At 41.4% G+C, this 144,179-nt stretch overlaps 4 protein-coding genes and 1 long non-coding RNA gene across 19 annotated transcripts; 2 read left to right on the top strand and 3 right to left on the bottom strand.

The window, feature by feature from the left end:
* Window positions 1-6,378: 6,378 nt before the first annotated feature.
* On the bottom strand, window positions 6,379-25,679 carry LOC146579717 (uncharacterized). The gene is made up of 16 exons (XM_085267986.1): window positions 23,590-25,679; window positions 22,172-22,476; window positions 16,281-16,592; window positions 15,463-15,774; window positions 14,102-14,416; window positions 13,676-13,999; window positions 13,240-13,551; window positions 12,808-13,119; window positions 12,381-12,692; window positions 11,950-12,261; window positions 11,523-11,834; window positions 11,094-11,405; window positions 10,059-10,191; window positions 7,832-8,091; window positions 7,569-7,687; window positions 6,379-7,053 (listed from the first exon to the last, which is right to left on the bottom strand). The coding sequence occupies exons 1-16, from the start codon at window positions 25,677-25,679 to the stop codon at window positions 6,745-6,747; spliced, it is 6,351 nt and encodes a 2,116-aa protein (XP_085124112.1). The 3' UTR covers window positions 6,379-6,744.
* Window positions 25,680-79,765: 54,086 nt separating this feature from the next.
* LOC146579716 (uncharacterized) lies at window positions 79,766-80,966 on the bottom strand. The gene is made up of 3 exons (XR_014891670.1): window positions 80,927-80,966; window positions 80,703-80,758; window positions 79,766-80,346 (listed from the first exon to the last, which is right to left on the bottom strand). It is a non-coding gene; the product is annotated as an uncharacterized LOC146579716 (long non-coding RNA).
* Window positions 80,967-83,516: 2,550 nt separating this feature from the next.
* bmp15 (bone morphogenetic protein 15) lies at window positions 83,517-87,045 on the top strand. Its single transcript, XM_085264261.1, has 2 exons — window positions 83,517-84,053; window positions 85,213-87,045. The coding sequence occupies exons 1-2, from the start codon at window positions 83,702-83,704 to the stop codon at window positions 86,214-86,216; spliced, it is 1,356 nt and encodes a 451-aa protein (XP_085120387.1). The 5' UTR covers window positions 83,517-83,701; the 3' UTR covers window positions 86,217-87,045.
* Window positions 87,046-99,751: 12,706 nt separating this feature from the next.
* Window positions 99,752-102,865, top strand: leap2 (liver-expressed antimicrobial peptide 2). The gene is made up of 3 exons (XM_085264249.1): window positions 99,752-100,169; window positions 100,880-101,067; window positions 101,344-102,865. The coding sequence occupies exons 1-3, from the start codon at window positions 100,092-100,094 to the stop codon at window positions 101,396-101,398; spliced, it is 321 nt and encodes a 106-aa protein (XP_085120375.1). The 5' UTR covers window positions 99,752-100,091; the 3' UTR covers window positions 101,399-102,865.
* Window positions 102,866-112,752: 9,887 nt separating this feature from the next.
* Window positions 112,753-143,902, bottom strand: phka1a (phosphorylase kinase, alpha 1a (muscle)). Of its 15 annotated transcripts, XM_085264113.1 has the most exons (35): window positions 143,601-143,902; window positions 138,278-138,436; window positions 138,087-138,134; window positions 137,433-137,601; window positions 135,588-135,670; window positions 135,421-135,501; window positions 132,756-132,854; window positions 132,529-132,675; window positions 131,955-132,008; window positions 130,636-130,758; window positions 130,442-130,537; window positions 129,405-129,512; window positions 129,216-129,294; window positions 128,879-129,013; window positions 128,040-128,149; window positions 126,963-127,107; window positions 126,702-126,780; window positions 126,276-126,445; window positions 123,834-123,995; window positions 123,652-123,746; window positions 123,417-123,562; window positions 122,154-122,307; window positions 121,519-121,677; window positions 121,309-121,438; window positions 120,531-120,632; window positions 119,961-120,076; window positions 119,701-119,736; window positions 119,445-119,480; window positions 118,102-118,137; window positions 117,563-117,592; window positions 116,890-116,928; window positions 116,503-116,664; window positions 116,197-116,250; window positions 114,775-114,975; window positions 112,753-114,693 (listed from the first exon to the last, which is right to left on the bottom strand). In XM_085264113.1, the coding sequence occupies exons 1-35, from the start codon at window positions 143,676-143,678 to the stop codon at window positions 114,520-114,522; spliced, it is 3,795 nt and encodes a 1,264-aa protein (XP_085120239.1). In that variant the 5' UTR covers window positions 143,679-143,902; the 3' UTR covers window positions 112,753-114,519. The 15 variants fall into 15 exon arrangements, with proteins under 15 accessions (XP_085120239.1, XP_085120249.1, XP_085120256.1 ...); XM_085264123.1 differs by lacking the exon at window positions 117,563-117,592; XM_085264130.1 differs by lacking the exon at window positions 118,102-118,137.
* Window positions 143,903-144,179: the final 277 nt, after the last annotated feature.

Raw genomic sequence — 144,179 nt, 5'->3', positions numbered from 1 at the left:
TACCAGAGGAGCTGCGAGGGTCTGATCAACAACAGCAGCTGCAGGAGTTACTTGACTTGTTTGCTGACATCTTTGCAGCCAAGGATGAGGACTGCATGCAAACCAGCCTGGTACAACACGACATTGACACTGGGGATGCACACCCCATCCACCTCCGCTCTTGTCACCTTCCCCTTGCCAAGCGTGCCGTAGCAGAGCAGAAGATCAGGGAAATGGCAGAGGCGGGCATCATAGAACGCTCAAACAGCCCCTGGGCAGCCCTGGCCGTGCTTGTTCGGAAAAAGGATGGTACCTGGTGATTTTGTCTCGACTATCGTCTACTCAACAACATCTCACGCAAGGACTTCTACCCATTGCCCTAGATTGACGATGCCCTCAACGACATTGCTGGGTCCTGCTGTTTGAGTTCCCTTGATTTGCGCAGTGGCTACTGGCAGGTGGAGCTGATGCCAGAGGCCTGCCCAAAGACTGGTTTCTCCATTGGCCAGGGACTGTGGCAGTTTAAGGTGATGCCCTTCGGCCTCTGCAATGCCCCAGCCACATTCGAGCACCTAATGGAGAGGGTTCTGGCTGACATTCCCCACGACCGATGTGTGGTCTACCTGGATGACCTCCTCGTCCATGCGAAAGACTATGAGAAAGCCTTGACTAACCTGACTGCCATTTTCCATGCTATCCGCCAGGTTCGCCTTCGTCTCCACCCCAAAAAGTGCCACCTCTTCCGGAAGGAGATGACTTTCCACTGACACACTTCCACTGGCGGCGCTGTCACTTGGTGTTCGTTCGCTCGGTTGTGATTAAAATTTAAAAAACTTCAAATACATTCTTTTTTTCATAGTATGATCTTCACGTGCTTCATCTGAAGCACACTTTCTGTGTACTCACTACCTAATTTATAGCCAAAGTATTCACTCACTGTGTCTGTACTGTTTTGCTAGCTTAGCTTAGCTCATAGCACCATGGCTACTTCACTAGTCCCTCCTGCACTTTCCTGCTCATTGTGTCAGATGTTTAGTTACTCCTCGGCCTCCTTTAGCAGTAATGATACTTGTAACAAATGTAGCATGTTTGCAGCTCTGGAGGTCAGGATTACTGAATTGGAGACTCGGCTTCACAACCTTCATTCACTCGTAGCTAGCCAGGCACCTGTAGCTGGTGCAGCCGAAGATAGTGTAGGCCCCGCTAGCTGTTCCCCGGCAGACCCCAAGCAGCTGGGGAAAGAGGGCGGCTGGGTGACGGTGACGAGGAAGCATAGTCTTAAACAGAAGCCCCAGGTACACCATCAACCTGTTCATGTGTCTAACTGTGTTTCCCCACTTGGCAACACATCTGCCGGGGGTCAAACTCTGGTAATTGGTGATTCTGTTCTCAGACATGTGAAGTTAGAGACACCGGCAACCATAGTCAATTGTCTTCCAGGGGCCAGAGCAGGCCCCTTATGAGGAAAACATCGAGGGAACAGTTTACCCTGCCCGAGATAGGGTTACCGGGGCCCCGCCCTCCACAACAGTGGAGAGTAGATTTTATCACATTAGAGGTCTTTCTGAAAGCGCTGTAACTAAGTTTAAGAATATAATCCACCCACTGTTATCATCTTCAATGCTCATCGAGCAGAGCAGCTATCTGAACACTACCACATCAGTGGTCGATTATCTTGTTAATAATTTTACATTCCTCACTACGTACGACTCTACGTACGAGGTCTGTTAGCGGCTGGGTATCAGGAAGACCTGGATGACGCCACTGCAATCCCAAAGCGACACTTCAACGACACCCTATCCACCCAGCTTGCTATCCTGACCTCCCGCCAGCAGCGCAACTGGGATCAACACCTTCCCCTGGTCCTAATGTCCTACTGTTTGGCGGTCCAGGAATCTACTGAGTGCACTCCAGCGACCTTGATGTTCGGGCATGAGCTTCGTACCCCAGTGGACTTGGTCTTCGGATCCCCCCATGGAATGTCCTCAAAGACGCCGTCGCCTTCCCCAACACCTCAGAGACTTTGCTATGGACTTGTCGGTTGCTGGGGACAGCTAACCACTCAGGTGGGGGCTGTGTGGCGTGTTGGGGGAGCAGCTAGTTCTCTCCCATCATGCCTTGGGACATGTGCTGCTGTTTTGATGTCATTGTTTTATTGTTTATGGTTACGTTACTTTTAACTGTTATCTTGAATGTTGCGTTTATACTGCGGTTTAAAGTCACAGACAGTTATTGTTTTATAGAATGAATGCAGTACCATAAGTGAGTTCTGTTATGCTGTTATTGACCCTCAAAGCACAGTGTAGCACCAGCAAATTATATGTATCTATATATATATAATTTTTTTTTCAAGTTAAATATATGAATGCTTTTCATTTTCCAGACGTGTTTGATTCAGTCTATATACTTGATCAAAAATTATATTGGAACAATTTGGCTCCAAGCAGAGCTGTTTATATCTTTTAGGGGTCCTTATGCAAGCGTCATGGTCTCTGCTTTTTATACTCTCCCTCCATTATGTGTGTGTGTGTGTTTGTGTGTGTATGTATGTCTAGACGTCTTTGTCCATCCATCCTTTCAGGGTCGCGTGGTTTTAGTGTCAGGGTTACAGGTTATTGTCGGGTTTAAGCCAGGGGTTGGCAAACAGCTGGCACGTGAAGGGTTAACTGATGGCATGGCCATAGCTAGACTGGCCATCAGTCCAGCTATGATTTTTTTTCGTAACAGTTGCACATTTAATTTATCCACCATCATACATTAAGCCAAGAAGAGTTCATTATACTAACAAGACATATCAACGCTGGGCCAAAGTTCAGCACGTGGTTAAAGTTTGTAAATATCACTCAGCAGCCAGTCACAATGATGAAGCAGGTAGCATCAACACATAAATCTACCCGGCTTAAATCACAAGACCACCTCTGACCGAAAAGCTGTAGATATTTCTTGTTTGCACAAATGAATTATAGTGCATCTGCAGGTAAATGAACATCAAATCTCTCAGACTAAAATCTGTATTATTCTTTTAGTCTTAAGAACATATGTTGTATATTTATCACCCTTATGATAAAACCCATGTCAGCCATTGGTTTATGGACTTTGTATTTAGAAGCCTCAACATTTGCTTTATTGCTATTGCTTTGTTTTTTTTTGTGAGCCTTTTTGGACCATATTAGGATGAGGGATCAGAATCTGGAGTCATGCAGACTACTGTTTCGTTTAGCGTGAATCTTTAACATTTGTACAGCAGATCCAAGTTGATCCAAGTCATCTGCATAGAGGAGAACTTTAGTAGCAGGCTTGTATAAAGTGAAGCTTTGTGCTCAGATTTGCTGCAAACACTCGTTTTACTTCTGTTACCCTGTTTTGATGCAGAATTCAGTTGAAATCAGGCAAGAACGGGACTTTCTTTTTTAATGTGTTCTTGTGAATTGATTGTGTATCGCATACATTTGATTTGACTTTCTGCGAGACAACAGTCGTCCGCTGGCCAAAAAAGTTTTCCAAATACCTCCACGTGATCAAGCCTGGATTTAGAAAAGAATAGCAAAAAAAATCTGCACCTCCTGCTTCACATGCAATTTGTGTTTCTGTGTTCAGAGGCAGCGGCAAGAGGGGAGACCTCGGCTCATCCAGCTGGACAGCCTGATCAGGAGGAGTCGAACATTAACTCAGGTCTTCCAGGGCACCCTGCAGACTCAGCTGCTGGCAACAGCGAGGGAGTGCGGCCGCCGCTGGGATGACGTGAACGCCAAACAGGAGTCCATCACAGGTCAATTGCAGGTATGCGAGTCAGACCTTCTGAGGAGGGTTTCACTTTTCTCTCTTCTTTATAATTGACCCTTTTTTTCTCTCTCTCAGCTCCTTGTCTCAGAGTGGGAGGGATTTGAAGCACAAAGGGAGGAGCTTGTCATTTGGTTGGCTGATATGGATGTCCACCTGAGTGAGGTTTACCAGCTAACAGGAAACACCAGTGAAAAACTGAAACAACTGCAGGTGTGGCCTTGTTTTGATATAACATATATTTGATATGATACATACGTCAGAGACATTGTCCTAAACTGGACTAACAAAGGACCATGAGTCCAACATGAAACTTACCTTACATAAGGTAAGGCTGAAGTTCATTGATAATTTTAATCAAAAACTTGTTGTTGAAATATTTTTACTGAATATGCAAACATCTGCTGATGAAAATGTGTTGATTTATTGGTCTGTTATGAAGCTATTGCTATTTCTAATGTGTTTTTATCACTTTCTGATGTTTTATTAATTAAACAATACATGTAGTAATTGTTGTGTTATCTATAGATATAGTATTTATATATATATTTATTTATTCATAGTATAGTAAAAATGTTTAATCATTACTGTTTAAATGACTAATATGTGACATGTATTAGTAGTGATGTGGTGCTGAGGGTTAAAATGCCTTTTTGTCTTTTGGTATATTACGAAACGGCAATAAACCATTAATATATGTCTATGCTGTGCTCGTATTTATTTTACCCTACTCAAATTCAATTTATGATACATTTTATTTTGAAAGATTTAAAAAAAAATTTAAAGAACCATTTTAAAAAGGTTTTTTGAAAAACCATTAAAAGTGCCCCAAAGAATCATTTCTTGATGGCCATCAAAAATTCAATTAAATTTTATTCTTTCTCACCTGTCTTTCTGTCTGTTAGATTTGTATTGTTTATTGTCATTTATGCTTAGAAATATTTAACCTTATATGCTTAGAGGTGTATAATCGATTGTGTAGTGATAGGGTGTGTTATCCTTAATAGTCTGCAAAGGCTTTGTGTGCATTCCAGAGTGTTCTGGCATTCACACCCACATTCTGGGAGCATGAGAAGAGGTCATACCTTCTCTTATTGTTTTATGGCAGGATAAACGTGTCTATATCTGTTTTAGGCTAAGTGCCTTTTGTTTAGATGAACTGTTGGACTTCCAAACCAGCAGGGTTAGGGAAGTCGTTTATGGGGTCACACTCTGACCACACACACACAACACACACACACACACTTACACAACACACAGGCAAGGTACTCTTTGTGTGTATGTAGACGTCATATGTTAATGAACCTATGTATATGACGAGAGCGACTGGGGTCAAGTGAAGGAACGGCGCTTGTCGTGGTTCTCTCCCTCATGCATGAGTAACACAAAAAACTTTGCCTACTTGGTGTTTAATGCTTTTTGCTGTGTAGTTGAATTGTCCTTAACGTTCCAGCGAATAGGTTTATGCTACAAACCTATCACTGTCTCCTTTCAGTTTTTAAAGGTTGCCATGTTAGAAAAAACATTTTGCCCTGCCATGCTGTTTATTGATGTGGTAAATTAATAGTTTATGAAAATATCTCTAAATCTGTTAGTTTTTTTTTTTTTTAATATTCAGTAATGATCATGTCTCACCTTTAGTCTTCTCTGTCTTAGTTTCAGGTTTCCACCATGTGTTCAGGAGGTTTACTCGACCAAGCAGTCTTTGGGTTTCGGCTAAGTACTGTTTAGAATACCAGAATGGGAAGGATGGTGTAGGTTTAAGTTTATTAGACTGATACATATATACCATACAAGTGGAGTTGATGATCGTCTGTCCATGGAGTTCGGAAACACGTAAGCTAAACTAAAGTTCAATATGTTTAGGCTGGGGGGGGTTCCCATGTAGCACTGAATATTTCTTTTTCAGTCACCTTTTCCATTATGTGTTTATACACCTCTCTGCATGTAATTATTTTTTATTATTATCATTATCATTATTATTATTATTAGTATAACTGATTATTAATCTCTCTTCCACAGCATATCTCTGTCCTGTCTTCCTTACTTCCCCCTTGCCACCCCTTCTTGAGCCTGGTTCTGCTGAGGTTTTCTTCCTGTTTAAATTTAGATTTTTCTTCCCATTGTCTCCAAAGCCCTTGATTATGATGTTGGGTCTTTCTCTGTTTTGTTTGCATTATAATAGGGTCTTTACCATAGAATATAAAGTGACTTAAGGCAACTGTTAATTTGTTTTGGTTCTAGCACTACTCCATTGGATCATTTTTCAGAGCTATGTTCATATCGTAGCTCTGAAGAATCATATAGTCATATACTGTCTCCTGGATGTAGAAAAGCTATTTTTTTAAAACATTTCTCAAGGTTTTGGCTTTGTTTTTTTTGTTTTTTTGTTTTTATTTCTCTACTGCCTGGAATGAAATGCTTAAACGTTGTTTTATTTATGTATTTATTTAATCATTAAGCACAACTGTATACAAAAATCCTGTCAAAACAAGAAATGTCAGGATGTCAAACAAGAACCAGATTCAACCAAAAACAGAAAAAAGAAATTTCACCATTTTATTTATTAATGAAAATCTAACTTTAACAAAAGATTAATAAAGAATGTATTTAGTGATTAAGAATATAGTATAAAGAATATAATAATAAAAAATCATCATATTTGCCAAAAAAAAGTTTGTCAAAATGTTTATATAGTTTCAACTCTTAGTCACATGTTTAAAAAGTACAATGTTTAGAATAAATAATGTGCGTGTGTGTGTGTGTGTGTGTGTGTGTGTGTGTGTGTGTGTGTGTGTTATGTTTTGGAAGCAAAAATATTATTTAATTAGTAAAGTAACCACAAACCCAAGCTGTCCCATAAATAGAATAGAAACTACTACTTCACCTCAAAGTTGTAAAATGTCATAAGGACAAGAGTAAAAATTTAAGTACTCTACTAAAGTATAAGTATTTGACGTTATTGTTTTAGTACAGGATCTTGAGTTATATGCCACATCCAAAATATGCATGGAGCAACACAGCAAGAAAACAGAGTGAGGTGAAAGGGGTGAAGTGGACCAGATTTTCACCACTGCAGGTGAATTTTAAGTCACTGTCTGTGGCTGGAGAGGTGAAGCTAACGAAACCTGGTGGTGTCCCAGTGACTGTGTTTCTGATCCATTCCTGGTACTTGGACACACGAGTGCCGATTTCTAGTTTCATTGGGTAACCATAGGAATCATGGAGGGTCATAACTCCACTCTGCACCCAGATTGATCCTTTTTTGATCATAATTGGAGCTCCTCTTTTCCACTGAGAAAAGAAATTGGTAAAAGTCAACATGGTAGCAGATAAATACAAAAATGGAAGTTTCAAAACGGAGAATGGAGAATGCCACCATTTATTTACAGTGTGTGTATATTTGTACAAAAATAATACATAAATAGCACTGGAGTTACTTTCAAGAAGTAAATAGTTTTCATGTTCTTTTTAACTGAAAAGATTAAAGACTGAAAACCCATTGGAGTTTTTTTTTCTATTATAGTAAATCCATAAAATGAAATCTGACAAATATTTCTCACGATAAATGTGACTTTAGCTGGTAGACCTGTTCCACAAAGGAGCTCAGTCCTGTCATTTTAGAAAGAACTGTCTTATGGAAAATTCAAAATATATCAAATAAAATGATTTAGCTATTAAACAACCATAAGAACTGGTATGCTACTATATACATATATGAATAATTGCAGAAACAAAAACATAAATATTTTTTCACACTAGCATTTAACAAGTGATTACATAAGAAACAAATAAAAAGTTGTGATTACCCAACATGAATCTTGTCTTCCAGCTCTGGGCCCAGCACAGATCATGTTCTCTGTGATCACTTTGTCATGTTTATAGTGGCACTGACACTCATTTCCTCCTACTATTGGAATAGTAACATCTGTTGGATGTTGGAGAAATACCCGTCACTATCTTTGAAACAGATTGCAGGATAGCAACTTTTGAAAGAATATATCATAAGACTGTAATATATATATATATATATATATATATAGACATAGATATAGATTTTATTTTTACTTACAATCAAAACCACAACCAGTGACCCAGCTGCTGATCCCACTGTGAAAAGTGCTGTTTTTTGAGGCTAAGCAGATCGGCTGAATGTAGTCTGTGAAATACACAGGAGCTGACAGCTTCAGCAGACAAATGTCATTGTTGTATGTCGTGCTGTTGTATTCAGGATGACAAATTACTTCTTCAACTGTCCGAATCACCACATTTAGACTGAAAGCTGACTGAATGTGCTGGCCCAGATGGACTTCTTTGTTGCTGAGTTTATCACTTGATTTTAAAAGAAGATTTAACAAAAAAACACAAAAGAGGAATCTTGTTATCACAGTTCAGAATAGATACTAAGAAATATTTTCAGTACACGTTTTCAGTAATGGACACATTTATTGCATAAATGATCACAAATACTTTTATCATGACTATCTTTTATCATGAGCAATGTAAATAATGTGATGGATATCGTATGGATGGGTTTTAACATCTTTGTGGGGACCAAAAGTTTGAAGTTTACTTGTGGGGACCGGCAGCCCCTGTGGCAACCAAAACCCCAGCCCCCACGAGTTTGAAGGCATTTTGAGACTCAAAATGTGGTTTTAGTGTCAGGGTTACAATTAGGTTATGTTTAGGTTTAGGGTAAGTGTCAGGGTTAGGCATTCATTTTTGATGGTTATGGTTAAGGTAAGCAGCTAGGGAAAGCATTGTGTCAATGAGATGTCCCCACAACGATATAAAGTCTGTGTGTTTGTGTGTGCGTGTGTGTTTGCATAGTTGAATTTTGTTATCTTCAGGCAGAGCAGAGGATTTCTTATTTAAAGTTTTTATGCTAACCTTCAAAAATAAAAAGTTAATGGATGTGCTGGTGCATCCAAATCACATGGCAAATATTAGATGACATAGCAACAAAAGGCTGTCTCACTGAGCCTCCATTTCAAATTTTGTTGAAAGTGAGGACTACATACCAGTTTTTAATCCTAACACAGATGGATTCCTTCTATGCATTTAAATCCTACATCCATTCATACATCAAAACAAACCAAAAAAAAAACTTATGTTGTCTGTTGTGGATACATCTTACTGTAAATAACATAGAAGCTTTTAGATATTTTATTATGTGATAATGATATTGTTGAACTGCTTTAGAAAATACATACAAAAGAAAAACACTGCTCTGAATCACATTTAGTGTCATACTTTAGATCATCTGAGTTTATATCAGGAAGCACCTGCTAGCCAGGGTTGGTTCTATTTTCCTAAATTGCAGAGTAGGATTAGGTCATCATCAACACATGATGACAGATCTTTTAGGGCTAAGACAACAAGCTGCTGACTGTAACTTTGCATTTAATGGATCTGTCATTTAACATAGTAACATTGAGAGGTATCACAGTTCTCTGAGAAAACATGATATTCTTAAGATGTATGAATATTTTAGACTATGGTCCATCTATATGTTGTGGACAGCAGTTAAACCAGAGATGTGGACCACTTACAGAATTGGTCTGCTTGATCAGCTATATTTAGGGCCGGGACGACGCGTTGACATAATCAATTACGTCGACACGTAAAATACGTCGATGTAAAAAATGTGCGTCGATATGTCGTCACTTTCAAAACAGACATGGCGGCAGCGAGTAGTGACAGCATCAGTGAGGCAGCCGCAGTCGACTTAAATCACTCCACTCGAACACACAGTTCTACAGTATGGGGATATTTTAACAGAAAAGGTTGTGATTCAGTCGTTTTCTGGCTTTGTAAGGTGGAAATGGCCCCCACATTTAAGCTGCTCAGCAGTAACATAGCAGCTGCTGTTTAGTTGTTGTTGTCGTTGTTAGTAGTTTTTATTTGTGGCCCATGCTGGCAAAATGAGTCGGAATGCACGCAGGCTGATTATGAGAATCCCGAAAGACGAAAATGTGAGACAGCAAATTGGCAGCAGGAAAAAAATTAATCGTTAGATTCATTGATGCATCGACAAATTAATCGCTAGATTCATCAATTAGGAAAATAATCATTTTGCCCGGCCCTAGCTGTACTACTTAACAGAGATGGTGGAGAGCTCTTTGTGACCTTGAAAAAAAAAATTTAGAAATATAAATTGCTGGTAATTAAACATTCCTGCTTTCATGAATAACTTTGACATAATGTAGTGGAAGAAAAATTATTACAGTAAATGTAAAATGAGCACCAACAGTCGCGTGTAACATGATTACCAATGTGAAAGAGACACGGGGACTCACTGTGATATACAGGAAGCAGCTGTCAGCACCCACTGGTTGGTAATCAGAGACCCTTCACACCAAAACTCTCCACTGGGGTCTATAATGACCCGCCAGGGCAAACTTCCTGTGTTTTTCACAATCCTACCACATGCTGACAAAAGAAAAGAAATCACCTTTCATCAGTGAGTAAATTAATCAGACACAATATTTAGATATATCTCAGGTATTTTCAATTTCAGATCATTTTGAATGTACTGCTGGGAGAGTTCTGTCCTGGCATTCATGTGGATGCTATTTTCAAGACAGCTGACCACCTCAACATTGTTCCAACAAAGCACACTGAGCTATAGCATGTCATTGTGTTTTATTATAGTTTTGATATTGTTGATAATTGATCTATATACAAGTTTCTCTACTTCAATTACACAATACGTTTAGGATTTTTAATATTTGTCTAATGAATAGAAAATTAATAGATTGACTGAAATAAATAAAATTGTAATACAATATTTCAACACAAGAAGCAGAAGCACATGTGAGCATCTCAAAATGTGTGCACACGATTGCACAGCTTCTTCTGTTGCAAGTCAACTTGGAGATTTTCAATTTAAAAACAGATTAAAAATTGAAACTGATTACGTTGCAAATTTCAACAAGATCACTTTCACGAGTGATTCAGCCTTGTCTGACAAGCTGCATTTGTATCCAAACCAGAGTTAGCTAAGACCCGTCAGCATCTAATGAGAATTTAATTAACAATAAGATCACACCTGCAGGCAAGTTTTACATGCAATACTAGAAAAGTGATTCGTATGACAGGCAGTTACTGAAAATCAATGTCTTTAAGAGGACATTTGTCTTAACAGATGAAGAAATTCTTAGAGCATGATATTTATTGTATTTGACCCACTTTTACAAAAAATAAGGCAATGATTTACCAACATACTGTTTACTGTACAGCTTAACTGTATACCAATGGGTGGATGAAAGGCTGGATGAAAAACTAAAAAGTTGTATTTACACAGTTTTTTAATGATTAAAAATGCATCTCACCTGAACAGATGACAGCAGCATCCTGACCATGTTCACATCTGTTTGATCCAAATCCACTGTGCTGACACTCAGTTAGAGAATTTTCATTTCCTGAACAGGTCACATCATCAAGCCAAATCTGTCCAGTTCCTGCACCAAACTGAACTGATCGAGGAGCTTGTAGTGCCGACCCACAGTTTATCTGTCTGCAAACCACCTCAGCATCATTTAAGTCCCAGCCATCATCACAGACTGTTCCCCAGCTGTTATTGTGATAAACTTCAACTCTGCCAGAGCACTGAGTTGATCCAGGCCCAGCTAATCTGATCAGAGCTATCAGTTAAATGACAAGAACTATGATTTGATATTTTCTTTACATTACAAAAAGGATTGTACAAGATAAAGGAACAGACGGCATTGCATTTTTTCAGTATCTAAAACCATTCTCACCTGAACAGATGACACCAGCATCCTCAAAATGTCCACAGTTGTGTGATCCAAATCCACTGTGTTGACACCCAATAAGAGAACTTTCACTTCCTGAACAGGTCACATCATCAAGCCAAATCTGTCCAGTTCCTGCACCAAAGTAAGCTGATTGAGGAGCTTGTAGGGCCGACCCACAGTTTATCTGTCTGCAAACCACCTCAGCATCATTTAAGTCCCAGCCATCATCACAGACTGTTCCCCAGCTGTTATTGTGATAAACTTCAACTCTGCCAGAGCATCGAGTCGATCCAGATCCAGATAATCTGATCACATCTGTGAGGGAAAAGAGAATAACTTTCATATCATGTGTTAGTGACATTATAAATAGTGTATAACACAAAGGAACAGCCCGAAGTGCAATGTCTTCTAGTATTTCAGGTTATTTTACCTGAACAGATGACAGCAGCATCCTCGCTGTGATCACAGTTGTGTGATCCAAATTGATTGTGTACACATGTAGTTAGAGAACTTTCACTTCCTGAACAGGTCACATTGTCAAGCCAGATCTGTCCAGTTCCTGCACCAAAGTGAGCTGATTGAGGAACTTCCAGTGCCGACCCACAGTTTAACTGTCTGCAAACCACCTCAGCATCATTTAAGTCCCAGCCATCATCACAGACTGTTCCCCAGCTGTTATTGTGATAAACTTCAACTCTGCCAGAACATCGAGTTGATCCAGATCCAGTTAATCTGATCGGACCTAGCAGTTAAGTGACAAGAACTATGGTTTGATCATTTGTTTAAATTTAAAAAAAGGAATGTACGAGATACAAGAACAGACTGCATTGCAATTTTTCACTATCTAAAAATGTATCTCACCTGAACAGATGACACCAGCATCCTCGCTGTGATCACAGTTGTGTGATCCAAATTGATTGTGTACACACGTAGTTAGCGAACTTTCATTTCCTGAACAGCTCACATCATCAAGCCAAATCTGTCCAGTTCCTGCACCAAAGTGAGCTGATTGAGGAGCTTGTAGTGCAGACCCACAGTTTAACTCTCTGCAAACCACCTGAGCATCATTTAAGTCCCAGCCATCATCACAGACTGTTCCCCAGCTGTTATTGTAGTAAATTTCAACTCTGCCAGAACATCGAGTCGATCCAGATCCAGATAATCTGATCACATCTGTGAGGGAAAAGAGAATAACTTTCATATCATGTGTTAGTGACATTATAAATAGTGTATAACACACAGGAACAGCCTGAAGTGCAATGTCTTCTAGTATTTCAGGTTATTTCACCTGAACAGATGACACCAGCATCCTTCCTGTGATCACAGTTGTGTGATCCAAATTGATTGTGTACACACGTAGTTAGCGAACTTTCATTTCCTGAACAGGTCACATCATCAAGCCAAATCTGTCCAGTTCCTGCACCAAAGTGAGCTGATTGAAGAGCCCCGAGTGCCGACCCACAGTTTATCTGTCTGCAAACCACTTCAGCATCATTAAAGTCCCAGCCATCATCACAGACTGTTCCCCACCTGTTATTGTAGTAAATTTCAACTCTGCCAGAGCATCGAGTTGATCCAGATCCAACTAATCTGATTGCATCTATCACATAACAGATGAAAGATATTTTAGAATTTCCATTGCACTAATTAAAGGACTCCATGTAAAACGCACAAGAAAAGACTGATCTGCAATGTCTTCTAGTATTTCAGTGTATCTCACCTGAACAGATGACAGCAGCATCCTGACCATGTTCACATGTGTTTGATCCAAATCCACTGTGCTGACACTCAGTTAGAGAACTTTCATTTCCTGAACAGGTCACATTGTCAAGCCAAATCTGTCCAGTTCCTGCACCAAAGTAAGCTGTTCGAGGAGTTTGTAGTGCAGACCCACAGTTTAACTGTCTGCAAACCACCTCAGCATCATTTAAGTCCCAGCCATCATCACAGACTGTTCCCCAGCTGTTATTGTGATAAACTTCAACTCTTCCAGAACATCGACTTGATCCAGATCCAGTTAATCTGATCACACCTTTTAATGAAAAACACATGACACAAACGATGTTTTAATATATGTCCCATAAAGAAAACAAAGATACATATCACACAAAAATACATTAACATGGATTGTGTTCCATGCCAAAAAGTGATGTCACCTGAACAGATGACACCAGCATCAGAATAATGTCCATTGTAGTAGTAGTAGTAGGAGTTTCCCCATCCAAAGTGCTGACATTCAGTTAGAGAACTTTCATTTCCTGAACACCTCACACCACTGAGCCAAATCTGTCCAGTTCCTGCACCAAAGTAAGCTGATCGAGGAGCTTGTAGTGCAGACCCACAGTTTAACTGTCTGCAAACCACCTGAGCATCATTTAGGTCCCAGTTATAATCAGAGACTGTTCCCCAGACGTTATTGTGAAAGATTTCAACTCTGCCAGAACATCGGCTCGATCCAGAACCGGCCAACCTGATCAGATCTAAAAGGCAAAGAACATGAAAAATACATTAATGTATTCTTCAAAAATGCAGTACACAAACAAAAAAGGCTTACTTGCAATATCGTGTTTCAGTTTTCACACCTGAACAGATGACAGCAGCATCCTGACCATGTTCACATCTGTTTGATCCAAATCCACTGTGTTGACACTCAGTTAGAGAACTTTCATTTCCTGAACAGGTCACATGATCAAGCCAAATCTGTCCAGTTCCTGCACCAAAGTGAGCTGATTGAGGAACTTCCAGTGCCGACCCACAGTTTAACTGTCTGCAAACCACCTCAGCATCATTTAAGTCCCAGCCATCATCACAGACTGTTCCCCAGCTGTTATTGTGATAAACTTCAACTCTTCCAGAACATCGAGTCGATCCAGATCCAGTTAAAACGATGGACACAGCTGAAAACAAAAAAAAAGATTATATAAAGGGAACCAAACATAGAATACTTTCTGTTTCCAGCCATAGATTCCAAGTTATAGCAGAACGGTAAACTGAAAGGTGTAATACTGTCAGTCCACACAGATTGAACCCTAATAAAACAGTCTATAAAAAGTTCAATGGATTCACTCCTGACCTACAAAGACATTCAGCTCCCAAATTTGTATTATGACAGAGTTTGTGAGGACTGCGGAACATCCACATTAAGAAAGTTGAAGCAGGAGACTTTGTTTGAATTGTTTCAATTACAAGACCTGAAAAGAACTAAGAAAACTTCAAGTTGCAGACTTTATCAAATCTTTCAGGGGTATGGTCTCCCTTAATCATGCACACACTCACACACACACACAAGCCCGTTCAGCAGTCTTAGTGAGGAACTTCATTGAAATAATGCTTTCCCTAGCCCCTTACCCTAACCCTTAAAAATGAATGCCTAACCGTAGCCCTTACCCTAAACCTAACCATAGCCTAATTGTAACCCTGACACTAAAACCACATTTTGAGCATCAAGAACGCCTTTACAAGCCTTCAAACTTTTGAGGACCGGTTTATGTGTCCTCACAAGTGACTGTTGGTTCTCACAAGTGTAGTAGAATGAAGATGTCGGTCCTCACAAAGAAACAGTAACACACACACACACACACACACACACACACACAGATGTCAGGCTGACTTTCCCTCTCTGAAAATATCTTCCATGTCCCGCTCATAAATGTTCATTTGAAACTATTAAAATGTTCCTTTAAGGTATTTAAAATGAAATCTCTAATCTTATAAGTTATTAACAAGTAATGTATAGCTCTCTGGATCTGAGCTGCGTTTAAAGAGAAAGATGCAAACATTTTACCACTCAAATATTCTACAGTGTGGTTCTTGCACAGATGACTTTGACTGTTCACACTGAATTTCATTATAAAACACACTAATAAGTGGAAGATGGAAGTCTAAAAAAAAGGTTGTTTTTACAGTGTTTAACATTCATCAGATGATCAAAAGAATATCTCACCTGAACAGATGACAGCAGCATCCTGACCATGTTCACATCTGTTTGATCCAAATCCACTGTGTTGACACTCAGTTAGAGAACTTTCATTTCCTGAACAGGTCACATTGTCAAGCCAAATCTGTCCAGTTCCTGCACCAAAGTGAGCTGATTGAGGAACTTCCAGTGCCGACCCACAGTCTAGCTGTCTGCAAACCACCTGAGCATCATTTAAGTCCCAGCCATCATCACAGGCTGTTCCCCAGCTGTTATTGTGATAAACTTCAACTCTGCCAGAACATCGACTTGATCCAGATCCAGTTAATCTGATTGGACCTTTTAAAAACACGTGACACAAACGATGTTTTAATATATGTCCCTTAAAGAAAACAAGATACATATCACACAAAAACACATTAATATGCAGTATGTTCCATGTCAAAAAGGGATGTCACCTGAACAGATGACTCCAGCATCAGAATAATGTCCATTGTAGTAGTAGTCTCCCCATCCAGAGTGTTGACATTCAGTTAGAGAAATTTCATTTCCTGAACAGCTCACATAATCAAGCCAAATCTGTCCAGTTCCTGCACCAAAGTAAGCTGTTCGAGGAGCTTGTAGTGCAGACCCACAGTTTAACTGTCTGCAAACCACCTGAGCATCATTTAGGTCCCAGTTATAATCAGAGACTGTTCCCCAGACATCATTGTGAAAGATTTCAACTCTGCCAGAACATCGGCTCGATCCAGAACCGGCTAGCCTGATCAGATCTAAAAGGCAAAGAACATGAAAAGCAGTTAAATACAGCTTGCAATATCATCTTGATCCAGCAGTTTTCACACCCGAACAGATGACAGCAGCATCCTGACCATGTTCACATCTGTTTGATCCAAATCCAATGTGTTGACACTCAGTTAGAGAACTTTCATTTCCTGAACAGGTCACATTGTCAAGCCAGATCTGTCCAGTTCCTGCACCAAAGTGAGCTGATTGAGGAACTTCCAGTGCCGACCCACAGTTTAACTGTCTGCAAACCACCTCAGCATCATTTAAGTCCCAGCCATCATCACAGACTGTTCCCCAGCTGTTATTGTGATAAACTTCAACTCTGCCAGAGCATCGAGTCGATCCAGATCCAGTTAATCTGGTCTCACCTTTTAAGCACAAAAAAGTCAACTATGTTTTTGTTGTATGTTCACCAGTGTGATAATGATGAAGCAGTGGTCTCGGTTAACGTGGTTTTATTAACCAGCACAGCAGCAGAGAACTTACATGCTTGGATTCCATAAACGAATGGCGCCTATACCACTCAAAACATACACACACCTACTCGGAGGTACGGCAAGCGGACTAGGACAAAATACCAAACTAACAGCAGGTTATCTACATCCCCCTTCTTTAGTACTTCCCCAACCGGATATAAAGTTTAGTGCATATTGAATAATAATACTCACAGCATAAAAGGTGACATACGCTGACCCTTAGGAACATTTAAATTTGCAACCAGATGGAAGAAATAAACATAACAAAAATATAATTTTGCTGTATAAAGTAAAATATGATTACAACTGAAAATCACCTCAAACAGAATTTAACTTGAGGCATTGACATCAGTTACTGTTGGCTAAAACATCAAACCTGAAAATGTTCTGTGTTTTTTAACTAGCACCAAATTAATCCCTATATCTTGGATTTGGTTTGCACACACGACCAAAGCGTGTCCTGTAAGCACCATCACTCTTGGAAGGTCTTGGAGAATGCAAAACATCAGAAGAGCTCTCAACATGAGTGCTGTCTTTAAACTGTTCTACATCATTATTTTCATCCACACCCTGCAGTCTATCATAATGATGATGATCAGTGTCTTCCTGAACAGTAACGGGCTCAGACACAGGCAATATGTGTCTGCGATTTCTCCTGTAAGCGTTTCCATCTGACTGTACCAGGTAGGATCTAGGTTCTTTACAAAGTTCCTTCACCACACCTGTGCGGTCATAACCCTGTGGGGTCTGTAACCTTACTACTTGTCCTTCGTTGAGAGGTGGAAGTGGTCGGCTGGATCTGTCATAACAGACCTTCTGAGTCAGTCTCTTGTTGAGTAGTTGGGCTTTCACTCTCTCAGATTCACAGTGTTGTGGTTCGAGCAGTTTCGTTGTGATTGGGAGCGTAGTTCGAGTCTGTCTGGATAGAAGTCGTTCTGCAGAAGAACCCAGGTTCACATCACGTGGAACATTCCTGAGATTCAGCAGGTTGAGAAATACATCAGTGCCATCTTGTTTTTACTCAGATTACTGATTTTCTCAATGATAGACAGATCCTGGAGATATTCCAGTCTGGATTTAGGGTGAACCACAGCACAGAGACGGCTCTCCTAAAGGTTTTAAATGATCTTAGATGTAACTGGGACGCCCAAAAGCTCTCAGTCCTGGTGCTACTGGATCTAAGCGCAGCCTTTGATACAGTAGACCACGCTATTCTTTTAAACAGACTGAAACACATGGTGGGCCTCTCTGGTGCTGTACACAGCTGGTTCACTTCCTATCTCTCTGACAGATCTTTTATGGTGAGTATGGATACATGCTCCTCTAAGATCCATAAAATGACATGTGGTGTGCCTCAAGGGTCGGTTCTAGGCCCTGTACTTTTTAATTTGTATATGCTGCCTCTCGGCGGTGTCATCAGGAGGCATGGAGTGAACTTCCACAGTTACGCTGATGACACGCAGCTGTACATCTCCGTGTCTCCTGATGACACCAGACCAATGGATGCCCTTTTTAACTGTATCTTGGATACAAGATCTTGGATGGCAGAAAACTTTTTACAGCTTAACCAGGACAAAACTGAAGTTTTAATCGTCGGTCCTGAGGCTCAGAGAGAGAAACTCTTGTCTAAATTAGAGGCATTTTCACTATGTCCTTCACTACAAGTGAAAAACCTGGGTGTTATTTTTGACTCTGAGCTTGGTTTTATCCCACATGTTAAACATGTAACCAAAATTGGATTTTATCATCTAAAAAATATAGCCAGAGTCCGCCCTATTCTCTCTCGGGCCAACACGGAGATGCTGATGCATGCTTTCATTACCAGTCGCATTGATTACTGTGATGCCCTGCTCTCTGGTCTTCCTAAGAAGAATATTTCAACTTTACAACTCTTGCAAAACTCGGCAGCTCGTGTGCTGACGAAGACCAGAGGGCGGGCCCACATTACACCGGTTTTAGAATCGCTGCACTGGCTCCCCGTGTGTTTCAGGATCGATTTTAAAGTTCTTTTATTGGTTTTTAAATGTCTTAATGGTCTTGGGCCTTCTTATCTCTCAGATCTGCTTTTACCATATGAACCCTCGCGGACCCTGAGGTCCTCTGGTACTGGCCTTTTGATTGTCCCTAAAGTCAGGACACATACTCACGGAGAGGCAGCTTTTCAGTGGTATGGTCCTCGTCTGTGGAACAGCCTGCCGGAGGAGCTCAGGGCCGCAGAGAACGTACATATTTTCAAGAACAGGCTCAAGACCCACCTTTTTAATTTAGCTTTTACTTAGCGTTTATTTATCTTATGCTTATTTATTCTATCCTGTTATTCTATTATTAATTTAGGATTTACCTAATATTTTTTGATTTTATTCTTATTCATTTTTTAATCTTCTTATTCTATTTATATTTATATTGTATCCTGTTCTTATTTATTTTATCATTTTACCCTATATATATCGTATTGCGTCATATCTCCAGTGTTTCCTCGGAGGGCGCTCTCTGCACCGGGGCTGTGATTGACCGTGGCTGCTGGGTCTCTGGGGGTCCTCTCAGCCTGGCTGGGGGCTCCTTGGCCTCCCTCCTGCTGTGTGCCCAGCCTGGAGGCTGCGGTCTGTGACCGGCTCCCGGTGCAGACGGCTCCCTGTTATAGTGTTACTGTCATGAATCGCCGTGCGGCAGGCAGGAGTAGGACCCAAAATGCAGGACTCACAGGCACGAGGGAATGAACTCAAAACTCAGCTTTATTCGCTGGCAGAACAAATATACAAACTAAACTAAACTGGGAAACCACAAACTAAGAACTCACAGAGAGACACAGGGAGATCCACACACGGCATGAGGGACGACGTCACGCTGAACAGAGGGAGACGCAGACAGAAATACACAGAGGGTTAACGAGGGGAGTGGGAACACACGGGGAACACAGGTGACACTGATAATCATAACGAGACAGGGCGGGGTGAACTGAACACTGACGGGAGAGGTGAAACAGGAAGTACAGAGGAGAGAGAGCACGAGGTAGAACACCAACGTAACGGGCAGGGGAGACACGGAATAAACACGAAAGGGGACGAGGGCTCATAAATACATAGAGGGCACACAGGGGGAAGAGAGAGCACGGGGAGAACTTAGACATAATGGGCAGGGGAAGCATGGAATAAAACATAAGGAGAGACGAGGGCTCACAGATACACAGAGGGGCACACAGGGAGACATGAAGGGCAAGGGATCAAAACTAGAAGCCATAGAATAAATCACACACAAGTACAATAATACGAAAATCACAAAGAACTAAAAACGCTGGGTCAGGAGACCCAGGACCGTGACAGTACCCCCCCCTCAAGGGCTGGCTCCAGACAGCCCAAACACAGAAAAACAAAACCAAACAGAAAACAACCCAGGGCGGGCGGCGGGGGCCCAGGACGGAGGGCTCGGAACAGAAAACAAAAGAGCACAGCAAACACCGGAGCCCAAGAAAACAACCCAAACACAGAGCAGTTCAGGGGGCCGACCATGCGGAAGGCAACGGCGGAGACGTGGAAACAGTTCAGGAGGCCGGCCGTGCGCAAGGCAACGGCGGCGACGTGGAAACAGTTCAGGAGGCCGGCCGTGCGCAAGGCAACGGCGGCGGTGAAGGAGACGACGGAGCAGTTCAGGAGGCCGACCGCGCGGAAGGCAGCGGCGGCGGCTCTCCAGTGTCAGGCGTACTGGCCGAGGCCCGGTGGGCACAGGACCAGTCGAGGCGGGACCAGGCGAAGCACAGGCTGAGGCTGCTGCGGCAGACGAAGGCTCTGAGGAGGCTGCGGCAGACGAAGGCTCTGAGGCCGGACCAGGCGAGGACGAAGGCTCTGAGGCCGGACCAGGCGAGGACGAAGGCTCTGAGGCCGGACCAGGCGAGGACGAAGACTCGGAGGCCGGACCAGGCGAGGACGAAGACTCGGAGGCCGGACCAGGCGAGGACGAAGACTCGGAGGCCGGGCCAGGCGGAGCTGCAGAGGCTGAGGCCGGGCCAGGCGGAGCTGCAGCACAGGCGGATGTAGCCGGGCCAGGCGATGACGAGGCGGTCGCAGATGGCGGCTGGACAGGCTCCTCGGGCCCTCCAGCTGATGCGGCGTGAGGCTGAACGGGCCCCTCGGACCCTCCAGCGGAGACAGGAGGCTGAACGGGCCCCTCGGACCCTCCAGCGGAGACAGGAGGCTGAACGGGCCCCTCGGACCCTCCAGCGGAGACGGGAGGCTGAACGGGCCCCTCGGACCCTCCAGCGGAGACAGGGAGGTGCTGGCCGGGCTCACTGGAACCCCCAGCGGACGAGGTAGATGGCGGCGTGGGAGCCGCGGAGTCCTGGATGAGCTCATCCGAGCTTCCAGCAGGAGCCGATGTAGAGCCAGAGAGGATTGGGACCCCGGGCTCAATGTTAAGCTGGCTAGAAAACTGCACTGCTACGGGGAACTGGGCCAAAGGTTCAGGTGCGAGCTGAGCTGCTGGACACACGGGGACCTGAGCTGCTGGACACACGGGGACCTGAGCTGCTGGACACACGGGGACCTGAGCTGCTGGACACACGGGGACCTGAGCTGCTAACGGTGGAGAAGTAAATGACTGCACAGGGGACTGAACTGATGTCTGTAGTAACGGTGGTGGTGAGAGTGGAGTAGGTGGTGGAGTTAATGACTCCACAGGGGAATGAACTAGAGGTAGTGACGGTTGTGGTGCTGGTGGTTGAGTGGGTGACTGTGCTAAAGGAGGCTGCACTGGGGACACTGGAGACTGCACTGGGGAAAGCAGGGCTGCAGGAGACTGCACTGGGGACACTGGAGACTGCACTGGGGACACTGGAGACTGCACTGGGGACACTGGAGACTGCACTGAGGGTGGCTGCGAGGGAGCTAACTGAGCTGTGAAGGGCTGCGAGGGAGCTAACTGAGCTGTCGATAAGGCTGATGATTCCTCTACCAACTGAGCTATTGACTGGGCTAAGGATTGAAATAAGGTTTGTAGTAAGTCAGGCTGTGGATGTGACTGTGCTATGGGAAGCGAGGCTGAATGTGGTGGAGGTGGCGACTGAGCTTCGGGCCGGGCGGCTAACAGAGCTTCGGGCCGGGCGGCTAACAGAGCTTCGGGCCGGGCGGCTAACAGAGCTTCGGGCCGGGCGGCTAACAGAGCTTCGGGCCGGGCGGCTAACAGAGCTTGGGGCGAAAATGGTGGTGGTGGAGTTGGTGTCTGGGCTACAGGCGGCTTCTGAGCAGAAAACACAGGACACTGAGCTACAGGTGGCTGCTGAGCAGGTGACACTGGAGACTGAGCTACAGACGGCTGCTGAGCAGGGGACTGAGCTGAAAGCGGACGGGCAGCTGACTGAATAAACATAGCTCCAGAATAAACAGTTCCAGATGAAACAGTCTTAACTCCTGGGTCCGAAGGAGCATCAGAAGCACAGTCTTTTGAACCAAAGTGGAAACGATCGCTCTCAAAATAAATACTGTCATTTTCTGGAACAGGAGGAACAGAAGATCTAGAGTTCATGAAGCCGACGTTAGCGGCCTTGGGGGAAACGGTACGTTTATCCCTCGACACAGAAGGCGAACGTAGGGGGACTTTGTCACTCACCCTAGGCGGTTGGTCGAGAAGAGTCCCAGGCTCCTGCTGTGAAGTGGAAACGCTGGGTGAGTCGGGCGGCACGATAATAATCCCTAACATCTTGTAGAAGGCTTGTGCAGGCGTGAGCTGATTGCTTGCAGGCTCGTAGTAATCCTCCCGGGACCGGCTGGAGCGTTTTCTGCGAGACCTGGGCGTCCGCGGAGAGGAAGCAGGTGAGTGGACCGAAGGGTAAGCAGCTAGTGAGGAGCGGCAGCACGGAGGCCCTCCAAGCGCTAGCCGAGTCCCGTCAAAACGGGAGCTGCGCTTCCACGGTGAGTCCGCTGGATCCATTACTGGTGACGTCGTATTGTCATGAATCGCCGTGCGGCAGGCAGGAGTAGGACCCAAAATGCAGGACTCACAGGCACGAGGGAATGAACTCAAAACTCAGCTTTATTCGCTGGCAGAACAAATATACAAACTAAACTAAACTGGGAAACCACAAACTAAGAACTCACAGAGAGACACAGGGAGATCCACACACGGCATGAGGGACGACGTCACGCTGAACAGAGGGAGACGCAGACAGAAATACACAGAGGGTTAACGAGGGGAGTGGGAACACACGGGGAACACAGGTGACACTGATAACCATAACGAGACAGGGCGGGGTGAACTGAACACTGACGGGAGAGGTGAAACAGGAAGTACAGAGGAGAGAGAGCACGAGGTAGAACACCAACGTAACGGGCAGGGGAGACACGGAATAAACACGAAAGGGGACGAGGGCTCATAAATACATAGAGGGCACACAGGGGGAAGAGAGAGCACGGGGAGAACTTAGACATAATGGGCAGGGGAAGCATGGAATAAAACATAAGGAGAGACGAGGGCTCACAGATACACAGAGGGGCACACAGGGAGACATGAAGGGCAAGGGATCAAAACTAGAAGCCATAGAATAAATCACACACAAGTACAATAATACGAAAATCACAAAGAACTAAAAACGCTGGGTCAGGAGACCCAGGACCGTGACAGTTTCCTCACTTGGCTCATGCGAGCCCAGCCCAATTTTTACTCTTTAAGTGTGCGCGTGTGCATATGTGTGTGTGGGTGGGGGGATATATGTGTATTAAGAGTGTGGGGAGTGAGTTGGAGGGTGGGGTGGGCTGCTTTTAACTATGTAAAGCACTTTGTGCTACATTTTCTCTGTATGAAAAGTGCTTTATAAATAAAGATTGATTGATTGATTGATTTCTCCATCAGCTGTTTAGCACTGCGCACTGCTCTCTCAGCAAGCCCATTGGATTGAGGATACTCTGGACTGCTGGTGACATGTTGAAAGTCCCACTGTGAAGCGAAGTCTTTGAAACGCTGGCTTGTAAACTGCCTTCCATTGTCTGAGATCAGAGTGTGTGGAGCACCATGAACTGAGAAGTGTCTTTTCAGCTTCTTGATGACTGTCGCCGATGTCAAATCCTTTAGCAGGTCAATCTCAAACCAGCCTGAGTATGAGTCGACTACTACTAAATAGTGCTGACAGTGCCACTCAAAGATGTCTGTAGCCACAGTTGACCAAGGTAGCTCTGGAACTTCATGCAGATGAAGGGGCTCTTTTTGTTGATGAGGTTTAGTGCTGTTACACACCGAGCAGGAAGTAACTGTTTGCTCAATATCTCTTGACATGAACGGCCAGAAGACAATCCCCCGTGCTCTCCGCTTGGTAGCTTCTACGCCGGGATGTCCTCTGTGCACGATGGTGATGTAGTCTCCTTGCAGTGATTTTGGGATCACAGCTTTGGAACCTTTAAGAATGATGCCGTCATCCACAATCAGCTCATCCCTGAAAGGAAAATATGGATGAACTGCTGAGGGAAGGTTGTGGAGTCGTTGTGGCCAACCATGTTTGATGAGCGAGCTGAGCGCTTGCAGTGTCTCATCCTCAGCTGTGTGTCCTTTAAGTTCCTCCAGGCGTGAAGAAGAGATGCAGCTCACCGTCATGACATCAAAGTTGTCCTCTTCTTCAGACTGCTGGAAAGTGGAGCTGTTGGGAGCACGAGACAGTGTGTCAGCCAGATACATGTGTTTTCCACATTTATATGTGAGGGTGATGTTGTATTTTTGGAGCCGTAACAACATCCTCTGTAATCTGGCTGGTGCAGCGTGAATAGGTTTCTTTAGTATGGTGACTAGTGGCTGATGGTCTGTTTCTACGACCACAGGCTTGCCATAAATGTAGTCATGAAACTTTGTACATGCGAAAACAACAGCCAGCAGCTCCTTTTCTATCTGAGCATATCTGGTTTCAGTGTCTGTCAGAGTACGTGAAGCATACGCCACAGGTCGCCCTTCCTGTAAGCAAGCTGCACCAAGACCATACTGTGATGCATCGCACGTTAGTGTCACAGGTTTGCTGACGTCATAATATGACAGAACAGGTGGATTAGACATGTGCTCTTTAAGTGCTTCGAACGCAGTCTGATGCTGTGTGTCACACATCCACTCACTGTCCTTGTGTGTGAGCTGTCGCAGAGGAGCTGACAGATGGCTGAAGTTTGGAATGAATTTTCCAAGATAATTGACCATGCCCAGGAACCTCTGCAGGGCTTGGACATCTGTTGGAACTGGCATCTCTTTGATTGCGGCTGTCTTGGAAGGGTCTGCTTTAAGCCCCTCACTTGTGAAAATGTGTCTGACATAACTGACCTGATTCAGCCGGAATTTGCACTTTAATGGGTTTAGTCGCAGGTTTACTTCTCTGGCACGATCAAGGACTTTTCTCAGGTTGTCGTCATGTTCTTTCATGGTTCTTCCGCCGATGAGTATATCATCAACAATGATGGCACATGGATATCCAGCGAATATCTGCTCCATGGCTCTCTGAAACACCTCGCTGGCAGCGTTAAGACCAAAAGGCATTCTGAGGAACCTGAAACGACCAAAACAAGTGCTGAAGGTGGTTAGCATGGATGATTTCTTATCCAATGACACCTGCCAAAAAGAGTTCTTAGCATCCAAAACAGAGAACACAGTAGCATTTGACATTATTGCAGCCACTTCTTCTACTGTGCGCATGGGATGGTGTGGTCTTTTCAGAGCAGTGTTTAAATTTCGAGGATTTATGCATATCCTGATTTCATCTTTGCCCTTCTTGTTGGTGGCTACCATGGAAGACACCCAGTCTGTTGGCTCTGAGACGGGAGTAATGACACCTAATTTCTCCATCCTGACCAGCTCTGCCTTGACCCTGTCTTTCATGGCCAAAGGGATGCGATGTGCTGGCCGAACAACTGGTTTCACATCTGGGTTCAGTGTCATGCGATAGATGACTGGCAACCTCCCAAGCTCATCAGAAAATAAGTCGCTGTATTCTGTGATAAGCTGTTGTGACAGGTCATCTGCAGACATGCTCAATTGGTGGACGTCATTGCTGAATGATACAAGTCCCATTTCTCTGCGTGCACACAGTCCAAGTATTGGCTGAACATCTTCATTAATAACAAAGAATGATAGCACATGTGGCTGTCCATGCAGAAAACACTGCAGCTTAATTACACCTGAGGTTTGAATCTTGCTGCCTCCAAATGCTACTAGGTTAACGGACTTGGGGTGTGCTTTCATTTGTTTATCTGCTCTTAAAATGTTAACCGTTTTCTTGGGAAGCACATTACATTTAGCACCTGTGTCCACCTTCATCTCAACAGGAATCTCATTAATCTGTACGGTGACAAAAACTTCCTCTTTGTGTTCCACATGCACTTCAGTCGCATGGATTGCATATTGAAGATTTACACCATCAACATAGAATGTGTCATCTCCGCTGTGATCAGCTTGTTCTGGTTCCACATGATGAACTGACTTTCTGCGTCTTGCTACGTTTTGGGTAGGCTGAACAGCTGTGCACCGTTTCTTAAAATGATTCCACTTTTTGCATGCATGACACTGCTGCCCAAAAGCTGGACATTTGCTCTTTTTTGCAGCATGAGCGCCCCCACAGTTAGTACAGTTAGTAACATGCTGTGTTTCAGGCCTGTCTCCTTGTATTTTCATTTTATCTCCTCTGTGCTGTCTTGTAAATTTGGGCTGGAGCACATCAACATTTGATGCAGATTGTTGAGGAAAAGCAAGTGTTTTATTATGCTCTTCAGTCATTTCATGAATCTGGCAGACAGATATGGCTTTTGCTAGCGTTAAATCACTATCACGCAGTAGCACTTTCCTTAAATTGTCGTTGTTGATGCCACAAACTAGTCTGTCTCTTATTAGTTCTTCACTCAGATCGCCAAATCTGCAGCTTTTTGCTTTAATCCGTAAATCACTTACATAGGATTCAACAGTCTCGCCAGTCCTCTGATTCCGCGTGTTGAACTTGTGTCTTTCCATCGTGACGTTGGTTTGAGGGCTGCACATCTCTCTGAATTTCTTTTTGAGACACTCAGGATCCTCCTTCGATTCTGCAGGAATGAGAACTCGTCCTCCATCGCCGGGCTCTCTCACTTCTGGCGCTTAAACAAAAGATCGCTCCCGTTCTATAGCTTCGGGACCTGCTAAGTTGAGCAATATGTAGGCTTGTGTGCGCGCTGGCTTGTCAGAGTGTGCCACCGCTATAAAAATGTCATACTCTTGCTCAAAAATGCGCCAATTTTCAGCAACATTACCATCGAAAACAAGCGGGTCGGGCCTCCTGAATCCCTCCGCCATGTTGTCTGCAGTCCGGACACAAAAAATGCACCCACAAAAAAGACTTGAGGCGGGAAGAAAAAATACCGTCAACTACGAAGTACGTGTTCTATCCCATCTGACACCATGTTGTATGTTCACCAGTGTGATAATGATGAAGCAGTGGTCTCAGTTAACGTGGTTTTATTAACCAGCACAGCAGCAGAGAACTTACATGCTTGGATTCCATAAACGAATGGCACCTATACCACTCAAAACATACACACACCTACTCGGAGGTACGGCAAGCGGACTAGGACAAAATACCAAACTAACAGCAGGTTATCTACAGTTTTCATTTGTTTTTTTATATTTAAAAACAATACTAAATGGATGAAACAAGAACACTCTGCATCTGATCTCTGCATCAGCCTATCCCACGTCCAGCTAATCTAATGTTTTGTGCATCTGTAAACACATGAAAAAAGAACACAGTTCAACTCAACTTTCGTTTCAGTTTTATGCAAACAACTCCAGATTACTGCAACAATCACCACATTTCACTTTATACTGCAATGTAAAGCTCCTAACGTATGACAGAGAAAACTGCAACAATCAGATGATCCCCTATGAGCAGGCACTAGGCAATGGTGGGAACGAAAAAAAATCCCTTTTAACAGGATGAAACATGCAACAAAAAAAGAGGTAGGGAGAGGCAGTCATCTGATGCAAACAGTTGGGGGCTGAAGGGAAAAGAATAGGGTTTAAAGAAAAAAACAATAAGTATGGGTGAAAGAAGATCAAAGTTAATGGTAAGGAACAAGGTATTTAACAAAGTATATAAGGTATATAAACATCTAGGTTAAAGATGCTCAATGTATGATGGGAAGCTCACAGCACCCTGATGCTATCGAAAATTTGTGTTTCACCTCATTTAACCTCAGTGTACTGTTGGTATGTAGATGTAACTTTGTAACTTACTTGAGCAGAGAATGACTGTAAAGATCAGAAAATAAAACTAACTAGAAAAATTTGCATTTCCTGCGAAAATGCAGTCTGGCCGAGTGAGATCTTGAGGGAGAACAAAGGGAAGCGGTGGCCTAGAGGGAAGCGAGCCGGCGTCAGGAACAGGCTGAGAGCTCGTGCACACCGCACACCTCTGCCTAGCATCCTGCTCGCCAACGTCCAGTCACTGGAGAACAAGCTTGACGACCTCAGGGCCAGGATAAAGTTCCAGAGAGACATTCGGACTGCAATCTCCTCTGCTTCACCGAGACATGGCTGAACCCAACGGTGCCGGACCACGCCATCCAGCCGGCCGAGTTCTTCTCGGTTCACCGCATGGACAGGACTCGGGGAAGTCAAGGGGAGGCGGCGTGTGTTTAATGGTGAACACATGAAAAAAGAACACAGTTCAACTCAACTTTCGTTTCAACTTTACTGCAATGTAAAGCTCCTAACGTATGACAGAGAAAACTGCAACAATCAGATGATCCCCTATGAGCAGGCACTAGGCAATGTGTGTTTAATGGTGAACAACAACTGGTGCAACAGTGCGAACGTTGTTCCTCTCACACGCTCCTGCACACCAAATCTGGAACTACTGTCCATCATGTGTCGTCCTTTTTATCTACCTCGGGAATTTACATCGGTCATCATAAGTGCCGTTTATATTCCACCACAAGCGGACACGGTCACCGCCTTATGCGAGCTGCATGAGGCACTCACACAGCACCAGACACAACACCGGGACGCTGCGCTTATTGTGACGGGGGACTTTAATAGCGCCAACCTCAAACGCGCAGCGCCGAACTTTTATCAACACATCACCTGCCCCACCAGAGGTGAAAGGACACTGGACCACTGCTACACTATGGTCAAGGACGGCTACAAGGCACAATCCCGCCCTCCGTTTGGCAAATCTGATCCCGCCGCCATCTTCCTCATGCCAAAATACAAACAAAGGCTGAAACAGGAAGTTCCGGTTCAGAGGAAGGTCGCGCGCTGGACGGATCAATCAGTGGCCGCGTTACAGGACGCACTCGATGACGCTGACTGGGGCATGTTCAGAAACAGCTCCGATGATGACGTCAACGTGTTTACGGAAGCGGTTGTGGAATTCATCGGGAAACTAGCGGATGATATCGTGGAGACAAAGACTATCACAACGTTTCCCAACCAGAAGCCGTGGGTGGATAAAACCATCCGCGACGCTCTGAGATCCCGCACCGCTGCCTTCAACACGGGACTCACGACGGGGGACATGGACCCGTACAAAGCCGCGTCATATAACGTGCGGAGGGCGGTGAAAGAGGCGAAGCAGCGCTACGGGAGGAAACTAGAGTCACAACTCCAACAGAGTGACTCTAGGAGCCTGTGCCGGGGACTAAGGACAATAACGGACTATAAAGCACCAACAACCGGTATGACGAACGCGGCCGTGACTCTGGCAGACGAGCTGAACACTTTCTATGCTCGCTTCGAGGCTGCAGCTAAGGTCTCCAACGATGCTAATGCTAGCGGCGCTAACGGCTGCAGACAGGAAGATACTGCCAGCACCGGAAACGTGCTCGTCATCTCCGAGCATGAAGTAAGGAGAGCCTTCAAGAGAGTGAACACCAGGAAAGCAGCAGGACCAGACGGCATCCCAGGTCGTATCCTAAGAGACTGCGCATACCAGCTAGCTCCTGTGTTCACTGAGATATTCAACATCTCTTTATCTCAGTCGGTGATCCCCACATGCTTCAAAGAGTCCATCATTGTTCCTGTCCCGAAGAAACCCCACCCTGCTTCTCTCAATGACTATTGCCCTGTAGCCCTCACCTCAGTAGTGATGAAGTGCTTTGAACGCCTGGTCAGAGACTTCATCATTTCTTCACTACCAGACACACTGGACCCACTACAGTTCGCTTACCGTCCAAATCGTTCCACAGACGATGCCATCTCTCATCTCCTCCACACATCACTCACTCACTTGGACACTAGAAGGGGGAATTATGTTAAAATGCTCTTCATAGACTACAGCTCTGCATTTAACACCATAATTCCCTCCACACTCACCACCAAGCTGGAGCATCTGGGACTCAGCTCATCTATGTGTCAGTGGATCTCCAACTTCCTAACTGGCAGACCACAGGCAGTAGAGATGGGCGGACATGTCTCAGCCTCCACCACTCTCAGCACTGGAGTCCCCCAGGGGTGTGTTCTGAGCCCCCTGCTGTACTCTCTGTACACATATGACTGCGTGGCCACTACCAGCTCCACCACCATCATCAAGTTTGCTGACGACACCGTCGTGGTGGGCCTGATCTCTGATAACAACGAGACGGCCTACCTGAAGGAGATTAGGAATCTGGAGAACTGGTGCCAGAGGAACAACCTCCTTCTAAACGTCAGTAAGACAAAGGAGCTGATAGTGGACTTCAGCACTAAGCAGGAGAGGAACTACCAGACCCCTGTCATCAACGAGTGCCCAGTGGAGAGAGTGGACAGCTTCAAATACCTCGGAGTTCACATCACGCAGGACCTGTCATGGTCCTGTCACATCAACACCGTGGTGAAAAAGGCCCGTCAGCGTCTCTACCACCTCAGACGCTTGAGAGACTTCCAACTGCCCTCCAAGGTGCTCAGGAACTTTTACTCGTGCACCATAGAGAGCATCCTGACGGGAAACATCTTAACCTGGTTCAGGAACAGCACCATGCAGGACAGACGAGCTCTACAGAGGGTTGTGCGATCAGCTGAGCGCACCATCCGCTCCGAGCTCCCTGACCTGCACTCAATCTACAGCAGGCGGTGCTGGACCAAGGCCAGGAAGATCGTGAAGGACCTCAGCCATCCCAACAACAGACCGTTCTCTCTGTTGAGGTCAGGAAAGCGATTCCGCTCCCTGAAGACCAACACAGAGAGACTGAGGAGGAGCTTCTTCCCGCAGGCGATACGGTCTCTCAATCACACCACCACACAGTACTGACCCACACATATAGTTCTTACACACACACTGGACATTCTGGACTTTGTTTTCACTTCATCACTTAAATCACTGCTGCTGTTATTGTGTATATATTTATTTATACTTCTTGTGTATTTTGTTCATACATTCTTATATAGTTCTATATTGTGTATTGTGTATTTTGTTGTACAGTTATTTCATTTTTAACCTTAATTTATATTTTATTCCTTCCTAGTTAAATTTACCCTTTTTACCCCGTTAAGTGCGCATGCGCCAACCAGCGTGCAGCCTGTTACAGTCGCTCCTGCTTTTCTCTTAGTTTAGCTCTTTTTTCTTACGTATTCTTTTTTTTTTCTGACTTGTATTTTCCTCCGTTTTCTATCTCTTACTCAATCATGTGGATTGAGAGAGTTTTTGTTCTTCTGGTGGCCGTGGAACTGTTACTTTTATCATGGAACGGGACCGCGGCACATCTCCTACACGCACGGACTGTTTACTCCAGAGATCAGCTGATCGCCCTGATGCCGGCCGGCTCGCTGGCCAGGCCCGCAGAAGTGCCCGCAGAATTACCAGCTGAAATTTGGAGGAAAACACATCGGGGATGCAGAGGTCAAGGACAGAAGAGAAGAAAAAAGGTGACGGTGAGACAGCGGAGGCTCGAAGCGAGGAGGAGGTTTAAACCGTGTCTGCCGTCTATCGTGATGGGAAATGTGCGATCGTTGGCAAGTAAAATCGACGAGCTCTCAGCACTGGTACGGAGTCAGAGGGAATACCGAGAGTGTAGCCTGATGTGTTTCACCGAATCATGGCTGCACCAGGTCATTCCCGATGAGAATGCTTCCGTGGAAGGCTTCCACACTGTTCGGGCGGACAGGGACAGCATCGCTAGCGGTAAGCGTAAAGGAGGTGGGCTTGCTGTTTTAGTTAACAACCGGTGGTGTAACCCTGCCAACATAACAATCAAAGAAAGGATTTGTTGCCCGGACACTGAACTGTGTGCTGTTGGACTCAGGCCGTATTATTTACCCAGGGAATTCTCTCACGTCATCTTGGTGGCTGTTTATGTTCCCCCCTCTGCTAACCCCACAGCTGCATGTGACACTATCCACTCTGCCATAGCTCGGCTACAGACTCAGCACCCGAGTGCCTTTATTGTGATCTCGGGTGACTTCAACCATGTATCACTGGACAATACACTACCAACATTCAAACAATATGTGGACTGTCCCACCAGGGGAGAGAAAACTTTAGACTTACTGTATGCTAACGTCAAGGATGCATACAGCTCCTCCTCCCTCCCCCCACTTGGTAGGTCAGATCATAACCTGATTCACCTCACCCCCCCCTATGTGCCAATTGTGAGGAGGGAACCTGTGACCACCAGGACTGTTAGGAGGTGGTCAGAGGAGGCAATAGCGGAACTACAGGGCTGTTTCGAGGTGACCGACTGGGAAACACTCTGTGAGCCTCACGCCGAGGACATCAATGGGCTTACTGAGTGTATCACAGACTACATAACTTTCTGCACCGACTCCATTGTTCCAGCTCAGACTGTTCATTGTTACCCAAATAACAAGCCGTGGGTGACTAAGGACATCAAAGCCCTCCTCAACAACAAGAAGAGGGCTTTCAGAGGGGGCAACAAAGAGGAGGTGAGGAAGGTCCAGGTGTTACTAAAGGACAAGATCAGAGAGGCTAAGGACAATTACAGGAGGAAGCTGGAGTGGAAACTCCAGCAGAACAGCATGAGAGAGGTGTGGAGGGGCATGAAGACCATCACTGGATTCAGGCCAACCAACAGCAGGGGAGCTGAGGGAGGTGAGAATAGAGCCGACGAGTTGAATCTGTTTTTCAATAGATTCGACACCACAGTGTCTGCTCCCACCCCCACAACCTCACCTGCAGTCAGCCTGGAATCCAGAGCCACACCACTGTGCCAGCCTCTCTCTTCACATGTTGCCTCCTGTGAGATTCCTGACACCCCTCCCCCACCCATCACCTTCACTCAATACCAGGTTGAGATGCAAATGAGGAGACTTCACTCAGGCAAGTCTGCTGGACCAGACGGAGTGAGTCCCCTTGTCCTCAAGGCCTGTGCCCCCCAGCTGTGTGGAGTCTTTCATAAACTGTTTATGCTGAGTCTGCGTCTGCAGAGGGTCCCGGTGATGTGGAAGACATCATGCCTCGTCCCTGTACCAAAGACGCCTCGTCCCAGTGGCCCCCAGGATTACAGGCCCGTGGCACTGACCTCCCACATCATGAAGACCCTGGAAAGGCTCATCCTGGACCAGCTGCGACCCATAGTAAGACCACATCTGGATCCCCTTCAGTTCGCTTATCAGCCTCGTCTCGGAACAGAGGACGCCATCATCTACCTGCTCAATCGTGTCTACACCCATCTGGACCAGCCGGCGAGCACTGTGAGGGTCATGTTTTTTGACTTTTCCAGTGCTTTCAACACCATCAGGCCGACCCTCCTGGGTGATAAGTTAGCAGCGATGCAGGTGGATGCTTCTCTGGTGTCCTGGATTGTTGATTACCTGACAGGAAGACCACAATATGTACGTCTCCCACAGTGTGTGTCTGACAAGGTGATTAGCAACACAGGGGCACCACAGGGGACTGTCCTCTCCCCCTTCCTCTTCACCCTCTACACCACAGACTTCAGCCACTGCACAGAGACATGCCATCTTCAGAAGTTTTCTGATGACTCTGCGGTGGTTGGATGCATCAGCAGGGATGATGAGACAGAGTACCGGGCTGTGGTCGACTCCTTTGTCACGTGGTGTGAGCAGAATCATCTGCAGCTCAACGTGGCAAAGACCAAGGAACTGATCGTGGACTTCAGGAAGACCAGGAAACACTTGACCCCTGTTTCAATCCAGGGGGTCAGTGTTGACATTGTGGAGGACTATAAATACCTTGGAGTACACATTGACAATAAACTGGACTGGGCTAAAAACACCACAGCACTTTACAGGAAGGGCCAGAGTCGTCTCTATTTTTTGAGGCGACTGAGGTCCTTCAACATCTGCCAGAAAATGCTGAGGATTTTCTATGAGTCTGTGGTGGCCAGTGCGATCCTCTATGCTGTTGCATGCTGGGGGAGCAGGCTGAGGGTCGCAGATGCCAACAGACTTAATAAACTGATCCGTAAGGCCAGCAATGTTGTGGGGATGGAGCTGGACTCCCTCAAGGTGGTGTCGGAGAGGCGGATGCTGTCCAAGATAAAGACAATGTTGGATAACACCTCCCACCCACTCCATGACATGCTGGTCAGTCACAGGAGCTCGTTCAGTGAGAGACTGAGATTACCGAAAAGCACCACTGAACGACACAGGAAATCATTCCTGCCTGTGGCCATCTCCCTGTACAACGCATCCACTTAACACACTGTTTGCTGCTACAACTACACATGTTTCTTTTCCAAATATTTATTTATAAGTGACTTATGTATGTATGTATGTATGTATATATATGTATATATTGTACTATTCTTAGTTAGCGTATTGTCTGTCTTGTCTTAATGTTGGTTTAAAATGGAGCACTGTAACAAAAAATAATTTCCCCCAGGGATCAATAAAGTATTCTGATTCTGATTCTGATTCTGATTTAATTTTTCATATTTATTTCCTATCTTATTCATAGCCTTTTCCTTTTTTGTTTTCTTTAGGTCACGAGCAGTTGTCCAAGCATTTCACTACATACCGTACTGTGTATGACTGTGTATGTGACAAATAAAATTTGAATTTGAATTTGAATTTGGATGCTTTAAAGCTGAAGCTGTCTGCAAAAACTAGCTGAAAAAGCTGAAAAGTTGCAGAAATTGTAAAAACTTTGCAGAAGCAAAGGAACTTTGCTAAAATGTAATAATTTAGCAGAACTGCAATATCTTAGAGGAAACATAATACTTGGCAGAAATACAATAGCATAGCAGAACTTAGCAGAAATATTGTAACTTACCAGAAACATAACTTACATAAATACAAGAATTTAGGAGAAATAGTATAAGATAACAGAAAAAATATATTTATCCAAAAATACTTAAACATTACTGAAACACTATGATTTAGAAAAATAGTACAACAGAGCAGAAATACTGTGATTTACCAAAGACACTGTGATGAACTATGAATATTGTCATTTTAAATTAAGACTATGTTTTAGCACAAATACTATAATTTGGCAGAAATACTATGTTTCAGCACAAATACTCTGGTTTACCACAAATATTATAACATAGCAGAAATACAATTATATAGCAGAAATGCTGTATTTAGAAAGAAAAATATAATATAGTAGAAATACTATGATTTAGCAAAAATACTGTAATTAGCACATATACTGTAACATGACAGAAATTCCTCCACTTAGTAGTAATACTTTAACATAACACAAATGTTATGATTTGGCACAAAAATCATGATTTGTGAAAAATACTATGATTTAGCAGAAATACTATGATTGAGCAGAAGTACTAAGATGTAGTAAAAGTACTTTGATTTAACAGAAATACAATTATGGAGGAGTAATACTTTAAAATGGGAGAAATATTGATACACACACACATACACAGAGCCTAAAGGGAACAGTATTTGTGCCATGGAGTGTTAACAAGAATCTGAGGTCCATATTAGAAAAGCTGGTAAAATCACAAGTTTGCAGAATACTGTAAAAGGCTTTCTCTCTCTCTCTCTCTCTCTCTCTCTCTGTGTCTCGCACACACACACACACACACACACACACACACACACACACACACACACACACACACACACAGCGAGAGAAGCAAGTTTCTAGGTCAGTCAAGCAGCCTGGGAGCAGCTAAATTTGAATCCACCAATCAGAGAGGCTGTGTACTTTTTCCCGCCAAAACAGGTGCACACACGCAGCACAGAGAGACACAGGATTTTTGTAGTCTATTTCTCATAGTGAGGACTCCCCTCCAACAAATGGCCATAATTACCTAACCTTGGGGGCTAGAGCGGTCGTTCTTACACCGTTTTGTTCAGAAGAGATGGGGGAATCTTAAAGTGTTGACAATTTATCATTAAAATATTAGTTATTAAAGATATTTGACTTCTAATGCACCATAACTGAGTAGTGCAAAGCAAAAACTGCCTTGACTTGCCCTCAAACAACGCTTTCTAACTCTAAATCTATTTGGAGTATCAATATCATTCTTTCACCGTAAGAGACAGCAGGCTTTGGTGAACAATCATGGAAATCTTCAGGTCTCTGTGGAAATCCAACAAAAAGATATGACGAGAGAAAAAGTGGTTCATTTCCAGAGTTTGAAATCTGAAGAAATCTGAGCGAAGGACGAATTTCCTACCCTCAAACAAGTCCAACTCATTTCAGAACGGTAATAGGTGAGAAAATAATTCTTGAATTGTGAGCGTCAGGAGTGTCTGAAGATATACTGGGACAAGCCTTATGTCTTAACTTTGCTTCGTTAAGGAGATATGATGATTCGAATATGCCTCTCATTACAGAAATCAAGCGGTGATTTTGAACAAGCTCTCCATTGACTTTCTATGGTGAGTTTTGCGACTTTGTGTTGGTCTGAGGAGATTTGCCAAAATTCTATAAATCCCACAACAATGATAATGACATTTTCGGAAAGCCAGCAAAAATACCCAGTCAGACTCTTGCTTTAGGGTGTTGACTGTTGTTTCGTAGTGTTATAAATTAATATAGGACGGCAGTCGGAAACTGCTAAGAAGCGCATGGCTCAGAGGTAACGCTTGCCGGGGTTGGGGACGCCCAATGCCTGTCCTCTTTGAGGGATAGTCAGTTGGTCACTGTGGAGCCTGGGGCACTCCAGAACAACTAAGTGGTTTCACCACTTCACCGTCAGAAACGGTGTTTTGTGCTTTTTTGGACACAGTTAAATTGAGTTAGGGACTTTAGAAATTAGGCCAGAGACTGTTCTGGAGGAAACAGATACTGGGTAAGTGGACGCAAAAAAGTTATCTTTCTTTGGTTGGACCCGTTATGGTAAAATTTGTCGAAATTGGTTAGGCGCTTTTAGAAATTAGGCCAGAGACTGTAGAAACAGATACTGGGTAAGTGGATGCAAAAAAGTTATCTTTCTTCGGTTGGACCCGTTATTGTAAAATTTGTCGAAATTTGTTAGGCGGTAAAGCTGTCAGGCCTGTCAGTGTTTGTAAATATAAGACGTCTTTGTAATATAAAATAATATAGCTTTGGGTGAACTGGCTGTGAAACTGTGTGTGACGACAGCGCTGCGAGCTATTTTTAGACTGTGTGTGAACATGCAAATGAGGTGGCTGCTGTGAAGCGCACAGACGATTTTTGCTTCCTGTTTTGCGTCTTATTGAGTTTTATCATTATGATTTGCAAATAATGATACATGCCTGTAATTAAAACGCTGATTTTGCTGATTATAATATTACAAATAAGGTTTTGAATGACTACGCTGAATGTTTGATGTTTGGCTGGGTTTTGATATAGAAGAGACAAATCGTGCATGATTTAGGTCAGCACTTCAGTCGGCTGAGTAAGATTGTGATGAAAATGATATTAAATAAATATCTCAGTGTGTTAATACAGGTGGCTATACGGGCCTGGACCAACTGCCCCCACAAGCACAGCGGCCGAAGCAAAATTATAGTAATGGAAACCACACAGCAAGAATCAGCAGCTGTGGAAAAGACAGCAGCTAGCAGAGAATTAAAGGAGAAAGTAAGAGAAGTTTTTAACACATAAAATTGGGGCCAACAGACTTGTGGAGGTTGGGAAGGCGTCCGGAGCATCACAACAAAAGGTGAAACAAAAACACACACAAGCAAAGAAATGTGAGAGAGAGGCACGTGTTAGAGGAATGCCTTGTTTGAGAAAAAAAAAAAAAGTTAAATTAACCCACCTACAAACGCACACACACGCAATGAAGAAACAGCTTACATTCATGAACACGTGAAGATTTTCCAGCAAGGTTAAAGTAGCGAAACTTAACATACACCTGTTGTCAAATGATAAAGTTTATCCACTACTAACAAATAAACTCTCTGGGTTGCAGGACAACAACTTAACTTCAAAAAAAAAAAAGACACTGGTCTGACCAACCCATGAAGTCACGACAAATTTAGTGGTAAAAAGATTCAAATTGTGACATGTTTTCTGCTGATTGATTAATACACATGATTACTGAATGAAAGAAAATTCCATTTTTGGGGTTTTAAACATGATCTTAAGAATTTTAACATGTACATGTGTTGTCCTGTCAACTTGGTGGGTTATGAGTTGATTATATGGTGAGAAAAAACAAAAAAAGGGGGAGAGAAGGCTGACACAGGGCTTGGCCCCGGTGTTTCTTCCCTCTCTGAATGACACAGCCAACACAACATCATTTTCCTGTTCGTTTTGTTTTGTGTCTGTTTTGTTTTTTCTCTTTATGCTTGATTACAGGCTGCTTTGTCGGCCCGGGAAGCCGAGGCTGACCTGGACTCCTGCTCTCCCCCCTACCATCTTTTCTCTCTCCTCTACCATCTTTGATGTGACCCTGACCAAATGCTACAGCAGCTGGACCCACAACAACAACCTGAAAACGTCAACACTGCTGCAGGAAAACGATCTCATGCAGCGGAGACGGAGAGCGTTAAATCCAAGGCCCGTTTCACTACACGGGGGAGATTTCCAGACAGCTTCAGCTGACAGAGCTGTGACGAGACGCCCATTAAGCCCGGAGGAAAAGTGAGCCAGAGCAAAACAATGCTGACCTTAACCACTCTGCATTAAAACTGTGCAGGACAGTGACGGACCAACACGGATGATCGGGCAGCAAAAAGGGCGTGCCAGAGACAGGAGGAGTAACTGAGGTCAGGAGGCACCTCGGAATGAACAAAAGCACCAGGAGAAAATAAGCTGAAGGCACAGATGTCGGGGCTCGGCCAGGAGTTGACCTCTGAGAAGAGCCGAACAGCAGAGCTGCAGAAGGCCGTGGAGCAAAGCAAGGGAAACATCGATGGACTTCGATCTGACTTGTACGGAAAAGACTCTGAGGTTTCTGCCCTCAGTAAGAGCTCAAGGCATCAGAGCAGAAACTGAGCATGGCTCAGGAGGAGCTGGCTGATAATCGAACCCATCAGTCAGGCTTGGAGTCCCAGACACAGGACTTGAAATCAGGCCGGAGCTTGCTGGAGCAGGAGGTCGCCAAACCTGACGAAAAAGCTCCAACAGCAGGAGCAAGCCCTGAAGGAGCTACAGAAGCAAAAGGGTCAAGTTAAGGAGGAGCGGAACAAGGAGAAGATGCAGGACACTGGAGAAAAGCACTGCCTCAATTGAGGCCAGAACCAGTATGGACAGAACTTTGAGCAGCAGCACCAACGGATGCAAACGGCCTGAAAAGGAGGAGGGCAGGACCCCAGGGCACGCTTCAGGCCATGGTTTACCCAGAACACCAGAACAGGAAAGTGATGAACACAAACACCCACACAAACACACACATCTACATGCATTGACTCAGAATGAAGACAAACACACATATGAACATATGCACTCGTTGATTGAGTGAGAAATGACACACACACACGTGCACAAATCGAAATGCTGATTCAATTCACTGAGAAGTGATCCACACACATGCACAAGCTTGTGCAATGAAGAGTGATACACACACACGCTGATGCACAAGCTTGTGCAATGAAGAGTGATACACACACACACGCTGATGCAATGAAGAATTCTTTACTAACAAATGCTGCACACAAACATCCAAATACAGAATCTGTTACAACAACAAGAACCCATTGATTGTTTATTGGTTAAATGCATTTCATGTCACCCAGAGGGCATTTGTGTAGATTTGGGGGACAAGGTCTAAAGCAGTTTGGTTATGAAAACAATATCTGTGCGTGATGTCTGTTTATGGCTTAAGGCCTCCACTGAATTGTCTACTGTGCTTCACACAGCCTGATAAGGAGCAGTGGTACAGAGTGAAAATGATGAATTAACGGTGTGAGTTTTATTTCGGAGAGAATATGAAAAGGTTGTGTTGACTGAACTCGGTTGTTTAAGTTTCTGCCAAAGCAAGGCATTTGTGTGTAACCAGTGTCCACTATTGAATCAAATCAATCCAACATGTTTTTGTCAGTGCAAAAAGAAGTTACGGTACCTGTATGCCTGCACAATACTGTCCCGGGAGGGAGAAAAACCTTTTGGTGAAATTTTGGTTGATTTTTGGGTTTTGTTTTGACACTAGGTTGATTTTATAAGTGAGGTTTGGATTGTTTTCTTTCTCTAAGAGAGAGAAGGATGGTTTTATGCTTGGACATGTTTGCAATGGGCCCGAGTATTTGTTATTATATGAGTGTTTTATTGGTCACGTTTGTTTTTGCTTTTGTTACAGTGCACTGAAATAAGAACATCTGAGAGGTGTGATCCACCGGTGGTGATGTTTTGGTATTTTGTGAGTTCCTGATTTAACAAATCAGCTCTTTAATCCAGGCCTGAGAGATTGAACTTTAAAGCGCTATAAAATATTCCTACTGAAAACAGTCGCAAAGTGTTTTTCTCCATGATTATAATGGGCTTGGGAGAAATTCACTTATATGGGACACTGATCACATGAGAAGTCCTGAGCCTAAAAGGATTGCAGCGAGTCAATCCAGTCCAAGAAAAAACAAAAAACAACCAAGGAACTGTTTCCTTTAAAATGATGACGTCATCTTGCTGGTGAGGGAGCCTCGAGTAGGTTGCGCGTGAGACTCCATTATCAGCAATATCTGGTATGAATGTGTGTGGATGGATGCATGTGACTGGACTGTGATGGACTGACGACTAAAAGTTTTAACTGACTTGATACTGAGACAAAAAGGGTACCGACTTTAGGATTAGTAAATGTCTACAAACAATTCACCCAGCCTGTAAAAGAAGGGTGGATGTTTTGTCTTGCTTTGTTTTGTTTTTGCAAGAACAGAAGGTTGACAGAGACTAAAGGGGAGGCTGTGGCGTCACATGAGTGTGAACTGCAGACTTAACCCTTTGGTTGCTAATTTTGAGTTACTGATGTTTGCGTTAAGAAAATTGTTTTTTAGTAGCTGTGTTTCGATTGATGTATCATATTATATGGTTGGGAATGTTAAATGCTAAAGTGAAGAAAAGGTTCGTTTTCACTCATGACTGAACATGTTACTGTTAACCATAGCAGGCCACTGTAAAAAGTCAATTAACGGTTATAAAAAAAAAACAACCCTCTACTGAGGTCTATGAATAACAGGGGAATGATAGACTTGTCACACTCAAAACGGAGATATGTAATGATAAACACTGGTCCCCGTCCTTTGGGTGCTTTCTTGAAAAAAGTCAGCAATTTAGAAGTAAGATAGAACTGACAGGGGCATGTGCTGAGAGGTGGTGCTGCACAAAAACCAGAACAAAATAAAGAAAATTATGGTGATTAGCTTTAGTAAATTCAAATTAAAATGTACCATTACACTCAGAGGATCAATACGAAAGTCAATATATGCTAATTTTGTTTGTGAGTACATGACTGGTGACTGATCTGTCCTGAGCCTTTGTTTTTACAGCACCCACTTGACCACACCAACAGTTTCTCGCCACCGAAAGGGGGTACTGGCAAAGAATAGGGAGGAATATCATCAAAACTGGGAAAGGTAAGCCCCAAAGGGGGTGATAACACCATAACTTTCACTTATGGTCAAATTCTCAAAATTTGACCCCGAACTTGAAAAATTCTTCAAACATTTAGAGACAGTGTGGAGGTTTAGATAAACATAATGTCACAAACCACATAGGGATGGAGCACTTGAATCGATAAGATGGTGAATTGATATGCAGTAAAATGTTGATCATGTTGATTATGTTTATTCCAGTGTGCAGAGCAAGGTTATTATTATTAAAGAAAACAAATGGAATAACGAAAACTAGAAGTGGAAAAACATTTGCGTTAACGGAAATAAAATCAAAACAAAAAAAGGAAAACTAACTAAAACTGTAATGAAGGTTCACAAAACTAACTAAAATTAACTGGATTTATTGTAAAATGTGTTTAGTTTCATTGATGTGTGCGTGCCCTACAATAGTCAAGTCAAGGCAGTACGTCAGTCGAGTCGTCTGTGTTGCTGCTCCGTCCACGCGCAGAATCATGTCAGGAAAAGTCGGGAGAAAGCGCCAGAGTCCAATTTGGGATTACTTTGAATATGACTGTTTTTGGATATAGCAAGTGTCTTGTAGTGGAAATAGACACAATGTCCTCCTGGGGCCCAGGGGAGAAGAAAAAAAAGGGAAAAAGTATTTTCGTTTTTTTTCTTTTTCTTTTTTCTTTAAGATAAATCAAGTGTTGGGACGGTAAAAAAAAAAACCAAACACATTACAAAAACAAAATTGTTTTTAACTAACTTACAACATGTGCACTACAGTGCACAAGGGGAGTTCATTGATCACGAATGTGAAACTAACAAAATTCAAGAGCTATTTAAGAAAATTAAATGCTCCACTGAAATTTTTGTAAGCAGGATATTAAAACTTATTTATATAACAATATCATAAAAATGTAGATCAGGGATCAACTTAGAGGTCACTGACACTTCACTAGCTGTAAGCCATTGGTTCAGGAACAAGTGATTGCACTGGGCGTTCTATTTCACAAAAGTCAATTCATGTATGATATCTTTTTTTTTTTTTTCAATTCATGTATGATATCTGAGGAAGTACTGTGATTTTTATTTGGAGACACAAAGGAACATTTGGCCCTTCCCACATCTCACATATGTTTTACTGTGGCACCCAACCATTCTACAACTGAAATGCCTTGGACTGTTAACCATTTCAGGCAAGTGGAGGGAACCATGTTTGGTTACACTCTCATCTGATTGGGGCTTCCTTTTCTTGATTTTTGGAGAGAACTCTTCATTACTGGTATTATTCAGGTCTTGTTCACATGTTTGTCCCAGGTTTCTCAGCCAAGAGGAGCTTGAACTCCATATACTGTGAGTTCTTTTCGCACATTGAGATCATTGATAACCTTCAGCAACGACGTGATCTCGTAGAAACAATCAGGTGTCATGGATTCAGCTATAATTGCCACTCTTATTTTTTACTTTACTGGAAAACATTTCTGCATTTTACCCATATTTTATTTTTAACTCAAAATCAAAATTCCAGATTCTCCTACATGTTGGTTTTGGACCAGATAGAACGACAGATTTCAGGTGGCCCTGTGTTTTTCTCTATTACATATGCCACTGCATCTCGATAATCTTTGTGTGGCTCCTCCTGGGTTCTCACCCTCTCCTATCTGGCTGACATGACTCTCATCTTCTGAAAAATCTATGTTTGAATCTCGCTCAATTGTTCTATTAAGAATTCTCTCTGCCTTTGTCAAAGAGTTGTCTACTAGGAAAAAGTGAAATAGATATAAGTACAAAGTCCCGACGTGCACTAAAGTACACATTACTAAATTAGTCATTTCCCCTGTGAGACTAAATAAGCTTAATTCTTAAAAACCCCTCAAATTATCTACTAGATGTTTATTTTTGAAAATTAATCAAAATCTGAGTTTAAAAATAAAAAAAACATTTGGCAAGGCCACACCCCCACACATGTGAGTGGCAAGTAGAGTATGAGAGCTACAAGCAAAAACTAAATGTGTACTACAGTGCACAAAAATGAATTACTGGGTCATCAGGGGGTATGAGGGACATTTATAACACGAAAAATCCCACAAACCTTAAAGTGCACTTGAAAAGCTCACACAAGAAGGCTAACCTAGCTTACCTTGAAGAGGTCATCAGGGGGAGCACACTTCCCCTCCTTGAAGAGCTCCCCCACTCAACCCGCATCCCCAGAAAACAGCTAACCCCAGATAAGGCAGCGTGATGCATCCCGAGACAACAGGACGGGGACATCTACATAATTGTGTGAGTCAATGGCCTTCAAAAAGTTTATCAATTCACTTGAACCAAAATTAGGAACACCCAGTGCTGCAAGAGTTAATAGTCTCAATACCCAAGGATAAGCAGAAGAGCATGACTGATATGATGGAACTGGGATTTGGTTACACTTAATTTTTGCAAAACACAACTAAAACTATAACTGGCACTAATCAAAACTGAACTGAAACTAAGGATTGTAAGAAAATTAGACTAGACTAGACAATTGGTAAAAACTAATTACAACTGGTATAAAATTGAAAATCTGGAGTCGAAACTAAATAAAAAAAAAAATAATGAAAATGGCAAAACGATTAAAACCCTGGTACAGAGCTTGGCAAATCTGACCAGGAAATGTTATAAAATGGATTGTCGGAACAGTCAGAGTTAAAGTCACCTTTGACAGTCCAGACTAACATGGCGTTGAACATCTTCAGGGCGGAAAAGGGTTGGTGTGACCAAGGTGTGGTTTGGCTTGTTGTATGTATATTTCGGGATGATATGGCTCTGGATGGACTAGTTACCAGGGCATGGAAGGAGGACAGACTCATTAAATGAGGAGAAGGAATTTCTTGGGATTGAAGATCCTCTGGGTGAGTGGTTGACTGACGGCATGCATAAAATAAAAGCTATTTTTTGTTATTAATTGGTAATAGATTGATAATTGGCCACATTTACAGCTGTATTGACTTGTTGTGGATGTAGTCTGATTCTTGTTCAAGCACTCTAATTAACAGATTGAAAATAGAGACACTAAAGGAAGAATATGCAGCGCCACCCTGTCAGATGCCAGTCACGGTGGGGCTCAGTGATTAATTAGGTGAGCTGCATTCATGGCTGAATCAAAACAGAGTTTCCCCTGCTGTGGTCAGTGAGGGAAAAACAGGAGGAGGTCAAATTTAAGAGAAGCATCTATAAACGTTTATGTGTCCAGTTAAACGGGATAAAAGGGGGTGTTTTACTGTTATTTTAACATCAGCATTATTATTGCATCAGAATCATATAATAAGTATTGCATTAATCATTTATTGACGCTTTTGACAGTATACTAACATTTGTGTTCCAGTGATTGCTATAACCTCAGATTAATCTTCTATTTACAGGTGTTAGGATAATCATATAATCTTTCATTGCAGGTGTAACCATGATCATTTTTATACATATTGCAGTTTGTTGCTCATTATAGAGTTGTGCTCAAGTTAATAAGGGTTAAAAGCTACAGTCAGCGCGATGTTTGGCTGATCTATGGACTGGAGTGACTTCGAGCATAGAAGGCCACACGCCCTTACATAACACTGATATCATGTTATTCTTTGTGATCTTTTATTCAATTATATCTTTGAGTTAAGTCTTAAGTAGTGGCAGTTGATTAAACGACATTCATTAAAATATTAAATACCTGAGTCAGAACATTACACGCAGATCACCTTAACAATCTGGGAACCCTTGTAGCTGCCTAACCTTTTCTTTTAATGTTCTAGCTCCGTTGATTTGACACATTGGAATGTGTCAAAAAAAGGGGGGGGGGGGGGGGGGGAGTTGAGTTTTAACATCAAACAAGGGTTAGATGAACATTTCTATGACTGCATTTTATGTTTTTAATAACTTAGATATGGTAAAACTTAAGCTAATAGTGACCCAAGAGGTTTCCGGACTTTTGTAGAGAATCAGTGAGAAGCATAAGTCATTATTTCCATGTTCAAGCATTAATCATTGAAATAAACTGAATAACGTTTAGATGATAAAATGCCTGTGTTCATGACAAGCTGAGTACCACACTGGAGAGGAAACCGTGGGACAGTGGGCGGAAGCAAACACATGATTTTTGGGGGGCAAATGTTAGGATTAAAAATGGCTAATTTGTTTTTGATGTCTTTTCTTAATATGAGTGGTTTTAGTAATTTTCAGCGAATGTGCTTATAATGAGTTGGCACTCGGTTTTTTGGAGGTCATAAGCTTCGTTCGGCGTGATGGTCCGGACTGATAAAGTGTAGGAAATGCCTTGAGTGCAGAGGGCTAAATGCAAACACGCTTACACACACATAGGATATGATTAGAATAAGTCCCTGGGACATTCTGCATATTCTAAACCAATTCTGAATCACCAGAAGATCAGTAGATAACAACATTAGATTATTAGGGTTAGGAAGAGAGGTGTTTTGGTTTTCTGTCTCTTACAGAGAAAGGAACAGACACCAGACGAGGTCACAGATATACGAGGATCCTTCGCAGCAGAGACAGACACAGTGACTGCCGAGACACCAACTGGGTCCAAGGGTCATGGCGTTTGGGCTCCGATTTGTCACCTCAAAGGATGGATCCCATAAACACAGCAATAACCATGAAGGGGTTGGCGGAAATCCAGGAACACCAGACCAGCGAGGTTCGAGAGGCTCTTGGGCAAAAGGGGGACACGTTCCTGTTCCTTTTTCTGGAGGATACACAGGACACACAGGACCCGAGGATACACAGATCGTTGTTTGAAATCGGGGCAGAATAATCCCCTGATCTGTGCCACGACTGAAGGGTTGTCTAACCCCTGAGGTTGAAGAAAGAAGAGCAGAGGATCACCCAACTGGAAGACACTGGTAGCTGCAGCAATAAAATAAAGGCTAAAAGCTCCTTGGACAGAGGTTCTAGTCTGAGTACGTCTGAAGGGTTTAAGATAGCACCAAAATAAAGCTGTGGGAGAACTGGAGAGTGTCATCTGTACCTGCTATTGTTGTCATAATAGTTTTTCTTGCACCTGACCTGCGCAAACACAGAGGTCATCTCACATATGGTTTGCCCATCAGGGGGACAAAGGACCTCAGGAGTGAGAAGAAATGGACCCGGCCACACTGGATTACAGGGTGTAGGTGAGCTCTTTATTCTAAAGAGCTCATCAGGGGGAGTGTGGGATTAGAATATTATTTTATGCCATGTTAGACCCCTAATTAAAGATTGTGAATTATTATGTAGTTTTAGTTTGCATTATTCTCCTGAATTAGAAGAAGCTGATAACTATTGCATTTGTTAAACTGATTTGCATTACATTAAACTGCTGATTTAGTGTGAATGAATGATATTGTTTTATGATGCATTATACTGCTGAGTTATAAGAAATACTGTTCGCAGAAAGTCATTGCCTTATTTCTCTGATTAGAAGAGAACAGAAAATGCTGGAGTTTTCTGCCCCATCTCAGCAGGAGCAGATAAACAGGGAGCCAAGGTCGTAGCTTAGGCGCCGTGTGTGTTCATTAAAATCATCGTTTGACTCAACCCGGCCAGACCAGTGTTGTTATTGTGGTTTTTCCTCTTGTATCCATCCCCAATTTTTGAACTCGTAACACCGGTCAAAATGCCCGGGCCGATTTTTTGTCCCAGTCCAGCCTTGCAAGCATGCATGCTACAAACTTTACCCGAGTCATTTAGACAGCCGTTAGCACATGATTCTCCTTATGGGGACCTGATATATTTAATATGCTGCTGAGAGTAAACCCCAGAAGAAGCGTATAGTATAGCTTTTATTTTGGAAAGAGCCATTTCTCTGTAATAAACTCTCTTTTCCAAAGATGAGTGATTTCTCGATCAGATAGATTTATTTATTTTTATTATTTTATTGTTTCAGCAACATTAAATTTAAAAACTGTACTTTTGAGTTAAAATATATATTTATAATTTTAATAGATGACAAATTAAAAAGGCATGAACATTTTTTTGTATCGAAAAAATATCGAACCGTGATACCAAAGTATCGAACTGTACCGAACCGTGAATTTTGTGTATCGTTGCACCCCTAGTAGGTAAGTAAGTAAAATTTATTTTTATAGTGCTTTTCACAGATAAAAATCACAAAGGGCTTTACAACACTAGCACCGGAGTGAACAAGTGGACTTCAGCTGGATATTACGATGTGGAGTCACCGGTACAATCCAATGGGGCGCCTGGAGATAAACCATTCACAACTCAAATACTCTGCAGTGTGGTTATTGCACAGCTCAATTTGACTATTCACACTGAATTTCACTATAAAACACATCAATGAGTGGATGACAGAGGTTAGGTAGTTTGACCTTCTCTTTGTTATCATTCCACTACACTTCTCCAGTCCGAACGACATTCTGATGTAATTATTATTATTATATGTCCCTTTTGGTTCTTTAGCTATCAGAATTGTTGTGTGAAGATTTTTTTTTAATTTTAAACAACACATTTATTTTCAATAAATAAACATCAAGACATCACAAGTTTTGTAATAAATGGGGGAAAAAACTGCCACGCGAACATAGGGCTGAAACATAATTGCCCATCTACAACAGAATACACCACATTCTTAAAACACCATTGAAAAGAAAAATCACTTAAATTACTCATTAATGAGTAAAACTGAAACTCAACTTTATATCTTCTCTCTGCAACATTATCAATCTTATCCTTTTGACTTTTATATATAGAAAGTTTTGCTTGACCCACCACAAAATTCAGCAGCTTTTTTGTGTAGCCAGCACCAAACAGAAATGCCACTGGTGACCAGTGTTGGTCAAGTTACTTGAAAAAAGTAATCAGTAACTAATTACTGATTACTTCCCCCAAAAAGTAATCCCTTTACTTTACTGATTACTTATTTTCAAAAGTAATTAATTACTTAGTTACTTTTAAAAAACACGATTTACAACCTGAATAGGTGATAAAGCGATAGATCTTTCAGCCCAATTCTACTTTTTCTGCATAATCCATCATACAAAATGTAATCAAATGGAACTGTCTCTTTTTAAAACTTTTATAGTTTTATTAATTTTAATCTTTTAACTTTATGCATCAAGCAAAAATTTAATTATATGCAACATTCTCTGACTGGAAGAAATTTGTTTAACATTTAAACCTATTTTCTGCACATTCCAGCACATAATTTTTTTTTTGTGTGTGTTTACACTCACTCTTTCAAATAGATGCAAGTAAAACACAGCAGAAAATAAATAAAATCAAAGACTAGCGGTCCTGTTGCTCTATTTTCACCTGTAAAGCAGGAGTTGGGTAGGCGGAGGTATACCCTGGTGCAGGTGTGCCGCAGCGGTCAGTGGAAGGATACGGCAGTTTCTCTGTGAATTTCCCATTACGTTGTAGTGCACTCGGAGCTTGCTTGGAAGTTTAGGGGTTTTTTTCGCTGTAAAAAGAAGTTTTCTTCCCACGCACAATGCTAATGGACGCTAATGTTTTTGTCACTTTTTATGGATTCAAACTTAAAGTAAGGTCAGTACTTCCACGCTTTAAACGCTGCATGCTCATACTCTCTCCCGTACTCGATATATGATCCATTGTTGATCTGCACACAGCTGTTTTCACGACCGCCGCACTCGCTTACGTCACTGTCATGCGACATTCTCGCAAAAAAATCACGGTTTTAGTAACGCAGTAACGCAGCGTTCCTACGGGAAAGTAAAGGTAATCTAATTACCGTTTTTGCAATAGTAATCCCTTACTTTACTCGTTACTCGAAAAAAAGTAATCGGATTACAGTAATGCGTTACAAGTAACACGTTACTGCCCATCTCTGCTGGTGACCAAACCACACCACATTTTTCAAAGACATGCTTTAAAATATTGAACAGTGGTTCAAGGCGTTTACATTCAAGAAATATATGAAACACTATTTCTCTTTCCCGACAATTATAAAAGACCCTCTATATAGGTTTTCTACCATCCTCATCCTGTAACTTGTCTCTCCACACAGTATCTGTCTTTCCACTCAATAGCCTTTTATTTAACCCTTGAAAAGACCTTGTATATATTGTCTTCTACCGCTGCTCCATTGAAAGTGTGCTGACATATTGCATCGGTGTGTGGTTCTCCAGCTGCACCACAGCACACAGAAAGGCACTCCAGAGGGTCATCAACATCGCCCAAAAAATCATTGGACATCCTCTTCCCTCCCTGAAGGACCTGTACAGCACTCGCTGTCTCAAGAGGGCACGCAGCATCCTACGGGACTGCACACACCCAGGACACCGGGTGTTTAAGCTGCTGCCGTCTGGCAGTAGGTTCAGGCTGCTGAGGTCCCGAACAAATAGACTCAAGGACAGCTTTTACAACAGGGCAATAGCCCTGATCAATGTAAATAGCTGACCTGACTGGATACCTCCCTGGACTTTTTAGGGGGAGGTAACAATGTTTAAAACGATAACAATAATATTTATATTTATAACAAGGTGCAATAATAATTAATGTGCAATAATAACAGTGTGCAATACACATACACTTATTCTTCTTTTTTATACTAAGTTAATATACTGTGTTGTGTTGTTTGTTACGTTGTGATGTGTCATATCGTGTCGTGTTGTGTTATATGTAGTGCCGACGTAGGACAGTTTTTCCAATTTCATTGTACTACTGTACTATGTATGACTGTGCAATGACAATAAAGAGTTATCTTATCTTATCTTATCTTATCTTATATAACAGTTTTTCACTCAGCATGTGAAAATCTGAGTCTTTTTGATTCATTGGCAGTGGTTCTGTCAAGCCAGCAAAATCAATATTCAATAGTGATGTGCGATACCACTGATCCGATACCAAGTAATATTCAGGGTGGTATCAACGATACTGATACTTTGTACAAAAACGTATTTTATTTATTGTATCTCAAATTATAGCGTCATAATGCTTACATGACATCAGATTACTTGTTCTTATCACTTAATAATGCAGAGTTCAACATATAGAAATAAAAAAAACTGAAGTTGTGCGCTATTTGAGCACCCTTCTCGCCCTAGCAGCACCTGTCCCTGTCCTCCTCTTCAATTCGCCTCAACATACGCTCGTCATATTCTGTGATATGATTTACTCTGAGGTGTTTGACAAGGTTAGTGATGTTGCCACAACCATACATGCCAACCCTCCCGATTTTTTCATAAGAATCCCGAATTTCAGTGCCCCTCCCGAAAATCTCCCGGAGCCACCATTCTCCTGAATTTCTCCCGATTTTCCACTCAGACAACAAAATTGAAAAACCATATCGCAGAATTCCTAGCGCGGCCCAGCCAATTCCAGTCTCCAACAATGACGGCAGTGACTTAGTTTTAATATTACTCTTATTTCTCTTTCTCGGTCACAAAAAAACTTTTAACATATTTTCAGGCGAGAATGTAGCTGTGTAAACTTCAAATTAGTGATGCGTGATACCACTGATTTCCTTTCCGATCCGATACCAAGTAAAATCCAGGGTGGTATCAACGATACTGATGCGATACCGATACTCTGTACAAAAACTTAATGTTTCATTGTCTTTCATAATACAATATAGAATTGCATTTTGTAATTGTAATAATAATATAATAATATAGCTTCACAATGATTACAGGACATCAGACTACTTGTTCTTATTGCTTAATCATGCAGAATAATCATATAGAAATAAAAAACCTGAAGTTGTGCGCTATTTGAACACCCTCTTGAGTGCTCTGGTTTCAGACCAATATCTCTGCTCACAACTGATCTCAAAGTATTCCCAAAAGCCCTCGCATTGCGCTTGGAAAGAGTTATCCACGTTTTAGTCAATGCAGACCAGACAGGATTTATCTGAGGGCAGCTTGCATCTGATAACATAAGACGGCTGTTACATATCATAGATGCCGCTAACGGCTATCAAAATCCATGTGCAGTATTCTCACTTGATGCAGAAAATGCCTTTGATAGGCTAGAGTGGGATTATATGTGGATGGTATTAAAACACTTTGGGTTTAAGCAGAAATTTGTTGCTATGATTAAGACACTATATCACTCATCCCTTGCTAGTGTCTTAACAGGGGGCCTGATTTCTCCCCCGTTCACATTGCAGAGGCAGGGTTGCCCTCTCTCTCCTCTCCTGTTCTCCCTCTCTCTAGAGCCCCTAGTGCAAGCCATTAGACAGTCCACAATTTCTCCCATCAGAACTGGTGGTCAAAATCATATCATATCTCTGTATGCAGATGATATTATTCTGTTTTTAGACAACTATGAGACATCCATCCATCCATTAATTAAAAACTTTGACCATTTCAGTTCTCTATCTGGCTACAAAATAAACTGGTCAAAATCTGCCTTGATGATTTTGAATGTTAAAGCTACAAAAATTTCCTTACCCGGGTGTGTTCAGATCAAAAGCACTTTTACTTATTTGGGTATTTCAATTCATAATAGTATTCCAAAGATAAACAAGGACAATTTTACTACTATGCTAAATAAGATCAAATCTGACTTTCAAAGATGGGACAATTTAAAAACTTCACTTCAGGGTAGAATCAACGCAGTAAAGATGAACATACTACCATGGCTTAATTTCCCCTTTTTTTATGTTGCCACTCTCTCCTCCTCCAACTTACTTTAAAGACATAAACTCTGCGGTGTCTAAATTTATTTGGAATGGCAAAAGGCCTAGGATACGTTTGTCAACATTGCAGAGTCCCAAATTGTTTGGTGGCCTGGCAGTACCAAACTTTGAGTTTTATTACTGGTCATTCCAAATCAGAGCGCTTAGTACGTGGGTCAAACCAGAGGCTACTACTGCATGGAAAATGATCGAATCTGCCAAGGCAGCACCGCATAGACTACAAGATCTCCTGTTTTCTAATATACCTGCCAAAACGCTCTGCAACCACAATAAATTTGGACTTGTTATTGCCAATTCTATACAGGTATGGAGGAAAATAGAATGATGGTTAGGTGCTCCAGTGAAATTTTTGTAAAGGTTCACCATACTGGCATAATATGAATTTACTATGTGGCAGCCAACCATTTGTTCAACCCTCTTGGTTTTCACTCAGGATATACCTTTTTGATGATCTATTCAATGCCCAAGGCCTTCGTTCATTTCAGGACTTAAGGACACGTTTTTCCTTCCTGCATCTTCTTACTTTGTGTATCTGCAGCTCAGATCAGCTTTAACAACATATGGTATCCCCTGGGACTCTCCTCTCCCTTCTCATCCCATGCTGGAATGGATCTTGCCTAACTCTGGCAGACCCTCTGTTTCCAAAATCTACAACAAATTAGCCGAACATGGTATAAAGCCCCTGCCCATTGAATCTATTTGGGTCAAGGAAATGGGAGAACTACAGGTTAATATAGACTGGGATACAGTGTGGTCTAATCTGAGTTTGACTTCTAGGAACCTGGCACATCAACTAATTCATTTCAAAACCATACACAGAACATACATTACACCCTATAAGAGACTCCAGATGAAACTACGGGCTACATATCACTGTCACATATGCAATGATTTGTCACCAGGCACATTCTTACACATGTTTTGAGACTGTCCAGTTATATCCAATTTTTGGGTCTTTATTAACTCTGTTATTTGAGGTGCTGGAAGTTTTTTATATTCCCAATCCTGGTCTTTGTCTCCTTAATGACACTTCTGAAATCTCCTTAAAACAAATAAAATGCAAAATGTTCACCGGATTCACATCCCCAAACAGGACAATTACAAAGCAATGGTTTAGTCTTGACGTTTGTATGGAATCATTCTGGATAAAATGTCTTATCTGTATCATTAATCTTGAACATACCACTGCAAAATTAAATAAAGCTGAATCCACAACTGTCAAAGCTTAGAAAATCTTCTCATCCAAATTTATTCTTTCTTTCCTGTCCCATGCCTTGTGACCAATGTTTGCTTTGCTACTGAAGTTTACAGTTGTATGTCTGTACATACATGTCTTATTTTCTGTATCTTCACCCCCCAAGTACACACCCAGATACTTCAAACTACCTATTTTCCACTTTAAACCACCTGGAAGCTGCGGGAGCTCAGCAAATAAATCTCCTAACTTATTGACATCTTGCTGACTGCTAACAAAAACAACAATAATATCAGCAGCAGATGCAGATAAGCTAAACAACATCTTAAAACCTGCTAAAGACATCCCAGCAATAGAACACCTAACATTTAACATTGGTTCAATACACAGAGCACATAACATACCAGACAAGGAAGAACCTTGTCTAATACCTCTGGTTACTTTAAAAGGTTTACGCAAATAACTGTTTATTTTGAGTACACTTTCAATGTCTTTGTACAACACCATAATCTTGGCAATTAAATCCAGAGGTCACGGTGCTCAACTCTGTCAAAAGCCTTTTCTTGGTCCCGTACATCCCAATGAACTGGAGACCTCCAAAATATTTCTGACTAGTGACACATTACTAACAATAGACCTGCCTGGTGTCATGTATTTAATATATATATTCTTAGTGCTTATTGTCTGATTATATTGTTTTATGTGTGCCTTTATAAACCAGACCCAGACAAGACCAGAACTAGGTTAAGAGTGACAAGTTGCCCTGGCAACAGACTTTAGAAAGAGGAAGTGCAAAGCTGTACCTGAAATTTGACACAAAGAAAAGAGGAACTGAGTAAATGGAGTGTGTGTGTGTGTGTGTGTGTGTGTGTGTGTGTGTGTGTGTGTGTGTGTGTGTGTGTGTGTGTGTGTGTGTGTGTGTGTGTGTGTGTGTGTGTAACGTGCTGCAAAAATATATAACGAGATTCGCTGCTGCTGCCTCAGACTTGAGCTGGCGTTTCTGTGTGTGCTCAGTCTCCATTTCCGGGAATGTAAAAATAAAGATCATTTTTTGAGTTAGACCACTTTGAGCTGTTTGTCTTTCTTCGCTGCCAAAAGAATACAAAGAACCAAATGCAATAGGTTTGTGCTTGGTGGACAACCTGAATCATCACCTTCTTCAGCCTGTTTGCCAGCACTTTTGGCAGTATATTATCATCAGTGCACAATAAAGAGACAGGCCTCCAGTTCTTAATATCTTGAAGATCACCTTTCTTTGGTCACAGTGTTAGAACTGCTCTCCTGCAGCTCTGAGGTAAAGATCCTTCAGCAAAGCTCTCTTCAAAAACCTCCAAGACATTGTAAGAATAGACTATCGTAGTATTAGGGATTTAGTTGTATTAACGATAGTAAAGCATTATATTCATTATTCATTAAGTAGGTCATAGGTCGAGCTGCTAAACATTCACACATATTACATAGAACTGGGAGAATAGGTCAGAGGTGTATGTAAGAAGCAGAGACGACACAGCTGCCGTTAGTGGGATGAGGATTTGGTAAGCCAAAGCAAGGAGAACACTGTGTGCGGAGAAGTGGGCTGCAAGGGCACGAGATAGGGAGGCAGGAGATAGAGAGGGACCAGCAGACCCCTAGATTGGAGAGACAAAGGTTGTTTATTTCTGTGTCATTCTATGCTGCTGGAATTGCCCCAGTGGATTTTGATGTTGGATGCTGAGCTGTAAAAATCTCGAAGTACATGTAATAAAATGAATTGATTAATTGATTGTTTATTTATTTAAACAGGAATTGAATTGAATATAACACTTTTTTATGATGCATTATACTGCTGATTTATAAGAAATGCTGTTTGCAGAGAATCATGGCCTTATTTGTCTGATTAGAAAGAGCAAAGCATACTGCACAGGAAGCCAAGGTCATAACTTAGGCTCACTGAGAGAGAGAAAAAATGTGAATGCTTAGTTTGGAGGGGGGCTGAAGCTATAAGAATGTGAGCAACAGTCAGACACTTCAAGATTTTGCTGGACACCCTCCTGTGCAAACACGGTGATTTGCTTCTTCCCATCGCCTACTATTCTTCTAAGCTTGACCCAGTGGCTGCAGGCCTTCTGTGCAGTCACCGCATGTGAAAAGGTTGTGCTTGCCTCCTGCGACATTGTTGAGTATTCCCCTTTGACCGTGCAGGTACCCCACGCAGTTTCTGTTATTTTGCTAGAGCTAAGAACCTCACACTTGTCTAAGGCTTGCTGGCTCAGGTATTCTTCTATGTTGCTTGATATGCCTAACATCACATTGAAGAGCTGCACAACACTGAACCCTGCCACTCTCCTTCCTACACAAGCGGGTGGTGAGCCACAAGGCTGCATTGCTGTGTTGGCCGAAACCTGTACACCTCGCGTTGACTTGCTATATGCTCCTCTTGGCAATTCGGAAATGGTGTTGTATGTGGATAGCTCCTCCTCACGTGATTCAGGAGGAACCAATTGGGTGGGTTTTGCTATGTGTTCTGATCATGACATTCTTGTGTCAGGCTCGCTGCCCAAGCATTTCTCTGCACAGACTGTGCAACTTGTGGCATTGACAGAAGCCTGTAAACTTGCTGAGGGTCATTCTATCACTATCTACACTGATTCTCGCTATGCGTTTGGTGTGGTGCATGACTTTGGCACCCTGTGGAGACATAGGAAGTTTCTGAAATGTAATGGATGGCCCATCCTGAATGCAGACCAGGTAGCAGCGTTGCTGGATGCCTTCTTCTACCTGCTCGCATTGCTGTGGTGAAGTGTGCAGCACATACAGGTAATACTGACTGTGTCACAAGGGGAAATGCTGCCGCTGATGCCAAGGCAGCTGCCGGGGGGGGGGCTGTCTTTTCAGCTTGTTTTAGCTTCATTGCCCACTCCTGACCTTACTGACTTTTCTGCAGTGCAGTCTTTTGCCTCTCAGGCAGAGAAAGATCTCTGGTGTAGATTTGGCTGCACACTGATGCTATCTGTTTGGCATTTTTCTGACAGCCGCCCATGCCTGCCTAAGCATTTTTTCCCTTGGTTTCTTAAGTGGGCACACGGGTTGGACCATGTGTCCAAAGGGGGGATGCTGCAGGCAGTAACAAAGCTGTGGTTCACAAAAGGCTTTTCTGCAGCAGCTGGACACTTTTTTTGTATAAAGTGTCTCATTTGCATGACCAATAATATGGGACGTACAGCTCATGTAGACATCCATGTAGACATGGATTTTATTGAACTAACACCATCAGAGGGAAAGAAGTATTGTTTAGTGGTGGTGGACATGTTTTCCAAGTTTAGGTTTAGGTTGCGAACACATTGTGCATATCACCCACAATACGGAGGTGCCGTGGAAAGAGTGAATGGCTCTTTGAAAACAAAATTGGCAAAGTGCTGTGAAGAAACTGGGCTTTCATGGCCAAAAGCACTCCCCCTTGTGTTAATGCACATACGCATGCGGGCCAGACCTCCAACACATCTCAGCCCTTATGAGGTGTTGTATGGGTGCCCTGCTATAGTGGGGGCAGAGCCTCCAAAGTGGTGAGCCATGTCCACAGAACTGTGTGACAGTGAAATGATTGTGTATTGTCAAAATCTCTCTAAGACTCTCTCGCAGATACACCAAAACGTGAAGGCAGCCATGCCTAAACCAGCAGAAGGACGATTGCACCCGTTTAAGCCAGGCGACTGGATGCTGGTGAAAGATTTCAAGAGAAAGCACTGGAAGGCAAGGTGGTGGCTCAGTCCATTCCAAGTTCTGCTGACCACGCAGACAGCGGTAAAGGTTGGGGAACGAGTTACTTGGATCCACGCCAGTCACTGTAAGCTGTTTCCAGAGGAAACGCCTGGGGAGGCGGGAGAGCGACCAGGTGAAACATACGGGGCAGAATGATCCCCGCACCTCATCCAGGCAGTACGCAGTCCAGCCTCTAATTGCAACAATGCGTCATACTGAGAAGCAGCTCATCATTGGAGTGGCCCTGCTGCTCTTCACCGGGCTGATGATTGCCCTGTTGTGGAGCCTCTGGGGTGATCTGCAGCTGGAGGCGACTTCTCAACCCAGACGAGCGCAAGCGGCAGGAAACGGCGGACCTCATACCAAAGTGGTGGTCACCGCAGCAAAAGAACAATTGACAGTTGCAGAGTTTGATTTGTGTGATGTAATAGGATATTATGGTAGCCAATGTGTTTACCGGGCATATAACGCAGCATAGGATTAGCAATTCTGATTACTGGTTTCCGACCTGGTATCGGGTTCTTTGGAGCATGGGACCAGGTGGTTGGACAGCGACCCCAAGGGTAGGTAGTTTTAATGCACGGGTGTAGATGTATTTCTCACTGACTAGGGCTGAGGTGGGAGGAGACGCAGCCACAGGAAAGGTGAAACCATTGATTTTAACAATAAAAAACACAACAAAACTTTGTTTTGACATAAGTTGTGAAAGCAGCGGATGGACTTATTTCAACTTGGCGGTAGATGTCAGGGGTGCAGATCCACTGGGGTTGTTCAGTGTGAAATTTGGGATGGCCACACCAAATGCAAAGGTAACCAAGAATGCAACCTCAGCACATGCACCTGTGGAGCTGTCAGGACATCAGTTAGTAACTTATTTAAACATAACTGGACCTGAGGACGTGGTGCAAAAAGAGACAGGTTATGTATAGCTAAGAATGTGTGGCTGGATTGGATAACTTGCATAGCTGGAGGGCATTATACAGCAGTTGTTTTTTTTTTGCTCTCAATTTTGACAGCCCTATTAAAGATTAATATCAGTCTTTACATGCTCAAGATAGCTTTTCTTTAAATTATTTAATTTTTAACACTTTTGCAACTTTGTACTTTTGTGTTACTCGCAGCAACAACTCCACCTCATTGTTAGTCCATTTAAAAATCTTTTCCTCGATCTTTTGCCGCGATGTTTCAACGAGCCGGAAAATAAATGGCTGACAGAAATGGGGCAGGTCAAATCTTCTTACGCTTCACGCATGTGCAGTACTGGAACGTAAGCGTGTCAATGTGGACACACAACTCTGTGAAAACAACTGAAAACGATAGTGTGTACGCGGAGCGTTTTCAGACGAAAATCTATCCGGGCTAGTGTGGACGTAGTCTCAGTACCCTCTACCCAGTAGTTAAGAAGAGTGTTACTTCCCCTGTGTTTTCTCCTAGGGCCGGAAACTACACATGTTTGACCAGAGTAAGTGTTACCCTAATAGGCATTCAGGTGAGTCATGGTGTGATAAGGTGACAAATGTTACTGAATGGGCAAATATGAGCAGCATTAATGTTGCTCGTGGTGACCTGTTCTGGTGGTGTGGTGACAAGATTCTGAGGGACACCCTACCACGTGGCTGGTCAGGAGCTTGTACTATTGTAAGATTGGCACTTCCTATAGTGATCTCATGCTACTGCAGAGACCCATATGGGTAGGACCCGCAGAGCCACGTCAAAATATTTAGATTTAACTAAAAACTCCCCAACTTACATAGATGCTATAGGTGTTCCTAGAGGTGTTCCTGATGAGTATAAATTGGCCAACCAGGTCGCAGAAGGGTTTGAGTCCATCTTTCTATGGATAACCCCAAATAAGAATGTAGATGGATAAAATATGTTCATTATAATATTCAGCGACTGGCTAATTTGACACGGGATGCAGTGGCGGACCTATCTGAACAGCTGGCCGCCACTTCCCTAATGGCCCAGCAAAATAGGATGGCCTTGTATATGCTTTTGGCTGAGAGGGAGGGTGTTTGTACTATGGCAGGTCCTCTGTGTTGTACTTTCATCCCCAATAACACAGCTCCAGACGGCTCTGTAACCAGGGCACTGGAAGGGTTGAGGACACTGTCCACCCAAATGATAGAGGACTCTGGTATAAATAATCCCTTGGATGACTGTTGTTGTTTTTTTTTTGCAATTATTTTGGTAAGTATAAAGCCATAGTGGTGTCTTTGTTGATGTCCATAGCCACATTTTCTGCCATACTTACATGTTGTGGCTGTTGTTTCATCCCGTGCCTTCACACCCTATAGTGCATAAGTTGATCACAACTGTGCTGACAAAAGAGGATGAGACTCCTAAATTTCAGGCTGAAGATAGGGACAGTGATGAGGTTAGTGAGAGTGAAGATGAGCATTAAGGTGTGAAATTGATCTGTGCTTTTGTGGGGGGGTTTCTTTTTCTTCCTTCCTGACCTATAGAATGATGCACATTGTGAAATCTCTTTTGAGAGTACAATGGTGTTGATGTTATGTACAGAAGTTGGGAAAGAAATTCCTATGTTTGATTAATATTGTGATTTGATGGGGTTGTTATCACAAAGGGGGGAATTGTACTGGAAATCTCTTTATTTTATGTATTAATCGCATCACTTTAGTAATAGTAGTAATGCTTTCTCAACTCAATGTAGAATAATCACTCTTGACACCAGTTGTATGCATGTAAAATGTTATTGGGTGGGCCACAAGGTTTATTGCCTTCTCACAGCGAACCCATTGAAGACTTAAGGGTCTCCAGACATCCTGTTCTAAAGGAGGTGACAGTTGGTGACAGTTGATCTGTCTTAGACTAGGACAGGGTCAAGGATGAGCTGGACTGAAGAGACTGAAGAGGTGTAAAAGGGTTCAGGGTAGTGTCTTTCCTCAGAAAAACTGGTTTGATCTGAACCTTTTTCTCCACTGCAGTGTTTTTCTTTTCTTTTTAACCTAACTTCAGAAGACATGCTCACCTGGTGGTGCAATTTTATATGAGATTTTACACGACAGCAGGTTTCCCAACCTTGTAAACAGTACCCTTGTACAATTACTGAAACTTGCACCACTGACGAACAATCGCCTGCGAGACCATGAGCATTGATCACAATTAATTTATCAAAGACCACTCATCAGTGATCATTGGGTGGAATAGTAGCTCATAGTCAAAGTAGTCATTTATTTTAATGGAATCTCTTCCTTTCTTATGTCGTCATCTATTTTCTGAGCACCCTAATTGCACAGCAAAGGTAAGGTAGAGGCCGGTTCCATTAAGAGGGAATTCCAGTCTCAGTAATAAAAATTAACGAATTGGCTCATGTCAGTGCTCACTTATTACCAGGTACATGCCCAGTATGCCAGAAAAAAATAAAATAAAAAAAACCCCTGTATTTTAACAAACTCAAAATTCTGTAAATGAAAATACAGTAAATGAAAAATACTAAATATCTTGCTACTGTAGACGTTGGGGGGAAAAAGCTGTAAAAAGGTTACAGTAAAAACAAAGTTACTGTAAAAACAGCAGTAAAGAGCAGTAAACAGCATGCTTACTGCTGCATAACAGCAGTAAGCATGCAGCAGCTATCAGTAAGTCATTAATCAAATTTACAACTCTACATTACGTCTGTTTACACTGTAGAGTTGGATCATTAGACAGATACATTGGCTAGGTGTAATGGTTTTTCAAGTACATTCTGGCTCTTATTTTACTCCAACAAACATTATATTTGTAACAAATCTAACAATTCACTGTGATAATTTTTTTGCAAGTTGTTTTACTCATTAATTGTATTCCAACAAATAAGAGATGTCTAACTGAGGCAGGAATAAGCACTCCCACTAGTGTAGAAAGGCAATTTAAAGAAAAACGGGTACAGATACAAGACGAAACAAACAAGATTTAGCATAGTCTTGCAAAATAGTTCTTGGATGCTTACCAGAGCTCTGTGAATGACCATCTGAAAAATGGAACACAAAGATAAACATGATAAACCAGTATATTTAAAAAGATATGTGAAAATTCAACTTGGACCTACTCTCTTGTCGAAAGTGATTTTGTTGTTGTTGTTGTTGTTGTAAGCACTTTCGATTAGAGCTTGGTACTAATAAAGGGGTAATTGTAGGGTAACAAGGAAGAATGTAATAATGTGATAATTTCTAAGTTATTACAACTGCCAAAGTAATAACCACTTAATATCCAACTTATATCATTATAGCAACACTGGTAACAGTTGAGTAATATTAGGCTGAAATGTACGTAATTTGATAACAACAGCTCAGCAAAATGAAAAACTCCCTGTTTATATAATAACATTTAATTTAACTTGGCCGTTGTTCAGCCCCTGTTGAAAGTTCAGACTTCACAGTATACATCAGTTTTTAAATTTTAATGACAGAGTTCTGATTTTTTTTTTTTTTTACATAAGTCATGGTTCTTTTTCTAAATACTATTGTTTTGTCTTTGTTTTGTTTTGAAAGCATTTTTTAAGCACAGCGCGAAAACAGTAAAGAAAGAAAAAAAGCCACCTCTTTCCTATTGGTTGAAAAATGTACCATGTCAACCAATTTTTAAAAAAGTCAGCATGTGGGATTCGGTTGTTTAGGATGAGGGGAAGGTTTTGGGAGTGACAATAACAGCAGTGAGACAGAGCAAGCGAGTGAGAGAGAGTTTTGAGATGTGGGAGATTTGTGACGTTTAGCGTGGAGTGTATAGTTAGTGTGTTGTGTTGTCTTGTGTAGTTAGTGTGTTGTGTAGTTGTTGTTTTGTTTTGTGTGTTGGTGAGGGCACTAATGAATGTCAGAAAGGCAGATTGCAGTGCAAACACTTTCTCTAGCTGGATAAGAGGACTGATACACCTCCTTTTAATGGCACAAATATTTTGTGGGGCATCTTATTGTGACACCTGATTGATCTCTTCTGTACCAAATTTAAAAAAAACAAAACAAATGTCAGGTGTACTGGCATCATTTTTAGATACATAGTTGTATATGTTTACTAAATGTGTGCATACGATTTCAAAATGTAAAATTTATATTTGCATTTCAAGTAATAAAAATGATTTACTCAACATGTCTGTGGGTCTTTACTCAAAAAAAATACTTTTATGATTTTATGTTTTTTGTGTGATTTCAGATCAGTTTTGTTAACACAGTATGTCAATGAAAACAGCTAAATTAAGACACGTGAGGCTGAGCTGAAGAAGGATACCAAACGAGGCAAGGAAAAATAAAATAAAATAAAACAATTTGAAGGTGAAATGCAAATGTAAAATCAAAAGGAATCAAAAATGGCCAGTTATATTTGGGACCTCAGAGGGTTAAGCAAAGAAATCGTGAAAAATTAGGTTTAAATTTTTGTTTATGACAGTGCAGATTTCTGACATTTTGTGTAAATTTAAGCATTTTACACTTTTCTTCTAACAACAAAAGTGTGAAACTTCAATTAGACTTGTTTTTGTTAAGTAACCACCCCATGTTGTGTAGCTTTCTAGATTTTAGACTTATTGGGCTACATATTTATTTATTATATCGGCTATACAGTACATAAAATCAGAATTTGCATGTTTTATGTAACTAGTGTTTAATGATGTTGGCTACACAAAATAATTACTTATAGACTATATTTATATGAAAAACATGTATACTTACTGTATTTGAATCATTTTAACCATATGAAACCACCTGTGTATGTTTAAAATAAAAAAAGGCTTGGATTTTGCCACTCCATTTGATTTCCTTGCCACCCTAAGAAAATTTGTCTAGATCTGCCCTTGAGACAGGACTCAAATTACGGCAAGGGCCGTAACCGGCGTTTTTGCATTTTGCAGAGCTGTTTCCTGGTTATTACACAGAAACTACTAGAGATATTTTCAGGTAATAACCACACTTCTTTAAGTTAGCATTAATAGGTAATTAATATGTTACTAAATGGAAACAAGTGGTTTTGTACTTTGCAGTGCACTTTCCTGCTGATCACACAGAAGTTACAGAAGGTAATTGAGTGGTAATAACATTTTAAAAATTACCATATTATGATGTTTTTCTTTCTTCCTTGTTACCCAACTATTATCACTTTATTACCGAGCTGTATTCCTATACTATAACCACCAGTTTTTAGGTTCTTATTATCCTATTTCATAAATTTCAGGGTAATATCACTCAACTGTAACCAGTGTTGCTACCATGATATTACATGGATATTAAGTGGTTATTACTTTATGGGATTTTTTTGTTACCTCTTTATTACAGAGCTGTAATAGAAAGTGCAACCTTTTTTTAATTAATATTTTACAAACTCTATTAAAATTACTACTATAATACCAATTTCAGCATTATAATATCTATTGAAATATTTTAGATGACAAGTCTAAACAAGTCTTAATTGAGAAAACTTTTGGTATTCCAACTTTACAGCAATCATTCACATAACATTACTGATTTACAAACCAGTTATAATAAACAAAGTTATAATAACTAAAATTAAAAATGAAAAGAAAAGAGATTCCAATTACTTGCTTGTTAGATTCGAAAATATGTAGGGTGTTTCAAATAATAGGTTGCAAGCAATCCAGGCAAGTTAACATATTTGCTTTAGGTGACAAATATAAAATTAAAAAAAAAACATGTCTTATCCTGGTACAGGAATGGTAACTCATTTTATATTGAGTGTCACATTCTACAAAACTCATCTTGCGCGTCATCATGCGACAGTACCGAGATATTATATTTACAAATATTACATTTTTAAGTATTCATAGTGCTTAAAGAGATGAATGTAAACTTCCAAATAACATTGTACTCTCTCCATTCTTAGGCTAAGTAATAAGACAAATGTTTAATAATATTTACATTTCTTTCTCACCTTTGCAAAAGAAAATGATCATCACAGAGAAACAGCACACAAACCACTGAAGAGCCATCGCTAACTACCCCTGTTTCCATTTGACTACAGGTATTAAACACTGCAAACTTGCTCAGCTCCACCCCCCCACCCCCCCACCCCCACCCCCACCCACCCACGTTCCAAAAAATGCCGACAGGTCAAAAGTCTTGAGGCCCGTGTTCATACACTCCAAGAGCACATTCTTTATATTCTTTGTGTTAAATGTGAAAAACTAAAAACAACTGGGAAATATGTTGTTTTGCTTCCACAACATGTCAGACCCATAGAAGCAAGGATGCAGGAGCCTTTGAGAACCCAGTGGAGATGTCAAATGGCAAGTGGCTATGGGACATCAGTGGATCCTTTGTGTCCAGTGGGTTACAGGTTTGAAAGAGTTTTAAGAAGGTGCCTTGGGCTCTGTACTATATTTGAGAGCAGATGTCACAGGTTGACAGCTTTCATTAGTTTACATGTTTCTCTGTTAAGAGCACAAAATAATAATGTAAGATTAGCATCTCTATATAAACAGTTTCAAAACAATTAATTTTGAAAATTAAAAGAAATGTTTTATTATTTAATCGTTTATTTAGTAGAGTATTGGAGGAGCATGTGAGTGATTCTGTTTTGCAAATGTGGACAAATGTACTGATGATAAAAGAGGGAAAATAATGGTTTGTGAATTTATGGTGAAAACTGACTTACAGCAGGAGGCTATGATGATAATTATGTGAGGCTGATTCTAGAAGAATATGCAGTACTCAGACTTTTAGTAGAACTCAGATGACTCATCCTTCTCAATCAAATATACTGGGATAGAGAAAGAATAGTGACTGACAAAGAGTGATGAATGGGAACGTTTTTCTCCATATATGTGTGTGTGTGTGAGATTTGGAAATAAATTTTAGTGGCATGTAGTATAAACCATTCAAGAACTGAATCTTTATCCTCGTGGTTTTACCACCTCTTGTCTTTTTTCTGTCACACAGTAAAATTTGTGATTTACACATTTGTCCTGGAACTGAAACTCAGTTCAGCTGTACTTTGATTCATGATATATTTTTTCCCTTGCATTGATGGAAAGTGACAAATCATACCAACTTTGAAGAATTATAATTTCACCTTGTGTTGCACAGCAAGTTTTGAGATACAATATTGCACAAAAAAATTGAGCATGTACATTGAAACTCTGACACTTATCAAAAATTACTTTGAAAGAAAAGACAGTGGGTAATTTTAAGCTCACATAGAGCACTTTCATAACCTTTGGATTATGGGTCTCCAGCCTTGGGCTGTGTACTGTATTTTGCAACAGATGATGTAACAGAGTTGATACATTTCGTTAATTTGCATGTTAGTTTGCAAATAAACATCTGATGTACTACCATCCTCTCTGATGCCCCCGGCATGGTCCAGATAAGCACAAAGCAAGATTATAATCTGGTTTCTTTCCAGTGAACAAGGCAGCCTCGTGGCCACTGCCATTTGTGATAATAGTGGTCTCTTCTTTTTTTTTCTCCAATGACCCTTGCAGGGCTCCGTAAAAACATGCTTGAAGAAATTGTTTTTATTTCTGAGTCTGAGAACTCAAACCTTCAAATGATAGTCTTTTTTTGGAAGTAACAAAGCAAAGTATTAAAAGAATTCACACACACACACAAAAACCGAACAGAAATAGATTCAGTAATTTAAGCTGGAGATTGTTAAATATCAACACTTGGCCGAATTCTTTTGATTCCTCAGAGGCATCCGAGGGAAGACACAACACTGCTCAGTTGACCATTTAGCACTTTGTTCTCTTACACAATTGCTTCTAAAAGGGAGATGCGTCCTGCATGACACGTTGCTGCAGATCTCAAAATGGAGACGGCCCTTGACAGTTTTATTACCGGGCACCCTGTTCTAGTCTAAACAACAGCATTTCAGTAAGTTTCCACTACAAGATGGTTAGTTCCCTGTTATTTACTGCTCTGTAGGGCGAGAGTCTACAAGTGAAGGCCACATATTCTAATGTCTAGTGCCTTTATTATTTAGGGCTTTGTCCACTTAATACTACACTATATGATTATATGGCCGTTTTGATTAATATGAGATTAATGTAAGGTACAGTATTAAAGCACTTCAGATAATACCATTCTAACATCCCCTCTTTTGATCTGCCTCCATGGCAGATCAACACTACTGCAAATCATCAAACACTCCAAGAGCACATTCTTTATATTCTTTGTGTTAAATGTGAAAAACTAAAAACACTGAGAAATATGTTGTTTTGCTTCCACAACATGTCAGACCCATAGAAGCAAGGATGCAGGAGCCTTTGAGAACCCAGTGGAGATGTCAAATGGCAAGTGGCTATGGGACATCAGTGGATCCTTTGTGTCCAGTGGGTTACAGGTTTGAAAGAGTTTTAAGAAGGTGCCTTGGGCTCTGTACTATATTTGAGAGCAGATGTCACAGGTTGACAGCTTTCATTAGTTTACATGGTTCTCTGTTAAGAGCACAAAATAATAATGTAAGATTAGCATCTCTATATAAACAGTTTCAAAACTATTAATTTTGAAAATAAAAAGAAATGTTTTATTATTTAGTCGTTTATTTAGTAGCGTGTTGGAGGAGCATGTGAGTGATTCTGTTTTGCAAATGTGGACAAATGTACTGATGATAAAAGAGGGAAAATAATGGTTTGTGAATTTAGTAGCAACTCAGATGACTCATCCCTCTCAATCAAATATACTGGGATAGAGAAAGAATAGTGACTGACAAAGAGTGATGAATGGGAACGTTTTTCTCCATATATGTGTGTGTGTGTGTGAGATTTGGAAATAAATTTTAGTGGCATGTAGTATAAGCCATTCAAGAACTGAATCTTTATCCTCGTGGTTTTACCACCTCTTGTCTTTTTTCTGTCACACAGTAAAATTTATGATTTACACATTTGTCCTGGAACTGAAACTCAGTTCAGCTGTACTTTGATTCATGATATATTTTTTCCCTTGCATTGATGGAAAGTGACAAATCATACCAACTTTGAAGAATTATAATTTCACCTTGTGTTGCACAGCAAGTTTTGAGATACAATATTGCACAAAAAAATTGAGCATGTACATTGAAACTCTGACACTTGTCAAAAATTACTTTGAAAGAAAAAAACAGTGGGTAATTTTAAGCTCACATAGAGCACTTTCATAACCTTTGGATTATGGGTCTCCAGCCTTGGGCTGTGTACTGTATTTTGCAACAGATGATGTAACAGAGTTGATACATTTCGTTAATTTGCATGTTAGTTTGCAAATAAACATCTGATGTACTACCATCCTCTCTGATGCCCCCGGCATGGTCCAGATAAGCACAAAGCAAGATTATAATCTGGTTTCTTTCCTGTGAACAAGGCAGCCTCGTGGCCACTGCCATTTGTGATAATAGTGGTCTCTTCTTTTTATTTTTCTCCAATGACCCTTGCAGGGCTCCGTAAAAACATGCTTGAAGAAATTGTTTTTATTTCTGATTCTGAGAACTCAAACCTTCAAATGATAGTCTTTTTTTAATCAGCAAGTCTCTGCCAATTAAATTCACAGGGACGTGTGCTGAAATCACATACGGATGTGTAAATACATTGAAGGACATGTCCTGGTCAAAAATGACTCCAAGGTTCCTCACAGCGTTACTGGAGGCCAAGGTAATGCCATCCTGAGTAAGAATCTGGTTAGATACCATATTTCTAAGATTTTCAGGGTCGAGTACAATAACCTCAGTTTTATCTGAATTAAGAAGCAGAAAGTTAGCGGCCATCCAGGTCTTTATGTCTTAAAGACATTCCTGCAGTTTAACTAATTGGTGTGTGTTATCTGGATAGATAGAGCTGGGTGTCATCTGCATGTTCTAATCGCTCTAATAGGATATTATGGTCAACAGTATTGAACGCTGCACTAAGTCTGTGAAGGTTCTCAGTCATCCAGGTCATCGTAGTCAAAGGAGCTTGCAAAGAAAAGCGTCTGGACTTCTTTGAGTTGCTTGAAGACGTTTCACCTCTCATCCGAGAAGCTTCTTCAGTTCTAAGGTCAAATGGTGGAGAGTCCCAGATATAAACCTAGTGGGAGTGACCCCCCACAGAGGGACAAAAGGACCCCCTGATGATCCTCTAATCGCCTGAGCCAAGGTGTGAAATTGGGTGTGGGCCCCAATCAGCCAGAGTTTCGGGTGTGTTCATTGTGAAACCTGGCCCCACCTTATCATGCGAATTCCTGAGGTCAGATGGCCCAGGATGTGAGTGGGCGTTAAGGCGTCTGGGAAGGGATCTCAAAACTGGATTATAGATGGCAGAGAGTTGGTGTCGTAAACCCCCGCCTCTGTTCAAAGATGGTCGCTCACAGTGGACATAGATGGCTTCTTTCACTCCTCTTTCAAACCATCTGTCCTCTCTGTCCAAAATGTGAACATTGGCATCCTCGAAAGAGTGTCCTTTATCCTTAAGATGCAGATGGACTGCTGAGTCTTGTCCTGTGGAGGTGGCTCTTCTGTGTTGTGCCATGCGCTTGTGAAGTGGCTGTTTGGTCTCTCCAATGTAGAGGTCTGAGCATTCCTCGCTGCACTGTACAGCATACATCACATTGTTAAGTCTGTGTTTTGGCGTTTTATCTTTCGGGTGAACCAGTTTCTGTCTGAGCGTGTTGCTGGGTCTGAAATACACTGGGATGTCATGCTTGGAGAAAACTCTCCTGAGTTTTTCTGATACACCGGCTACATAGGGGATGACAATGTTGTTGCGCAACAACATTGACAAAACATTTTTAGCATCTGCATGGATGTTAAAATCACCCACAATAATTATTTTATCTGAGCTCAGAACTAAATCAGATAAAAAGTCTGAGAAATCAGACAGAAACTCTGTGTAAAGCCCAGGTGGACGATAGATGATAACAAGTAAGACTGGCTTCTGAGTTTTACAGCTGGGGTGGACGAGGCCAAGCATCAGGCTTTCAAATGAATTAAAAGTCTGTCTTGGTCTTTCATTAATTAATAGGCTGGTGTGAAAAATTGCTGCCACACCGCCCCCTCGGCCTGTGCTTCGAGAGTTCTGGTAGTTAGAATGACTCGGGGGTGTTGATTCATTTAAACTAACATAATCATCCTGCTGCAACCAGGTTTCTGTAAGGCAGAGTAAATCGATTTGTTGATCAATTATTAAGTCATGTACTAACAGAGACTTGGAGGAGAGAGACCTAATGTTTGTACTGTACTGTATTTGGCAGATGATGTCTGCAGATGAAGTTGCCATCTTTCATTAATTTGCATTTTTCCCTGGTAAGCAAGCAAAATAACAGCCAGATTACAATCTTGTTTCTTATCTATGTAAACATCTTCAAATGAAACTATAGAAAAGCTTGAGGTAATGGAACAAATGTTGCTATATATGTTGTGTTGCCCCCACAAAAACGTTTCCATAAGGAATTCAAAAGTTGACAAAAACTGTAACACAACATAAAGATCATAGTTTAGATTGTACCATAAAATTTTAAATATACATCCTTGGATCCAGTTTACAGAGAAATGGAGCTGCCGTCTCAAATGCCCCTGGCATTTCCTAGATTAGCTCTATGCAAAATAATCATCTATTTTCTTATCTCTGTGAACAAGGCATCTTTGTGGCCATAGTTAATTCTGGATACCAGTCATAGTTCACATTTGGAGGGAGGTGTGGCAATATTTGTTCACGTTGCTTTCACGTGCTTATTTGTTTTGTTTGTAAATGGAAAATGGCCAGTATTTGTATAGCGCTTTAGTTGGTCCCTAAGGAACCCAAAAGCGCTTTACACTACATCCACCCATTCACACACACATTCACACACTGGTGATGGCAAGCTACATTGTAGCCATAGCTGCCCTGGGGCGCACTGACAGAGGCGAGGCTGCGTCACTGGGCCCTCTGACCACCACCAGTAGGCGACGGGTGAAGTGTCTTGCTTACAGATGTGTGTCTTACTTCACTCATTTAACATTCAAGGGAAAGTGTTACTATAAATAAAGATGTATTCAAATTCAAAGTCTCCTAATCTAATGGGACATAAAAATGAAAAATGACAAAATCATGCTGTTGTGGAGGTATATAAAGACGGCAGGAGAGGTCTCAGTGTCTCACTCCAACTTTATTAACTGACTCACCAGAACTGAGAGAACTGGCAGAGGGAGGAAGGTCCATCCTGTGAACGAGGCTGGTGAAGGTGAGCAGGAAAGGTAGGAGGAAGTTCAAACGCCGGTGGTTGGGGTAGTCCTGGGGGTAAAACCAGAGTCTGTTAACCCCGTGGAAGGAGGGCGGCCATGGCGCGGGACCTGGGTCGGCACTACATGACTGTCCGGAAGAATATGTGCAGGTTTAAGTCTGTCAACACACACAGTCTCCCTACGACCCCCAAAAAATCCAAAACAAAATGTTTCTGGCCTGGTTCGATAACCCTAAATGGGCCGTTGTACAGCGGTTGCAGCGTTGTCCTGTGACAAAAACAACAAACAACAAACAAAGACAACAACAAAAACAAACTTAGCAGTCTCTAAAGTCATGGGAATAAGTGTCAGTCAGGCAATGGTGCACCAGACCAGGATATTACGTATCGGTATCAGTCCGATACTGACCTAAATTACTGGATCGGATATCGGAGAGAAATAAAAAAATGAAATTCGATCCATTAAATATCAAAAAAGCACCTCACAAAACTTGCGACATGGCAAAACTCGGCCATAACCTTATCATGGCGGAGCAGCATGCGTCACCTGATAGAGCGGCTGTGGTGGTGTCGGTGGTCTGGTTGAGTATTTGGAGCCTCTCTACCAAACCAGCATTTCATCTCCGAGGAAGTTATCCCAGCGAGAAGTAAAGCAAGTGTGTAAGTCCATCTCTGAATGTTTGTAAAGCATTCCCGCATTAAGCTTAACAAACGATATATGGAGCGACTGCCTCTCTCTCTCCCTCTCTCTCTCCTGCTGCTACTTCAATCATGAAACTGATTGATGATCAGCTGATCGGCTTTTCTGTCGCGAGTCTGTCTCTCTTGTTTGTTTTTTGCCCACTTCGCGCCAGAAAGAGGAAACCAGTGGCTGAACAACAGCAGTACGTTTAAGCTTGATAATTGTTAAGATTTATTTAACGGTGGTTAGCACTGTTGCCGCACAGCAAGAAGGTCCTGAGTTCAATTCCACCATCAGGCCGGGGTCTTTCTGTGTGGAGTTTGCATGTTCTCCCTGTGTTTGCGTGGGTTCTCTCCGGGTACTCCGGCTTCCTCCCACCGTCCAAAGACATGCAGCTTGAGGGGATAGGTTAATTGGATAATCCAAATTGCCACTAGGTGTGAATGTGTGAGTCAATGTGTGTGTGAATGGTTGTTTGTCCCTGTGTGTTAGCCCTGTGACAGACTGGCGACTTGTCCAGGGTGTACCCCGCCTTTCGCCCTATGACAGCTGGGATAGGCTCCAGCGCCCCCCGCGACCCTGAAAAGGATAAGCGGAAGCGAATGGATGGATGGATGGATGGATGGATTTATTTAATATTACTTTCTACACCAGGATCTTTTTCTACATAGCTGATGGCTGGTAACTGTGCAGGGGCGGATCTAGCAAAGTTTAGCCAGGGGGGCCGATAGGGCATTAACAGGGTAAAGGGGGCACAAAGACATACTTTTCTTTCTTATTCTCATTTAAAATGTCTCGCTTTTAATCAATAATTATCTGAATCTTACACCCAAAGTTTTAATCTGACCTAAAATGTACAGAAGTCCATTACTGTATATAGTAATTATTAAGTCTAATATACCCTAGTAAGCTATAGTACTTTTTCCTTTGGGAAAGTACCATCTGTGCAGTCTGTAATTCTGTTGAAGAAAGATGTTGAATCTATTTAATTATTCTTGAAAAATAATTTATTTCTGTGCATTTTTTTTCACACTGCATCAAATTAAAGTTGATTACGTCGATTAAGCATCATGAGGTGGAGGGTGGTTCCCTATTTTTTTTGCAACCCTATTAGTTAGGTTGCTTAAAATACCAGAATAGGGAGGATAGCGCAGGTTTAAGTTTATTAGATTGATCAGTATTGTTGAACTATGAAATATTTTGGGTGCTGTGCATTTTTTACATACATGTATAACAGAATAGCTTTAGTGTTTTTTTAACTTGAGTTTGAACTTATACAAAATGCAGCAAGATATTAAAAAAACAATTTTATTGATTAAAAAACACACTATATCGGATTCATATCGGTATCGGCACATATCCAAATTTATGATATCGGTATCGGACATAAAAAAGTGGTATCATGCCATCTCTACCAGGAACCCGAAGCGAGTGCAAAAAGCGGGTTGAAGGATAGCACAGATGGATCGAAGCAGGGGGGAGGGTTCTCGAGCAAGAATTCTCCAGGCACGCGGAGGGGCTGACCAAACACCAGTTCCGCTGGGGACGCGCCGAGATCCTCCTGAACCGCAGAGCGCAGCCCAAGCAAAACCCACGGGAGGTGGTCAACCCAATTGCCATCCTTTAAGGAAGCGCGAAAAGCAGCCTTAAGCAACCTGTGGAACCGTTCACACATCCCATTAGCTTTCGGGCTGTATGCGGTTGTGCGGTGGACCTTGGCCCCCAGTCCATCAGCCATAGCCGACCAAAGCTATGAAACGAACTGGGGGCTCCTGTCTGAGGTAATGTCCGCGGGGGTGCTGAAACGCGAGACCCAGGCTGATAAAAACGCCTCGGCCACCACTGCTGCGGTAGTGGACGCCAGGGGGACTGCCTCTGGCCACCAGGTGGTGCGGTCAACATAGTCAAAAGGTGCATAAAACCTTGTGACTGCGGCAGAAGACCCACCAGATCAACATGCACATGATCGAAACTTTTGCCGGGGTTCAAGAACTGCTCCGGGGGCAGTTGGCTTGATGTGTATATGAACCTTCGCACACTGGCATGGAATGCACGCCGCCACCCATTCCTTCACTGATTTGCGAAGACCCGGCCAAACAAACTTAGAGCTGAACAGGTTAACAGAGGCCCGGACCCCCGGATGAGAAGGAGCATGTACCAAGTCAAAAACACGATACCATGAAACAGGAACTACCGGGTGAGGGCGGCCAGTGGAAACGTTACAGACCAGGAGAGGGCCGCTGTCCTGCACAGGTCTGTCCTCCAGTATGAGGCCCGTCTGCGCGGATTTAAGCGCGAGGATATCTGGGTCACAGACGACCCTCAAGAAAAAAACGGAAATGACGGGTCGCCAGGTGGAGAGCTAGTAGCTCCCTGTCAAAAACGCTGTAATTGTGCTCGCTGTCTCATAGTGTACAGCTGAAAAAGGCGAGCGGTTGCCAGACACCCGAGATTTGCTGTTCCAGCACCGCACCCACTGCTATGTCCGACGCATTGGTGGTCAACGCAATCTGCGTCGCGAGGATGGGTGGGTCAGAAGGGTGGCATTAGCTAACATCGACTTAGCATCAGAAAATGCTTTGATGCATTCCGGAAACCAGTCAACGGAGTCGTTAGCCTTCTTACCTTTTAACGCCCCATAAAGGGGCTGCAGCAGATGAGCTGCTCTGGGCGAAAAAAAAACGGTTGTAAAAATTCACCATCCCCAAAACTTCCTGCAGTGCCTTAACAGACGTGGGACGCGGAAAATCTGAAACAGCTCGGATTCGTCAGGCAACAGAACCGCGCCCTCGGCGGAAATCCAGTGTCCCAGGAAATCAAGAACTGGCAACCCAAACTGGCATTTAGACAGATTAATGATCAGTCCATGTGTAACACATGGGGACACTAAAGCAGTCGCGCCAGAATGTCATGCTAAAAAGAAAGATTCTTTAAAATACAAGGGGGAGCAAGCGAGTCAGATACCCAGGGCACAGAGATGAAGAAGGTCTGATCAGAAACAGTTTATTACTAGGCCAGGGAGCACAAATAAAAAAAAACACCCTTAAAATGTACGTAATAAAATGTTGTCAATCTACTAAAACTAAATAAATCAATTCTAAAACCCGTAAAACGACCATTTTCTACATTCACTAAAAACCCCCCTGCTATAATTATGCCACATGTTCATTATGGGTCCATCAGCAGGCCAGGAATTCCGGCTTTAGAGCAGAGTCCACGCCAGCCCCGTCTTCGGCAGACAAGGAAGAGCCTCCCATCTTCTTGTCCTTCCACGGGCCCATCATATCCCAGCCTAGCTTGCGTTCTGCACCCGAATCCCTCATGCGACCACCGCCACAGCTCCCCTTGCGTCGGTGTCCTGCAAAAAAACAAATAGGGGCCAGAATAATGGTCCCAGAAGCGGCCCTGTCTCATGGCCATGGCGACCCTCTCCCAATCCAGCTGCACCCAGTAAACAACAGTAGAGACCCTACTCACAAATGCAGTGAGTCCTTTTTTCCCCCTCAGTGATCAGCTAGCCTGCTTTTAAAAGGTCTTTACACAGCTGAGAGGCCACCTCTGGACACACCCATGCCTCAGCAGGGGGTCCCTATCAGCTAATTTGTCCCATATGTAGCCAGTCCATAGTGGATTAAAAACTATGTCACATAAAAACCATGCAATAAAAACAGAATAAAACCATGCAAATAAAACAACACTCATAAATAAACACTAAAAATCAGAATAAAAACAATATACAAGATAAATACAAATTTCCACTGTGTGACACATGCACCGCCAAACGCCGATAAACCTGACGCAGATGGAACATGTGCTGCTCCTCCGAGCTGCTGGCCACCAGTATATCATCAAGATATAGAAAAACAAAGGGCAGGCCACGCAAGACTGAGTCCATCAACCGCTGGAAGGTTTGGGCGGCACCTTGCAGGCCAAAAGGCATGCGCAGAAACTCGAAAAGGCCGAAAGGTGTAATGACGGCGGTTTTGGGGACATCCTCAGCGCGCAGGGGAACCTAGATTTGTGCTAGTGGATTGTGGCTGGCCAAACACCTCAATAATGGATTTTATCTTCTTTTTCCTTTTACTCACATTTACATCATATTTTCACATTTTTATTAGTGCTGTCAGGGTTAATTTTTTTAAAATGACATCTCCGTTAGCGATTTATTGCGAATCGCCCCATGCCTGGGCCTGCACGGCGTCAACGCGTTAGTAAGTAAGTAAGTAAGTAAAATTTATTTATATAGCACATTTCACAGATAAAAATAACAAAGTGCTTCACAATAAAATCAGAAATACAAATAAAATAATATAAAACAGTGAAAAAAATTATTAAGAGCTTGTTTGTATAAAAATTACTTCAGCTGCTTTTTAAAGGAGTCAATGGAGACTAGACAGCGTAAAGACAATGGCAGGGAGTTCCACAGCCTTGGTGCCAGTGCCTGAAAAGCCTGATTCCCACGTTTTTAAAACCTAGTGGGACCACCAGTAACCTCTGACCTGACGACCTAAGTACTCGGGATGAAGCATAAGGTTTCAACAGGTCAGAGATATACTGGGGAGCTTCACTGCACAGAGTTCTGAAGGTTACGACTAAAATTTTAAAACGAACCCTAAAATTTACTGGCAACCAATGAGCATGGTTAGCTTGTTAACACATGGGGACGATCTGCGATAACTTACTAACGGAGATTTGCTGCGTTAATGCGGTTATGGTGTTAACGTCATTTTAACGAGATTAACGCTGACAGCACTAATTTATACAAATATATTCTCATCTGTAGGATGATAAAAGTTTATTCTATTCTATCTTTAATTTTTTTATGTAACAGTTGCTCTTTCAGATTATATTTATGTGTTATCATAGAATAAGAAAAGATCCCAATAAAAATGTGATGCAAGTTTTTGTTTTGTATTTGTGTACCAACAGATGGAGCCAAAGCGTAACAGCAACAGCAACTCTTTACAGATGTGTGTGTCAGCATAAAATTTACAGTTGATATAGAACAATGAGAGTACTGATCATTCTTATCTCAGATTAGCATCTTTTCATTGGTTCACAGTTAAATCCAGACTTTTATTTAAATTCCTTCTACTTACATGCACAGTACCGAGTAATCGGTTCCATTATATCTTATAAACCTACAATGTTATTGTATTAGAGCACTTTGCTCTCAGACTGCAAGCTTACTTGTTGTTCCTAGAATATTTAAAAGTACAATGAGAGGGCGAGACTTCAGCTTTCAGGTCCCTCTTCTATGGAACCAGCTCCCAGTTTGGATTTGTAAGTCAGACAGTATCTCTACTTTAAGTTTTAAACCTTTTTGATAAAGCATACAGTTAGGGCTGGATCAGGTAACCCTGAATCCTCCCTCAGTTACACCAGTTCAGGCTGCTGGAGGACTTCCCATGGTGCACCAGGCATTTTTCTTACACTTCATTTATCCCTCATACTACTACTACATGTCATGTACATTTATCCATTCTCATTGTAGTTTGTAATTTGTCACAACAGAACATAAGCATGATTCTCCTGAAGGTCTCTTCTTGATAAACAAGAGTTCTTCCTTCCCACTTTCACAAATTGGTGCTCTTATAGTTAGGGGTTTCACTACCCTACTGTATAAAGCTCACTTTTTGTCACTTTAGGCAATATAAATACTGAATTAAACTTTTTGTATTGGACTAAATGAAAAACTCTGATCCCCAAGTCAGAATTGAGATAACTAAATAAAAACAAGTTTGGCCAAAGTACTTTTTAAGGTTCTCAAATAACATTTTTTTAGTAGTCGACATTCAAAATAAAATATTTATGCAAATGTAATGTACAGGTACATTTTTCCAAGAGCAATTTAAAATAGTAAATTTAATGGAATCTTTTCAAATGAAATTTACTTGAGTGGTATACATAATAATACCAGCACATTTTCATTAATGAATCATTATTTATATAAATAAACATGTGATTGAATTTATTTGATTTGAATTTTACTCAGAATTATTTCTTCATTTTTATTGAGGATGAAGTTTTTTTATTGTTGTTATTTTCATTTTTTCTGTGGGTCTAAAACGAACCCGACTGAGGTAATTGGGCCATTAATTTCTTTAATATATAAAATCCTTCTTATGTCTTCATTATTCAGTAAATAGAATTTTCATCAAAAGAGAGCTAGACTTTAGACACTGGAAAATACTTTATTGAAAGTAACCTAAAGTTGTGAATTCAATTGCATGCCCACAGCTCCATGCCCTACTATCAGATAAATTATGTTGAATGCTTTCTATGGACTTGCGTCTATCTTTTGATTAACTGCTGACGTTGTAAAGCTGCAATGTTTTTGTGAATATCCCATTCACAAGATTCAACTCAAAACCAAACTTTCTGATTTGAAAACAAAACTGTTTAACCTTCCAATTACAGATTTATTTTTACCTCCGGAAAATATTTTGAGTGCACTGTCTATAAATGTATTTTTAGTGACATTTGTATTGCAAATGTATTCTAGTTAACTGCATAAAAAAGCAACTCTATAGATTTAGTAGAAAGTAAATTACCGTAAGCTAATGGTAAATGGCCTGTATTTGTATAACGCTTTACTAGTCCCTAAGGACCCCAAAGCACTTTACACATTCAGTCATCCACCCATTCACACACTGGTGATGGCAGCTACATTGTAGCCACAGCTGCCCTGGGGCGCACTGACAGAGTCGAGGCTGCCAGACACTAGCGCCACCGGGCCCTCTGACCACCACCAGTAGGCAACGGGTGAAGTGTCTAACCCTAACCCTAATGTGGCATGAACGACCCAATATAGGTCACCACTCTGCTAATCTACTGGCAACATGAAAAAAACAAAATATTTCCAAAAACAATAATATTTTGGACAATCCTAAAATTTGTATTCTGTATTATTTTTTTGTGTTTTCTTTTTAGGCACTGCAATTATTTCAAAAGATGACCTTGGCAGATGTCCAACTCAGGGCACATCTAATGGTGCAGACAACTGGTTTAAAGCAAAAATGAATGTTTGTTGTTGAAAAAAATGAGGGCAGTGCTGTCTGTTATGTGTATTTACTGTATAGCTGAGAGGAGGAAACCAACAGGGTTAACTTAAAACTTGAAGAACTTTTTCTTGGATGCTTACCATGTTGCTGTGAATGACTGTCTGAAAACTGCAAAATGAATAAAAAAGACATTTTTCATTTATGAAAATTAAAGTTAGACATACTCTATTGCAGGTAATTATTTCATTTAGCTTCTAGAACTGCTGACTAGACTGTAGCAATATGTCAGAAATGTGAAAGTAAAAAGCTTTTCATATAGAAAAATAACACTAAACAGCTAGTGAAAAACTAAACCAAACAGTGAGAAAAGCCATGCCTGCCTTCCTATTTATACTACATCCTTTATCTACGCTGTTTAATATTGTTTTGTTTGTTTTTTTGTTTTGTTTTTTTTGCCTGTCCCGTTTGGCTCTTTTGCCATCAGAATTGTTGTCTAAAGGCAAAGAAAGATGCCCAACGGATTTACTTTACCAAATTGACCATCCCAGCCTTGCCGTAATGGTCCATTTGATTCACCTTTTATTGTTTATTTTATTTTCACTTGCTGAATACGGGACAGACTTGACTGGGGGAAAGAAGGGGAGAAAGAAAGAGGGAAAGAGAAACAGCTGAGAAGAGGGACGGGGGAGAAGGGCAAAAAACAAAAACCAACAGAATGAGCAGAGAAAAAAAATGCATCTATCGATCACCTGGATCACCTGTTGAGAAAGAAAAAAGAAAACAAGCAGAAGAGAACAAGAGTAATAGAATAAACAACATCACAATGATATATGGGAATATGACAGTAAATACTAAATGTTAAACATTATTGTGCAGCACATAAGATCAACAGAACACAGTGTGCTTTGAGGTAGGAGCCAAAAAGGGTGTAGTTTGTGGGTGTGATCACCCGTGTGTACACCTGTGAGCATGGACGCGCTTGTTTTTTTAAAAGGTTCCTTCATGTAATAATCTGCTAGAGGGTGTGGGGGGGCCACAGCCGCGTCCTCCAGGGCGTGAAGCAGGTATGGAGGAGATCAAAACTCCAGACATCCAGAGGCCCCCAGAACACAAGAGACCAAGGAAGACCAACAGAGGGGCAGCCGCACCACTGTCCCAGAAAGAGCTGAGGAGAGTCCCAGATGAGGGCTCATTCAGCAGCCGCGGAGCAGAAGCCAGGGGGAGTTGCAGTGACGCACCCGTGAGCTCCGCCGGCAGCCAGCTGTGCCTGAGTGACCGAGCCCCAGGCCGAGAGGCCGGGGGCACCCCACCTCCGAAGTGGCCCGAGCGAGCCCCAGGATCCAGGCCCCGACAAGCGGCCGCCAAGGAGTGAGCCGGTGTGTACCTGGACGCCCATCCCCAGCTGTTTAATATTGTGCTACTGAGGTTCAGCATGACCAGTAAATATATAGTTTACTGATTTTTCAATTCCAAATAAGTTGTGACACTTTGTAAAATGCAAATGAAAACAGAATACAATTATTTGCAAACCTCATAAACCCATATTTTACTCACAATATAACTACTCATTTTGAGTACACTGTACAACCTTGTTAGCTCACAGAACTCAAAAAAACTATGTAAACTTGTTGCCTCAAAAATTTTTAGTAAAGTTTACTTAAGATGACTAAATTAAGGCAACTTATTCACTTAAGTTGCCTTACAGAGTAAAAACCTATATAGTTTCCAGAACTCAAAAAAAATATGCAAACTCGTTACCACAATAAAACTAAGTAAAGCTTACTTAAGATGACTGTTAGAATAACTTATTCATTGTAAGTCTGCAGTATTAAGAATAACTTGATATTTCTAACTGTACAATATTAATTGTTTATACTGACAAACAAGTTCAACTAAATGAAAAAACAATTTGTGGTAACCTGAATATGATTAAAAATAATTAACAACACTTTTTGTAATGATGTTAAAATCAGCCCAACTTTTATTTTCAAACACAACAAAGTATAACAGCCAACATACTGGACACTGTTTTGCTGAACAACAAACAATTATATTGCCATCACTGTTATAATCTTACAATAAAAAAAAGTCTCAGATGTAATTATTCTGAAAATAAGTTTAGGCCTACCACAAGTTTGTTTTATACTTACTTATATAATCAAAATAAAATATATTTGTTGTTCTGTCACAAGTGCAGTCTCTGATTTAAACAACACATTTGTTTTTCATTCCAACACATGAGCTGGAATGTTGTAATGTTTTAAGGATGGCTTGTTTCCAGTCCAGGCATTACTGCCTGAATGACTATCATGGATCGAGGTGATCCAAATGTAGGTGCAGAAGAAAGTCTTTAACTTCCCTTAAGTACAGCGGCAGTGGATGTGGGTTGGAGATGCAATGAGCTTGAACCTGCAGGCGACCATCTTCACTGACCACACCATCTGTGACGGAGGACTCATCTCTCCTGGTGTCCTGCAAGCAAACAATCATATTTTTTGGAACATGAACTTAATTGCTTTCTTAAAACATTTTTTCTGCATTTGGTATAAAACAGACTCCAATTTAGACAATCTCAGGCTCCCTCCCCACCCACTTGTCAGTCTGGATAGCCGTGACCACCACCCAACACACAATAATGTCATGAAAGCATCATTTTAAAAAGGGCTATGCAAACATGGCCAATGACTTTCATTCTAATGATGTGCGAAATGATTTGGGCACAAAACAAATTTTGCTGTTAGAAAACTTGCAGACTTCACTATAACTAAGTTTGGGGGATGTGATCTTTCAAGAAATGCAGACCAAACTGTTGTTGTTTGTTTACTTACACAGCATGTCTTAACTGGAGTCACCAGCAACAGCCTAGTGCAGTCATATCTCAAGTCTAATAACAGAAGACAGAAAAAGATCAGTAAAGAAACAACTTCCCCAAACCAAAGCACAAATAAAACAATAAGGAAAACAGGCTGATCTAAAGTATGATTAAAGTTCAGCCTGATTAATATAAATGTCACTGACAGTTGCTAATATATTGGAAAACCAAAATACTTACTGATGTCTTTCTGTCCAACAGTAGGAGTGCTGGTCCCGAGCCTCAAAGACAGTAAGAAGCAAGCAGAGGGAGAAAAAACAGAAACTGATTTGATCCTTAATGGCTGTGCAATCATTGCAACATAGAGTTTGCTTATGTTGTTAAATAAAGGCTAGATTTGCCATTAATAGATGTCACAGATGTTCAAAAGCTGCCACAAAGCATGAAAAAATGGACGTCTCCGAAAACGTCGGAGCATTTTTGCAAATATGTGATGTCTTGATAAATCGAGCAGATACTTGAACTTTACACAGCTACATTCTCGCCTGAAAATATCTTAAAAGCTTATTTTGTGACCCAGAAAAAGTAATAAGTTTTTTTAGCCGCGCTCCTACGCCATTGCCGCGCTTACAAGTATGCACGGCTCCGACAACCGCCACAAATGCGATCCTCCTTTTCCCCAGATTACCCTTTCTGGGTCACAAAATAACCTTTTAAGATATTTTCAGGTGAGAATGTAGCTGTGTAATGCTCAAATATCTACTTAATTTATCAAAATATCATATATTTACAAAAGTGCTTCCACGTTTTTGGAGACCTCTGTTATCCACCAGCGCGATAGCTGACCAGGAGGTCAAGGCTTGATAAGAGTCCGCGAGCACAGCTAACTCCTGGCTTATTGTTTTCAATCCCCTGCGGTCTTTTGCTACTCAGGTTAAACATGATATATATAATTAGTTAGTTAGTTAGTTATGGCTATGGATTGAAAATACCCCCCACACCCCACCCCTAACGGCTGCACCTCCCGAAGAATTTTGTCTGGGTTCTTATCTCACTTTTTTATTTCAAACAATCAACAGAAAATTTCACCGACATAGTTTTATGTAAGGTTTTTAAGGCTGTGGTGTTAATTTTTAAATAACATGAGCCCAGTGGCAGCAGCAAGCTAGGCTAACACTAACTAGCTAGCAAGATTATAAACCTGGTGCTAAACTAAACTTATGTTGTTTTGAGAAATCTGTGTGTATATCTAAGTCAATATGAGATGTCCGTGATCTTCAGGCCCTCATGATTCTAGCCTGAAAATCACTGCATGGGCACGGGAGCACTTCCAGAAAACAAAAAGGGAAATTCTTTAGGAAAACATGGATGTCACATCCTCTAGATAAGAGGAGAAGAACCATCCAGTTTGGTATCAGCACTCAATGCAAAAGCCTCCATCTCTAATAATATGTGGTTGCATTAGTGCCTATGGAATTGGAGCTTCCTTGAGAAAACCCAGGAGTGTTGAGCAGCTGAATATGTGGTAAACATGACCCCGTCCTAAGTTTTTGAAATATGTTTCTGCCATCAAATTAAAAAATTACCCTTTTTTTCTTAAAAAATACATTTTCCCAGTTTAAACATTTGATATTTCTTCTGTGTTCTATTGTAAATAAAATATGGCTTCATGAACTTTTACAATGGGCACTGTAATTGTACATCTGGAAAAGAACTAAAAAAATATTCTTGGATTACCTGTTGAAAAAATATAGACACACAAAAAAAAATAATTAATGACTTGACATGTGTCATTTTAAAATACATGGAAAAGAAAACCACATACACAAATGACTGCTGGGTAGAGCAGTAATACGGATATCAAATATAGCCATGTGTATTACAACAGATCATAAATAGTCTAATGGTTTTACTGGTTTGCTTTTGATTACATTATAAAATGAAAACATCGAAATTCACGTAATAGTTATTTGCTTTTTTCACCCACTAAGGAGGATTTTTTATTTTCATGCACCTTCTAGACACTTTGTTCAATCTTGCTAAGTGCGTCATTTCACACTACGTTTGTACTTCTAATTCTTTTTATGTCCTATCCACAATAAAAACAAAAACAAACTTTCTGTCGCATCTTGGCTTAAAAGATTCAAAGGCTGAAGGAACTAGATCCTAGTTGGCAACTAGTGACACAGGCCTGCAGCCTCAATGCTTTTGAAATAAATACAGTCAAACTTATTTCTGTGAATTAAAAAATGAAAACGGGAGGCTGCAAGTGAAGCGGTGAAATTGTTGTAGTAACTGTACAAAAATACTCTTGAACAATATCGTTACGACACTTTACATCATAATAATCATAATAATCTTAATCATAATAATCATCATAAAACAAGCATGTCTACTTAAATATTTTGTATTTTAATGATTGTGCTGGGTTTACCTATTTAAATTCCTTTTAACGCATAACGTCTGTTTTTGCATTTGCGATTTATGTAAGAAAATCATATTTAGATTTGTCTTAAATCATTTGCTGCTCATTTGAAAAGCAATTAAAACACCTAATTTTGTTTTTGCTTGTTTATTTAATTGCTTCCCAACACACCGGTCAGCCCTGACAGTGGCATCGATGCCAACGATCAAACATGATCAATATAAAGTTAATACTGCCGGGGTGCTGAAGTGGATAGAGAGATGTGTGGGTGTAGCTGTGGGTCCCAAATCAAATTCTGATTGGAGCCCTTTAACACATCTGACTCTGAGTCTGAATATTTTTAAATTGTGCTATAAAAATCATAAAAGGATCTCGTCACATCATTTTTACGCACACTCACGTGGCTTCCTTTCATGCACGTCCGAAGGTTTAATTGGGGTCACCGCCAATTTCAGGAAGTTGTTTGTAAGGTCTAAAATGGCGAGCGAGCAGGTGAGCCTGTAAATGACGCCTTTAGGCCGCGCGGACGATGTTTGCCAACTCTAGCCTCGTTGGTGGAGCTCGCTAGCGCCAGAGGTTTTATATCCAACATGAGGGCGACCTGTGCCAAACGCGGCTTAGGCTTCCTTCGTGTCTGCGCCCTGTCCTGCTTCGTCTTCCTGCTCTGTTCCACTTGCGGTGGGCAGAACATGGCCTCTCACCAGCCCACGCTGAGGCGCAGTCGTCGGAGTCACCAAAGCGCGAAGGACAGAGGAGCGCACCACCACAGGCCGCTGACCGACGAGCAGAAAGCGGACCAGAACCTGCAGTTCATGCTCAGTTTGTACCACAGCGCAGCCGAACCGGACGGCAGGCCCAAACAGCACCGGAAGTTCGGCTCCAACACGGTGCGCCTGCTGAGGCCCACGGCGTCATCGGTGCACTACCTGCCCGCGTCTGGAGGTGAAGAACAGCTGACTAATCTTGTTAAAAGTATCGAACTAATGGCTGGAGGGGTTTTTATGTGGCCGCAGATTTACAGAATCCGAGGATATAGTTTCATACAGTGACTAAATTTAAATAAAGAAAAGAAATCGTGCCAAATAAACTGCCCTTTAGTTAATTAGATTTTTACCTCTGTCTCCGGTCAATTGGAGCTCAGATGATGTGTAATACTCATGTGCTTATTTTAACACCAGCCTCCCCATGATATTCGTTTAAGTTTAGTTCGTGTTTCTGTGTGACTGAAAAAGGATTTTGATGTATTTTTCAGTATTGTGGTAACCACGTGCGACCTTCCAGCGACCTCACAGCAAGCAGTTAAAACACAGCAAAGCTACCTTTGGCAAACAGCTGCCACGTAGAACTAAAACTAGTCAGATAACTTACTCGGATAACTGAAGAGTTTTGTTTGGGAAATATTAATAAAAATATACCATTAATACAAAACAGCCAAACGTCATACAAAGTGTAGCGTGTCCACAGGTGCTGCAGTAAGTAAATAAGACTGCCCACTTTTCATGCAGTGCATCTGTTGTGAGTCCCGTGTGTCTGTGTAGGTTCTCACCTTTTACTCCAGCTTTCTCCCACAGTCCAAACACAGGTCAGGTTAACTGGTGAATCTAAATATGAGCAGTTGTCTGTGTGTTAGGTTAGGCTATGAAAGCTTGGTGATCAGTCCAGGGTGAACTGGACTACAGAAGAGTCTTAAATCTTCCTAGTGGTCAGCAGGGGCTGCAAAAAAGTAGTTTGACTGAACAGAATTGTCACTACACCCATGTTTTATATAAAGCAGAGTTAATTGGGTTCAATGATTAAGGGGTGGGGGGGGCTCACACAAACATTTGTCTGACAGACATTTTTACTATAAAAATATTTAAGTGATATTTAAGCTGTTTCAGCAGCTGGAACATCTTCAGGATGCATTTAAGTACATTTTGTAAAAATCTCTTGAAGAACTTGTGAACCTGAAACTCAGACTTAAACGCTACATTATTTTGTACTGCACAACAGCTTTTACATATATTAATGTTGGCTCTGCTTTGCTCAAAGGACTTGAAGCAGTCAGTGAGGGATCGATATGATTGATGCTGATTTATTGACTTTGTCTCCTCCTCTTCAGACCACTGCTACACCTTCACGGTGCAGTACAACCTCGACACTCTCCCCTCAGAGCGACTGGTGAGAGCTTCTTTTGTTCACCTTCGCTCTTCTCCGCCCTCTTCTTCCTCCACAAACTTGAGCAGCGAACAGGCCGTCCAGCCGCCCCGCTGCAGGGCTCAGATCACCGCGCTGGGTGCAGAGAGTCTGGTCACCTTGGAGCCTCACGAGCGGTGGACGGAGACGGACATCACTGCACACATCAGCAGCCACGTCCTGCGTGGGAAGGATCGAGGCCGGGGGAGGCACTTGACCCTCACTGCCCAGTACTGGTGCACAGAACCTGAGCTAGCTGAAGAGAGCAACGGCCTCCTGCGGTGGTGGAGGATTCTGTCTCGAGGGAGGACACGCTGGATCGGTGAACCTCACCTCGAAGTTCCCTCTCTTCTTCTGTACCTGGAGGAGGAGAGGGAGGTGAAGGACTGGATGGGAGAACTGCTTGGCACGGAAGGGGAAGGCATCATGAGGCAAATTGGGCAGTGGCATTTTTCGCTTCACCGCCGCCGTCGCTCCAAAGATTCTTCAGAGCCTCAGGATCCTTCACTTGACGCACTAAAGAATGCCCCCACTTCCTCTTCATCTTTCTCCACCCCCACCTCATCCTTGATCGTCTCTGATATCCCCAGCTACAAACACAAAACCAACACACCCAAAAACCGATGCAAGCTCCACTCTTTCCGCCTGTCTTTCGATGAACTCGGCTGGGGCCACTACTTTATCGCCCCGCCCGTCTACAACCCTCGGTTCTGCCAGGGCGACTGCCCGAGGGTGCTCCACTATGGCTACCATTCCCCCAACCATGCCATAATCCAGACACTCATCAATGACCTGGGCGTCGGGGACGTCCCTCCTCCGTCCTGCGTGCCCTACAAGTACATGCCCATGAGCGTGCTGGTCGTGCAAAAGAAGAAGGTGGAGTACAAGGAGCTGGACGACATGGTGGCGGAGTCCTGCACGTGTCGCTAGAGACTTGGAGGAGCACGTCTAAGTGATTTAAATATGCTTTGCACTGTGGGGGAGGAAAAAGAGACTTAAATAGAATTTCTGATGGGACACTGTTTTGAGCTTCAGCTTGGCAGCTAACCACAACGAGCTTTATGCTGGAGGGAGGAAGCTGCTGTTGTGGTTTCCGTGTGGTTTCATGGTCCCTGTTGAAGCATGGTGGATGCTGAATGTGAATGCGGGATCTGCAGACAGAAGAAAGCCCTTACTTTCCAGTGTGCAATGACTGTACTGTAAACCCTCTGTGGCTAAAAGCACTTTGTAGGTGAATATACTGCTGATGAAATTATGGATCACTAAAAAGCAGGTTAGGTCACCCTGAATGATTATTATCCCAAACGTCCCAAAAATATAACAAATGTACAAATACATAAACTAACTTTGGGTAAACACCAGTCTACGTATAAGATTTAAACAGAATAAATGTAAAATCTCAGTATTCAACCTTAATCTACAGGACTTTTTCTTCCTGTGTGTGTCTGTCTGTGTGTTGTTCTTTGTGTAAATCTGTTTCACGGCATTAAAAAAAAAAAAAAAATCTGGATAATGTGACGGCACTATGCCGGGCTGCATTCTTCAGCAGGAAATTAGATGCTTGTTTAAAAAAAAAAAAAAAAAAAAAGGTAAATAAAAAAACAATTTTAATGGACAAAGGGGTTGACCTTGTTGGATGTAACTGTAGAGGTGTTGTGACGTTACGTTCTTGATGTTGAGTGTGAAAGAAAAAGTGTTGTAATGGAAAAGTGTCATTTTATATAAGTGAAAATGAATAATAAAGTAAAATGCATATTTTGTGTAGTGTTATTTATTGCTAGTTTTGGTGTTTTTAAAAGTAAGTTGTTAAGTAACAACTTTGAAGAATTTGTTTGTTTGTTTTTTTTTAAAAAGTTCAAAAGCTCCAAAAGACCTACAGACCTGCAAAGACAACTGGATTTGGTCATTTTGTGCTAGCAGATGATTAACCTAAAAAAAAAAAAACCTAAAAAAAATAAAAACCTAGTGTTGTTCTTTCCAAAAGCTCTGAAAACAGACCTTTTGGAGCCGAACGCTAACTGTTAGTATTAATGTTTCCTTACAAAACTCCTTAAAACCTTAAAACCTTAAACTGCGGCTGCTACTTTTTAAAAATGTGCTTTTATCTGCTGATGTTGACATTTTAATCATGTCCTAAATTTGAATGATGTTCCTAAGCTGTTGAAGTGCATTAACCCACTGAGTCCAACAGATGGAGCTGTTATCCCTTTTTTTTCTCCCAAATGCATGAAGTTTACAGGAATGGGCAGAAATTCTGACATGATTCTTTATGTTTGTATTGCCCACAGTAAAGTTAACAAACGTATCTCTATAAATATGCACACAGCACATAAGCAGGGGTGTAAGCAGGTTTAATTCTATTTGCTTTGCGTGCAGTGATCTTTGGGGCGTCCAGGTTAAGTTTTCCTTGACTTCACTCCGAGGGAATTCCTCTGAGGAAGGTTTTGAAATTTGCATGAAGCCAAGCAGGTCAACCAATCACAGCATGCCCTGTACTACACATACAGATCACCTCATGACAGAGTTGAGGACATTGGAGGTCTATTTTCTTCATTGTTGGCATTTAGTGCTCATTGTCACATTTATATTCAACTTATTTTTCTTTGTTACTTGTAATGTCTGTGACTGAACTACAAAGACTACAATTGAATTAATAAACTCTATTAATGCCAACAAAAATTGTGAAACCAAAATTCAGACCTTATGATAGTTGTCCAAAAACACCCAAAAGTTCACTTTATATATATTTCCACATCAATGACCAGTTGATGTCTTGGCCTGAAAGCATCCACTCATGGATGTAAATGACCTTTAATGTGGGTTTAAAGATCAGCAGAGGTCACACTCACAACAAGCACACAGGTAAAGGGCTCAAACTCAGTTTTACTAAGAGTCACAATCGGAAGATCACATCAAGAGGAAAACACATGTAGCCCATTAGCCTGCTTTAATGAATAAAAATAAACCCAGGATAATGATGCTCTGTTTTAAATATTTTATTATGTTTTAATTTGCACCATTTGTTCATTTAGTGTGATGAGAAAAAAAATCCTTATGATGTAAAGTTAAATAATGAACTTTTTTTCTACATCTTTATTAAAGTTGAAGGCCTTTTGGGAGTACCAGATAACACAATAAAACTGCTATAAAGTCGAAGTCTTGGTACCTGATATAAATCTTTTTTTGATTTTTAATGCCTTGGATCTGGTAATACAGGACCTCGTTTCGAGCTCTTCCCAGAAAAGAGTTCAGCCTCATCAGCCCCTGTATATTGAAAATTGTTATATATAATTGTTTCGTATTTCTTTTGTAAAGCAGAACAACTGGGAATTAGAGGAGAAAGATGTCAATAAAGGCCTCCTTCATTGGCTGTGATCCGTGTTTTTGCTATTAAATTAAAAGGAGCCTTCTTTGGTAATAAGTAAATCTTTTAGCAGTCTTATAGCTTTCAAAGTATTAACAGTAAAAAGTTTCAATTTAGTTTTGACTGAAGTCACTGGAACTTTGGCAGTAAAATAAATCTATCCGCTCTTAAATTCACTGTTTCCCCCTGTGGCTTTTCTGTTTACAGATATGGAGTTTATAAGGTGACTCTTGAGCTTTTTAGAGGCAAATTCATCCACACCGGCCACGAGAGAGGATGAGGTGGCAGGTAATGTTAAGATTAAAACTTTATTTTTAAATATAGGTTTATGGACTACAAGCTTTTATAACTGTAGAATGAAATCATATTCAAATGTAAGAATATTATTATTTTCATCATTATTACTATGACTATTACATGTATCTAATAAGATTTTCATGACATATTTCCATACAAAAGTCATGTATAATATAATATAATATAATATAATATAATATAATATAATATAATATAATATAAATCTAATCCTAAACAGGCCATCGGTGAGGTGATGGATTTTAAGAAGGAGCAATAATTTTATTTTAAACATCCTGTTAAGTGTACACAAACATTTCTGTTCGTCCGTGTCTGTAAGTGGGTCACAGAAAAGCTGTCATCACTGTTTACCGACACTCACACACCAACCTCAACGTGAATATCTATGTAGGTTGAGTGACGCACACACCACACACACAAATGACCCCTTTTAGAAAAAAACTCTCATTTTATTGTATTTTATGTTCTCATGCCTGTTATTTTGTTTCTTATAATCTTTCTTGGAAGATAATACATAAAATAAACTTTCCTAAACTGTGCATCAGTTTCACTTTACAGTCTCCAAACGCACACATGCATTTAGATCAAGTAGATTTAGCTCTGCAGTCCTTTAGGCTCACGAGCGCTGCACCTTTCCCCCGTGTATTACACACTCTCATACAGACGGTGTTTCTTTTTGAACAGCTGAAATTTTTACTTCTTTCAGAATCAGAATACTTTATTAATCCATAAGGAGGTTCACTTTATTAATAATATCTTCATGGAGCTGTGCCACTGACTCTTTGTCACATTCAGAATTTTCCATCTTTTTAAACTTCGTGTCACGTCCAGGAGTTTTAGATGAAAACAATGCATCTTTGAACCTTGTTATTATAACCGTGTTATTGTATGTAATGAGTATAATTGACAGTAAAATTATTCACTTCCTCACATCTAACTTGATAACTATGAATTCCTCTGTTTTCATAATTTTTTTTATTAAACAAAATATTTGTAGACAGAGAAATCATTTAAGCATTTAAATAATTTAATTGACACCCTCATGAGTGTTTTAAAGCCATAAATAAGAAAATAGAGATATAAAAAAAATCATTTTTTTATTTAAAAAAACAAAACAAAACAAAAGTCTGACTGGTGGGTTAAAACTCGTCATTTAAAAGGCAGAAGATTATTTAATCTGTAGCAGTAAGCAGTGATACTTCAATTACCAAATGTAATTACATTTAAATGTAATTTAATCAAAATTTTCAGGCAGTAGTAATGATCAGATTTCTTCATTGTTGCATTGTTGTAATTTAGACACATGTACACACTGTCTTTGCATCACTAACAGTCAATCAAAATTCACTAATAAAATATAGAATAATTTACCTAATATATATTATTTATTTATTTGTGTGTATTTATTAAAAATACACACACACACATACAGACCCTGTGTGTGTGTGAAGAAAGATTAGTGCTGGTGGGACTGAATTTATGTCACACATTAGCAAACAAAAATGACAAATATTTAAGAAGATCTAAAAACAGTATATTAAAATGCAAGCAAATACAACAACAACAGTAATAATAATAATTCACTAATAAAATATAGATAATAATAATAATAATAATAATAATAATAATAACAATAATAATAATTATTATTATTATTATAAATTGCTCCCCTTTTCCTTTACTTGTCCAGTGTATGTCTAGATGCGCTCGCCTCTTGCAAATAATTTATTGACTTGTTTAGCTAATGACTCAGTATATGTAATGAATGGAGCCTTGTATTTTTATTATTATTATTATTTCTTTATTTATTGATGATAATGTCAGTCTTTACTGATTTCATTCTCATTTACTTACACAAACACACATGATCATGCATGTTTACCCACCAACCCACAGTACTGTTACTATGTATCTTGTACATAGTAACAGTACAAATATTATACATTTTGAATCTCATTTGTGAATATAGTGTTATTTAATGTAAACCATCATGGTTACATAAAATAAAATACAAGGAGAATTGTAAAATGTAAGGCATGTGTAATTTATTTACACTCATGTCTATAGTTGTTATTTTGCCCGAGGACCTGCAGCGTTGGCCTGTTACGGAAATATTTTATGACTCACTGACGGGAAATATTCAGTTTTACAAGGCCTCCCTGTGAACTACTTTGGGGGATTTCGTGTGTGTGTGCAGTTTTGTCCTTCTCATCTTAACCTCCTCTGACAGATGTTGCACACACGCACGAAGACATCCACTGTGATTCCCATAAACACTGCGCACACACATACGGAGAACAAATAAACCTGTAAAGCTCTAAAAGGCTTTGAGGTAAAGTTGATGAGTTATTGTGTGTGTTTGTGAGTGCGGTAGGGGATGAAGTGTGTCAGCAAGGTAGTCATATTGTGTGTTTACTGTGTGTCATGTGTTCTTACATTGTACATAAAATTGGTGACACACCGCACGCTCACAGCAACAACATGAGAGAACGGTCTGTACTTGTTAGCTTTCACCTCCTATCAGACTTCTATAGGGCGGAGAACCAAATTACAGCTAATCATAACAGACTTGCTTAACAAGGTGCACTAATTGTAAACTGTAGAGGCAAATCTAAGGGGGGGGGGGGGAGTTACAGTTATTTTGAAGGGTTAAATTAGCTACAAAGTCTAAAAACCTGGCTGTAAATATCTTTATTTTATTGCTGAAGCTGGAAATTTTAACAGAACTGACTTGCTCAGAGAAGATCTGACACGTAAGCTTTGGCTTCACTTTTAAGTTCTCCGCTTGGTTAAGGTCAAAGATGTGAAGTGGACAGAAAGTGTCTGAGAGAACAGCTATGAACTATGAACAAATAAAGATTCTTTTTTTTAGTTACAACTATACTCGTTGTAGTTTCTGACTTCACTGACTAATTTTTTGGCTTAAACTAAATGCTCTTCAGTCTTTCTTTTAAGTTAGGGCTTGTTGCTCTTGAACTAAAACATTGATGTTATTTGTTTGTTGTGAAATTAAATGTCAGGGCATCACTGCAGTCAGCAGGATTTGTCATTTTGATGTTTTAAATGCTAGTGCCAAATGTCACAAATATCCCTCAATAACTTAAAACGTGTTTCTCTCTGTCTGTGTAGTTTTTGCACTCTGGTCGAATCAGCGAGGCTCACTGAATGAATCTGAACATAGAAGCACATTTAGAAATGAAATTTAGAGATAGCCTGAATACAAACGAGAACTATCTGTCTGGATTTGTGCCACTGAATCTCTAATCAATACACTAATGGTAGATTGGTGTGCCACGTTAGACAAACAAAGCACGAGAGTCAATAGTGTTCCTGTAGCACATTACCGATAAGCTAAAAATAAACGTGTTTAAAGATGCAGGGTGAAAAACCCCCAAAAAACTGGGTTTTATAAAAGCCATTGCTGAAGTAGAAAAAAAGAAAGCACAGCTGGAAGAGGCAGACAAGATTTTTCATTAGCACCTCCAGCCGTGAAATTAAACTGCTGCAAAAGCTGATTTATATGTGCTGTAGGAACATCAGAGAAATATTGTATCTGCTTTAATGTGAGACTTTCTCACAGATATCCAAGTCAGCGACATGTGATTATAATTTCTCTGTAACTCTGGTGCATAAAGCAAAACTAAGTTACAGCTGGAAGTGATGAACTTAAATTCAAAATTTATAGTTTGTACAAAAGCGTTTTAAATTCGTGACATTTAGCTTTTGTTGCATAACTCAATAAATAAATAACCTTTGTTTGAGTTTGTTTGAACATAATGGTCTCGTTCATATTCTAATACCGACACAAAAACATACGACCGGGGCCCTGTAACAGCAAAGTTACAAAGAATATTATGAACATGTTAAATTTATGTTATTAAAAATATTTCATTTGGTAACAAAGTAACCACAATCTTATGCAAAGTCTTAGTCACTTTAGCAAAAAGCATCGTATTTATGTTTGTTTTGAGACATGTTACATTTTTATTAACCTTTATTTAACCAGGAAGATCCCATTGAGATTAAAAACCTCTTTTTCAAAGGAGACCTGGCCAAGATAGGCAGCAGCAGATGTCTCACAGTTACAGAAATTACTCAAACACAGGCAGCAACAACACACATGCAACAATAAGTGAAAGAATACAAATAAAATAAAAATAAAATTCAATAAAATTCAAATAAAATAAAAAGTCAGTTAAAATGACAATCAATCTAATTGAAACAGTTGCATGTTATGGACTTGGCCTCAAGGATTCGTAGTTTACATTGTCATGTATATGACATATACACATATAATTTTATGTGGACTAGTTACAGTTGCGATTGTGTGTGTGTTTATAAGAGTACTGTCCACCTTCTGATCTCAGATCTTGTTCTGATATCGTTGAACGTAATAATGTGGGACTGCACTGAATTAAAAACAAATAATTCAATAAATCTGCATTCGGTGTTTAGCATTTGGGTTCACCTTTAAAAATGTCAAACTTATGGATAAAGATGTTTGTCTATTTGACAGGTAGAAACATTAATCTGAACTAAGTCAAACCCAATGGATGAAAAAGTTATTGTTCAATTATTAACGATTGACAATTATTGTTCTGTTAGCAACTTAGGTTAGTCTGTTTTTCTAGTTGCTGATTGCATCAGTATAAAGTCATGCAGAGGAGAAATCCAGGGAGCCAATTAGAAGACAGTTGGCTTGAACAGAGAGTGGTGTTAAAGGGAGATAAGCGCAAACTTAGAGGCTCCATCAAAGCCATTGAGAACCTAACCAGTTAAAACTGTGAATCATGCAAAGATCCTCTATTAGAGTCTAGAATGAAAGTATGGAGCTGGGAATGATACTAAGAGTTCCCCCTTGAGGAGCTTTTGTGTGGCAACTGTGATTTTTACTGATGAGCAGTTCTTAAACTACTTTATATTTTTGTAATATAAACTTATGAATTCAGAAAACAGGCTTTTTTGTCCTTTAAATGCTTTGAATTTTAAATTAAGTAAAGGTTTAAGGTTTAAGGTTGGGCAAGAATTATAAAAACTATATTTAAATATGTATATATATATGAGTTGTCGATGTGGCAGGTAGGCTTAAGAAAGAGCCTGATTTTTTTCTAAATTATCATAACTCTGGCTCATTCTACTTCTGATTACTTTTAAAGAGAGAGATAAGTGATAAGCGCTGCCACTGCTGAACCTTCACCATATTTACTTATCAAGCATTTATTGACTTCCACTCAAGGCCTTCCCACATTTATATTACCTTCTGGGTAACCCATTTCTGTGAACACCAGCCTGCACAGTCCACACGAGGACTGAATGCTGGTCAGATGAGGTCATGTCTGCAACCCTTCGATCAGGCTGTCCAGTGGAATTCAAGTTGAGAGTTCAAGTATCATTGCCTAGTCAGGCTTTTTTTTTTTTCCAGTGGCCTGCCGGTGCTGCAAGAAAAACTGGCACAGTCACACCATGAAGGCTGAAGCCAGCCAATGCTGCTTCAGTCTGCAGCACAGGCCACGCTGCAGCCTCCCACAGAAAGACCCTGACATGATGATTAAAGTTCACTGGATTTGCTTTCCCTTTGTAATGTGGAAACTTTTTTTGGCAATGAACATGAGACAAAAAAGCCAAACAAACACATCAGTTACAGCACTCATTGTATTGTTGATGCTGCTGATCAGGAAGGACCTGACCTGCCAACAAAAGCCGATTATAGCTTCTCTTCTTGTGTAGCTTAAAGAGAGTGTTTCAGGGTTTTTCAGTGACGGTAAAGATGGAAGCTGTTTCACATGAGCACAGGACACAATGAAAATGGAAACTATCACAGTCAGAAAAGAAATCGATGTTTAGCTTTGATTAGAAGTTTACATTCGTAGACATGGATGTCATGGTAATTTTGAGCTTTTAATGAGTTTTTGAGGGTGAGATTGTTGTACAACAAACATCTTAAATTACTTTATGCTCCAGAGTAGAGATGGCACGATACCCCTTTTTTATGTCCGATACCGATACCGATATCATAAATTTGGATATCTGCCGATACCGATATGAATCCGATATGTTTTTTAATCAACAAAACTGTTTTTTTTAAATATCTTGCTGCATTTTGTATAAGTTCATACTCAAGTTTAAAACAACAACTACACTAAAGCTATTCTGTTATACCTGTATGCAAAAAAAAAATATTTCATAGTTCAGCAATACTGATCAATCTAATAAACTTAAACCTACACCATCCTCCCTATTCTGGTATTTTAAAGAGTACTTAGCATAAATATTAAGCAACCTAACTAATAGGGTTCCAACTCCCAGCAACAACAAAAATAAATAAATAAAAAATAGGGAACCACCCCTCACGCTCCACCTCATGATGCTTAATCGACGTAATCAACCTTAATTTGATGCAGTGTGAAAAAAAATGCACAGAAATCAATTATTTTTCAAGAAATATTAAATAGATTCAACATCTTTCTTCAACAAAATTGCAGACTGCACAGATGGTACCTTCCCAAAGGAAAAAGTACTATAGCTTACTAGGGTATATATTAGACTTAATAGTCACTATATACAGTAATGGACTTCTATTCATTTTACATCAAATTAAAACTTTGTGTGTCAGATAATTATTTATTAAAAGCTAGACATTTTAAATGAGAATAAGAAAGAAAAGTATGTCTTTGTGCCCCCTTTTCCCTGTTAATGCCCTATCGGCCCCCCTGGCTAAACTTTGCTAGATCCGCCCCTGCACAGTTACCAGCCGTCAGCTACGTAGAAAAAGATCCTCGAGTAGAAAGTAATATTAAATAAATTCTAACAACAGCTTATCAAGCTTAAACGTGCTGCTGTTGTTCAGCCGCTGGTTTCCTCTTTCTGGTGCAAAGTGGGCCAAAAACAAACAAGAGACACAGACTCACGACAGAAAAGCCGATCAGCTGATCATTAAGCAGCTTCATGATTGAAGTAGCAGCAGGAGAGGCAGTCGCTCGTTAAGCTTAACGCAGGAATGCTTTACAAACATTCAGAGATGGACTTACACACTTGCTTTACTTCTCTCGGGGATAACTTTGTCGGAGATGAAATGCCAGGTTGCTAGCGAAGCTCCACATGCTATCCAGACCACCACAGGTCCCGCATGCCACAGCCGCTCTATCACGTGATGCATACTGCTCCGACGTGCTAACGTTCTGAGGCGAGTTACGGCGTGTTGCAAGTTTTGTGAGGTGCTTTCGTGATATTTAATGGATCGGATTACATTTTTTATTTTTCTCCGATATCCGATCCAGTAATTTAGGTCAGTATCGGACCGATACCGATACGTAATATCGGATCGGTCCATCTCTACTCCAGAGTACATATACGTACTCTGTCTATGATCTGGTGCAGTACATTTCATTTGTAATATTCAGTACATTTAAAATATAGTCAATAGAAATTTGCTGTATCACTACCATCAACACCTGCTTATTTCACCTAACAACCTCTTTAGAAAAAAAGAATTACAAACTTGAGGAAACCACAGGTGAAGTTGCAACAAAACGCCCCTGAAGCAGCTGCAGCGACAGTGTTTGTTAGGTTGTGTGAAAGTGTCTGATTGCATGATGGAGGCAAGGTACACTGAGGTGGAGTTGCATCATTCAAAATTGCAGGTAAGTTCTAATGATTGATTCAGAAGAACTGATCCTACCATAGAGCAGGAATGTCAAAGTACAGCTGGAGACATGTCTTTAAAGGAAAACAAGCAAAGCTTGACAGCTTTTCTCGGTTTTTCCAGTTCATATAAAGGCACAGAAGTCTTCTCATGTAGGCTGCCTGTAAGCAAGCAACAGTGTTTTAACCCATTCAGTCCATGCATTTTGTTAACTATATCTCCAATCCAGAGTTGTAGAGGGACTAGAGCTGGCTGTTTTGCAGAGAGAGGTGGGGTAAACTCTCGACGGGTTGCCAGAGTGTCTGTATTCTTTTTTTTTTTTTTTGTCTTTACAATTCAAATTCAATTCAAATAATTTATCTAGACTGAAAAATACCTTTAACCTTCGGCACATCCTCACTCCCTTATAGAGTTATGACTGGCTTGTAGTGCGCAACAGAGTTACACTATGAGGATCAGGAACGTAATATTAATATATTTGCACTACCGTATATACATGTAGAGGAAATTCTTGTCAAGTAAAAATGTAAAAATCCCCCTGGTAGCATGTATACATATTTGCAAAGTGTAATGCAGCTGGAAACAGTTTAGTGATGTATTATTAATAGCTGTAATATAATCAGAAGACAAAGGACACGACTTTAAATACAGTTTTTATCTGCCATGCTTAGGAGGAGAAATATGCATGTCTCTTTAACTTGTTCCTTTAAATATTTAAACCAGTTGCAGATAACCAACTCTTGGCACTGGTCCTGCATCAGCGCAGCACAGCCGACACAGAGCCGGCGTGGAATAACAGTCTTTGCTGTTCTCCTCCAAAGCCCCCAACAGCGTCATCTGTCCCTGAAGTTTCTCTGCTGTCAACACGATAAGTCACGCTTGGCGATAAATCACGACGCAGATGTTCTGAGTTTATGTCACGCTGATTCCTGTCAGTCTTGTGGGCTTAATGGTGAACAACATTACAGGAATCTGCACAGTAACTTTCCACTACATCCAACCTCAGATCCTCTTTATGAAATCCACCTCCACTTGTTCTCTTTTTGTTTCATTTCCAAGTATTTTAATCCTGTTTCTGCTGTGAAACATACTCAGGATTGATTTACATGAAAATGTTTCCAAAGGTCAGGCTTAGTGCAGTTTACCAGTGATTATTTGAATCCACATCCAGATGTAGCTCAAGGAATTAGATGTTAGATGGACTCTTTACAATTGTGTGATATTTTCTCATTGTTTATGCAGGGATTTTCAGCCTTGGCAGACGTACGTCTCTTACTTCTGTGTTGGTGCAGTATATCCCATAAGATAAGTAGTCCAAGGGTTGCTTTCGACACACAGGTAGAGACGCTCCTGTTACTCTGTACCTGTGTTAACACTAATTCAGTGAAAATACAAACTACAGACTGAGATTAGCTTCACTGGCTGCACTTTAGAAGGTGGTGATCACAAACATTAAACTTACTTTTTTATTTATTTATTTAAAAAAAAAATTTTTTTACATCCAAGTGATCATATACTGACACTTGGTTTGGACTCCACATTGTAACACACTAGATCAAACTGTAGTGTCATTTTCAACATGTAGTTCAGTACGATGGAGTTCATCTGCAGCGCCTCCACATGCCATGTCACACATGGTTATAAAAGCATAAGCACATGCTGTAAAGCTGTCTACATGGTAAGCAAAGAGACAAAAATGAAAGTAAAACATGTAAAAAAAAAATACTAAGAGGAACAGAACGTCACATTTATACTTTCAATTTAAATTTCAGATATTTATCATTAAACAATTAAATTTAAAACACTTCTGATAAAATTTATTTTAACTCTATTTAAACCTTCTTCTGATTTTTTTTTATGTTACTGATAAGTGATAAGCTTTGGCACTGCTGAACTTTCCCACATTTACTTATCAGGCATTTATTTACTTTTTATCTCTGTGAGCCAGAAGCTCAGACTCCTCTAAATGCTCAGTTTTAGTCTTTTTAATTTTTTTTTAAATTGGATTTTATTATGTCAGTGAGAGCGTACGTTCCTAATACAGTTAGCTTAGGTGTATAGCACAGAAGCCCCACCCACCTGGTGGATAAACCTTCTGTCTTCAGCCAATCAGGGGAACGTTTGTTTAGAGAGAGGAGAGGCGCTAAAACATCTTGTTTTAGACAGAAGAACTGTGTGAGAATCATGCACATCCACTTGAGTAGTCCTTAATCCTGTCTTCCTTCTCTCACCCCAACCGGTCGCAGCAGATGGCCCCGCCCCTCCCTGAGCCTGGTTCTGCCGGAGGTTTCTTCCTGTTAAAAGGGAGTTTTTCCTTCCCACTGTCGCCAAATTGCTTGCTCATAGGGGGTCATATGATTGTTGGGGTTTTTTTTCTCTGTATGTTTTATTGTTACCTTACAATATAAAGCGCCTTGAGGCGAATGTTGTTATGATTTGGCGCTATATAAATAAAATTGAATTGAATTGAACTGAATAAATGAATCTTTTGAAAGCTTCTATCATTTTTACAGCCAGAAAGATGGATAAACCAGGTGATGTTTTTTTTTTTTTTAGATAGCTGTTCTTTATTCTGAGCTTAAACCTATAAAAGATAAACAGCGAGACCGTTTACATTTTGTCTTTAAGTCTGATCTTTTGTCATATAATGATGAATAAAACGTTCTCTTTTTGTAGTTTTAAGAAAATGAAATTTTAATTTTGGTGTTATTTTAATCTTAGTCTGTTTGGAGTGACTGAGAACATCTGCACACATCTGTCACACATACCACATCCCTGCTTATGTTTGCTTATGTAAACCCTACCCTCATAAATTTGCACCAGCTACATTATATAAGTGCATGATGTCAGTGTCCCTGGTATTCAAATATGTATTGCAGAACACAGATTGATAAAAACCTTATCATCCTCAAAGTTCATTCACATGCATTGAAATAGAAACACATAAATTTAGCAACCTCTCTCAAACGAGTTTGACCCAGCTGCCCTTGTGTTACCGTCACGTGGGCCGTGTATGGCGCCTCTGTGCTCACATTAGACACAGAAGGAAAAAAAAATGTGTTTGTCTTTGTAATAAGAAAGGACTTTCTCTGAACATACTGGACACATCATGTGACATTTAGACTGGATAAGAGAGGCAAAGAGGGTGAGATGAAGCAAATGGGGTGGACGCTGCATGGACTGTGACTCCCTCTCCCGCCCTCACTGCTCTCCCTCTCCAGGGATCAGGCCCTGACTATATAACAGAGAGACGAGCCCTCCTGAAATCCCCTAAGTCAGGCTCACTTGAAAAGACTTATAGGTTCCAGATTCACTTCTTCTCACTTCTGGAAGTTGGCAGGGGTGCTTGAGACCTCCACAAAGTCTTGGAAATCAGGGAAGCCTCCAGGTTGAGGCTGAGCAACGTAGCCAAAGAGAAAGAAAGGACGATAAAAGCAAAGAATCTCCGTAGACTTACCAGCAAACACCCCGGTCCACTGGAAAGATGCAGAAGACAAGCTTCTTCACCCAAAAGAAAGCAGCAGCAGCACTGTGCATTGTCCTGTTAATGGTGGCTCAACAGGTGAGTGGAGTAAATTTAGTAATAACCACAGATGTGGTGTTAAATTTACCCTGTTCATTCTGCCCTGTCATCAGGAAACACCCATAACCTGATTATGACTATAATTGTAATCCTGGGCAATTAGAACATGTAACTTTTGTTTCTATTCAATTGTTTTTCCAAGTGAGGAAAAACAAATCAGCTTAAAGTCCAATTTGCCTTTCTTTAAAGGATAGAGTGATAAGTTTGTTAGACTATGGTTACATTAATAACCCTCTAATGTATTCATCTCTTATAAGTCTACCAGCAGCATCTTTCACTTCCATTAGTTTTGGATCTAAACCCTTTTTGTGAAAGCCTGCTTTGAATTTTCCCACTTTTCACATCAGGCATAAACTCATATTTTCCTCTGTGGAGTGTCCATAGTTAAGAACTAAAGTGTAACTGAAAGGGTTTTCTCTCCTGCTGGTTGTGTTTGATCCTCTCTTTCTCTTGCTTCTGCCTTATTTGACTTCCTGTCAGGAAAAAAAAAAAGAGTTTTTCCTCCCCACGGTCACCAACACCAATGTCTTCAGTGTTCATATGAAGTCACTGAGTCACTAAATAGTTGATGAAGCTTATATCTTCCCAGTGCTTTGAGTCAGAATACACTGGACTACATCAGCATCAGTCATCAGTGTGGTTCCTTTTAACGAAGATGTGCATACCTTTCTGTCCCATCTGTATTCCAGGTGTGTGCAGGTCCTTTGGTTTCACAGGATCAGTCCAGCTTCCTCCAGAGTGCAGATCTAAGGGGGTCAGATGTCGTCCACGCTCCGAGGAGGATAGCCCGGATGACCCCACTGTGGCGGATCATGAACAGTAAACCCTTCGGAGCATACTGCCAAAACAACTATGAATGCTCCACAGGCCTCTGCAGGTAACTGTGCTGGCAGAATTGTTAATGTAGAAAGAAAAAAGGAAATGTGGAGATTTTTGTTAAGTTCAGAAAATCCACTGGGCTGGTAAATCCTGCAAAATGAAACAGATCTTTTCTATGGCAGCTTGTATCTGCCACTCAATATATTTGTATTTTTTCCCTCAAAATTTCAAAATGTTATTTTTAATAACACGAACACTTAAATACACCTGATTGGAAATTTTGGCAGAAATAAGCTTTGATACTTTGTTAACATCTGCTTGTGTTTTGTTTTAGGGCAGGACACTGCTCCACGATGAACCATTCGGCATCGCAGCCGGTGAACTATTAGACGTCCGAGGACACAACCAGCATGTTCATCCTGACGGGTTCTGATAACTGGGAGATCAGCTTACCCAGGCTTCTTCTTCTTCTTTTACTTCTTCATTTTAAATCAGAATTTGTATTTATTTTCCAGTAAAATTATATCTAAACAATTTTTTTAAATGCACCTGTCAGGCAGCTACTGCCCCACCTGATGCATTTCTAATTGGGAATTGTCAGGCCTTTCAAACCTTAAGCATTTGATGACAGTTTAACCACACAGAAAGTTGTATTTCTGCAACTATTGAGCTTTTTTTTTTGTTATTATCTCTGTGTCCTACTAGTTACCCTGGCTTTGAACTTATCCCACAGCTGATATAACGGCGCTCGATAACAGCGTTTCATTTAAAACCCGTTCCTTCAGAAATATCATAAAACAGTGAAACATTTTTAAAGGACATTTGTAATTCTGTAACTGAGCAGATGCGTAGTCTCCACATTTTTATGACTGAGATGTAATTGGTCGTGTTTTCTAGGGTGTGATAAACTCAGATTTTTAATGATACGACTTTATCAGAAGTAAATGTAACAACTAGCTGTGCCTTCTACAAACTCCTCACCCTTACTTTTTTTTTTAATACTCGCAGTCATAATTTCTGTCCCCTTAATAATTGGACCAGCCTAGTTTAGTCCAAGGTTAAATTAAAAGGTAAAATGTAAATGAAGGATAAACCAATAGAGAACAAATGACATGGAGCTGACCTTTGATCACTTCTTACTGTTGGGCATTTTACATAAAGCAAAGTTTTAGAAATCTTAAAAATATGAATGAATATGAATATGAATGAAGTTGCGGAAATGACATAAAAGGTGATGGATAAAAGTTATTTAAAGTACACTCAGGTTCTTGACAAAAGGTTCAAACACAGTTGGATTAACTAACAGTATCTGTAATGCTGATTCTGGTATTTTATTTATTTTATCTTTTTTTTAAATGTCAAAATGTGCCCATTTTCATTTACTATTTTAAACTCAGTTTAGGATATTTCACTTTTTTGTTTTGTCCCATAACCGTTTGGGTTTTTTGTTTTGTTGTTTTTAAAAAAAAAAGGATTTAAAGCAGGAACGTTATGACATCTACATGCTCAAACAATCTTAAATCTGCAAAGTCTCAAAGTCGAGCTACCTGATGGGCTGAGTGTACAAATACTGGGAACAGATTCCTCACTATGAGCTGCACAGCCTTGTTTTTTATTTGCACATCTATGAAATCCTGAAATTTAAGAGGAGGTTGCAGCTTTAGCTTCAACTCACCTGCAGTTTACTTCATGCACACAGCAGGTGCTTGCTGATATTTTGTACACTCAGGTTGCACTTTTAAACCCAAATTATCTTTGTACTGTGTATTGCTTACTGTACTGTTTTACTTGCATCTGAAGGGCCGGAGATGAAGTGAAATAAAAGCATCGGACAAAAGAATCAGTGACTCAAACGTGGACTTTTGTACGCCGTTGCTTCGTGTCTTCTCATATACCTTTCACCTGGGACATAATGTGGACAAAGCTGACATTTGAATCCAAGGTAAACAAATGAATCTGCTGCCAGCGTTCAAAAGTCAAACAGCTGCTGGTGCACAGATATTCAGTCTTTCACAACGAGAGAAGCCAGCCAAGCGTGTGAGTGGGTGCAGGAGATAAGTCGTGTTCATTTAAGAGGAATGACGCCTCCTGAAGGAGTTTTCCACATCTTAAGAAAATCTGCAGAGTCATCAGAAATGTCTGTTTGCATGTTTGTCTGCACATTCCTGCTGAATTCACTGACAAGAAAACAGAATAGATGGTAATCCAAACTCTTATTTGTCTTTGTAAAAAGTGCAAGTACAGGTACTGGATCCAAGTCCTTTAACAAGGATTACCTTACCTTTTCAGACATTTTGTTTGACCTTTACTGTTTCGATAGGAGTTAAGAAGGGAAGGAGCAACTAAGTGGTGATAATACACTTGATTAAGCATTTGTCAGAAAGTCTGAGCACCGCTATAAAAATCAGAACTTCTGGAAGTTTCCTCGCCTGGAACATTCAAGTGTGTTTTAACACCATGATGCAATTTCACAAACTGTGCAACATCTCGGACTCTACAGGCTTCAGTTAGTTAAAAGTTAAAGTTCATGACAGTATTGTTAGAAAAAGATTGAATAAGTATGATTTGTGTAGAAGGGTTGCGAGGAGAAAGCCTCTTCTCTCTAAACAAGGCAGCAAGGTTCAAGTTTACAAAACCACATCTGAACAAATCAGAAGACTTCTGAAACAATGTCATTTGAATGATGATGGCTGTAGCCCAGGTGGTGGAACAGGTTGCCTACTAATCGGAAGGTTGGTGGTTTGATCCTTGTCTGCTCCCGTCTGCAAGCCAAATATCCTTGGGCAAGATACTAACCCCAAGTTACTCTCCGATTCATCCATTGGAATATAAATGGGTGAAATCTGTGTAAACCGACTTGACTGCTCAGAGTAGAAAAGCACCATATAAGAACCATGATACCTGTTACGTGCCAAGGGGTGTGGCTTTGCTTTTGTACTCTGTTTTGTGTTCTATTCATCTTTCAGGCGTCAGGCCTCCTCTGATTGGCCAGTTCGAAGTTGATTGGCAGGTGTCTATTGGCTGGACTGGGCTCAGTTGGCCAATCACACTCCAAGGAACACTACAAATGAGCCGCTCCCTGGCCAGCTGGTGGCTGCTGGCTTCTGCTTTGACAAACATTTGCGAACAAGCATCTTTATGTTGTGTGTGGTGGGAGGCTGGACAGGTAAGCCGGGGTACCCTATACACTGGTTGTAGATTTTACTCTGTTAGTCACACTAGGTTATGCGGTTGATGCCACCCTTGTATGTTTTCACTGACTTTTATCGAGTAGCTAGGTAGGCCTTTTGTTTTGCATTTTTCTTTCAGTTAGGCTAGGCCCTAGAAGCTACCGACCTCTTTTTTGTTTTATTACTTTCTTTGATTTGGATCAACCGCCCAGTCCTCCTCCTCCCCCACCTCTTTACTGTTGTTAAGTTTGACTATCCAGGCAAGCACCCAATAAATCCTTGCCTGATACTTAACTGTTCTGTGGTCTTCCTCCTTCATTGATTGTGGTTGTCCAGTGTTGCTGTCTCCTTCCTACCTTTGCCTCCGCCATGGTGGGGGGGACGTAACACAAGTGGGGGCTCATCCGTGAGCTTTGTATGTGGTGGACAACCTGTATTAATGAGGACGGTGCCGTGATTTTAGGGTGTCTACGTTTCATAGTATCAGCCGGAGATGAGTTTCGACCTGCCTGGTTTTGTTAGTCACCCTAGCGTTGACAAAGTTGACTTGTGTCGCAAAGACGACCTGTTGAGTATTGCTGCCCAGTATAACCTTTCCGTACCAAAGTATGGAGTGAAGAAGGATATTAAGCAGGCTTTGTTGGAGGGATTATTCGAGTTGGGGATTTTAATCAGCCCTGTTCCAGCTGGGGTGCCTTCTCAGGACCCTTCAGTTTCCCCTGGTGCCTCTGCTGATCTAGCTTCTCCAGAGAGAACTGATGAGCAAGCGCTGCCTGCTACACCTCCGGGTGCCCAAGTTAACTCTGATGCGGCTCCCCAAACTCTGCCTCGCTTTAAGCCTTTCACTCCAGAATCCCAAACATCTAGCAGTGATGCAAAGCTTAAGGTTCGCTTACTGCGTTTACAGTTAGAGGCACAAGAGAAGGATAAGGTGCGTAAAGCAGATTATGATCTCCGGCTGGAGGTCCGTAGGCTGGAGATAGAAGCTGAAAAGGAAGTCAGGTTAAAGCAGCTTGAAGTAGAAGCACTGAGGGTGTCATCAGGACAGAAAACAGATGCCACTAAAGAAATCCCGAAGGTCTCCCCGGAAAGTTTCAATGTTAGCAAACATATTGCCCTAGTACCTACCTTTCGTGAGACTGAGGTAGATTCGTACTTCAACGCTTTTGAAAAGGTGGCTACTGCTCTGAAATGGCCAAGAGACATGTGGCCCATATTACTTCAGTGTAAATTAGTGGGAAAAGCTCAGGAGGTAGTAGCTTCACTTTCGCTAGAGCAAAGCATGAAATACGACGTGTTGAAGGAAACAATTGTACGTGCCTACGAACTGGTACCTGAGGCCTACAGGCAGAAATTTAGGAACCATAAGAAGTCCAGCAGTCAAACATATGTGGAGTTTGCACATGAAAAAGGGGCTCTTTTTGATAAATGGTGCGCTGCTAACGGAGTTGGGGATGAGTATGAGTCGCTGCGTGAGTTAATGCTACTGGAGGATTTTAAAAATTCATTACCTGAGAGGCTCATAATGTTCTTAAACGAACAGAAGGTGACGTCCATGTCCAAAGCAGCTGTGTTGGCCGATGAGTTTGTGCTAACTCATAAGAATGTTTTTACCCCTGTTTCCCATCCAGATAGGCCCACTGCCTTGCGCTCAGCACGGCTTGAGTCTAGTTGCTCTGCTGCGAGGCCAGTGAGGGTGCCCTCGCCTCCCCACGGTGAGCGTGAATGCTTTTATTGCCACAAGAGGGGTCATCTCATCGCAGAATGTCAGGCATTAAAGCGTAAACAGCAACTATCCTCACAGCTAAAAGGGGTGGGATTGATTAAAGCCACAGAGACTGGGAGGGCATTTCAACCAAACACTAACCACCCTGACCCCTGTTTCAAACCATTCATTCTAGAGGGAGTGGTTTCGCTGACTGGGAATCCAAATGATCAACAACCAGTAAAACTACTGAGAGATACAGGGGCCTCTCAGTCCATCATTAGAGAAAACGTCTTACCGTTTTCTGAGGAGTCATTTTGCCAGTCCAGTGTTATTGTCCAGGGAGTAGAACTCGGATTTGTATCTGCCCCTTTGCACACTATTCACATTCAGTCTTCATTAGTCAGCGGAGTTGTTAAAGTGGCTATTCGTTCTGCGTTGCCCATACCAGGCATTGACTTCATTCTAGGTAATGACCTTGCTGGAGGCAAGGTCATACCCATTCCTGAAGTGTTAGACAGACCCGAGCTGAGCCGGGATTCTGACTCGGCCCAAGACCAGCCTGCCATCTTTCCAGCTTGTGTAGCTACGAGGGCCCAGACAAAAAAGTATGGTCCTGACTTGGCCGATTCCTTCATGAGGTCAGATCCCGTTGGTGATGTGATTAACTTTACCTCTGGATCTAAGGTTCAGGCCACAGTTCCACCTGCCGGCAAAAAACAACCAGTTCTGGATTTGCCAGTCTCCCGAGAGGAGTTCATTATTGCACAGAAAAATGATATAACCCTGTCCAAGTGTCATTCCTCCACTCTCAGTCAACAGGATGCCAAAGGGAAAAAGCTGGCTTACTTCTCTGACAAAGGTCTTCTGATGCGCAGATGGACAAGTGAGGTCTCGGAAGACGCTGACTGGTCTGCAGTATATCAGGTGGTGGTACCTACTGCTTATCGTACCCAGGTACTGTCCTTAGCACATGACCATCCATGGTCAGGACATTTGGGGGTTAATAAAACATACACCAGAATTCTGAAACATTTCTGGCCCGGACTGAAATCTGATGTTGTGCAATACTGCCGTACTTGCCATGCATGCCAAATGACCGGCAAACCAAGTAATCCCCCCCGCTCCTCTCTGTCCTATCCCAGTAATAGAGGAGCCATTTCAAAAAGTGATTGTTGACTGTGTGGGGCCTCTACCTAAAGCTAAAACTGGAAACCAGTTTCTGTTGACGATCATGTGCGTTTCGACCAGGTTTCCCGAGGCAATCCCACTACGGAGAATAACAGCTCAGATTGTTGTCAAAGCACTGTTGAGATTCTTTTCAACCTTTGGTCTGCCTAAGGTTGTGCAAACAGACCAAGGTACTAACTTTAAGTCTAGAGTGTTTGCCCAAGCCCTGAAAACATTAGGCATTGAACACATAACCTTGAGTTCTTACCATCCTGAAAGTCAGGGGGCACTAGAGAGGTTTCATCAGACTTTGAAGTCTATGTTAAGGAAACACTGTTATAGTTCCCAACGGGACTGGGATGAAAGTGTTCCACTTGTTTTATTTGCCTGTCGGGAAGCAACCCAAGAATCTCTGGGATTTAGTCCCAGTGAGCTTGTGTTTGGGCGTGAGATGAGGGGTCCTTTGAAGGTTTTTAAAGAGAGGCTGGCTACACCGGTTGACAACACCAAAAGCCTTCCAGAGTACGTCAAGACACTGAATGACAGGTTGAAGAGGGCTTATTCCTTAACCAGGAACGTATTAGCCACGTCACAAGCGAAAATGAAGAGACACTTTGATCAGCGGGCTGTTGACCGTTCATTTCTGCCAGGTGACAGAGTGCTCCTTCTCCTTCCGGTGCCCGGCTCCTCTCTCTCCGTTAGGTTCTCTGGTCCTTATGTTGTAGAGAGAAAACTCAGCAAGACTAACTACATTATTCAGACCCCGGATTGCAGACGTCCCACTCGGGTGTGTCATGTCAACATGATGAAGCTGTACAACTCTCGTGAACCTTCAGCTGTGCCATCTGTGGTCCAAGAGCAAGTGGTTACGTCTCCGATGGCTTCGGTGACCAAGGTGGAGATTACTCCAGATGAAGATGGGTTGGTGTTACGAGGTGCTGAGCCTCAAAGTGCTCGACTAGGTAATTCTGTGATATTGTCAACCCTAACACAATACCTGTCCCACCTTCCTGCTGAACAGAGCAATGATATTATAACACTCATATCAGGATTCCCATCTCTGTTCAGTGATATCCCGTCTCAAACCACTGTCATAAAACATGATGTGGTGCTCACTAACCCTACACCAATCAAACAGCGCGCTTATCGGGTTAGTCCTGCAAAGAGGGAAATCATAAAACAGGAAGTTGAGTATCTTCTTCAGAATGGATTTGCAGTGCCAAGCTCCAGCTCTTGGAGTTCACCATGTCTCTTAGACACTAAGTCAGATGGAAGCCCAAGATTCTGTACAGACTTCCGAAAGGTGAACTCTGTCACTGTACCCGATGCACATCCCTTACCCCTTATCGATGACTGCATTGATGAAATAGGGCCTGCAAAATACATCACTAAACTCGATATGTTAAAAGGGTATTGGCAAGTGCCTTTGACACAGCAAGCATCTGAGATTTCAGCTTTTGTCACCCCTGACCACTTCCTGCAGTATACGGTTATGCCTTTTGGCATGTGCAATGCCCCTGCAACGTTTCAGAGACTGGTTAACAAAGTGTTGGGAAACATCCCTAACTGCCGAGCATACTTAGATGACATTGTTGTGTATAGCAGTGACTGGTCCACCCACATAGCTACATTAAAAGAAGTCTTCATTAGCCTAGACAGTGCGTCTCTCACTTTGAACCTTGCCAAATGTGATTTCGCTAGAGGCAGTGTCCTCTACCTTGGCCAGCAAGTTGGTCTAGGGCAAGTGCGCCCTGCAGATGCCAAAGTCATTGCGATTAGGGAGTTCCCCCAACCAACCACCAGGAGAGAACTGCGGCGGTTCCTTGGGATGATAGGATATTACCGACGGTTTTGTAAAAATTTCTCTTCTGTTGCTGCCCCTCTCACTGATTTAACCAGCCCCTCAAAGCCGTTTATTTGGTCTGGGAGTTGTCAGCAGGCTTTCGAAAGCCTTAGGGGCTTACTTTGTTGCACCCCTGTTTTGTCTGCTCCTAACTTCTCTTTACCATTCAAACTGGAAATAGATGCCAGCGCAGTTGGGGCGGGAGCGGTGCTTCTCCAGGAGGATACCCAGGGCATTGACCATCCTGTGAGTTACTTCTCTCGGAAGTTTGACAAACACCAGCTCAGGTATTCTACCATTGAAAAGGAGACCCTTGCTTTGTTGTGGGCCTTGCAACATTTTGAAGTCTATACAGAGTCAGGTCAGAGGTCAGTCCAAGTATTCACAGATCACAACCCTTTAGTTTTCCTCTCCAAGATGTATAATCACAACCAGCGGCTTATGCGTTGGTCACTGATTATTCAGAATTATACCCTCAAAATCCATCACAAAAAAGGTTCAGAAAACATTGTAGCAGACGCACTCTCCCGTGCTGTTTAGAGAGGTCACCAAACCCTAAGTTTGGTTTTTGAAGGGTGAGAGTGTTACGTGCCAAGGGGTGTGGCTTTGCTTTTGTACTCTGTTTTGTGTTCTATTCATCTTTCAGGCGTCAGGCCTCCTCTGATTGGCCAGTTCGAAGTTGATTGGCAGGTGTCTATTGGCTGGACTGGGCTCAGTTGGCCAATCACACTCCAAGGAACACTACAAATGAGCCGCTCCCTGGCCAGCTGGTGGCTGCTGGCTTCTGCTTTGACAAACATTTGCGAACAAGCATCTTTATGTTGTGTGTGGTGGGAGGCTGGACAGGTAAGCCGGGGTACCCTATACACTGGTTGTAGATTTTACTCTGTTAGTCACACTAGGTTATGCGGTTGATGCCACCCTTGTATGTTTTCACTGACTTTTATCGAGTAGCTAGGTAGGCCTTTTGTTTTGCATTTTTCTTTCAGTTAGGCTAGGCCCTAGAAGCTACCGACCTCTTTTTTGTTTTATTACTTTCTTTGATTTGGATCAACCGCCCAGTCCTCCTCCTCCCCCACCTCTTTACTGTTGTTAAGTTTGACTATCCAGGCAAGCACCCAATAAATCCTTGCCTGATACTTAACTGTTCTGTGGTCTTCCTCCTTCATTGATTGTGGTTGTCCAGTGTTGCTGTCTCCTTCCTACCTTTGCCTCCGCCATGGTGGGGGGGACGTAACAATACCAAAGTATTCTAGAGTCAAATGTGAGGCCATCTGTCTGACAACGTCCCAAGCAAATCTACAACAGGATGGCTGAAAAAGAAAAGACAGTGGTGCAAAGTCCAGACACCAACCTGTGCATTAACAAATGTCCACACACCTCAATGTGCAGAAGCAATGCTGTAAAGAAGAGTGAGACAAAACTTCTCCAAAGGTGAGAGACTGAAGAAGTCATGCAGAAAACGATGGCAATGCCAAAAAGTGGTTCTACAAGCTACTGAATAAAGCGGCATATTCAGCTTTTGTCACAGGACTGTATAAAAGATGGATGTAGGTATCGTGACATCATCCACTGGGTTGGGAAGTCTGAAACTGAAGAAAAGTAATTTGTCAGTCACAAGTTTTTATCCTGGATAATCCTCCTATTAGACTCTTTAAAAACAACCAAAATTTACAAAATGGACTTCATGCTTTGAGAACGTCGTGAAATAAGTGAATAAATCAACCAGGCAGAGGTCTACTCAGGGTCAGCAACCAAGACGCTTACAAAAAAAGTGTGGAGAGTGGAAACCCAGCGTTGACTTTGTCCATCTTTGTCCATGACTGATGTTCATTGGTGCAGTGTTGGAGTGTTGGCCATATAGAGTGCAGTATGAGCCATAAAATTGTGCTCACTGGGGTAAATTTGTGTGATTAAACCCTATAACTGGGTATGTTTGTTGATACTGCCAGAATACGACATCTGAGTTGTTTTAGAAACAGACTCCATCAAACAGATTGCTGGCACATGAGTGTAACACTTACAGCTGAAATGTATTCATGTTTTTGGCAAACAATAAAGAACAAGAGAATTTATCACTAAGTATTGGCATCAAGTTTTTTCAAATCACATCTGGTTTCGCTGTGTTTAATTAATCACATAATTCAGTGAGCAAGCTGAACAGATGACTAAGATGGAGAAAAGAAAAAAAGTGGTTTACGTGAAATAGAAACTTTCACTGACCATAATTTGCTTAACCACAGACAGATTCATGCCTGGCATTGGACAAGTAATCATTGGTCTGCATGTTCAGGCCTGCCAAATGCAGTCCCTGTTTATCAGAATCAGAATGGGTTTATTGCCAGATGTTGAGGTTTACAACATTAGGAAATTGCTGCGGTGCTTCAGTGCAGACAATAAGAATTAAAGTGCTATGTAGAAAGAAAGATATGTGCATGAGATATACATGAGATATATACATGAGAATAAGAATTATGAGTGCTACGTAGAAAGATCCTTGTACGTTTGCTTTCCACATACATGTAACCAGCCACACTTTGAACTGTTTTTGTTTTTTTTTTAAAGTTCAGCAGCACTTAACATACTTAATTTATCTGATTGAATATTTTCTCTTTTGAGGCCATTTTATTTCAGGTAAAAAAAAAAAAACAAGATCCTGTGCTTAAACCATTTATAACTCTTCTCAAATTAACTAAACCTTTCAGCAGAATTTGAAGAACTGACATCAGTGATGTTATGGTTATGTCTGTGGTTTCTAATTCACTACATTCACTCACCTGATACCTTTTTTGGTATACCTTATTAGTTTTTGGTTGGATGCCCCTTTTTGCTTTAATTAAAGCATCTATCAGGAGGTGGTCATGGACATGGTCAGCAACAATACTTGGGCTATGGTGTTGAAAAGATGCTAAGGAGCCATAAATATTCCACACCACCACAAGCAGTTCTGCATTTGGCTAGGGTCAGTGTCACTACTGGTAGCATGAGGCGATATATGGACCCTACAGTGGGTGCACAGATAGTCCAACATGCCTTTGCCAGTGTCTCCAAGCAAACTCTGAGGAGCATGGAGGAGATTCCAGGAGACAGACAAGTACTCTAGGAGAGCTGGACAATGACAAAGAAAGTACTTAACCCATCAGCAGGACCGGTATCTGCTTCATTGTGCAAGGAGGAACAGGGTAAGTACTGCCAGAGCTACAAAATGACCTCCAGCAGGACACGCGTGTGAATGATTTTGATTGTTTGGTCAGAAACACGAGTTCATGAGGGTGGCCTGAGGGCTCGGTGTCCTCTTGCGGGCCCTGACCTCACTGCCGGTCAACGTGGAGTTCGATCTGCCACTCAGTACATTACGTTTTAGTCCATCCGACGGTGCCAGGTTGCACCTCAGACTGTCCAGGAGCTCGGTGATGTCCTGGTCCAGATCTGGGAGAATCCTCCATGATACCAGCTGTCATCTCAGGAGCATTCCCTGACATTGTCAGGGGTGCAAATAGGCATGTTGACCATACAAGCTACTGAGTACCCCTAATTACATTTAATAAGAATGGACTAAGCCTGCCTCGTTATTTATACACTTTGATTTTTTGAGGTGTCTTTGAATTCAGCCCTCACAGTTTGGTTATTTAATTGCCACTAAACTTCTTGGCATCCTTTCAATTTCAACACTTCCTTACTGCTTCCCTGTTCCTTTATTTTTTGGTTTGAGCAGCATATTCATATATATGAAGTTAAACCAACAAAGCACATGTAACAGGCCTGAAAGTTCAGGCAACTGTAAGATGGAGAGAGCACTTTGAAAAGTTTAAAAAGACCTACTCAGTAACATGACTGATTAAAAACACTCATAACTGATTTTGATTATTTTATTACAGAATTAGTTTCAAAAACAAAAAAACAGTCAACCACCGGCTTGCTCATCGATACTCGTTCTGATACGATCGGCTGTAGTTCACGTGGAGTGTGCTGGAACGCCACAAAATGACTGACGTCAGCTGATTACTGGACATTTAAACAGGAGGCACGATCAGGCATGTTCTTCAATAACCTTAATAATTTATTCCAAATTTGTCGTCAATATCGTAAACAATGAACCATCGAAGAGCCAACAGACAAAATGTGTTCAAGTTTAACTGCAATTAATCTAAAAACAGAAACAAAATTACAGTTTCAGCAATCAGATGAGAAGATTAAGGCAAAGAAACGCATTAATACACTACATGCTGAAGAAAACGTTCTGAGAAATTAATTCAGTTCATTTATAGCTTTAAATAAAACAGCACTCCTGAAGTTTCAGTCACACAAACTTCTAGACTCAAAATACAACCATGTTAAGGCATCATGGCCTCTTTAAGACACCTACCTACAGGAGCTGACTTCAATTAACGGTTTAGACCTAAAAAAATAAATACTACTTTTTTGTTTGCTTTCCATTTGTAATACACCGTACAAGCACACAGGACTGGAGGTATACGAAGACGGGTGAGTCTTAGAGGTTGAGCGACCAGGTGAGGTAATAAATTAGGAAACGTTAGAAGATTAATTTGAAATTTACGAACTTCATGTTTAAGTTACGCAGGTAACAGTGGTTGGAGGTGAAAATGTTTAAGGTAGTGATGAGCGCAAGAAAAAAAAAGGGAAAACTGTATTTTCTGGCCATGTTGATTATAGCTGGGATACATTTACATTCATTTCCACAGAGTGAATTAGTATATTTGGCTCATTTTCCCCATAAATAGATGAAAAAATGAGCAGGGGATGGAAATTAACTGCTTTAACTCATCCCCCCCTTTGAGAACTACTACGGATGACCCTCGTTTCTCTTGTCTAAACTTAGTTTCTGTCATATTTCCTTCAGAACAAAATGACTGGGTGTGCATCAGAAGGTATGGGTAGCTTACTAGAGCTACCTCTGGAAAACCAAATGTGCATTAATCCGCAGCTGAAAATCGTTCCCAACAAAAAGATGCATTATTTACCACAGTTTTAGTAACATTTGCTAATAACTATAACTATGATATTTTAGGAAATGTATTTAAATATCTGGCCAATGTTTATTTTGCATTAACACTGAAAGTTTAAGTACGGTGCACAAATTTTAAGCTTATGAAACAAGAAATTTTGAACTAGTGGATGATGTGAATTTATACTAGTTAAAATACTTCAGCTCTGGCAAGGGGTTAATCAAAATTGCTGATTTCAAATTTCACATTTACGCTTCCTCCTCCTAACGTGTGCCATTAGAAGTGAATATCTGTGGATTTCCATCACAGCTTTTTTCAGGTGAGTAACACGAGGCATTTGAACGCACTGCCAGACTTAAAGTAGGGAACTGCTGGTGATTACTGAGAATAAAAGAAACACAGGAAGTCAGCACCCTGAAAAGAGGAACAGACGAGGCTAGCTAACGTGGCTGCTACAGTTTGTGCAGCATTCTGTTGCTTCGGTACGAGCAATGGTTGAAGACGACGAATATTCACGTAAAACTTGATCTATCATCTGCATTAACACACATGTGGTGACAACACGAAGCGAGGCTGTTACGTTAGTTTATGTAGTAAAAAAACAAACAAAAAAACCAAAAAAAATAACAACTAACTGTTGCACCATCTCGTCTTCTCACTGTACGGCACACGAGCCGCTGGGCAGGAAGTCCTGCACGTACACCGCCACAGCCTTTGTGAGGTAGGTCATGCTCCCGAAGCGTCCGCTGGGGGCGCTGTCATACAGCAGCCTGCATATTCCTGTGGACGGATCCCTCTCCAGGATGTGCTCCTCTGCACCAAGGTCCCTCTGCAGAACAATGGAAGAAGAACAACCTGCTTTAGCTGATGACAGGGATACGGACGCTGGAAGTTTAGAGCGACTGCTGACCTGGTCCTTGTCGAACATGTCGTTGGCCAGGTGGACGATCTTCTCCACGTGGATTATAGAGCCGATGCTCTGGATGTCCACGTCAGCCAACATGGTGAGGACCAAGATGGCCTCCACCAGCAGCTGTCGGTACTCGGGCTGAGGGACTCTGTTCAGGACAGTCTCCACATGGACAGAGAACTTTATCTCCCCTGGGGTCATCTGGTGGAAAGTTATAGTTTTTATTTTATGCGTAGTTTGTAAAATTATTTAGTTTTAAGGTTTTTCTGTTTAGTTTTTAAGTTTGGTTTCAGTTAGTTGGATAATTTCAGTTCTTTTTGTTTTTTATTTTATTTTTTATTACTGTAAAATATTGGATCAAATGTTTCGTTTTTATTCCTGGTTAACCAGGATGTTTTTTCACACCTAGTTTTAGTTTTGAATTTAATTTTAATGATCTTGGTGAGCAGATGAACAATAGATATGTCTGTAAAGAGAGTTTCTTTAAACTTTACAGATAAAAAAGGTGATTTTCTTGCATTTATGCATAGTTTAAAACCTCTAAATAGCTATCAATGGAACAAAAAATTACAACTTTAAATGATAAAATTGTAGAAACAATCTTAATTACTAGCAAATAACAGAACAGAGGTTTTTGCTTTTGGCTGTTTGACTGTGGCTGACCTGACCGACAACACTGCAGACTGATGAAAGTTTTACTTACATTTTGAGGGGGAAGTAAGCAGAAGAAGAGATAAGTAGGCTAACTACAATGAGACTCACATGTACAAGTAAAATGAACCAAAAATAAGCTAAAACTAAATATATTCAAACTTAAACAAGTGAAAAGATATTTCAACATATATTTTTGGCTTTCGTAAGTGGTCACAATATACAGGAGCGATAACCCTGATGCAAATATACAAAGCACTAAATGCAGCTTCTCCTCACTTATTTTTATTATTAATACTATTTTTTTTATGTTGTTTTAAGTTTATCATTCAAAGTTATAGTTTGTTTATTTTGTTCTATTCACAGCTTTATGAAGGTTTTAAACTAAAGTGTAAATGCAAAAAAAAATATCACCTTTTTTAACTGTCGTTTCCAGATTTCAAGAGGATTCATTGTGCAACATCATTCAAATGTTTGCCGATCAAAGTATTAGTGTCTTAACAAAACGACACAATATATTACTCAGTATCGGTAAAAATCAGGATTAAATAGAGTCAAGGTTTTTCATGCAAAGTGTAGTAGCAGTAAAAAAAATGAAGGATTTTTAGGATTTTGATGTAATTTGGCAAATATCCCAGATTTTTCCCAAATACCCAACGTAGCATTTAAATGATAAGAACACAGGTTTAAAAAAAAAAAAAAAAAATAGAAAATACTAAAGCAGTAAAATTTCTCTCTCAGTTTCATGTGAAGTGTGTAATCAGACATCACCTCTCTGGTGGTTGAAGATGGAAGAACAAAGCCCTCTATGGACAGACCGTGGCACTGCAAGAAGCACATCAGTATCACCACAACTACCACACAAGTCCAAGTGTGACAGAAACTTTTGGTTCATCTCGTCTTGTCACTTTACGTTAAAGATGTTTTAAATTTAACCACATGAAGGCTCACAACAGGAAACAATAATTATACGACAGGTTTAAAATGTGGAATGCAAATGTTTACCAGTTAATCCAAGAAGTGAATAACATTAAAAAACACACTCATGAGTAAATATGCATCTGAGTCATAACTCACCTTCTGCAGGATCTTCCAGACTTTCTGGTAAAAGCCGACGGGCACTCGGTTCAGCGCCCCGTCCAGACGCCTCCTACGCAGCCACTGGCCGTGTCTGGTATCCTTAGCAACCGGAATCTTGTCCGGGATGTCGAAGGATTCCATGGACGGCAGCCGGAACCTCTGAACAGATGGGAAGAGAAAAGCGGAGTCACTCGCTGTAACTGCGTCTATTCTGGAAGAACAGCGCCCTCTTCTTGTTTTGAGGCACAGTGACACCAGCTGACTGCTAATCCACATCTGATGCAGTGGCTCATGTTAGAGGGCCACTACAGGAAAACAGAAGAAAACAAACAAACAAAAACACTAAGTAAAAACAAAAAGCGGGAGAATAAGGCTAAACTTTACCCCAGACTCGATGCTTTCTACGTCCGGTGACTGCATGCCCTGAGAGGCAGAGAATAAAACATAAAAGAGGAGAAAGGAAAAAGAAAGCAAACAAACAAACAAACAAAAAAAACTGACTTGAAAATAACTGAAGAATTAAGGATCGGTAAAAGCCAGCAAGCATGAATAAAACCAGGGCGTCAAGTGGGAGAAATTCTGTTAGAAAACCACGAATCACAGCACAGCTCCACCCAATCTGCATCATACTGTAACAGCTGGTTAAAGATCGGCGAGATCTTACTCACGAGACGGACCTGTGGGCTCCAAATATTTGAGGTTTTACAGAATCGACAACTGTGACATTTTCCTACAAAGCTTACTATAAATAATTCAGCTTAATTAACATAACTTTTCTTTTTCTTGTTTTAAATGGAGTAAAATTAAATTTACAGTCAACTCTGATTGGTCAGAGAAGCATTGGTTAATAATAATAATCACAATTATTGATTAATCAACAATAATTATTACTGATTAACAATTATTGGCAAATCAGTATCTGAAGCTGTGGTTAGCTGCTTAGATGATTACAATTGCAATGCAGTTTACTTGTTGAGCAGCCACACATTAGAGTGTTAATCACTCAAACCACCCTGAATGCTCAGTTATCAGACTTTAATGTCGTTATCACCGTCACCTTCAGGGTGGACGTCACAGATTGGTCGAGCTGAAAGGAAGAGAAGATCACAGATGGAGGCTTTAATTTAACTTCTGCCGAAACGTTTTCCATTCAGATTCCATGAGAGACGGGTCGAATCACCCACACCACCATCATTACCCCTCATAAGAGTGTGGCTGGTATCGTTTTCACCCTGTGAGTCTGATTTGGTTTTTAAGCATTACGGTAGGAATTGACTTGATCACACGGGGACAGAGGTTGCTAACTTTGTATCATAGTATAATTCCAGGTGTAGTTGAGCTCAAAGTAAAGGTTGAGTTTTAAGATGGGCGTGGCCTGATCAGAGTAAAGGATTCAATATAACAGACTCACACAGCTGTGAGCGATACAGCCACGGAAGTTCAGGTTTGTAGTCAACATGACGACAATGATAATAACCAGCCAAGGTTTGATTCAGTTTGATCAGAAACGACCTACAGCTCCACTTCATTTGAATGAAGTGTGAACGGAAAATTACAATTTCTAAATCTTCCTCACACTTTCTTTATCATCGTCACCTCAACTGAGTCGGTCAAAGACACGCTGCGGTCTGTCTGTAATAGACAAAAACACATTAAACAAAGGCCAGTTTTTAAATCTGCAACCCCAGCTTGCTCTTCCACAGCAAAGCCAAAAGCACATTCAAATCTTCCTCCTCAATACCCATGAAATCATCATCATCATCACGAGCAGAATTACAGCGGCTGCCTGAACCATCACAGCTTGTTGTTCCAGAGCTTTCAACTCTCTCTCACAGTCTTTATCCTCCGGGAGCGTTTATACAGTGTTTAAATCAACTTTAAATACAAATATATGGAGGGTCAGTGAATTTAGGGTAGTTGAGTGATATAATTCAGGCTAACATAATACAGCGACGTTGCAAATCTCATCTACAGATTAAGGATGAGAATTAATAGAAGTTTGTGATAAGGGTCATTCTGTGAGGTTAACACCTGCTGGTGGTTTAACAGATACACAAATAACGGCAGGAAGAAGTCACCCAAAATGGACACAATTATAGCAGGTGACTCAGGGGACCCGATCCACAGATCAATAGTTTGAATCATTTTATTACCCATAAGTTCTGGTGTAACAAGTTTGCAGTACACACCCTCAGTTTTAAAGCATCTACATTAAGGAATAGTGATATCAAACTCATCTCCCCTCATGGGTTAACTGCAGCCCCATCTGAACTCATGCACAGCCCAACCACTGAAACCATTTCAAAGTCTATTTAAAGTTTATTTCTACTATGGGGTCCCCATTATTCATTTTTTGTTTTATGAGATGCTCTATAGTGGGAAATAAAAAAAAAATCTCTCTCTCTCGATACACACACACACACACACACACACACACACCTTATCTGATAGCCTATAAAGTTTACAGTTAAATGACTGATGTATTTTAGGTTATCTTAAGGAAAATAATGCATGTTCAAAAAATAAAATAACATTCATCAAGACTGGTGTCATTATGTGTACACTACAATTTAAGAATCATGGTAAAAAAAATAATATAATTTTTGTCTAACCCAAAAAAACAAAACAAAATAGCCATAAATTTCTTTTGACTTAAGGATGTTTTGTTAGCTACTCTCCAAAATGTTGACAAAACTCATCTAAAACCTTCATCATGATGAAGTCTGAGGAACGCAGCTGAAAGCTCTGGAGCAAATAAGCAGGCCTTGAGTTTTACAAATGAACAGCCTCCCTAATGATCGATCTGTTGATCTGATCGATCGGTGAGGTTTACACAGAAGGTGAATTAACAGCTACAGGTAAAAAAACAAAAATAAAACAACAACAAATGAACAGATGTCATCACTGTAATAGGTAATATTCTTTCATGTGATCATCACCTTAAGTGTGTCCATCATGGATAACCTGCGATCCACCTGCAACACAAGGACCAGGTCGTGAATGAACGACTGAGCTGTTCTAACAGACATAATGATTCAAATCGATCAATAGTCTCGATCTTAAAGCCGACAATTTCCCATCAACGAGCCACCGCTCTCCTTCAGCACATGCTTTCAGCTCTCTATGAATTACTTCATGTCCCACCAGCACCCTCTTCCAGGTGAATTAGCACCTCATTTAAATCATTAACATCACCTTGTTCAGATCCGTCAAAGACAACCTGTGCTCCAGCTGCAAAAACACAAAAGTCGAGTTTGCCAAAAAAGCTCAACAATTTCAAAATAAGAGCCTCTCCTGCCTCCATCTCCATCTCTGTTTAATGGGCTGCTGAGTTTACTCGTTTCATGACAGTCAAATGTTAAAGTTGACACAGTGTGTGTGTCTGAAGAAGCGCTTTAAGATGAGCTTCCTATGTGGAGCAAGGTAACTGTAACCTCACAGTCATGGCATCCTACCATTTTCATGTCGCTCTTCAGTTTGCTGATGCCGGCTCTCTCGCTTTTAGTGGCTCCCACATTCCCGAGATGATGGATCGAGATGGCAGGACTGACGCCGGCATCCATCTCCCGAACTGTGTGGAGGGTTGAGGAAGAAGAAACAAACAGCACAGGCACAGAGAGAAAATAAATGGGAGTAAAGGTCAAACGGTGAACGTGTGGATTTTTGTTTAAAATCAAGTCTGGGAAAACAGATTAGGACAATGATATCAATAACAAGAATAAACAATCTAGAGAGGTCTTCTCTAGCAGTTAGTGGAACGTCATGCGTGCAATGTTACAGTTTCTCTGTGGAAATATGAGGCCTGTCAGTGGCTTACTTATTAAAAACTGTTGCCCACCCTTCTTCCACAGCATATTGAAACAGATTACTTTGGCTACACTCTTGTCAAAAGATTTCTCTTTTCATGTGACGACTGCCCCACCCAATCAGAAAGCTTCACCGTCATTGCAGATGAAGCAGCAGTGACTGCGTCAGAGTTGCAGCATATGACTGGTTCTCGTGTTACATGAGGTAAGAGGTCTCACCACTGCGCTCCACTCCAAACTCCTTCCCGCTGAGGATGTGATGGAGCAAGTTCTTCAGTTCAGACGGACTCAGACTCATCAGGGTCTCTGTGGCCTCCTCTCCTGTTTTCACAAACGCAAAGACAAACATGACACCTGAAGCCCGTACTATGAAGAAAGATTACTGTGGAGCTTTAAGTCAGAGTTTCTCTTCCCATGAAACAGACTCTTATCTGGCTAAATCACCATGGTAACTTATGCTGAACACATAACTTGGTTAATACATTACAACAAAAACCTTGAAGATAAAGTTTACAAGAGTGAAAGAAGACTTCATTAAGATTTCATTTCCCACACATTTCTTTTCTTAGCCTTACATCAAGCCAAAGAGGCCAAAGAAACTATTTGGAGGGAAAGCCAAGGAAAACATTTTACGATTGGAGGCAATATTTCACATTTAACTCGCATCAACAAATTAATCAGTTTAATAAGATCTGTGACTGTGTTTACAGAATGTTGATGATGCACTGCTTGGATACGTTTGGGGTGTTTTGTTGTATATATGTGCTTTTATGTCCCGGGGCTACAGTTGTAAATTAGCAGTTCTGTTAAAAGCCAACACGTAGTTCATCCTTGTTCAATTTACAAATACATGGTTTGTAACATTTAGGCTGAATGTGATCTTTGGTTTGTTACTCCACTATAGGCATAAAGTCACAATGAGAGACATGGATTTTTAGTAACAAACTTGAGTAATTTACTTCTTAAAGCCCAGCTTTAAACCACCTTCCCGTCTTACCTGAGCAGCCGAGTGACTGAGCCAGCTCGGTGGCCATCACCTGGATGATGAGACCGATTCTCAGCCTGAACATCTCGCTGAACAGCCCGGGCTGAGTCCTGATGCTCATAGCCAGGTACACCATGATCTCCTGGTGGAAAGACATTTAAAGGATGAAGGACAGAGAGAGGAGAAGGTTTTAAACACATGATTGTGGAGGAGGTAACTCACCTGTGTGAGAATGGCAACACTGATGTTGTTTTCACTGGCCTCGTCGATAAGATTCGCCAGCTGGTCCGGCGGTATCGGAGCCGTGATGGTTTTCTCTCTCGGCTCAGGAGGGAGTCCGATCGTCAGGTGCTTCTGGTGGGCCAGCAAATCAGAGCAGGCCTACCGAGAGAGACCACAACCAATTAGGAAAGAGCAGGAAAAGTTAAGGGCTTGCTGGTGGGAGATCTAATGCAGCATGGAGTCAACTGATAGCAGAGGGTTGGCATTTCAGAGGTATTTCACTCCAACTTCAGGAGCTTTTCTTTAAACCTTCTTAGAAGTTTTTAATTTAACCACAAACTGTGGTCAACTCATTTCAAGCTTTTCGGACTCTGTGACTCGCTACATGTGAAGGTAAGAGATGAATGACTGAAGATTTAAAGGCACACGTAGAGTTCAAATCTGTGCCAATAATGAACAATGAACCCACCAGTTGTTCATATAGATTTTAGTTTTACATTATTTTTTACTTTACTTAAAACTGTAGCTTCAGGACTTTTTTCATAATCATGGCTAAAACAGAAGATTCACTAGTAACGTCACACCTGACCACACAGCTTCTGTACGCTGCCCTGTTATCTATAGCTGCACCGTACCGAGTCGAGCTCCTCCACCTTCTTCCTCAGCATGCCAGAGATCATCCTGATGAGACCCCAGTGTTTCAGTTCACCTGCCTTCTCATAAAGATCAGTCAGCAGAGACCTCACAGTGGAGCCTTTACCATGCACACCCGTGTCCCAGTCCATACCCCTGACAAAGGAAAGACAGCAAGGGCTTTTCATTCTTTTCAATGCCGTTTTGACATGTCACAGCAGCACAGTCTGAATCAGGAGCGCTTAATGACTCAACTGTGGAGTCAAGTTCAGATACTTCTTCCAGATCCTGAGACTCACACTGATGAGCTAGCTTGATTGGTTGACTGTTTGCATGATGCAGCACAAAATAAGCCAGCCAAAGACGCAGCCGTACACAGAAACAAGCCAGCCAAGCAACAACAAGACTTCACTGTCTGTAAATATCTGTCAAAACTATGACTAAAAATTATTTATTAAACAGTTTTTTTTATGTGTAAAACACAAAGAAAACAAAAAGTAAACAAACTGCACTATTTTGCTTCCACGTCAAGGCAGCGACCTCCGCTCAGCACAGCTAAAAATACAGAGCGCTACAAGTTGGCCAGTCAGCCGATGACCTTTAGACTTTAGTTCGTTGTTTCTTGTAAATCTTTAGTCTTCCAATGAGCTGTAAGTGAGCGTGTCACCATTACTAAATCACAATCATTCAAAAGGAAAAAATGTAAATGTTGGGGCAGGGATAGCTCAGTAGGTAAAGTGGTCGCCCCATGATCGGAAGGTTGGCGGTTCGAATCCACTTAACGGCTACCCTGAGGTACCCCTGAGCAAGGTACCGTCCCTACACACTGCTCCCCGGGCGCCTGCTTAGTGGGCTGCCCACTGCTTCACTGAGTGAATGGGTCAAATGCAGAGAAAAACAAGTAATTTCCCCATGGGGATCAATAAAGTATCCATTATTATTATTATTATTATTATTATTAACCTGGTTTTTCACATTTACGAGGAGATATTGAAATAGACAGTTTTGTTTTAATCCTTCTATTCTGTAAACATCCATCAACTGCTGGGCTGCCGGTGTCTGGGAATACACGCTTCCCTAGCAACCAGTGGTTGCCGGGGGTAGCTGACGAGTCTCTAGGCTTTTGTGACTGAGGCTTTAATATTTTAATACCAAAATTAAGTTTGCTGCAGTTCCTGCTTTTTCGCATCACCTTCGTTGTGTTTCATATCTGTTTTAATAAAAATCATGGTGATGTCAAACACACCCAGCCTCATGTTTCTCACTTGTCTTTGTAGAGGATGCAAAGTATATCAGCCTGGTCCTGCAGAGACTGTGTGTCTTTCAGCAGCTGGGCCAAAGCGTTGTAGTCGATGGCTCCGCTGGCATCTCTGGGAATGCCACTCTGTGTTGTGACCCCTGCCTCAGGACCCTGGAGTGAAAACACAGAGTGACCGAGGAGTCTGCAAGTGAGCAAAGAGCTGACATCAGAGGAGAGAAAAGAAAGAAAGGAAGAAGAACCTGAACGTCTGGTGATGCAGGAGAGTCTGTAAGATTCAGGTTGAGCGTCGGCTGAGGAGAACGAAACAATTTGCTCGGCAGGTACATGTTGACATCTGAGGGGGAAAAATAGAAAACAACGTTTTATTATTAAATTTGTGATTTAGTCGAGTTTGTCAGTCGGAGACGAAGCGCCGACTCACTTTGTATGTTGAGGTCCTGAGCTTTGTTCATCAGAGTCACCATCTCTTTGGTTTTGGTGGCCGCAGCCTTGAATCTGCTGAGACCTCCCACCGGACGCTTGGGCTTCTTGGGGGCAGAGTGGGCCAACAGGTGGTCAAGGTACTGCGCGAGGTCGTCATCCTCTGTAGGGAGGGACCAAGAGAACAAAACAAAGCGATGAAGGAGGGTGGGATGAGGAGAAGAACAGAAATGTGGAGAGGGAAAGGAGGAAAAATGAACACGCAGAAAGAGATCATTTACTCACCGCTCTTTTTTGTACAGACAAGTGTTAAAACTGAGTTTCCTTCTAAACTTCATAAAGTACTAAAAAGAAATAAGATCTGAAAACCATTTTTCATTTTATGCTAATTTATAAACTTTGAACTTGCAGCTTTTAAAGGGTTTGCTCACTCAAATCTCACAAAAACAAAACTTATTATTGAGTATCTGAGAAAAAAAGATCTTCGTTCATTTCAGGTGGTTTACAACAAAATTAATATTGCTTTACAGAAATTTCTGTTTTTCCGAGGAACAAATTGCAAATATTCATAAACACCATTAAACGTGACAATTGTGTGTAATAATTATAATGGCTTTTGTGGGTGAGGCTTTGGGGTGAACTGACCCTTTAAACTGAAGACTTTATTGGTCACAGCCATGCTAGCAAATTGTGATGCATTTAGGGACCAACAAAACAGGCGTTTAAGGCAAATCTAACCAGCTGTGCATGAACACAAACAACACAACCAGAAACTGAGAATGTTTTCATTCTTCCACTCGTGTTAAGATTTTGAGGCGTTTTAAATGCACCACAGTCAAAAATACACTTTTTATTTTTTAAAGAGGACCCATTATCTTTATTTCCATATTGTCATTTTTCAATCATGGACTCTCTACAGCAGCAGTTCTGAAGCAAGTCATTTTAGCTCCTTCCTAACTTTCGTCTGATTGGCTGCAACGCTTAAACCAAGCGTGGGGAACTCCAGGCCTCAAGGGCCGGTGTCCTGCAGGTTTTAGATCTCATCCTGGGTCAGCACACCTGAATCAAATGATTAGTTCATTACTAGGCATCTGGAGAACTTCAAGACATGTTGAGGAGGTCATTTAGCCATTTAAATCAGCTGCTTTGGATCAAGGACACATCTAAAACCTGCAGGACCCAGGAAGATCCCATCTGCCAGTGGGCGGAGCTTCTGTGCTGTAATTCCCATATAGGTATATATTTTTTTTTTTTCTCACTTAATGCATAGCCAAGCAGAGCAGAAAAATAAAGAAAAACTGCCTGAAAATGCTTTGTTTTAAATATTTTAAAAGTTTTAAATTGAGTGTTCAGATTGAACTCTGGCTTGAAAGGATCATTAAATCTGAGCGTCTTTTTTTCTTGTTGACTGCAAATGATTTTACAATTTTATTGTTTTACAAGCATTAATATCCGGTTCTAAAACAGAGCCAATGATTTTACTTGAGGATTTATACTAAATCTGAATATAGAGTACAGTTAAATCTGGTTTTTATTTTCCCTCTTTCAAACCAATAAACACCAGTTATCGACTCACACTGAGCCATTCGATCCTCCTCTGTCCCAATGATAGACACAGGAGGATAGGCTTTCTTTCCAGCCTTCAAAAAGGCTAAACTTTACTGATATAGTAGCTTTTACCCCGCATGCATACATTCATTTATTCAGTGCTTTTACTCGACTACTGTTCAGCACTACTTTCATATTTGCCCTTCCTTTGTAACATTGCATTTATCCATGTCTGTGATTGGTCAGACGATTGGCAGCAATGTTTAAAAAGTGCAGTAAAAGAAAAACAAAACATTTTAATTACTTGTATATTTGCAGACCTCATTACCAAGCTTTCCTGTGTTAAATATGAGCATCAACAAACTGACTGTACATCAAGTATATGACATAAAATAAGGAAAAGCATTAGAGGTCCACTTTACGGTCCATTACAATTCAAGTTTTGAGTTATTTTATGTAATAATTTAGAGCAAAAGAAGAAAAATATTCCAAGTTGCCCAACAAGGCACCCAAAGCCCCGAGTGGAAGAACTCTGATACACAGGGATGATGGGTGATGATGATAGGATGAAACAGGAAGTGTTGATTAATGAAGTCATGGGTATTTGATTTTAGATTTCACAATGAGATGGCATGAGGGGAAAAAAGAAATAAAATGTAGATGCACAGATGCAACTCAAAAATCAGCCAATGTTAAAAGAAAAACTGTCAACTTAAAGAAACTGTAAGTCTGCTAACAGCTGCTGGGGTCTGTGACTGTGTGAGTATTTTCAGGAATGATCAAACCAACCCAGGAAAAGAAAAATGAGCTGTCAGTGTGAGCTCCGGCTTTAAAAACGTGAATCCTGGTGTCACCATTCCTTCTCCACCCTCCATCCACGCTGTGTTTTTCTTACCAGCATCATAATGCAACTCATGCACGTATCCATCGCCGTAACGCTCATCATCATCACCATCATACTCTTCGTCATGGCGGCCCATGCTGCCAGAAGCCTTACCGTCCAGGAAGCTGAGGTGAGCACAACAGGAAGTGGTCAGGAACTCCGACAGCTTCCCCGTCTGGATCCTAAAGACGAAGAACAGAAGAGGAGGGGATGATTATGAGAACTGGGAAACATTAATAAGCAGTTTGATGCATTTTAATGACAAATCTTGGCAATTAATCAATAAAAGAGGATTTTAAATTGTCTCTACAGTGCAGGAAAAACTAATAAAGTCTTTAATTGGACACGCAAAGAAAGACAAAATAAATAAAACAAAACAGAACTTATTACAAGTTGTCAGATGTAAGAATTCAAATTTAATGCAAAAAAGAAATTGACCTTGCTCCTCCGTAATATCCGTCCTGTAATTTCTTGAGTGTTGCCAGAACTGCAGGGTCCAGGTCTGAGTGATCTTCAGCTGAAGCACAAACATAAGATGAAAACATGCAAGCACAGAAAATGTAAAAACAGAAAATACTTTTTTTTTTTTCAATATTTAAAGATTTCCTTTCAAACTCTCTCTACCATTAATAATGCAGGTGCTTCATTTAATAAATAAGATGTATTTGGACATTTAGCAGAAAAGGTCTTCTCACTCACTCAGCATCGTCTGTGAAATGGGAAAAGTGACAGTCGGTCTTCCCGTCATCCTCCATCTGCATGAGAGGTAGGCGATTTCTGTCCTCAGCATCTCCACGATCATTTTATTATCCAGAGCCAAATAGAACTGCTGATGGTCAATGAACTGAAACAGAGGAAAATATGTTTACTTAAGTTTATTTAAGTCACCAGATTTCCCTTCACCAGAAGGGAATTTGGGTGGTCTGCAAATCTCATTTTATCATCAATCTCATTTCTCATTTTGACACAGATTTTATTCACAGTATATGATCAAAAAGAACAACAATGGTGTGTAAATGTCTGGGAGCTGCTGGACTTTTGGGAGAGGAATACTGTCCCCATGTTTTGGCACAGATGGTTTCGCCTTCCCTGATGGAGCTTTAACCTGCACGTGTGGATGACACAGTGAAGATGAAGGACCTCCAGTATTGACTGTTGGCCTTTGTCTGCTGCACACAGAGATCTCTCCAGATTACCTGAATTCTTTTAGGATATTCAGTACTGAAGATGATAAGACATTCAAAGCCTTCATAATTTAATGGCGGGAAACATTACAAATGTGGAACAGCTTCAGTAGACAGTGATGAACTTCTGCACATCTTTGCCTCTCTAAGACGCTCTTTTTAAACCCACTCATGTTACTAACTTGTGGCCAATGAACCTCATTAGTTGCAAAATGTTCCTCCAGCTGTTTCTTTTCACTTTTCCAGCCTTGTGTCGCTCCTATAAGCTTTTTTTGCACTGTGAACAAGCCAATATTATCCATGAGACAGTAAAACAGTCTGATCCAATATGGTGTCCTACGGTGGCCGGGTGCACCCAGGACAGGCTGCCAGACTGTCTCAGGACATTCACACCTATGGACATCGTTAATTAATCTAACCCCACTAACTGCATGTCTGTGGACTGTGGGAGGAAGTCGGAATACCTGGAGAGAGAACGGGGGACAGGCTCCAACCAGATGGTGGATTCAAACCCAGGACCTTCATGCGTGCCACCATTAAAATAAAAAGTGAGCTGCGTGTTATTCTGATGTTTTCTGTAGTTTTTTCTAACCTGAGGTGTGAATGTGAACATGGTGTTCCTGATGATGTAGAACTTGGAGGTTCCCAGCACTCCTATCCTCCTGTAGGGGCGTCCTGTCAGCCCCAGCCTCGGGTTACGACCTGAAACAAAAAAAAAAAAAATAAGCAGTTAAACTTTTGATTTCATGAACCCCCCCCTGATAAAAATCTACGCTCTACTCTTTGGCTTTTTTTGTGTCCTTCAGATATGATGTTTTGTGAAGTTAGTCAGTCTCATCTAATTTAGGAAGTACCGTCATAACTTTACTGCAGACGCTGCTGGACTAAAAAGCATCAACCCTGAACAGCAAACACTTCCATCCCAGACAAAATAATGCTGAATTTGAATTAATTTGATTTAAAAGATTCAAATAGTCAAGAAAAATCCCGGGTTCAGATCACAGACAGTCTATGAACGATAAATGTCGTCATCGTGACATCACCCGCTGGTTTGTGATTAACTTTGAAGCCTTGAGCTCAGCGTTTTGGCCGCCAACATCGTTTTTTGTTGTTGGTGGTTTTTAAATCATAAGCGATAAGCAGGCAATGCCTCACATTCACACGGTAACGACGGCTCAATCATAAGGTATGCTTGTCCTAAAGTATCTCTCTCTTTTTTTAATGGTTTATTTGACTGTAAAACGGACCATTATGTATAAAACTAACATGTTGTAAAAGAAAAAAAAAATCATGTGACTAAGACTATAATATTATCATTATCATAAGTGTTTACTGAGGTCATGAATCTGTAGCAGGCTCTAGTCCATAACATTTGTGCCTGATGCATAAAATCTTGATGGGACAGATCAGGCTACAGCAGGGCGTTTGTACCAAGTCTGGCGTAGATATGGCTGAGGACTCTGGAGGGCTGCACGTGGATGGGGTGGATGTCCGCCACCGTCTCCACCTCTATCCCTTGCTTAAACAGCAGCTCTTTGATCTCCTCCGTCTCGGCCAGAATCGACACTGAAGGGGGAGAGACGCACATGAAACCATACAGATCACTGACATCGCTCACATCTACTGCCCAGCCTGCATATTGAATTATCCTTGGGCAAAATGTGAGTGTGTGATGAGGTGGTTAAAAGAACTTAAGTAGTCCATTTAAAATAATTAACACTAATCTGGAGCTCAAAACGTCGTACTGGGACCTGGGCGGTTAACTCACCCTGTACGACCACGTCAGGCTTGGGGATGGTGGAGAAATGCCGGTTAAGAGGGTCAATTTCTCCAGGCGCCAGAAAACCCTGAAAAAAAACCCACCAAGTTTTCTTCGACTCTTACGGTGTAACTTTGTTATTAACACTTATCTGAGCTGCAGAGCTACAGCTGGTCATTTGTTTATGTAGCAGCTCACCTCAGCTAACAGGTTTCCCAGGATGTACAGACTCTGCCCCCACCTCAGGGGTAATTTTCCCATCGGGATCCTCTCCACGGTGTGAGGGTTTATGTACTCCTCCTCCACCTGTTTGAATAAGCAAAAACGAGACAGGATAAAGACGTTTGAAAGGTCTGAACGAGTTTAAATATGGGGCATTAAAAGTCAGAGGTCATGAGGTCGTTTCTCCTCATTTATCGTTTTAATGGGCACGGGCGTATTGCATTTAAGAAAACACTTAAATCACTTCTGCTGTGAGTAAAGAGAAGCAGATTACAGTTTCTGTTTTTTTCTACAGAGGAACTAAAACACCTGAAGATGAGAACAGAGAACAGGTTGAAACAAGTGGACTTGAAACTGAGGCTACCTTCCACACTTACATGGATATTCCCACTTTTTGTATTTGTGTTAAAGACCCCGAGTCAAGATTGTGGCAAACTGACGTGTGACACAACGGCCTCGGTGCTGACAGCTGTGTACATGTAATCAGCATATGATCAATATCACAAAGGGTGTGTAACAATAAATGTACATATACGAGGAAACACTGGAAGGACTTCCTGAGGGCTTGATGCCAGTATAACCAGTACATCTATGTGACAACATCATTTACAAGCCAATCAGGAAAGCATTTGCGACCACATAATTCCAAAGCTACTAAGAGCTGACAAAGTTAGACACAGTTTATTGTTAGCTTAAATAACAACCAGCGTTTAAAGATGAACAGCCTTCAGGTTGTCAGTGATGAAAACTTCATTTAATGCAAACTGTTTTAAGCCTGCAGAAATAATAAACTGGCAACTGAATAGTATCTCTATGTTTTCAATCTGAAAAGCCTGTCTGGATGCTCCCGAGATATTGCATTAACAAACATGAGTCCATGTTGCCCATCTGCCTGGCAGGGTGAAGACAATACCCCATCGGCCTTTTACGGCTGCAGGGTCAAAACTAAGAATCTTGTAGCTCACACATTAAAATGAGTTAAAATCAGCTTCTAAATCATCAAGATGTCTGACCTTGTCTGCGGGGACGCTGTAGAGCTCCGGCAGCAGTCGTACCCCATCCTTCTGTTTGATCAGGATTCCCTCCAGAGCCTCCTGGTACTCCTGCACCTGGATCACATCAAAACACTTCCTTTGTTAATAAAGGAGGTAAATACCGTCAAACACTGATGCACACACACAGGCAGAGTCTCTGAGATTTAAATTACCTGTTCAGGGCTGTTGATAAAGATGCCATCCAGTATGAGGTAGGTCCAGAACAGAGGCCACTCGCACTCGATGTTCTCAAACAGCTTCAGCTCTGCGGACTCGTAATACAGTCTGTTTGGATCCTTTATGGAGACAGTACAAACCTTCAGCTGCAGTACTTGCAAAATCAGATCCAGATCTGACTTCTTTCCTCTGTGAGAGTCAAACTGTCTCAAAAATCTGAGTTTCTCAACATGAACCCGATACTTAAACAGAGATCCTAAATATGTCCACTTCTCTCAGGAACTGTTTGCAGGCTGTAACCATGTGAGTGAACTTTTATGATCATGCACAACAAACATACATATAAGTAAGATTAGGGCTGTGCGATATGACCAAAATCTCATATCCCCATACAAGACATCTAACGATATAAATCACAAACATTTAACATTTTCTGTAAATTCTGTGAATCTCGGGCAGCTCGCCTCGTGTGACGTGTTTCCAGCTGCGTGTCGCGTACCTGGAGTCGAGTGTTTTGCCGTAAACAGTTTATTTTGCAACACCACAAAACAAACGATAGCGTATAGATGTTTTTATATCGTCATCCGATATATATCGTTATATCGAACAGCCCTAAGTAAGATTAAGAAGATTAATATAGAAAATTGTATAAAGTAAGAGTGTCTTGGGTCTTTTGTACTTTTGTTCCTTTCCTTAAAATAAATAAATAAATAAATAAATAAATAAATGTATGATGCCAGTGCTTCCCTGTCTCTACTTCCCTGACAAATCCATGTCTGTTCCCCTGTATCCCCCTGAAATCTATACCCATGCAAGGAATTTCACTTTGTCCTGTCACAAATGTTTGAGTTTTCCCATAACTTCATCTTTGGTTTGGATTTTTCTCCTCAGATTCCAAACCAAATCTGAGGAGAAATGACCCCGACAGATATTAAAGAGTAACACTCACAGATGATTCAGTGCTACAAGATAATCTGTAAAGCTGCAGACATTTGACACACTCCTTTAACCAAACATGCTCTTTTCACAATCCCATATGTAACAACAAAGCAGCACAAGCCTGGTGTTCGCCTCAGACGTGCCACCAAGCTTCAAAACAGTGAACAGAGTTTAAGCCACAAAGTTTGACCACATTAATAAAGCAACAAACAGATCAGACAGCTGTGCATTTACTGACTGCAGGAGACAAAACAGAAAAAAATGCTACATAGATTCAGTCGAATGTTTTTTCTTCTTCTAATCCAAACAAATAGATATAAATAGATTATCCGACAGGACGAATTAGAGGGAGCATTGACCTTTACAGGTTGTTTACCTCTTTGGGGGTTCTGTGTCCATCTCTGAGAAACCTGCAGCAACCGTATCGACCCTGAACAGAGACAGAGGAAATCAGCACCTCAAACATGCCGCAGCATAAATACACGAGGCATATTCTTATAAAACAAGCTCAATTTTAGCTACAAGTTGTTTCTTTTAAGCTGGTTGGATTTGAAAACTACTTTTTTCCCAGTCTAACCTTCCTCTGTGTCCTGGCTTATGACCCAAACTTTCATTTACTGCTAAAACAACCAGCTGATTCAGTGACTCTGAGAAATCACGCATAATCAAAAAAAGTCCAGTAGATACATTTTTTTTAAAGTGTCTTCTTTAAATGTGACAGACTGTTTGAATGAATCAGTCCACAGAAAATCAAACAACACATCCAGCCATATGAACGTTTTCCTGCTTTCTTGTTGCCGTTTTCTTCTTTTGGGAAACTTACATTAAATCAATGTTCTGCACAAATCAGCCAAAGTTTAGAAAATAAATTGTCCTTGATATACCGAAAATTATAACTTGAGCCCTAAACTTCTGCCACGTTGACCCTGCCTCTGTGAACTTGTCTGCACCTGCAGTTTGGAGATGATCTCCTCCTTGGTCGAGTTGACTATACTTATGTCCTCAACGGCAAAGGCGGGGTACGAGATGATGGCCAGCACTCCGGCATCCACTTCTTTAGAGATGGACGCTCTGGGTAACATGGACGTCAGGATGGACTGATGGGAATACAGACATATATTAAAATCAAAGGAAGCCGATGAGCTTCCTATCCTGATATTTAACTGTGTGCACGTACCTGGCACTGCTGTATGTCATCAGCCAGAGCGTGGACCAAAGAGCCCGGTCCTCCCTTTGCTCCAAACAGGTTGAGTTCATCCAGCGCCTCCAGAGCTGCCTGAAGGACACAAAGCAAACACACTCATTAATAACAGTCAATGAAAAGAGGGCAACTGTCCACTACTCAAGTCTGACTACATTCAAACACTCTTTTACTTCCCAAAAACAAACAACAAGGCACCGCTGACAGTTTAGAGCCTTACAGTTATTTCTGCTGTTTATCAGGCGCTACAATAAAGCTTTAAAACCAAATCTGGAGTTTGGTTATCAATCCAGATAACATGTAAATAGGTTATACCGTGATATGACTGAAGTATTTCTAAAAAAACTCTGGTTGTAAATAAAGACTAAATGCTAAATACCAGCAAAGTCTGGAGGCTCAGTGAAGTCGGGCTCCATCTGCTACCAGGTGACTGTAGCTGCACAGCTATTGTTAGGGTAATACAAACTAATTAGCACAGAGATGGAGGATAAGGGTTAAATTGCAAAAACATCAGACAAAAGAGCATTTGGGACCCACAACACGAGGTTAGTCTGATGCACGGCTGTGTGAAGCCATCAAATATTACGTTTTAGCTCAAAGAAATGAGAACAGTGCAAATAAAGCGCTGCAGAGGCTTTGCTACTGCAGATTCACTAGTAAAAACAGAGGATTAAAACACAGTTTGTGGATAAATACACTCTGGTTTGGTAAACAGCAGCTTATTTGCACTGGAAATGTGAGGCACTTATTTACATTTTTAAAATTATGGGTCAATTTAAACTGGAGATGGACCGATCCGATATTACGTATCGGACCTAAATTGCTGGATCGGATATCAGAGAGAAATAAAAAATGTAATCCGATCCGAAGTATCACAAAATCACCTCACAAAACGCGTTACTTGGCGTAACCCAGCTGAGCGCATCGGAGCGGTATGTGTCACGTGATAGAGCAGCTGTTGTCTGCGAGACCTGTCGGCGGTCTGGTAGAGCTAAACTTCCAAACCGCGGCATTTAATCTCGGAGAAAACTATCCCAGAGAAGTAAAGCAAGTGTGTAAGTTCATCGCTAAATGTTTGCATAGTATTTCCACGTTAAGCTTAACAACTGATATATGGAGCCACAGCTGGACTGGCCATCGGAGTTCCATATTGCAGTGAAAAGGAAGCGATTTGTCCCGTAATTCAGCTAGAATGAAAAAACAAACAAAAAAAACCCTACAAAGCTGGACTTCTTCTGTCTTTGCTGCACAGCTGCCTCTTCTTCTCTCATTCTCTCCCCCTCCTGCTGCTACTTTAATCATGAAACTGATCAATGATCAGCTGATCGGCTTTTCTGATGCAAGTCCCGTCTCTCTTGTTTATCGCCCACTTTGAGCCAGAAAGAGGAAACCAGCACGTTTAAGCTTGATCAGCTGTTGTTAGAATTTATTTAATATTAATTTCTATTATCAGCTGATGTTTGCTGGAGCCACAGCTGTAAAAGCTGCTGGTCATGATATGGTTTGGTTATCTGGTGAGAGGGAAACATGAAGATGAAACCAGGAGATGTCCTTACTGGATCATCAGAGCTGAACAGGTGATGGAGAAACAGGTTTACCTTTTAGGTGACATGAATGAGTTGAAGGGAAGTTATGAACTGTTTCTGAGAGACAAATAACACCAGGATCCTTTTTTTACTAGCTGACAGCTGGTAACTGTGCAGGGGCGGGTCTAGCAAAGTTTTGCCAGGGGGGCCGATAGGGCATTAACAGGGAAAAGGGGGCACAAAGAAATACTTTATTTTGTTTATTCATATCGGTATCGGCAGATATCCAAATTTATGATATCGGTATCGGACATAAAAAAGTGGTATCATGCCATCTCTAATTTTAAACCTTGTGGTTCAATGCGTTAAGGAGCAAATCATGTTAAAGCTGCTCAGCTCAGGTCTGCTGTTATAAATAAGATTAACTTTACATAATTAACAGAGCAGAGAAGGTCCTGTAGTGGTGCTTGTTTTCAAAGTCTTAAATTAAACGTGTGTGTGTGTGTGTGTGTGTGTGTGTGTGTGTGTGTGTGTGTGTGTGTGTGCTGAGTATTATGTTATTTCTGAGTGAGAAGCCATTCTTGGAAGACCACAGAGAACATGATAGCCCTCTTTTAATGCCAACTGAGGACAGAGCCGGACGCACAGAGAACATGCCCGGCTGCTGCTGCGTGAAAAAACTCACAGTAATGTTTACCAGTAACCTGAAAGTTTCACTCTCACTGCAGATTTTTACCGACTGAGGTCAAATATGCTGCAGAGAATTCAATAAAATTAAAACATGTTGGAATTAAAAAAAAAAAAAAAAGCAAGACTGTCACCCTTGTTCTGGAACAGATTTGACTTCACAGTTTATCTGAACATTTACTGACATGCTGCGGCTGAGAAGATACTTTCAGTACAGAATGTGATCCAGACTTAGCTCTGTGGAGTCAGGGTCTTCTAAAGGTCAGCGTAAAGGCCGCTGTGCACCTTTGACAGTGCCAGACATTTTTACTGGAGCACCTGTTCCCCCTGTGCGTTGGAAGCTCTGCTCTCACTTATTTTGTCCCCCCGAGCTTGTTAAAGTGTCGTAGATGTCTGCGTTTATTGCATGTTTGTGTGTCTGTGCCAACCTTGGCCATGCCGATAGAGCTGGCGTTCAGCTCAGTGATGCCCTGGTTGGTTTTGTCTCCTCTTTCCCACATCCCATAATCCTGAGGGGAAATAGAAACAAGACAGAATGAATAAAACAAGAAGCAGTCATTTTCTGTGGAGCTGGAGAAGAATAAAGTTGACTTACAGCCACTTTGTAAGCCGCCTCAATGTAGAACATGAGATTCTGAACTACGTCCACTTCGTCCTGGGTGTAGATGATATGAAGACCTGGGACACAGACGTAAACAATGAAGACAGGAACCTTCATTTAAAAATGTATCACAATCATTTTGTTTGGATGCAAATCACACACATACAAATTATTTTTCTAGATTCTGGAAGACAAAATGATACCACACACAGAAAATAACACTGACAGCATATATGTTGAAATTTTGGATTGATTTTGTTCTAGTTTTGGCTTTCCCTTGTGAAAAGGGGAGCATGAAAAAGGTGTTTTTCCCTTTAAATTGTATAGTGTTTATATTTTCACTGAGTTTAGTTACTTGTTACCTGTTGTGCTTCCCTTCCTTGCCCCATTTTGATCTTTTCAAAGAAATACAACCCAAAAAGAAAGGAAACAAATACACTGATTGATGTAAGACGTTTTAAATTTAACTCCCCACCCAAAAGAAAGAACGCATCTCAAAACCTTACATCTGCCCAAGTTCACATCTAGATGTGATAAGACTTACTCCAGGTCTGATGTTCGGCCACGTTCTGAAGGTCTCAGGCTACGTCCACACTAATGCGTTTCCTTTTGAAAACATCGTTTTCTCTCCATTTTAGCCTCCCATCCACACTGAGACAGCATTTTGGCTCAAGGAAAACGCGGCGTTTTGAAAACACTCTCAAAAACGCACACATTTGAAAACGGTGCTTTCGTGTCGCAGTGTGGACAGCGAAAACTGAGACTTTTTGAAAGCAATGACAGTCATGTGATCCAGTCATGTGACCAATTAAACTAAGATAGCGGAGCAGTTGTTTTGTTTCCTCTCAGTTTTGACAGCCCTATTAAAGATTAATCTCAGTCTGTACATGCTCCAGATAGCTTTTCTTCAAATTCTTTAACTCTCACTCGCTTTTGCAACTTTGTACTTTTGTGTTACTCGCAGCAGCAACTCCACCTCACTGTTAGTCCATTTAAAAACTCGCCGCAACGTTTCAAACAGCTGGAAAGTAAATAAAGGGCAGACAGAAATGAGGCAGGTTGAATCGTCTTGCGTTTCACGCATGCGCAGTACTGGAACATAAGCGTTTTCGTCTGTTTCAATGTGGATGCACAACTCTGTGAAAACGACTGAAAACATTAGTGAGGACGCGGAGCGTTTTCAGACGAAAACGCCATTTTCAGATCTATCCGGGCGAGTGTGGACGTAGCCTCAGTCAGCCCCAGCAACCACTGGTTGCTAAGAAAATGTGTACAATTTGCGACAGGCTGGCAAGAGTCCTTTCCATGCAAACTGCTGGCAATCAGGACAATCTGCTACTTTATCTCATTTCTGTATAGTTGTATATTTGAATTTTTTCGTCTTTATTTTTACAGTTTGCACCTTTGATCAGATATCTCGTCCCACTGTATACTTGAGTGCATATTGTTGGGGTGACAATAAAACGCTACTCGACTTGATCAAAGCAATTATGACAAAGTTTTTGGTGCAGGGCTCTCTCTATGACCAATTTCACCTAGTGACCGGCAGAAACCTACAGCCAGTCAGGGATTTTTCCCTGTACGGCACTAACGGCTATCTAGACCTGTGCAACTGAGGCCTAAGTCTGACCAACATGGTTTAAAATTCACTTAACAACTCCTTCAGCTAAATCAACACAAAATGGGAAAAAAAATATTAATGATTCTTCAGCAACAAAGTCTGATGTAGACAGACTCAAGGTAACGACAACATCTATTAACACTGGTTCTGGTTTTCCTATAATGCTTTTTAGTTTAGTTTCATCTGTTTTACAGGGGATGTTATAGGTTCCCTCCTACCAGACGCAGTCATCTGAGCGAGGAACAGCAGGAAAAGCGAGGTGGCGTCGACCTGCAGGTGACCCCACTGATCGTCCCCGACCACTGTCGCGCAGGTCTTGGTGTTGTACTTGGCGTGGAGCGAGTCTGAGGTACTACGGCTGTATTTAAACTTCTCCACCTTATCCAGCTGAGAACAAGAAGGGTGGAGAGATTTTTCTTTTAAAGTGTGTGAAAAGAGCAGGTCCAAAGAATGTGCAATGATTCCTAAACGTTAATAATGATTAAAATATCCAACAAATGTAATCACAGAACTGCACAAATGAATGCAGAGGTTATAAATATGGAATCAATGTTATTTAAAATGGCAACAATAATGTTCACATTTATATATAAACTGTGGAAATTCACAGTCACACTTAGAGTCAGCCGCCCCCGCTCTCAGACTCACAGCGAGCGCAGTTAAAGTAAAATCATAATAATAATAATCCAATCTGACGACGGCACGTTCAAGTTTAATAAAAGTAATAAACATCACAATGTGAGCAACGAGAAGCTGGTAGGGAAACAGCTGACAGGGTTAGAGAATTTTTTTTTTTTTTAAAGAGAGAGAGAGGGGAAGTGACGTGTATCTAACAGAGAAGTTAAAAGACAAACAGAATGGAGATATCCTACCTGCCTCATTATGCACTGCAGGACGCCTCTCATTAGCTTCACCACACTCTAGAAACGCAGAGAGACGCTTAAATGTCAACATTTACACCTCAGCCTGCACATCTTTAAATAAACAACCCAACCAGCCAAGTCAGAGAATAAAAACACAACCTCTTGACCTCAACGCTCTCCACCCACAGGCGCACACCTACCTGCTCCAGCTCGTAGGCCTTCGCTTTGTCTTCGTCCCGGTCGGCGTTCTTCCTGTAGGCCAGACTGAGCGCCCACACGGACACGATGCTGTAAACATTGTCACGGACCCAGGCGTCAGGCTGATCTGGGCTTGCTGGGAGAAGGCCTGTGACCGGATCCTATGGGACACAGGCAGAAGTCAAAGGTCACAGGCACTGTAACCTTTGATAGGCACTGTAGGCGATGTAGAGGTAAACTTTGCGAGAGAAGTCAAGATTATTGGACATGCAGAGGATAAAACGTGTTTTCTGTGCAGCCCTTTGTAACCTGCAAAGGGCTGCCAACACAATCGGACAGATTCGGAGCGAGAAAGGCAAGAAAGACGGGGCAAATATTGCAAAGTCAAGATAGCTATGCTGATAAACTCTTACCCGAGTGCGTACACTTGTGCAACCAATTTATTGTACTTCTTTTTTTTTTAATCTTTCTCCCCCCACCTGTTTCATTGGGAATGACTAAAATCAGAGGGACAGCTCAGGCTGAGCAGTCTGGAGACAAGGTTGGAGAGGTGGGGCTGAGATGGTTTGGACATGATGAGAGATGGAGGATATATTGGACAAAGGATGTTGACGATGGAGCTTGTTGAGGAATAGAAGAAGAACTCATAGGAGGTTAATGGTTGCAATGGAGGAGGACATGCAGAGTGTTGGTGTGACAGAACAGGATGGCTGGAGTTGCAAGACGGAGGCAGATGATCCACAGCTGAAACAAGTTCAGTGGTAAAAGCAGAAGTTGTTGGTTTTAAATATTGCATCCAATGAGAAAATGCACAGAAATACAGACACAACAACAGCAGACAGCACAGCTTATACTACAACTTTGATGTTTTATAATGCTTTTATGACAACATGCTGACGTCAGCCCATTACAGCGTCATTGTGATGTTGTAGGGCAGGGGTCTCCAACTCCAGGCCTCGAGGGCCGGTGTCCTGCAGGTTTCAGATGTGTCCTTGGTCCAACACAGCTGATTTAAATGGCTAAATAACCTCCTCAACATGTCCTGAAGTTCTCCAGAGGTCTGGTAATGAACTAATCATGTGACTCAGGTGTGTTGACCCACGGTTATATCTAATACCTGCAGGACAGCGGCCCTCAAGGCCTGGAGTTGGAGACCTCTGTCATAGTGTAACGTACTGAAAAAATAAAAAGTGTGTGCTACAGCTCTCACGATGCACTTTCATATGACATATTACTGGATATGGTTTCTTCACATTTCTTTCTCATGGTCAACTTTGACCTTGGGTACTAACAGTGAAGGTCAAGTCCAAATGCTTAGCCAACCCTGGTACTCATGTCCCCCGGAGCCTAGTATATTGTTGTGAAGTCTGAAGACAATCTATAAAAACTTGTGGGTAACAAAGTTTTTGGTTTGTTTTTGATCAAGGCCATTTGGTGTGGCCTTGATCTGATTTTGAATAAAATTAAAGCAGCTCGAGTTGTTATCGACATCTGCCGTCACACAAAATTGAAAAAAAGATGGACTGAAAACTGTGGATGCTAAACTGATAACAAACAGACTGACAGACAAACTGAACCAATTACACACTCCCTCCATTCTGAAAAAAAAGACCATTATAGAAAATGTTGAGTCATTTTTGTCAATGTAATCGACAAGGGGAATTTGAAGACTAAGCATGCATTTCCCCTTACTGCACGAGCAGCATAGCTGTAACTGTGCATGCTTCTCTTCATTTCCCCTACGGTCGGTGTTTGCTAATAAAACCGGATAATTGCAAAGTCCCTTTCTACGAGTAGAGAACTCTTTCTTCCTGTTATAGCGAGGTTGTTTGACAGCAAAATGCACTTTTCAGATCAGCAAATGTGAATCGCTGCTGTCTGTCTTGCTACCTGCTGCCTAAAGAATGTCCAAATGTCATTTTATCACATGCACAAGACATAGTACGGCTGTCAGAGCTTTCAGCATCAACACAGGTTTCATCACCAACAGAAATGACACTCAAAGTGTTTTGTGAATATGTTGCAGAAACACAGCGAGGTGTTGTCAAGCTCTAAAAGTGAGAATGGTTCGAGTGATTCGTGTGTGGAACAGCTTGTGTTTAGTTGCTTTTATAACAGGACAAACTGCTGCAGATCTTTTTCACTCACATATATCAGAGTCTCTGAGCTTGCAGCTGCAGCAAGGGCCTCAGCTCTCACTGAGTAACTGCGGTCCTTAGTGCACTGATCCATCTGAGCAGTGAACTGTATACAACTGCGGGCTGGCTAAGCAGCCACTTGGGACTTGTTCAAAAAGTGACCTCACACTGAATTTGTCTACTGGACTACAAACTCGGCAGTGAGACAGTCCAGGATCACCCCTCCCCAGGCTTCTTACGCTCTTCCTCCAACTTATAAACTCTATAAACTCCAAAACAGTGCTATTACCAGAAGCTTTTCCAGGTGTTTTCCTCTCTTTAAGAGGGTGAACTGTCCTCTGTCCTTTCTGGGTGGAGTTGTTGTGTTTGCTTTACTATAACCTCAGCCTCTCTTTTACCATTTTTAATTCCTTTGCTCTGTTTCTGTCTCCAAAGCGTCACCGATCTTATCAACGTGCTCTTCTGTAAACAGGACTCGCTAATCTCTGTAGCTTCTATTTAAACTGTGACAGGACGAAGACACACCAGCCGATACAAGGGTAGATGTGTGGGGTTATCTGCTGTTATTCTCCCTGCTCTTTGCTTTACTCTTTACCCAGATGAAGGAAAATGTTAATCCTGAAGCACGCTGGGATATTTTAAGCAATAATATGATTTGAGCTTTGTTGCTGCAGCTCATGTTCCCTGTACTGACGTAGCAACACTGCAGTGCACAAAGTCAGGGGTATCGAGATTATTTGTGCTGTTTTTGGCTGTGCAAAGGACTAAATTCAACACTTTCTGTGAGCCGGAGGTATCGTACAACATCAGAGGTGTCCAGGCCATAGATTTGAAGTTATCATTGTAGTGGAGGGATGGCATACACAAATCTGAGCACATAGCACAAAGCACATAGACAGGTACACTAGCATCGTAATTGCAAATTAATAAGCTGGATAACTCAAAGAAACAAAGTGTGGGAGATGTCTGATCACCTCAGAGTCTAATATTTTACATAGTCTAAAATGAGGCCCACAAATTTCTGTTTTAGAGGAACGCTGATGTTTTCATGCTCACACCAGCAGAGATATTTGGGCTTCAGAGCATCTCTGAACTGAATGCAGGCTGCAGCCACAGGAAAATGTCTCTCTGAGCCAAAAGTCAAAGGCACATTTCATGTTTATGTGCAGCCAGATTCATGGAAGCAGATCGGGCTGTATGACTCCTGTGCACGGCGACAAAGGCTTGTTACTTTCCGTTAACATGAGGATTAATTTGGTTGCCTTAAATGGCCCAAACTACCAGCGGCTCTCACATTCAGGTTTGTGAAACAGGCTAATTTGAGGTGGCTGTTTGTTTTAAAGCCTCTGAATAGAAATATGATGAGAACATCGTTTTGCTTGAATGAGTGAAGGAAACTAATAAACTGACCAAACTGAACATGAAACAGCTTAATGAGATATGCTTCATTCATTAAATTAAAAGCATGTTAATAAACAACAAGTCTGAACTTGACCGGGGTGACCTTTAGTGAAAGTGAATATGACACCGCTGTTGAAGGTCGACTCTCTCCCAGTGTATGCGACACAGGGAAAATACACTGCCCCCCCCCCCCCCCCCATTTTTAATGTACTGCTTATAAGTTGATCAAATTAAGTAAAGTAAATAAAAATGAATGACTGAAGAGAGGGGAAAAGAAAATAAACTCAAGCAGTTATGACTACAAAAACCTTAAAAAAAAATAAATCAAAATAATACCAACAATACTAGTTTCCTCGATGCAGGATGATAGAGGGGTCTCTTAATGTCAGTAATCAGGACTCGTTCTAATTATGGTAAATGGCCTGCATTTGTATAGCGCTTTACTTAGTCCCTAAGGACCCCAAAGCGCTTTACACTACATTCAGTCATTCACACACTGGTGATGGCAAGCCACACTGTAGCCACAGCCACCCTGGGGCGCACTGACAGAGGCGAGGCTGACGGACACTGGCGCCACCGGGCCCTCTGACCACCACCAGTAGGCAAACATGGGGTTAGTATCTTGCCCAAGGATATTTGGCATGCAGCCAGGAGGCAACCAGGGATCAAACCACCGACCTTCTGATTAATTATGGGCAACACCTGCAGCCCAGTTATAAAATATTACATCAGAGACTGCAGCAGCAGTTATTCAAACAGCCATATTACAGGGGTGTTCATTGTTGAATGTCTGGGGTGCCACTACCCCCTGTAAAATATGGCTGGCCACCAACCATATGAGAAATATTACTCTAACAACCCCCATTGAATGGAAAGCATGGCTAGGACCACTCAAGTACTGTACTTTAAGTATTTGTTGCACCACAACACTTGTTGGTAAGCTTTTGATGAATAAAATGGTACTTGTGTAGCACTACTTTACTGTAACTGAGCAATCTGAACACTTTTGACTCAATCACACACACATTCATACAAGTGAGCGTATGAAGCGCCTTGAGGCGACTTTTGTTGTGATTTGGCGCTATATAAATAAAATTGAATAAATTGAATTGAAAGTGCTTTTCTCTGTATCTAAGGGCCTTGTCTAACATTCATGCTCACTCTGATTAGGGGTTCGGCACCTTGCAGGAGGATACTTGGACATGCATACTGGAGGAGTTATGAAATCGACCCCCTCTACCCCCATTTGCCTTAATGAAGCACTTACATGGGTACTTTTACATTAAATACTTAAAGTTTCTTTTGCATTTAAGACTGGACTATCACGCCCAGAGTTTTTATATAATATTGATACAAATTTAAACATTTGTCTTTATTTCTAATCAAACACTGTAATGTCCCGTGGGCCACCCCATTTAAAACACTCTGAAACCGCCCCTGCAAGAGGATGTAAAACTTAACATGTCCGCATAGTTTTGGCCTCTTCAGAACAAGTTGACATAAAATGGCAAAAACTTCCCCAGTGCATCAAAGACCTCCATTACACACACAGCTACACACACACACACACACACACACACACTCTTCAGGGAAAGTGTGTGTGATTCAAAGAGCTCTGCAGCCTTGCGAAATATCGCCCTGCCTCACCTCCTGCATGCATGAAAACATCTGAGTTTAACTCGCAGCGGACCAGCTAACACTGCCTGCACACATGACACCGCCTAAGTGTGTATTTTAAAGCTAACGGTCGCTAAACAGCTGTGAAACAACAACGCTTCACACTCACTTGGTGCCGCAGGATAGTCTGCTGCACTATCCGGGCATAGTTGTCCAATTTAACGCCCGAGTTGCTCCGACTTCTCATGGTGACAAGTCAACGGTTCACTTCAGGAGGGCAGAAGGAAAACTCTCTAAAAGCTCCCCAGAAAAGTCATTTCCTCTTCCCCTCTCTGGGGTCCAACAAGCCGGAAGAGGCCCGCTATTACGGTGACCGGGGGAGCTTCTGCCCGGCTGTCATAAAAACAGCTCGGCGGCAGCCTGGAGCTGTAACCTGAACCCAAAGCTGGCTGCGATAAGCTGGTTCCCGGAAGTACCAGTACCAGGAAGACACCGGAATTGTGGAGACTTCAAAATAAAAGCGTAGAAAGGGGGAAAGGGCTCTGCACTGTTATCCTATAGCTCAAAGATGTCCAACAAAAAGTTTAACTACACTTTTAGTCCTGGAGATATCTTAATATTAGAAAAAAAGAAGTGCAATTTCAAAATCAGTCTTTACCTTTACATAATAAATAAATGCTCCTGTAGTAAATTAAAGAAATCTGTCAGCAAGACTCTTTGGGCTTAAAATGCAAGAAATAATTGTGTA

This window comes from Mchenga conophoros, linkage group LG3 (genome assembly GCF_057382185.1).
Source record: "Mchenga conophoros isolate Kocher_MC1m ecotype Shallow Benthic linkage group LG3, M_conophoros_male_GT1.1, whole genome shotgun sequence".
Lineage (NCBI taxonomy): Eukaryota > Metazoa > Chordata > Actinopteri > Cichliformes > Cichlidae > Mchenga > Mchenga conophoros.
The sequence above is the reverse complement of the archived record's forward strand: the minus strand, read 5'-3'. Positions and strand labels throughout refer to the sequence as shown.

Coding starts and splice junctions, on each gene's coding strand:
- LOC146579717 (XM_085267986.1), bottom strand. CDS start 25,679: ATGTCTGCAGATGACCTGTCACAACAGCTTATCACAGAATACAGCGAC. Junction 22,477..23,589: donor CATGTCACCAGCAGTCCAGA/GTATCCTCAATC, acceptor GCGGACGCCCAG/GTCTCGCAGAAAACGCTCCA. Junction 8,092..10,058: donor GCTGCTTCCTGTATATCACA/GTGAGTCCCCGT, acceptor TTTAAAATCAAG/TGATAAACTCAGCAACAAAG.
- bmp15 (XM_085264261.1), top strand. CDS start 83,702: ATGAGGGCGACCTGTGCCAAACGCGGCTTAGGCTTCCTTCGTGTCTGC. Junction 84,054..85,212: donor CTACCTGCCCGCGTCTGGAG/GTGAAGAACAGC, acceptor CCTCCTCTTCAG/ACCACTGCTACACCTTCACG.
- leap2 (XM_085264249.1), top strand. CDS start 100,092: ATGCAGAAGACAAGCTTCTTCACCCAAAAGAAAGCAGCAGCAGCACTG. Junction 100,170..100,879: donor TGTTAATGGTGGCTCAACAG/GTGAGTGGAGTA, acceptor TCTGTATTCCAG/GTGTGTGCAGGTCCTTTGGT. Junction 101,068..101,343: donor TGCTCCACAGGCCTCTGCAG/GTAACTGTGCTG, acceptor GTTTTGTTTTAG/GGCAGGACACTGCTCCACGA.
- phka1a (XM_085264113.1), bottom strand. CDS start 143,678: ATGAGAAGTCGGAGCAACTCGGGCGTTAAATTGGACAACTATGCCCGG. Junction 138,437..143,600: donor AGACTATCCTGCGGCACCAA/GTGAGTGTGAAG, acceptor TGTGTCCCATAG/GATCCGGTCACAGGCCTTCT. Junction 132,855..135,420: donor GCTCTATCGGCATGGCCAAG/GTTGGCACAGAC, acceptor TGTGTCCTTCAG/GCAGCTCTGGAGGCGCTGGA.